This window comes from Salvelinus alpinus, chromosome 2 (assembly GCF_045679555.1).
Source record: "Salvelinus alpinus chromosome 2, SLU_Salpinus.1, whole genome shotgun sequence".
Classification (NCBI taxonomy): Eukaryota; Metazoa; Chordata; class Actinopteri; order Salmoniformes; family Salmonidae; genus Salvelinus; species Salvelinus alpinus.
The window spans coordinates 34,748,037-34,892,215 of NC_092087.1; the positions used below are offsets into that span (position 1 = coordinate 34,748,037).

Genomic DNA, 144,179 nt, shown 5'->3' on the forward strand with positions numbered 1-144,179 from the left:
GTCAATTGCAAAGATGCCATAAACACATGTGTCAATAATGTGTAGAAAGGTGGGCATTGGGAACAGTTCCAAGTTACATTATGGTCCAGTAGTTCACCGTTTTGTGCTCATCCACTGCTGTGCTCCCCAGTCACCAGGTCTCACAGTGTATCTTCCAGAGAAGCCACTGGGAAAGACCTTCATGGCTTTCACAATCAGACAGGTGATGTCTCTGGACACCATTTGGCTCTTAGAGGAGACATTGTACTGGATGATCATCTTGGATTCTGAGTGCTGGGCCAGTTGATTATACACAGAGGCTACAATCTCTTTCACCTCTGCTGGTTATAAGTTGACCTCTTGTTGACCAAGGTCATCCAGAAAGGGCCAGTCCCACAGAACGTGTATGGAATCCTCCTTTGCTGCACCACAGTAGATTTGGTCCAGAAGTTTGATCACAATGGTGTGCATGGTTGGAAAACCAATCACAAGACGTTCTCCATGGACAAGATGGAACTTACTGCCAAGATGTGACTCAGAGTTCTAGATAAAGCAGAAGTTTATGCAGGAGCAGTGTCCAGTCTTGCAGTCACGTGAACAGCTGACTGACTGGACCGGGCGAGCGTGAACTCTGAACCAACTACATTAATTTTGGGGACAGGTTGAAAAGCATTAAACATTCATGGCAATTTAGCTAGATAGCTAGCAACTTGCTGTTGCTAGCTAATTTGTCCTGGGCTCCCGAGTGGCACAGCGGTCTAAGGCACTGCATCTCAGTGCAAGAGGCGTCACTGCAGTCCCTGGTTCGAATTCAGCCTGCATCACATCCGGCCGTGATTGAGAGTCCCATATGGCGGCACACAATTGGCCCAGTGTCGTCCGGGGTAGGCTGTCATGGTAAATAAGCATTTGTTCTTAACTGACTTGCCTGGTTAAATAAAGGTTAAATAAAAAAATAAACATTGGGTTGTTATTTTACCTGAAATGCACAGTCCTCTACTCTGACAATTAATCCACAGATAAAAGGGTAAATCGAGTTAGTTTCTAGTAATCTCTCCTCCTTCAGTCTTCTTTCTTTGGACTTTATATGTCGGCAACCAACTTTAAGGTGCATTACCACCACCAACTGGACTGGAGTATGGACCTCAGTTCATCGTTCAATCACCCATGTGGGTATCTGCTCCTAAAAACCAATGAGGAGATGGGAGAGGTGGAACTTGCAGCACATCAAGCGTCACAAATAGAACCAAGTTCTATTTTAGCGGCTGGCTATGCAGACACGCGCGAGCAGTGTGTATGCAATGATTGAATAATATGTACGTATAAATTTATTTTGCAACGTTCGCACACGTAAAGCGAGCGGTGTGGTCAGCATGTTAGACTGACAGCTGTCATGATAGTTCCTGTAAACTCTATCTCCAGCACTCAGGATTTTCTCAGGACAGTGGGGCCACCAGCCACACTCATCATGTCATCAAGTAGAAGAAGAAGATATGTAGCTGCTTCGTATGATTGAAAGCATCTGTGAAGTGCAGAGTACCAGCAAGTTCCTAAAGCAAAGATATCACCACCCAAATCATCAGGTCGACAAGTGCCATGCTGGCGGATCCCTCTCCCTCAGGGGAGTATCTGTCTGTAGGGTTGGCTCTAACGCTGGGAATCAGACTGGTGACAATTACCACCACCAACCAATATGCACTCTGTAGACAGGAAGCTGGGAGGCAGGTCAAGTCATTGCTGATGTGATGTCCTCAATTACCTTTTGGAGTAATGCCGCGTTCACATGCTAGTCGGAACTAGGAAACTCTGAAATGTACAACTTGCTGATTCGTTGAACGCGGCACGTGTATAACAACAACCAGTTAGCAAGTTGGAAATGTCAGAGTTACCTTGTTCCGACTAGCACTTGAACGCGGCATAAGCTTCTGGACTCAAACCGGGTGGGTCCCTTTGAGCCACGGTCTACACTTCAATTGCAGCGTTTATGCTACAGGAAGACAGAAAATAAAGGCCACAAGTTGAGAGACCATGAACACTACAGGAAATAATGGAATTGATAGCTAATAAACACCTGTATCAAGGGGAGTGACAGACTCTCACAGGTTAGGACTGGAAAGGGAGAAACACAGTAAACCTCCAAAGCCATTCGACTGGGAGCCCCCCAGTGAGTAGGCCTAAAGAGAGATTGAGAGAGGATGATTTTTAGTAAGGTAGGATTTCTTGCATTTACTGCTAAGGTTATCAACTAGCTCCACAATGAGATAGTGTGCAGGCCAGGCAGCAGGCTGTTAGCCAGCCTGCCAGCTTAGTGGAGTCTGCCATTAGCACAGTCAGTGTAGTCAGCTCAGCTATCCCCATTGAGACCGTGTCTGTGTCTTGATCTAGGTTGGGCAAAACTAAACATGGCGGTGTTCACCTTAGCAATCTCACTGGAATAAAGACCTCCTCCATTCCTGTCATTATTGAAAGAGATTGTGATATTTCACATCTCAAAATAGGGCTACTTAATGTTAGATCCCTCACTTCCAAGGCAGTTATAGTCAATTAACTAATCACTGATCATAATCTTGATGTGATTGGCCTGACTGAAACATTGCTTAAGCCTGATGAATTTACTGTGTTAAATGAGGCCTCTCCTCCTGGTTACACTAGTGACCATATCCCCTGCGCATCCCGCAAAGGCGGATGATAGCAAATTTAAATGTACACAAAAAATAACGACTGCGTTTTCATCTTTTGAGCTTCTAGTTATGAAATCTATGCAGCCTACTCAATCACTTTTTATAGCTACTGTTTACAGGCCTCCTGGGCCATATACAGCGTTCCTCACTGAGTTCCCTGAATTCCTATCGGATCTTGTAGTCATAGCAGATAATATTCACATTTTTGGTGACTTTAATATTCACATGGAAAAGTCCACAGACCCACTCCAAAAGTATTTTGGAGCCATCATCGACTCAGTGGGTTTTGTCCAACAGGTCTCCGGACCTACTCACTGACAGTCATACTCTGGACCTAGTTTTGTCCCATGGAATAAATGTTGTGAATCTTAAGGTTTTTCCTCATAATCCTAGACTATAGGACCACCATTTCATTACGTTTGCAATCGCAACAAATTGTCTGCTCAGACCCCAACCAAGGATCATCAAAAGCCTGCTATAAATTCTCGGACAATCCAAAGATTCCTAGATGCCCTTCCAGACTCCCTCCACCTACCCATGGTGTCAGAGTACAAAAATAAGTTAACCACCTAACTGAGGAACTGAGGAAGGTAAAAATCTGTCGTTCTGCCCCTGAACAAAGCAGTTAACCCACTGTTCCTAGGCCGTCATTGAAAATAAGAATTTGTTCTTAACTGACTTGCCTAGTTAAATAAAGGTAAAAATAAGAAACTAGCTCCCTGGTATACAGAAAATACCCGAGCCCTGAAGCAAGCTTCCAGAAAATTGGAACGGAAATGGTGCTACACCAAACTGGATGTCTTCCGACTAGCTTGGAAAGACAGTACCGTGCAGTATCGAAGAGCCCTCACTGCTGCTCGGTCATCCTATTTTTCCAACTTATTTGAGGAAAATAAGAACAATCCCCCCCAAAAATGTAATACTGTTGCAAAGCTAACTAAAAAGCAGCATTCCCCAAGAGAGGATGGCTTTCACTTCAGCAGTGATAAATTCATGAACTTCTTTGACGAAAAGATTATGATCATTAGAAAGCAAATTACAGACTCTTCTTTAAATCTGCGTATTTCTCCAAAGCTCAGTTGTCCTGTGTCTCCTATGTTGAACATAATAAATGGCTCCCTATCCACCGGATGTGTACCAAACTCACTAAAAGTGGCAGTAATAAAGCCTCTCTTGAAAAAGCCAAACATTGACCCAGAATATATTTAAAAAACTATCGGCCTATATCGAATCTCCCATTCCTCTCAAAAAAAATTGAAATGCTGTTGCACAGCAACTCACTGCCTTCCTGAAGACAAACAATGAATACGAAACGCTTCGGTCTCGTTTTAGACCCCATCATAGCACTGAGACTGCACTTGAGAAGGTGGTAAATTACCTTCTAATGGCGTCAGACCGAGGCTCTGCATCTGTCCTCATGCTCCGAGACCTTAATGCTGCTTTTGATACTATCGATCACCATATTATTTTGGAGAGATTGGAAACCCAAATTGGTCTACACTGACAAGTTCTGGCCTGGTTTAGATCTTATCTGTCAGAAAGATATCAGTTTGTCTCTGTAGATGGTATGTCCTCTGACAAATCAACTGTACATTTCGGTGTTCCTCAAGGCTCCGTTTTAGGACCACTATTGTTTTTACGATATATTTTACCTCTTGGTGATGTCATTCGGAAACTTAATGTTAACTTTCACTGCTATGCGGACGACACACAGCTGTACATTTCAATGAAACATGGTGAAGCCCCAAAATTGCCCTCCCTGGAAGCCTGTGTTTCAGACATAAGGAAGTGGATGGCGGCAAATGTTCTACTTTTAAACTCGGACAAAACAGAGATGCCAGTTCTAGGTCCCAAGAAACAAAGAGATCTTCTGTTGAATCTGACAATTAATTTTGATGGTTGTACAGTCGTCTCAAAAAAAACTGTGAAGGACCTCGGCGTTACTCTGGACCCTGATCTCTTTTTTGACAAACATATCAAGACTGTTTCAAGGACAGCTTTTTTCCATCCACATAACATTACAAAAATCAGAAACTTTTTGTCCAAAAATAATGCAGAAAAATGTATCCATGCTTTTGTCACTTCTAGATTAGACTACTGCAATGCTCTACTTTCCGGCTACCCGGATAAAGCACAAAATAATCTTCAGTTAGTGCTAAACACGGCTGCTAGAATCTTGACTAGAACCCAAATATTTGATCATATTACTCCAGTTCTAGCCTCTCTATACTGGCTTCCTGTTAAGGCTAGGGCTGATTTCAAGGTTTTACTGCTAACCTACAAAGCATTACATTGTCTTGCTCCTACCTATCTTTCCAATTTGTTCCTGCCATACATACCTACACGTACGCTACGGTCACAAGATGCGGGAACCACTCAGTTCGACGGTGGTGCGATTTCTTCTTCTCCTTTTCCCTTTATTGGTGACAAATGTACAATTCACACTCCGACCTGTGAAAGGCAGAAACACTAAAGAAAGCGTCTAGTCTGCCGGAAAGCCATACGAAGAAGAAGAACTTTGTCAACGACAGTATGAAGATACAGTAAAACTGCCCTTCCAATAGAAAATCGCCAATCACACTTGTAGAAGTTGTAGGCGATGTCATGGCGACGTTGGCTAGCTAAACTTATTATTATTATCATTTTTTATTATTAACAACAAATCAATACAGAAAGTACATTAGGGAACACAAATATATATAGATTATATACAATGGACAATTGAGCTAGGGGGTACAATATCACATTCCACAAGGACCTTAAGGGACATACATATGTAATAAATATCATTTATTATAACACAAGCATATTTGCTAATACATTGTTATAACTAACTTCTTTCCAAACAGGGTTTCTCACAAACTCATAGCAGATACGGAGACCCACACACACCCAGAGACAGATGGCTGACACAGGCCTTTTCATAAAGACTGATAAGAAAAGTGGTGCCTGGTACTGCATATCACGAGAAACTGAGACCCACACACACCCAGAGACAGATGGCTGTCACAGGCCTTTTCATAAAGACTGATAAGAAAAGGGGTGCCTGGTACTGCAGATCACGAGAAACTGAGACACACACATACCCAAGGACAGAGGGCTGACGTAAACCTTTCATAAACACAGATAAGACAGGAACATCTACGCACACACAAAAACTCCTCTTCAGTCTGAACATTTTACAGAGACACACAGAAATGTCAAAATAGGAACATCTACGCACACACCTAATCTCCTGTTTTAGCTGAACATTTCTGAAGACAAAGAACTCTACTCAGAGCCAATGGGACAGTGATACTGGCCTGAAGGAGACCTCGCCCAACTCATCAGAACCAACCAGAGGACCAGAACTTCCAGACTCAACCTACTTTCTGTACTGTATAAAATGTATATGCACTCTGTTATCTGGGCTTCTTTCAGAGAGTTCCATTTGAGCTTGATGAAAGGGTCCGTGCACGCTATTTCAGATATTTTTACCTCTGAATAAATTGCTTTTAATTAAACCTAATCCACCCTGTCCAGAGTCTCTACTTCGTCTCAGTTCTCCAGTAAACTTGTTTTATCAACACATACACTTATAATTCTAACAGCTTTTTTGTTAGTAGAGTTTTTAATTATCTTAAAATAGAGTTCAATTTATTTTTGTAGGGTAAGAAAATTTGTTTTTTTGTTTGTAAATTTACATTTGTGAATATGAAATTTGGCCAAAAGAATAATGAAATGAATTACATAAAAATGTTTCAGCTTATTCCTATCGTAGGTAAAGAATCCAAGCAGTACATCTCTCCACAATCGTTGGCTAGCTAAACTCATGCGTAGAACCACAACAAACTGCGCAAGTGCAGGCCGTCAAATCAAACCCACTCCTTCGATATAAAGTTGTTTTTGACGGAAATAAAACGTGTGAGTTTGTCACTTTCACGAGGTTGGAGTAATAAAATGTTGGACTACTTAGGACATTGGCTCGAATCTAGGTTGTGCCTTTAGATTTTGAAAAAAATAACAACTAAGGAAGAATGTTTTACTTCTCAAACCCCAAACACCGGTCTGTTTCCAAAGCGTTCCTGGAAGTCTCGCGATGTTGCGCCTCTGGGTTTCGAAACTCTGTGATTTTGTTATTGAATCAGAGATGGACGTTGGGGGTAATGGTGGTGGTTTGATTGTCAATAAACAGAGGGCTATGTTACCCAACAAAAGTAGGGGTGAATTTGTCCGTAATCAAAGAAAAGACTCGGAGGTAAGGAAGAAAAAGTATGGTTTATTGAAGTACGTTATGCATCGTGTTTGTGTTGTCAACAATCCTAGCTAGAACTAGCTAAGTTAGCAAATTTACTAGCCGATTCCTGCTGCTAGCTAACGTTAATTAAATTATTGCGCCCCCCAGTCCGTTTTTACCCATTACAACTGTTCTGAAGTATAGCGAACTCTCTATGTAACAACAATACGATATTAGAATGGTTATCCCTGAATTTGAAACTGCAACTTGTCCAACGTTAACTAGCTAACGTTAGTTTACTTTACCGACTAGTAACTACAGTAACTAGTTAGGTGGCTAGCCCAATAATGGACTAAAGGAGCCTAACGTTACTCCTTTATAATCCAAGGACAATACACGTTCTATTAAAGGAAAATTCTCTCTGGAAGCCAATACACCAAAATAACCTACATAATCACGTCAAAATAATTTCACAATTGCAAAATACACACTTACTGTAAAATCAAATGTTATTTGTCACATACACCGAATAGAACTGGTGTAGACTTTACCGTGTACATGTAAGGACCCTTCCCAACAATGTAGATTTTTAAAAATTAAAATGGTAACACTGTGTGCCACTCTCTTGAATTTACTCATATTTCACTACTAGAGCATTGAGGAAACACGTGGAATAAAACTAAATACACACAAGAATTGAGCTATATACAGGGAGTACCAGTACCAGATTAATGTGCAGATGTACGAGGTAGATAAGTACAGTGCTTTCAAGAAGTATTGAGGTCAAACGCTCCCTAAACACTTCAGCGAGCAGGCCTTTCTAATTGACCTGGCCCGGGTATCCTGGAAGGATATTGACCTTATTCTGTCAGTAGAGGATGTCTGGTTCTTTAAAAATGCTTTCCTCACCATCTTAAATAAGCATGCCCCATTCAAAAAAGGTAGAACTAAGAACAGATATTGCCCTTGGTTCACTCCAGCTTTGACCTCCCTTGACCAGCACAAAAACATCCTGTGGTGTACTGCATTAGCATCGAATGGCCCCCACGATATGCACATTTTCAGGGAAGTCAGGAACCAATATACACAGTCAGTTAGGAAAGCAAAGGCTAGCATTTTCAAACAGAAATTTGCATCCTGTAGCACTAATTGCAAAAAGTTTTGGGACACTAAAGTCTATGGAGAATAAGAGCACCTCCTCCCAGCTGCCCACTTCACTGCGGCTAGGAAACACTGTCACCACCGATAAATCTGCGATAATCGAGAATTTCAATAAGCATTTTTCTACGGCTGGCCATGCTTTCCACCTGGCTACCCCTACCCCGGGCCAACAGCTCTGCACCCCCCGCAGCAACTTGCCCAAGCCCCCCCGCTTCACCCAAATCCAGATAGCTGATGTTCTGAAAGAGCAGCAAAATCTGGACCCCTACAAATCAGCTGAGCTAGACAATCTGGACCCTCTCTTTCTAAAATTATCCGCCAAAATTGTTGCAACCCCTATTATGAGCCTGTTCAACCTCTCTTATCGTCTGAGATCCCTAAAGATTGTAAAGCTGCCGCGGTCATCCCCCTCTTCAAAGGGTAAGCACCCAAACTGCTTACAGACCTATATCCATCCTGCCCTGCCTTTCTAAAGTCTTTGAAAGGCAAGTTAACAAACAGATCACCGACCATTTTGAATCCCACCGTACCTTCTCCACTATGCAATCTGGTTTCTGAGCTGGTCATGGGTTCACCTCAGCCACACTCAAGGTCCTAAACGATATCATAACCGCCATCGATAAAAGACAGTACTGTGCAGCCGTCTTCATCGGCCTGGCTAAGGCTTTCGACTCTGTTAATTACCGTATTCTTATCGGCAGACTCAATAGCCTTGGTTTCTCAAATGACTGCCTCGCCTGGTTCACCAACTACTTCTCTGACAGAGTTCAGTGTGTCAAATCGTAGGGCCTGTTGTCCGGATCTCTGGCAGTCTCTATGGGGGTGCCACAGGGTTCAGTTCTCGGGCCGAGTCTTTTCTCTGTATATATCAATGATGTCGCTCTTGCTGCTGGTGATCCTCTGATCCCCCTCTACCCTGACAACACCATTCTGTATACATATAGCCATTCTTTGGACACTGTGTTAACAAACCTCCAAACGAGCTTCAATGCCATACAACACTTCTTCCGTGGCCTCCAACTGCTCTTAATTGCTAGTAAAACTAAATGCATGCTCTTCAACCGATCGCTGCCTGCACCCGCCCGCCCGACTAGCATCACTACTCTGGACGGTTCTGACTTAGAATATGTGGACAACTATAAATACCTAGGTGTCTGGCTAGACTGTAAACTCTCCTTCCAGACTCACATTAAGCATCTCCAATCCAAAATTAAATCTAGAATCGGCTTCCTATTTCGCAACAAAGCCTCCTTCCCTCATGCTGCCAAACATACCCTCGTAAGACTGATTATCCTACCGATCCTTGACTTCGGCGATGTCATTTACAAAATAGCCTCCAACACTCTACTCAGCAAGTTGGATGTAGTCTATCACAGTGCCATCCATTTTGTCACCAATGCCCCATATACTGTCCACCACTGCGACCTGTATGCTCTTGTTGGCTGGCCCTTGCTACATATTCGTCGCCAAACCCAATGACTCCAGGTCATCTACAAGTCTTTGATCGGTAAAGCCCCGCCTTATCTCAGCTCACTGGTCACCATAGCAACACCCACCCGTAGCATTGGCTCCAGCAGGTTTATTTCACTGGTCATCCCCAAAGCCAACACCTCCTTTGGCCGCCTTTCCTTCCAGTTCTCTGCTGCCAATGACTGGAACGAATTGCAAAAATCACTGAAGTTGGAGACTTATATCTCCCTGTCAGAGCAGCTTACCGATCGCTTTAGCTGTACACAGCCCATCTGTAAATAGCCCACCCAACTACCTCATCCCCATATTGTTTTTGTTGTTGTTGCTCTTTTGCACCCCAGTATCTCTACTTGCACATCATCATCGTTAATGCTAAATTGTAATTATTTTGCCACTATGGCCTATTTATTGCCTTACCTCCCTAATCTTAATACATTTGCACACACTGTATATAGATTTTTCTATTGTGTTATTGGCTGTACGTTTGTTTATCCCATGTGTAACTCTGTGTTGTTTTTGTCGCACTGCTTTGCTTTATCTTGGCCAGGTCCCAGTTGTAAATGAGAACTTGTTTCCAACTGGCCTACCTGGTTAAATAAAGGTGAAATAAAAATCAAGTTACGTTACAGCCTTATTCTAAAATTGATTACATTTATTTTTTTCCTCTTCAAATTACACACAATACCCCATAATGACAAAGCTAAAACAGGTTTTTAGAAGTGTTGGCACATTTATTAAAAATAAAAACAAATTATTTACGTAAGTATTCAGACCCTTTGCTATGAGTCTCGAAATTGAGCTCAGGTGCATCCTGTTTCCATTGATCACCCTTGATATTTCTACAACTTGATTGTCCACTTGTGGTAAATTCAATTGATTGGACATGATTTGGAAAAGCACACACCGGTGTATTTAAGGTCCCACGGTTGGCAGTGCATGTCAGAGAAAAAACCAAGCCATGAGGTCAAAGGAATTGTCCTTAGACCTCTGAGACAGGATTGTGTCGAGGCACAGATCTGTAGAAAGGTACCAACACGTTTTTGCAGCATTTTTGCAGCATTGAAGGAAAAACTCTGTGGCCTCCGTCATTCTTAAATGGAAGAAGTTTGGGACTACCAACAATCTTCCTAGTGTTGGCCGCCCGGTCAAACTGAGCAATCGGGGGAGAAGGGCCTTTGTCAGGGATGTGCCCAAGAACCCGATGATCACTCTGACAGAGCTCCAGAGTTTCTCTGTTTAGATGGGAGAACCTTCCAAAAGAACAACCACCTCTGCAGCACTCCACGAATCAGGCCTTTTATGGTAGTGGCCAGACGGAAGCCACTCCTCAGTAAAAGGCACATGACAGCCCGTCTTGGAGTTTGCCAAAAGGCACCTAAAAGACTCTCAGACTATGAGAAACAAGATTCTCTGGTCTGATGAAACAAAGATTGAATTCTTTGGCCTGAATGCCAAGCGGCACTTCTGGAGGAAACCTGGAACCATCCCTACGGTGAAGCATGGTGGTGGCAGCGTCAAGCTGTTGGGATGTTTTTCAGTGGCAGGGACACTAGTCAGGCTCGAGGGAAAGATGAACAGCGCAATCCAAGGGATCTGCTAAGAAGAATGTGAGAAACTCCCCAGATACAGGTGTGCTATACTCACTGCCAAATTTGCTTCAACAAAGTACTGAGCCAAGGGTCTGAATACTTTTTTATATTTAATACATTTGCTAAAATTTCTAATAACCTGTCTTTGTTTTGTCATTATGTGGTATTGTGTGCAGATTGAGGAGAAAAAAACAAACAATTTAAGCCAGTTTAGAATAACGCTATAATTTAACTAAATGTGGAAAAAGTCCAGGGGTCTGAATACTTTCCGAATGCACTGTATTTGTGTCTGTGCTCCAACACAGGGCTTCTCCGAGTCTCCAGACCTTGAGTTTGAGTATGCAGATACAGACAAGTGGTCTGCTGAACTGTCAGGTGAGGTATTACTGGACACTCCTTATTGCTTTTAAATACTGACCTCTGTGACAGGTTCTCTTGTGAATTTGGTACCAGCTATGCCTACATCTCTTCCCCAGAGCTATACAGTTACACTGAAGGACCAGAATTTCTTCTCAACAGAAAATGCTTTGAGGAGGAATTCCGAACTCATGGTATGCACCTTTTCGACTTGAATGCATTGTCTTCCTCAAGTGTGGTTATATAGTACCTCTTACTGAGAGTGTTTTGCTCCTGCCCTGTCTCAGTGTCTGACAAGAAATGGACCGAGCTGGATGTGGCTCAACACAGACCATGCTCACGCCATGCGTCTACTGGACGGCCTGGAGGTGATCACCAGGGAGAAGAGGCTGAAGGTGTCCAGGGCAATCCTCTACATGGTTCAGGGTAAGTCCTCAGCACTCAGCGGTTTAGTAGCCTGCGGTGACATCTGTTTCCGTATGTTTTTATAGTGATGCAGTAAGCTAACAGTGTTTCAGCACTAAAGTCATGTTTCCCACCTGTGGCTCTACAGGGACGTTTGCGGAGTGCAGCTCTGAGGCAGAAGTGCAGCACTGGATGAGGTATAACATCTTCCTGTTGCTGGATGTTGGCACCTTCACGGCCCTTGTGGAGCTGCTCAACATGGAGGTTGAGTAAGTTGGAACTACAAATCAGTGAGATGTCATTGTTTTTGGGAAGAGTTTCTTTGCTACACAAAATGTGGTTAATATCAGGTTGCTGATTCTTTCTTTCCTCTTTTCAACCCCTCTCTCTCTCACAGTAACAGTGCTGCCTGTAGCAGTGCAGTCAGAAAGCCAGCAATCTCCTTGGCTGACAGCACAGACCTCAGGTAAAATTTGTCACTGACTTTCTTGCAGCTCTATATAGGTAAACACCAGTGTATGGGAATCCCCCTCTGATGCTTGGGTGTTTTTCTGGTTCCTCAGGGTGCTGCTCAACATCATGTATCTGATGGTGGTGACCATCCAGCAGGAGGCCCCAGCCGACTCACCTGATTGGAGGGCCACCAGGGAGACCTTTAAAACAGAGCTGGGTAGGAGTGTGTGTTTCTATTAGATAGAAGGGTTTTGTCAAGGAGTAGTTTATAACTAGTCTTTTCTCTTTCCCCTCTCTCTCCCAGGCTCTCCTCTGTACAACAACGAGCCCATCTCTGTCATGCTCTTTGGCATGGTGACAAAGTTCTGCAGTGGTCACGCTCCACACTTCCCCATGAAGAAGGTTCTGATGCTGCTGTGGAAGAGCATACTGGTGAGAGAGAGTTTATCATATTTTGTGGATTTTGGCATTCTTAGCCAGGTACTTTTGGCTTGCATATCCAATTTACAACATGTCCTCTCCTCTGCCCCAGTTCACCCTCGGGGGGTTTGAGCAGCTCCAGAACATTAAGGTGAGTAAGCGGGAGGAGCTTCGCCTGCCCCCCCTCCCAGAGGACAGCATCCGGGTCATCAGGAGCATGAGGGCAGCCTCGCCCCCCGCATCTGCCTCTGACCTCATCGAACAGCAGCAGAAAAGGGCACGCCGTGAACACAAGGTAACCTCTACCATGTCTCAATGTGGCTCACAAAAGTTACGCCACCCCCTGTTTAACACCTGCTCAATGTACTATTGTGTAAGGCTTATTTTAAAAATACTCCTTAACCCTTTCCTCTCTTACAGTCCCTAATAAAACAGGACAACCTGGACGCCTTCAATGAGAAGGACCCCTACAAGTCAGATGACCCTCGTGAAGATGAGGATGACAACGATGACAATGACAACTCCATGGAGGCGGAGCCTTTTCCCATGGAACGGGATGAGGTCATGCCCCCACCCATCCTACACCCCCCCTCAGAGAGGGTGAACTTCCCCAAGGGCCTGCCTTGGGCCCCCAAAGTCAGGTACAGTCCGGGGCTGAGGGAGACATCAGGGAGACATTTGCGACAGATTAGTGCTGTTTCTATAGATGTGCTTTGTTATTTTATGTGTCTTGTATAGTGTTCCTAAAGTTTATGACTAGAATTTTTTTGTTTTGTTTAATGCTTTAATGTTTAATGCTTTACAGGGAAAAGGACATAGAACATTTCCTGGAATCAAGTAGAAGCAAATTTATCGGCTATACGCTTGGAAAGTAAGTTCAGTTAGTGTCTTTTTTTCATTAATAGAGATTAAATCTTCTAGAGATTTAATCCATCTTAATGTCATTTCTTGTCGAGGATCCTTGACCTAGATTTCATGGATATTTCTGTATTTGTATTGCAGTGACACAGATACAGTTGTCGGCCTACCCAGACCCATCCATGAAAGCATCAGAACCTTGAAGCAGGTTATATTATACAGTACTCAACAAGTCTCAAACATTGTGAAACATGGATACATTTTCTAGATATTGCATAATATTGCTGCATTATGTCTGAAAGAGAGCTGTTCTCCAGTTTGGGCTTGTCTCTGACTCACTGTCACCTTTCCCAGTCAGATGGATAAGCAGTGGTGAAAGTACTCTATGTAAGATGGCCTATTATTACTATAGTGATAATTTAGATTGGAAAGTCATAATTTAGGCTAATAATACAACTCAATCACTGTTTGCAAAAAAATACTGTTCAATGCAGCACATTGAGGCTATAGGCCTATCAGATACATTTCTTGTTGGCCTTTTATAAACCCATTTCATGCAATTCTACTATACTTCATATGAATGGAGACATTAGCAGAATTGTTCTTATAATACTACAAAAATTACAGGGTAGCTTACTCTGCTGACACTGACAAACAGATCAATAAAAACGTTGTCTGATCCATATAATCGGCCAACGATGAGGGAGGTAAGGAAATTATTGTCCCAAAACAAACAAAAGTGGCACTGACCCAATGATAAAGACAGTGAATATGCACACTCACTGGGGATATGGCCGATGTTCTCAGCTGGTGCCAATAAGATACGAGGCTACTTACTGGTCGCTCAATTCAGTTGAGAATTTTTTAACTAAAAGACAGATTGAAGTCTTTATTGTCATCTCTTTACAGCGATAGCTATTTGCTTTCCAAAGTGTTTTTCCGCAATTGTATTTTTTAATGTTGCGATATGCTTGGCTAAATCTCTCTGCTTTTCACTGACAGTCGCAACTCAACAGTCATCTCTAGGCCTATTTGATATTTGCCTTGCGCGCTTCCCAAATTGCGGACCTTCCGACTGTAGGCTATGCGATTTAAAATAATCCCCACTCCATCACGTGTCCACTTGGACAGAGACTGAGGAAGCCGAAGGGCTGTCTGGTGTCCTACCATCTAGCAACCTGACCCTAGCAACCTATCAGTGGCCTGGTCACAGATGTCACTGGGATTTTGAGGGGCCGGTTTATTAACACTAGAACCACTGGGTCTCAAGGGGCCTTCCTTCAAGCTACTAATAACATTATAACTGTAATTAATACATTTTATATATGCTATCGTAAAAATAATGATTTGGTTGTGTTTATGAATGTCTTATGTAACATTTGAAAACATTTTTAATTTTTTGTAAACACGACTAGTATTTTCATTAGTTTATCTCAGTGGTGGGCAGTTGGATGGTACAGTAACTGAAAAGGGTTGGGAACCACGGAGGGAAACCATTAAAAAAAAGACATGCACTTAAACTGGTTATAACTCCAGTTCTGTTTGTGAATTAAGATTTAAACAACAGTGTGTTATAGATTTATTTTAGGAAAAGTCAAGGACGGATGGGGCATGACTTAAATGTCAGTAATAAAATTATGAAAGTCATGAGCAGTCTAAATGACCGCTATAGCAATTCTATAGTGTTAACCCCCAGTCTCTCTGGCAGCATTGGGGGATGGGTGGAGTGAGCTGGGATGAAAGGGACAGCACCACTGGCCGTGGGAATTCTTTACAATGACAGTTGTTTCTATTTCCTTGCAGCATAAGTACATCTCTATAGCTGAGATTCAGATTGCCAAGGAGGATGAGTTTCAGAAAACTCCACTGTCAGGGGTGAGTGCCAGTGCATATCACTGAAATGTAATGCCCTCCTAGAGATGCCCTCCTAGAGAAAGGGCAATGTGTTTAATTTAAAAAGCATTATTTTCCATGTTTTGTGTTTGTTTATAGGGAGAAGAGGATGTGGAGATGTGCTCCACTGAGCTGCTATACCAGGGCATTCTTCCCAGCTTGCCTCAGTACATGGTGAGTGTTCTGCTCCTCTTGTATACTGAATCTAGTTCTCCAGTGCATTTCTATGACCTCTAACCCTTGGCAGAATTGACCTGTTTCTCTTCTCTCTCTCAGATTGCCCTGCTGAAGATCCTGCTAGCGGCTGCCCCCACCTCCAAGGCCAAGACAGACTCCATCAACATCCTGGCAGATGTGCTGCCTGAGGAGATGCCGTGAGTCAACTGTTTGATTTGAAAGGGGGCTGTATTCTGTTGAGTTCCAACTAAAAGGGTTTTATTATTTGAATACTGTATCTGCAGGACCACTGTGCTCCAGAGCATGAAACTTGGTGTGGATGTTAACCGCCACAAGGAGATCATTGTTAAAGCCATCTCTGCCATCCTGCTGCTGCTTCTCAAACACTTCAAACTCAATCACGTCTACCAGGTACTGGCAACCGACACTCAACCACTACCACCACAGACAGGCAAACTCTCAAAACCCTGAATTAGCCTCATCTACCAAGTATTGATAACCATTTAATAGGAGTGGTCATTTCTCACAAGCACCGTAAACTTGTGAGTGGCCTTCCCTTACCCTTCTGTTTCTTTTTATTTATTTAATTTGACAGTTTGAGTACATGGCTCAGCACCTGGTGTTTGCCAACTGTATTCCTCTCATTCTCAAGTTCTTCAACCAGAACATAATTTCTTACATCACAGCCAAGAACAGGTACGTTGGGGAATTTGAGCCATTCCAAGACCCTGATTATCTGTGACCCTTTTAGTAATCACCTCTCATTCTCTTTCCTGCAGTATTTCTGTGCTGGACTTCCCTTACTGTGTGGTGCATGAGCTCCCTGAACTTACTGCAGAGAGTTTGGTAAGTTTCACACTCCATCCCTCACAGAAATAAAATACTGATTGTAATATCTGAACTCAAACGCCTGGGCAATGTTTTTGTAGAAGGGGAGGGGACACACCAGTGTACCTAATGGAAATGTTACGTTAGTCAAAGGTTGGAGGTGAGGTGTTGTTACCCAATGGTTGGTTTGTCTGTGTTCTACAGGAGGCTGGCGACAACAACCAGTTCTGCTGGAGGAACCTGTTCTCCTGTATCAACCTGTTGAGGATCCTCAACAAGCTGACCAAGTGGAAGCACTCCAGAACCATGGTGAGGGAGAGACCCACCAAAACAATACAGTTACTCTTATTCACTAAAACAGACATCAGTCTGGGATTATTTTAGATCATAATTGCATACCTTGCACTTCTCTGTCAGATGCTGGTGGTGTTCAAATCTGCTCCCATATTGAAGAGGGCGTTGAAGGTTAAACAGGCCATGATGCAGCTGTACGTCCTCAAACTGCTCAAAGTGCAAACCAAGTACTTGGGCCGCCAGTGGAGGAAGAGCAACATGAAGACCATGTCTGCTATATACCAGAAGGTCCGCCATCGCCTCAATGACGACTGGGCCTACGGTAACGGTGAGTCACTGTCGACACCAAAATCAACCCTCAAAGTGTCCATTGTGTTTTTCAGTCAGTGATTGATATGATGATTGATAGCCTCATATTTCCCCACTGTGAACTGTTAAGTGTAAGCACACTATGTAGCTCGGGGTATGTCAAGTTTTAAAGAGAACCCCAAGTAATGAGCTTCTATGTTTCTTTGATGGCAGACCTGGATGCGCGGCCCTGGGACTTCCAGGCAGAGGAGTGTGCTCTGCGCGCCAACATTGAGCGCTTCAACAGCCGCCGCTACGACAACAACCAGAGGAACCCTGACTTCCTGCCCGTGGACAACTGCCTGCAGAGCGTTCTTGGACAGCGCGTCGACCTGCCGGAGGATTTCCAGATGAACTATGACCTCTGGCTGGAGCGAGAAGTCTTCTCCAAGCCCATATCCTGGGAGGAGCTTCTGCAATGATAACAGGGCTGGGTGGTGGGAGGTGGTGCTATAGGAAGGTTTTCTGAACCCACCTCCCCAAGGTGGCAACACTAGTCTACATCTCCACATCGTTTAGTGCTGAAAAAGCATACCTGTTACAGCATTCATAGAGCACTGCATTTGTTTCTGAAAATTACGCAGACAAGAGTCCCCATAACAAACATGATCCTTGTGTTGTCACCTCGTGCAGAGAAAATAACAGTCAGTAATGGATATTCAGGAGGTAGAGGGTCAACACCTAAGTCACCTAAATGTGGACCTTGCGCATTAGCATTACCCCTTCACAGTTGGACCAATCATTTATAATATCTGAATCCAGGCACTAGACTTCTCTTCTTTTTTTAAAAAGCGCAAATAGGGGGTGCTTATATTTGTCCTGTTTCACACATGTACAAGTGTGTAACCTGTACAAGCGTGTGGTGAAATGGAAATGTGTTTTTTGCATATCCCATTTGGAGAGTGGTGTCACTCATGGCCAAGGTGAACCAGGTCTTGATTTACCCCATGTAGAGCTTTTTCTAGTTTTCAACTGGACCTTTACAGAGTGCTATAGGTTTTATCAGCCTTGTCCAACCTCCATGGTTGGGTATGTAAACCCTTTGTATTCTGTTACTTACACACAACTCCACACATCCATGGTGCCACTCTCCTGGCTGTCGGACCAGTACTCTGCCCTTCAAGCACTATAGTACACTATTATAACCCTTAGGAACAAGTACAAAATAAAGTGTGTGTGTGGAAGAGCGATTGTGAGGGAAGGGTTGCTTGAGTGTGTGTACAATATGTCTTATGGTTACTGATATAACCCCCTGTTGACCAGGCTTTTGATGTTCCATTAGTACTCTTCTCACTGAGTCACCGTTGGCTTGTATGAATCACACACCTCTATCAACCCTGGTGGAGACAATTTAGATTGGTATTAAGACATTTTAATGGAATTTACAGCCTAATGTTTTAACCTAAAGCAACAGGCACACGTGCTGGCCACTACACAACCTTATTGGCTGATAACTTGGGAAACAAACCTTAATTTTGTGTGTATGTGTGTGTGCACAGTATGTTTGAGAGAGTGAGGGAAGAAAGTGGTTCTCACTCACTCTTCACTAGCTAATGTTTTTTTTTTTAACTCAAGGGAACAATTTTGCCCACCTGTTAACTCCTCAGTTCTAAGATAATTGTATAGTTGCATTGTGCTTATACTAATTTACCACAGCTATTGCTTTTTTTGTGTAAGGTTTTATTTATTCGCACCAAAGACAAAACAGTACAGATAAAACAGAATGGTAGAAACTGTGCAGGTGAGGTTGGAAGCCCAAAAGGGCTTTTATGACAAATATAAGTACATCAAATAAAGTATGTTCCATCAGTTAAACAAAGCATATTAATTTTAATTGAACATGATATACTCATTATACAAGACTATGTGTGTGTGCATCTGTGTGAGAGTTAGACATGGAGGGGATTATTGGGTAGTTTGGTTCATCAGGTGGACCCCCAGTCTTCGCTTGAAGTTATTGATGGATGATGTTTGGCATTGTGAACATAAGAATTCCAGAGTATGGTACCTCTGTATCTGATAGAGAATTATCTGTGTGAGGCAGTGGGGAGGGTGAAGGTTATCGCAGTGTCTTGTGTTATATAGATGGATTTCCAGGGAGAATCCATTAACGGGTTTAGGTAAACTGTCTGGGAGGTATATGTAGATGAAAGTGCATAATTGGCGTACCTTAATGTCGTAAATAGACAAGATATTGAGTTTCTTAAACAAAGGTGAAAATGTATTTTGTATGATGGGTAATTTGTGTAGGTACGAGGCATATGTACCGGCCCAGAATTGTTTTATCGTAATGAGATATGGGTCAATTAAGCTACAGTATAGAGTTAGGAAGCAAGCCTGATGAACCGAACCATGTTTTTCTACGATTTTAGAAAAACATGGTAGTGCAGATATTGGGTGATGAATTGTAAAAGATCTTGGATCCCCAGATTTATAGAGAGGGGGATAACTTTGGCAATTACATTTTTTTAGGAACACTACCAGTTTGCATTGATTTTGTGAAGATATACCTTAGAGGCTCAGTAATCGAGGAAGACACTGATTTCACCAGAGAGGCACCAATCTCATAACCTGCTGCTGATATCTTTGTTACCAATTACCTCCATTACAGCAGAAGGATCAAACTTGAGAAGGGAAATACCACTTCATGTAATCCAAGTGATTTCCATCAATTTTCTAAATTGTATTTGACAGAGAGGAACCCACATTCACAAAAACGTATAAAATTCACATGAAAAAACATCAGAATCACTATAGGTATTATTTCCAACAATAAATTGAGATGGAGTAGTTCTAGATGCCATTTTCTTATTCAATAGTTGATTGATTTTCAAAGTTTACTTAATTTTATTTAAGGATTCTTGAAATGTGTTAGTAAAATATATTTTGGGGGATATCTGAAGTAGGTGAGTAAATTTGTTCTTATACTTTTTTACATTTGCAGAATTTAGGGGAGAGGGATTTGTGAGAAACGTTTTTATAGAACTTCTTTTTAACTGAGGATGTTTTGAGACCGGTTGTAAACCAATGTTTCCAGAACCCTTCTGCTGCTCTCTTATGTGGTTTAACTAAGGTGGTGAATTACAGAATTAAAAGATGTGAGAAAAGTCTGGCAAGCAGACTCCACATCAGCCTGATTATTATAATGGTTATTGAAGAGAGAATCTAACATGGAGAAATGTAATTATGACATCGTATGACGTTAGGATGTTGGAAAAACCCTTATTTATCATGTCAATATGTTTAGCATTGTATGACTATAAATACTGTATTAAAATGATGCTCTCTTACTCTTTTTTTGCTTTATTTATACACAGTGATTTAATAGAATAAGGCTAAGCTTTTTGTCAATAAACATCTTGATTTACTTGCTCTTTCAGTACTCTTGAAGGTTTTGAAATCCTCCCCTTTGGCTTCAGTCCAGACTCACCACTCCCTCTCAGCCCTCACAAACATACCAGGAAACCACAAGGCGTGCCTATTCACAGAATCGAAACTTGTCTTCCTGGCGGAAAAGAAAGACCAGCATGTTATAGTTTGTTCTCAGATATGGCTGTGTCTCGCATATCTGTCAGGAAGGACCACCTCAGCTGTCCACTCTGCCAGGAGGTGCTCAGTAATCCAGCTGCTATTCCCTGTGGACACAGTTTCTGCATGATATGCATCCAGGACTTCTGGGACAATGAAGAAAATGGTGATCGTTTCTGCAGCTGCCCTGAATGCCAAGAGTCCTTTCAGCCGAGGCCTATCTGATCAAGAACATTGTTCTGGCTGAAATGGTGGAAGGAATGAAGAAGTCCAAGTGTGGAAATAATGTGGGTGCTGGAGGTAAGCACAGACCTGTTGAAGACGGTCAGGAGGCAGGGCCTTCGCCCAGTCATGCTCTGGGTTGGGCCAGACCCACGAAGATACCCAGAACCACTAGAGTCTCAGAGGCACTGAAGAGCAGAGTATGTCCTATACATGACAGACTGTTGGAGATTTACTGCTGTGATGATGATCAATGCATCTGCCCTCTATGCGCCCTGGTTGAGCATAAAGCACATAACAATTTGTTGGCGAAAGAGGGACGGAAAAGGAAGCAGGTACTGACCTTTATCTCAAATCTGGCGCTTCGAGTATCCCAAAGGTTATGTGTATAATTCACAGTTGATCCCTTAGTGATTCAATTCAAATAAGTACGTAAATAACACTTCATTACCACGTGCATTCCAGGATTTATGAGGTTGTTATTGGTTTGAACTTGTAAATATTTAATCTGCCGATAAATTTGCCCTCCACAGGAACAGCTCCAGGACATTAAGAAGGAATCCAAGCAGAGGATTGAAATGAGGGAACAGGAGCAGAAGGACCTAAGAGAGAACATAAAGAGGGTTAAGGTGGGTATACAGTAGATAAGACAAGGAAGTGAATATAGTTATTTACAATGCTCTCTGGACAAAACCAACTATAAAATAACATAGCAGCAAGGCCACAGTCTCCTTCCTAACTCATGGGTGTGTACTGCCCCAGGTGGCCCACACTGACAGATTTTAATGCCCAATGTGTTTCAAAATTCTAAAGGCACATTTGAGCTACAGTGTCTTTGATGCAGGTGTATGGTAACAATTGAAAAACATGAGAGAGAAAAAAGGAGAATCTTGCACGCTGCTCTTGCTAGTGTCACTGCTCTTTATTAAGCTTTACATATCGGCCTACAAGGACTTCGTCAGATATTGCTCCACCTACATCCGTTCAATGCACTGAAAGGGGTTGGAGTAATGTCAACATAAGGGTGCAAATTAAAAACACTCACAAAAGCTCTGACGAAGGCCTTGAGGCTGATATGTAATGCCAATGTGTTAACTTTATATGGCCTATTTAAAAACGTCCCGAAATTAAAAACAAACGTAAATCACTAAGTCTGTCCCTGACTGTATGTGTAACAGGAAGGTGGTAGGGCTGCTGAGGAGCACTGCGAGGGCGTCCTCTCTGGGCTGATCGACTCCCTCCAGAGGCACTACTCCACAGTGAGAGAGTTGATCTTGGCCCACGAGACAGCTGCAGTGGCTCAGGCTGAGAGCTCCCTGTGCAGCCTGGAGAAAGACATGGCTGCCCTGAAGAGGAGAGATGCTGAGCTGGAGCAGCTCTCACAGACAGATGATGATATCCACTTCCTCCAGGTATGGTTAGTTGTATCACAGGCAGTGGTGTGTATTCATGGATGCCAAGTTAAGCCAGGCTTCCTAAAAAAGTTGACCAATAAAAAAACAAAATAATTAATCTTTCATCTCTGTGTGTAACAGTATTGCTTCCGTCCCTCTCCTCGCCCCTACCTGGGCTTGAACCAGGGACCCTCTGCACACAGACAACAGTCACCCACGAAGCATCGTTACCCATCCCGCCACAAAAGCCGCGGCCCTTGCAGAGCAAGCGGAACAACTACTTCAGGTCTCAGAGCGAGTGACGTCACCGATTGAAATGCTATTAGCGCGCACCACCGCTAACTAGCTAGCCATTTCACATCGGTTACACTCACCCCCCTTTTGACCTCCTCCTTTTCCGCAGCAACCAGTGATCCGGGTCACGGCACCAATGTAACAGTATTGCTTCCCCTCGCCACTACCTGGGCTCGAACCAGAGACCCTCTGCACACATAGACAACAGCCACCCTCAAAGCATAGTTACCCATCGCTCCACAAAAGCCGCGGCCCTTGCAGAGCAAGGGGAACAACTACTTCAGGTCTCAGAGCGAGGGACGTCACCGATTGAAATGCTATTAGCGCGCACCACTGCTAACTAGCTAGCCATTTCACATCGGTTACATGTGTTTCATAATTTTCCTTCAATTCGCAAGAGGCTGAATGTATCTCACAGGAGAAAGCATCGAGCGAAACAGCACCCCTCTGTGTCTTTATCTGATCCTACTATCTGACGCTGTCTGGTCCAATAGCCAATCAGCACTGAGCTCAACTGTGAGTGGTCCTGGCATACAAAAAAAAATGTGTCATGGGAACCTAGCTAGCTAGCTAAAATTGATTGGCCCTTTCCTAAATTAGCAATTTTTGGAGATAGTGATTTGGACTTGTAGTTTTAATTAATTCTCCCTACTGGCTAATGATTATAACATCCAACCATTAATTCATGAATGTTGTGCCCCTGGGCTGAGAGGATGGAAGTTCAATATGTAGCTTGATGTGGAAGGCTAAGGTTATAGCTAACGTTGCCCATGAATGGAAGTTAGGCTGGCAAGCAAGCGTTTTAGCCAGGTAGCCTAGGACAACAAAAATAAAAGCGTTTATTGTAAGCTAGAATGACCGTTTCATCAACATGAAAGAGAGGAGGATGGCATTGGCTTTTCTCTACAAGTAGGCTGAGTCAACATGTTTTTCTACTTGCACGAACGTGCACACACACACACACAGAGAAATAAGAACCATGGACAGCCACATCATATTTAGCTTGATTGGACTAAATTGTTTTTGGTATATTTTAGTTGTCACTGTATTAGACTAAGCAGAGGTGATTTGATTATGTTGAAATGGCGCTGGCACAGTGGAGGCTCCTGTTTTCTGTGTGACTTGCGGTAACTCTGTGGTTCTAAATCAATAGTTATTTAGTGGTCCAAAATTTCGGAAACATTAACTTGCTTGACCATGCTGTAGGTCAAGTAACTTTCTTACATGCGATATGCTTTGTGGGCGTCACTGGACAGATGTTGCTCTCCAATTTTGTGATAAAACAAAGGTGTGGTTGAATTTATCATGCTTACTGTGTCTTCTTATTGACTCTGCTTTTTTATTATTATTATATATTTTTTTTTTAACCTTTATTTAACTAGGGAAGTCAGTTAAGAACAAATTCTTATTTACAATCACGGCCAAAACCGGACGACGCTGGGCCAATTGTGCGCCGCCCTATGGGACTCCCAATCAATGCCGGTTGCGATACAACCTGGATTCGAACCAGGGTGTCTGTAGTGACGCCTCAAGCAATGAGATGCAGTGCCTGAGATCGCTGAGCCACTTTGGAGCCCTTTTAGGCCTATACAGTATATCACGGTCGCAAGGCATGTGAATTAGCAGGTTATAGAGCAAGCAACGCAATTATCACAACACATGGGTTGCAATATGGCTTTGTTTTTTTGGGGGGGGCATGGCTTCCCCAGTGATTTTACCCACACACTGCTACTGATCACAGGCTGTAGTAGATAGATGTAGGATCTGGTTCTGAGGTTCATAAGTGTGTGCATGATGACATGGTGAATTTTCCCAACTAATAATGATAACTCCTTCATTTTCATGTCTCTCTCTCTATCTCCCTCTCTATCATGAAAAAAGAGATTGCCCTCTCTCTCTAACCTCCCAGAGCCCCCTGACTTGTCCAGTGTCTTGACGGATCCACACCTCCCCTTTGAGGCCATAAGGAGTGCTGTCTCAGAGTTTGGGAATCGACTGGAGGCTTTCGCTGAGGAGGAAATCAGTACAGTGTCTCAAACTGGTCAGTTGAAGGGGGGTATACCACAGACAGACAGACAGACTGTAAATATACAATACATTTATAAAGGATTTTATGATCTGTCTCAACAGTGGTTAGAGATGGAGGTTCCCAGTCTCCAGACCATAGAGTCATACCTAAGCAGCTTCCAGGTGAATCTTATCTTTCTTTTTGTGTGTTATCCCGAGTGTTTCAGAAAATCAGTCACATTTTACTTGACCCTTAGTAATGAGAGTTTGTAATTAACAAGAACTTTAACCACAACTGAGCCTTTCTCCTGACCTACACAGTTATCAGTGCTGCACAGACCCTGGAGCCTACGACCAGAACAGAATTTCTACAGTGTGAGTCCTATGTTCTTTGTGTAACACATCGAAACTTCACTCAACCTGTACAACAGAAACATAGTAATAAAGATATTTTATTTTTAAATGGATCTGAACCAACCTCATGATAATGCTGTTTGAACATGATCATGTAGAGTTCAAAAAGTACTCGCACTCAAAACCATGGAGAGGAATAATATCCCAAGGAGACCGAGATGCAAAAATAATAGAATTCATTTAGACCATGTTCGAAAGAATACAAAAAGTGAAAGTGTAAGGTGCTAATATTTTTTTTTTTTAAGAAACAGAGCATACGTTTTGGCCTTATGCCTTCATCAAGGCCGAAACGTATGCCTTTCATTCTAGCCTGAGCGCCAACCCTCATACTGGCTTTCTATGAACATGGTCATGAACATCATTTTACGATCCTCTTTGATCCTTCAGATGCTTGTGAGCTCACCCTGGACCCCAACACTGCCCACAAGGACCTCTCCCTCTCAGAGGACGGCAGAATGGTGAGGTGGGATGCTAAAAAGCAGAAGGAGCCGGTCCAACCTCACTCTGAGAGGTTTAACTACCGTCGCCAGGTGCTGTGCAAGAAGGGGCTTGAAGCTGAGCGCTGCTACTGGGAGGTGGAGGTGGTGGGGAACAAGGCTGAGATTGCCCTGGCCTATTGGGGCATAGACAGAAAATCACTCTCTAAGACATCCGCTTTTGGGGCCAGTGACCAATCCTGGAGCCTTGACCGTTCTAAAGGCTATTCTGTGTGCCACAACAGTGAAGGTGTTGAACTCAGTGCAACCCCCAGCCAGTGCAGAATAGGGGTTTACCTGCAATTTAAGGAGGGCACCATAACATTTTATGAAGTCTCAGATAAGATGAAGTTACTCTACAAAACTAAGGAGTTCACATTCACTGAACCCCTCTACCCAGGGTTCTGGCTTGGGGAGGAGAGTTGCATCACACTATGTAATCTGAGGCATGAAAGATTCTAACCATGAGAGTAAAACTAGGACATAGAGATCAGGTTGCAAAAATCTGGTAACTTTCCCCAAATTCCCTGTTTGCCAGAAATCCAGGTTGGATAATTCCCAGAATCAGGAGGGAATAAGCAGGAAATCCACAATCCTCCAAACAGGATTTCTGGGAATCTTGGGAAAGTTACCAGATCTTTGCAAACCTATATAGAAAATAATACACTAGAAAGTGTAGACTGTGGATAGAAGTTCAAAATAAAGCTATATACATCATGGATAACAGTTAAAAGGCTTTAGATTGCTGTTAGGTTTTGGGGGATCTTATCTTGGTTTTATTAGCTTGTAAACCTCTAAAATCAGCTTGTACCCTCTTTACATTTGTAAAATCGACATATTTGTAATATCTGCTGAAACATTTTACATAACATTTTTATAAAAATAAAATCACGCAAATTAAGTGCTAAAGTGTTGTTTTATATGTTTATAACTTTTATGACAAACTTTTTCTGACTATTTCACACTAGAGGGCAGTGTCATGTCCCTTATACAGCAGGATGACATGAGAGGATGGGGTCATTAGTCCAGTAGTTACTGCTTTACACTTGCACTTTTCAAAGATTTAAAGTTTAGTCAATGTTAAAGATCAAGGAACTTTAAAAGTTCTCAACCATTTGTGCTTTCATTTCATTTTAATATGAATTTTCCTATTATTATATACTGTTAATGCTTACAGTAAAGGTGAAAGTGACAGGAGTTGTTTACTGATGGAAAAACTGCCTTAAAACTGTCTTCCAATGGTTGTTCTTTGCCACAGATTTGTGTTTGGATGTCCTACTTATTTTGAAATCAAATCAAGTTGTATAGAAACTTGGTAATAGGCAAAAATGTGGCTGTACCCCTAACTGACAGAAGGAGTGGCACTTTGGAATGCAGACAGGGGCCTGCCTACAGGGTGGGCTACTGATAAATAAAAGGAAGGTTCAAGATTTCTTCCCAAACTGAACTACCAAAAGAGAGCGGATAACCTGCCCCAATGTGTTTTTTCTTTACCCCTGGGCCTAAAAAACGTTTTGAATCTTCTCAACATTTTTGGTGCAAACGAGGACCGTAGGCTAAACAACATTCCTGGACGTGCTATTCTCTCCACTCCAAGTCCTGATCTGCTCATTGTGTGTGTCCTCTCAGGGCCATACGTTTACCCACGCCATGACCTCATCGAAAACATGTCTACGGGAAGACTGGGACAGAAAACAGGATGTCATGAAAAAGGTTGTGATCAATGTTGGTGGCATGCGTCATGAAACTTACATGGGTACTCTCAAGCTTGCCCGGTACCCGTTTAGCTAAACTGATGGACCATGACCTCACTGAATTCTTCTTCGACCGACATCCAGGTGTTTTCTCCAATGTTCTGAATTATTACAGAACCGGCAAGCTTCACTGTCCAACAGATGTCTGCGGTCCGCTTTTTGAAGAGGAGTTGGCTTTTTGGGAGGTCGACGAGGCAGCTGTGGAACCTTGTTGCTGGATAACATTCTGCCAACATAGGGATGCCGAAGAGGCCCTTGCAGCGTTCGGGCCATCTGATGTCAAATGTGCGCCACAATGAAGAGTTTCCAGATCGATTCAATGTTGAAGACAACCCAACAAATTCTCAGAGCTGCTTCAGAAGGTGGAAACCAAAAATATGGGCTCTATTTGACAACCCATTCTCGTCTGTGGTTGCCAAGGTGTGTATTATTTATTCTCTCCTACTGAAAAAAAAGCCACTTTGACCTCTTGTAGTTTTGATCCCCAATTCAAGAACAGACTATGGGAGGTGCACAGTACTACATAGAGCCATGGCTACAGGTAACTCTATTCCACATCAGGTAACTGATGCAAGCAGTAGAATCAGATTTTTTTTTAAATACACCTTATAGAACAGCTGGGACTGGGAAAAGACACACACACAGGCACAGACACACATACACATGATAAGATGTGCACATGTATGAAGGCAATTCTTAATCCAATTCTAAACTTGCCTTGAGGCCACAGGTATGTGATGCCGCAGTCAGACGCGCTTCCAAGCAACCACAGAACAGGGAATCCAAAACTCCAATAGTGTAAAAACAAACAAAGGGTAATTTCATAGGTTGTATTCCATCGATGAACAAAGTCAAAGCGATCAAATGTAAACTGTAAACAAAATATATAGACTAGCAGCAGCTTTCTTAGTTCCAAGTCGTAGCGTAGCGGTCAAGAAACTGTAAAGTACCGACATACCTGAGGCCTAGTGGACCCATACTGCAAAAAAACTAAATAGGTAAAGAAAAAGGGGGGTGTCCAGGAAAGGCTCCATAATACTTTTAAATACCCAAGATAATCATAATAGAAAACCAAAAACATGTTAAGACGTCTATAGAAAAGACAGAAATGCCAATGGTGGAGGAGTTGCTGTTTATAATCAGAACCACATTCCTGTAAAGCTTAGAGAGGATCTCATGTTAAATACTGTCAAGTTGACCTCTTTCTTGTGCAATTCCCCACTTGAAAAGGACAGTCCCTCCACATGAAGATTTTAACTGGATTTCACTCAATAAACAGCCATGGAATCAGTTGTTTGTCTTTTATTTACCATTCTTTGGTTGGCAGTAAACAGGTGAAAAACCTCAAAAGAGACGACAAATACAAGTTACTATTTGAGTTGACAGCCCAATCAAATACACAAAATTATCCACATTCACCCCAGATAAACACATTTCTGCCACCATAAAACACAAGGTTTCCACTTTTAAGCAAATGTTTCCCAAAATAGAAACCCACCATTTTTAATCAAATGAGCAGAATCAGTATATTTTTATCTAAATTTGCATTTTAGCCAAATACATTCAAAATATTTTTATTAGTAAAAAATTACATTTATTTTCTAATCAGTAGTTTTAAGCAGACAAATCTTACATTTTTTAGCCAAAGATTTTTTAGACTATACATTTGTTACTGAATTAAGAACTTGGTTTACTAAGATTTCTACAAAGTTTAAATTACTTTTAACCATTTCAAACAAGTTCTTTGTCAACAATGAATTTGGCTCTTCTTACTTTTCCTTTATACCCCACAAACAACATTTGAAGTTATAAATACCACTGCAAAAGTCCTATCAAAGTTAAGAGTCTGTGTTTTCCAGAGTATCATTAGCAGTGCACTGCTTAAGTCAGTCTAGCCAAGCATGGCTAATATGGCGCTTACCGGCTATCTTTCACAGTTTTGTGGAGGGCTTGGACTTGCACAGTCACCTTGATCACAAAGATGAAGTTCCCTTGGTCTTGTGGTGTTATAAATGCTCCTTTCACTGCGGTCCAAAGACAACAGCAGAGCCAGGTGCTGGCACGCCCAGATTGTCTGGAAGATTTGTTCCACCTGGTTCACCACTGATTGAAGGAGGAGGAGTTTCACCACTGAGGAGCTCCCAGGCAGTTTGTCAGCACAAATACTGTTGAAGTAATATGGCTACAGGTTCATCTGCCTCACCTAAAGCCCATTCTTGTGGGAAGCTGCTATAGATCACCAAGTGATAACAGTCAGTATCTGGATAATATGTGTGAAATGCTTGATAATGTATGTGATGTCAACAGTATAACTGATCAAGTATTACTGATCAAATGATGAAAGACAAGCATTGTAATTTTGAATTCCGTAAAACAAGTGTGGTAGAGTTGAAAGAATGATTGTTGTCTATCAACAATGACAAGCCACCGGGGTCTGACAACTTGGATGGAAAATTACTGAGGATAATAGCGGACAATATTGCCACTCCTATTTGCCATAACTTCAATCTAAGCCTACTAGAAGGTGTGTGCCCTCAGGCCTGGAGGTCATTCCCCTACTTAAGAATAGTAAACCTCCCTTTACTGGTTCAAATAGCTGACCAATCAGCCTGTTACCAACCCTTAGTAAACTTTTGGAAAAAACAAGCACGGCATTTACACCGACTAATGATTGGCTGAGAGAAATTGATCATTAAAAGACTGTGGGAGCTGTGTTGTTAGACTTCAGTGTGGCTTTTGACATTATCTGCTGACATACTCTGCTGCTGGAAAAACGTATGTGTTATGGCTTTACACCCCCTGCTATATTGTGGATAAAGAGTTACCAGTCTAACAGAACACAGAGGGTGTTCTTCAATGGAAGCCTCTCCAACATAATGGCATCTGCTGTCTAGGCCCCCCCCCCCCCCCCCTTTAATCTTTACTAATGACAGGCTTTGAGAAAAGCCAGTGTGTCTATGTATGCGGATGACTCAACACTATACAAGTCAGCTACTACAGCAAGTGAAATCACTGCAACACTTAATTAACAAAGATCTGCAGTTAGTTTTAGAATGGGTGGCAAGGAATACGTTAGTCCTAAATATTTCAAAAACTAAAAGTATTGTATTTGGGACAAATCAGTCACTAAACCCTAAACCCTGAACCTCAACTAAATATTGTAATAAATAATGTGGAAATTGAGCAAGTTGAGGTGACTGAACTGCTTGGAGTAACTCTGGATTGTAAACTGTCATGGTCAAAACATATTGATACAACAGTAGCTAAGATGGGGAGAAGTCTGTCCATAATAAAGCGTTGCTCTGCCTTCTTAACAACACTATCAACAAGGCAGGTCCTACATGCCCTAGTTTTGTCGCACCTGGACTACTGTTCAGTTGTGGTCAGCTGTCACAAAAAGGGAACTCGGAAAATTACAATTGGCTCAGAACGGGTCAGCACGGCTGGCCCCTAAATGTACACGGAGAGCTAACATTAATAATGTAAATCTCATGTCAATCTCTCATGGCTCAAAGTGGAGAAGAGATTGACTTCATCACTACTTGTTTTTATAAGAAGTGTTGAGAAGCTGAATGCACAGAGGTGTCTTTTTAAACTACTAGCATACTGATCGGACACCAATGCATACCCCACAAGACATGCCACCAGAGGTCTCTTCACAATCCCCAAGTCCAGAACAGACTAAGGGAGGTGCATAGTACAATATAGAGCCATGACTACATGGAACTCTACTTCACATCAGGTAACTGATGCAAGCAGTAGAAAGGATAGGATAAAAATAAACCTTATGGAACAGCGGGGACTGTGAAGAGACACACAGACACACGCACACACACACTAGCACACGCACGTACATTGCAATATTATTGTATGGTGGTACTATACATTTTGTATTGTAGATATGTCGTGGTATAAAAATGTTAGATGATGTACTGTTTTATCTTTTGTTTTATGTGTGATATAAGTGCCTTAATGTGTTTGAACCCCAGGAAGAGTAGCTTGGGGATCCCTAATAAATACAAATAAATACAAATACAACTCAAAATATATGTTTATACCACATTTCATTGCTGCCTTGCAGCAACACAATTCACTACACAAGTAATAAAAACAAATAAAACAAATACAAATTAAATAATAATAATCATAGACAGTGAAGGACAATAATAACAACTTGTACAAAAGTAGTTGTATGAACCAACATTTTAAAGTAAGGAAAAGCAAGGCTAAACGGTGCATCTCAAGTTTTCTTTAAAAAATGTCCAATGTTTCTGCTACCCTCAGATTATCCAGTAGGCTGTTCCATAGGCTAGGACGGTAATAACTAAAAGCAGCCTCACCAGAAGTGATGCCTCAGGGTGAATCTCAATTCTATTTTCTTGATTCCTTACATCCTCTTTCCTTGCCTCCTTAAAACATTACAGGAGAGGTTCACAGGGGACAAACCTCAGATATTCTGCTCCAATACGCTTTGAGAAGGAAATCAGGAGAGAGGATGTGAGGAATCAAGAAAATAAAATTGAGATTCACCCTCAGAGTACCTTAAAAGGTTCAGTCATGTAACTCCCATCTAGTAATGTCACCCAAATGGAAGGTAACGTGGCTCCATAGGAAACAGCAGCCATGGGATTGAGTCAGTTTAGGAGACAACACACAAGCCTAACAATCTCACTGATCAACAGCCTTTTTGATACCACTGTGTGTCCAACACACAAATCAAACCCAGAAATGAATAAATCAGACTTTCAACCTGGTTCATTATGTGTTGTTTGTTTGTTTAATCATTATGACATGATCCACTCAAAGTCAGATGATGCCCCTTGTCCTTTGCAGGTCATTACGTTTGTCTCCCTCTTCTTCATCCTCCTCTCCATCACAGCTTTCTGTCTGGAGACACATCAGAACTTCCACACGATGGAGAACCGCACAAAGCTAGTCATGGTGGGGAACCACACCGAAGAGGTGACATACTATGAGATAGTGAACAATCCTGCTCTGACCATGGTGGAGGGCGTCTGTGTGGTGTGGTTCATCTTTGAGTTCCTTGTCCGTTTCACCTGCTGCCCCAACATGCTGGTGTTTGTAAAGAACATACTGAACATTATTGACTTTGTAGCCATCCTGCCCTTCTTCCTGGAGTTGTGGCTGAGCGGTAATGCCCTGGGCTTCCTGCGTGTGCTGCGCTTTGTGATGATCCTGAGGGTCTTTAAGCTGACGCGCCACATGGTGGGCATACGTGTGTTAGTCTACACACTAAAGGCCAGCGTTCAAGAGTTCTGCCTCCTTGCTGTCTCCCTCACTATTGGAATCCTCATCTTCAGCACCCTGCTCTACTACGCAGAGCACCTAGAGGCTAACCATGATGAACATTATATCAGTAACATCCCCATAGGCTTCTGGTGGGCGGTGGTTACCATGACAACCGTGGGCTATGGGGACATTATCCCCATGACCTATTCTGGTATGGTAATTGGAGCCCTATGTGCTCTGGCAGGCATTCTGACCATAGCCATGCCTGTCCCAGTCATAGTAAATAACTTCCGCCTGTACTACTCCCTGGCCATAGCCCAACAAAAGCTCCCAAAGAAGAAGAAGAGGCAACACCTGCCCTGTCTGGAGCACTCAGCCAGCCTTCTCCAAGAGGGGAGCAGCCAGAACGACGCGTGTTATCAGGGGAACAAGGAGAGGTCGTGTTCAGGTATTTCATATCATCAGTAGTATTTGTATATTTATATTATGTTATTATGTTAATATCCCTATTTTTGTTGCTCAGAAAACAAGCTCAACATTTATCTCTCTTTCCCTCTTAGAGTCCAATGTGCCTTTGATTGAATCCCAGGCTTAGTCTGGTTATGAGACCCTGGAGGTAAAGACTGAGTTCTGATTTTTCCATTACACCGGATTTGGACATTATAGCTATATTATAACATATTTAACATCATAAAATGTTACATTTTATCATCTTTAAGCAAACATGGGAAAGGACTACCTTGACTATTCAAGGTCCTATGTATTAAAGTTTCAGTCAAGTAATTTTCTTATACACATTATATGTCACATTAGTGTGAGAGCGTGACATCACCACAATATCTGTCTGTAATAATCATACACAACTCAAAAAGTTGTCTAATAATATGTCTAATGCCTGTGTTCTGATGTGTGAAGCCTGAATGTGTTCAGATATTTGCCCTCTTGCACTATCAAATTCAATGGTCATTCATGGGCTTCCAATAAGTCCTTTAGCTGTTCTCGCCAAAACATCTGTTGAGGCTACAGTGAGGGAGGACATTTCCTCTGCCAGAATAACAAGTTGTATACAGATGTGTGCCATCTGTTGGCCTATCCAAGGGATTTCGTTACAGATCTGTACAAAGGGAGTATTTATAATGAATTTAAACGTGAATGAATGATCCTTGTGAACCATGACATTTTCCCATTTCCTGTGTGTACAATACGTTCCTTTGTGTACAGTAGTAAATGAGAGTGAGAACATGTGTGATTGTGTTCCACTGTGGCCATGGTTATGTCCTAGTTTATTAGTTTTAGGAAACCCTATCCTCCCATGTTCTATTTATTATTTGTACACTAAACACAGTGTTCCGGGACAAGGTCCAGCCAAATCTAGATAGCTACAGTTGAAGTAGGAAGTTTACATACACTTAGGTTGGAGTCATTAAATTCGTTTTTCAACCACTCCACAAATTTCTTGTTAACCAACTATAGTTTTGGCAAGTCGGTTAGGACATCTACTTTGTGCTGGACACAAGTAATTTTTCCAACAATTGTTTACAGACAGATTATTTCACTTATAATTCACTGTGTCACAATTCAAGTGGGTCAGAAGTTGACTGTGCCTTTAAACAGCTTGGAAAATTCCTAGAAAACGATGTAATGGCTTTAGAAGCTTCTGATAGGCTAATTGACATCAATTGAGTCAATTGGAGGTGTACCTGTGGATGTATTTCAAGGCCTACCTTCAAACTCAGTGCCTCTTTGCTTGACATCATGGGAAAATCAAAAGAAATCAGCCAAGACCTCAGAAAATAAATTATAGACCTCCACAAGTCTGGTTCATCCTTGGGAGCAATTTCCAAACGCCTGAAGGTACCACGTTCATCTGTACGAACAATAGTACGCAAGTATAAGCACCATGGGACCACGCAGCCATCAAGAAGCCACTGCTCCAAAACCCGCCATAAAAAAGCCAGACTACGGTTTGCAACTGCACATGGGGACAAATATCGTACTTTTTGGAGAAATGTCCTCTGGTCTGATGAAACAACAATAGAACTGTTTGGCCATAATGACCATCGTTATGTTTGGAGGAAAAAAGGGGGATGCTTGCAAGCCGAAGAACACCATCCCAACCGTGAAGCACGGGGGTGGCAGAATCATGTTGTGGGGGTGCTTTGCTGCAGGAGGTACTGGTGCACTTCACAAAATAGATGGCATCGTGAGGAAATAAAATTATGTGGATATCTTGAAGCAACATCTCAAGACATCAGTCAGGAAGTTAAAGCTTGGTCGCAAATGGGTCTTCCAAATGGACAATGACCCCAAGCATACTTCCAAAGTTGTGGCAAAATGGCTTAAGGACAACAAAGCCAAGGTATTGAGATGCCATCACAAAGCCCTGATCTCAATCCCATAGAAAATGTGTGGACAGAACTGAAAAAGTGTGTGCGAGCAAGGAGGCCTACAAACCTGACTCAGTTACACCAGCTCTGTCAGGAATGGGCCAAAATTCACCCAACTTATTGTGGGAAGCTTGTGGAAGGCTACCCGAAACGTTTGACCCAAGTTAAACCATTTAAAGGCAATGCTACCAAATACTAATTGAGTGTATGTAAACTTCTGACCCACTGGGAATGTGATGAAAGAAATGAAAGCTGAAATATATCATTCTCTCTATCATTATTCTGACATTTCACATTCTTAAAATGAAGTGGTGATCCTAACTGACCTAGGACAGAGAATTTTACTAGGATTAAATGTCAGGAATTGTGAAAAACTGAGTTTAAATGTATTTGGCTAAGGTGTATGTAAACTTCCGACTTCAACTTGTCCTAAAAGTTCCACACAAATCACTCCCAGGTTGTTTATTCTTTATTGATATGTGCAGTTATATCCACAAATCATTATTAATCTTTTCACATGTAGCTTCAATACTGTACAATCATCATGACTGAAGAGAGAGTGCTTGGTAAGGCCCTGCACCCACTTATTATCAGAAGAAAACTACACTAACACATATCCATACACTCATATATTATGTTGAGATTCACTAGAACACTTTAGCTACAAAGGGGCAGTTTCTAACCACTATTTATTTTCCCTATAGAGGTTTTAGCCTCCCAACCCGTAGCTCCAGCAGTATAATATATATAATAAGATATTGCTTTAACACAGACTGTACCCAAGCTAGGGCAAACATTGAGCGTACCAATATGCAGACAAAACAAAAAAACAATACTTATTTTAGATTTTAAGTGAAAAAGTGCTTTCATATTCACATTCAATAGTATTTTCTTCCACATGATCTGTTAAAACAGTTCTGCAGTGTTAAGACATTTAATTATTTCACAAGTTTTGTTCTATCTTTATAATAATTTGATTGTTATTGGTTGTAGAATCCTACAGACACTAATATTTACAGACTTTTAAAGTGAGGGATTTCGACATGGTACAATTACAAGAGCGACTAGCTCCAAGCCAATGACTAAAACAAAGCTTGACTAGAACTTAAACCAAAGACTGGTGGGATAGTGCAGTAACGTACTGTATGGAGATGCTTATTCATGTGTTCTTATCTGGAGGGCTACGCCTCTTTATAAGCAGCTGAGAGAGGAACACATGAGAACCAGAGCTCAATATACCATCACAAAGTCTACATTGGGATAGCACAAGGTAAACGTACTGTACCCCCCCCCCCCCCCCCCCAAACCTTCTTCCCACTCCTTTTACACTGCCATAATCACAGATAAGGTTCACCAGTTACAAAATGGAGAAATATTCAAATATACAATGAAATGTACACCAACATGTACACCAACATACACATAATATTATATAGTAAAATAAATATAGTCAATTTAATCATCAACACCATGGCTTTGAACATTGTCCTAAAAAAATAAATAAAGGAATCCTCTTAAAAAAATAAAGTTAGCTAAAATGGAATCATTTTGTAAATCAATTGAGAAGAGTGACAGGCCAAGTATAGTTTTATGAAATTGGGCTATGTTGTGGGGAAAATGTGCTTCCTTATTTAGCCTGTACTTTTGAGTTATGTCAACAGCATGTTTAAAATCTTTGCTGAGTGTGTAATGAAGGTAAGTAAATGCTTACGGGAAAAGGTCTTGGCAGATTAAAATAACACTGTGTGATTGTATGAGTTCTCTATCTGGCTTGATTACTTCACTTCTATAAGAGGGTTGAAATAGTCAAATGGAAAATTGCTCTTGGTTTAAATTCAGACATTATTAAAGCAGGAAGCACTGCCGTTCTGTTTATGAGTATAAATAAATAGAGACTGCCTTTCAATCCGACTTTGATCTGATTTGGTCCAATAGTGATTGCCACATTGTTTGGTCCATTAATGTAGAAGATAAGAGAAGGTGAAGTGGTGAGTTTTATTTGTGCTTAAAGGGATCAATTTATGTTGCTTTTTTGTTTGTACTGTACATTCAGCTCCAGTTCTATTGGTCTGCCACGACCATAGTTTGTGCCTTAATCATCACATTGTCTGTAGTACAATCCTATTTGTGCCCATACAACTCTATTTGTGCATTCCTTATTTGTGCCCATTCAAGTTTGTGCCTACATACTACAATCTTTCTTGTGTTTAATAATTATTTTAAATTATTTGTTATGTCAATCCATTTGTGAAATTGTGCCTTTTTTGTGCTTGGTAGTAATTTAAACAGGGAATCATAATATGAGATCGCCAAAAATGTTTTGTGTCTGTCAGGGACTCATTTTGTAGCTTCATCTGTACCATTTATAATTCTGACTGAACTATTCTTCTTTCAGCTTCTACATCAATAACAGCACATTATACAGTGCATTTCTGCCTGTTTTCCTCCTCTGAAATTGATGGTGATTGGTGATTAATTTCTATGGTGTATGTACAGGATGTAGTCAACGGTCTGTCCTTAATATCTAAGTTTTCACTCTTTGGTGGAGGTACTGAAGTTTCTAATACACCAGCTACGCGTGGCCTGAAGTAACATTATATAACTCCTACACATTGAACTGGGCCTTTATTACCCCCCCTCAACTGTAAATGTATAGCCCCACCCCCCCAACCCAAAACTAGCTAATAGACAAAGAAGACAGTGGCTTTACAAAGCCCTCTGGACTGCAAACAATATTGTTCCTGCCTCTAAACAGTTTTAACTGAAGCAGGTATTGCATTGAAGCGAAAGGAGGTGTGTCAAGAGCAGTGGTTCATTCAAGTGCTTCAGTGGCACACTAAATTACAAGGAAATGTTCCACATAATATAAAGGAAAAGCATAACCACACTCTATGGCTATAATATGGTATAGAGGACTGACACTGCAATGCTTAAAAGGCTTCAAACCTGCAACAAACATATATAGCTACTCACATTCAGTTGTCACTTAATGGCAATGTAAATATGAGGTTCCTCTACATTCCCCTGACCTCTGTCTACAATAAGCATGAAAAGCAGACCATATAACGCTCCCTAGAGGCCAAATATTATGCAAATGTTAACCTGTTATTAGGTTATTGTCAATCTCGTACTTTATAGTGTCATTATTATTACCTATCAATATGTGGGAGGGGGAAAAAAAATATGATTTTCTTGGGTCCATCTCTATTGAGCCTCTTCTCCTACCACTCTTAACCAGGTGGCCCCAATTACATTCAGCCGTGGGTCGATTTTTCCTTGAGTGGATGGTCGGGAAGCCGGAACATAGTTAGAAATAATTTGTACACTGCAAATTGACCACAAGAATCCCAAACAGATATAGTATTTGGCAAAAACAGAATCATTTAAAACCTTGATTACATTGGGATACGATCACATATGCCTCTCTATTTATCCGTGGGAATACTTAGGAACATATTTCTTTAAGCTGATTTCCTGATGATTTTATGTCCAACGATGAACATTTTTGTTTATAAAAATTGGGGGGCAAAATGAAATCACCCGCGGGCCACCTATTGGGGATCCCTGATCTAGACCAAAACATACTGCATGTTCAGCATTGCATACCCTCCAGTAGGGATTGATACATACCACTGCAACAGCTCAGACACCTGAACATGTAGTTCCTTGTCAAAGCAGAGGCCTGTGTGGCAGCCACCTCTGCTGCAGTAAACTCTAACCTCTGGGGCTGGGGAGGAAGGGAGAGGGGGAGAGGGGTGTACTGCGATAAGGGTGACTCAGTGGGTGAGGGTGGTGGTTGTGGAGTTTTGGGAAGCGCTGCAGCACCCCCTGGTGGTGAGACTCTGTAGGGTTGAGGGTGAGATGGCCTAGGAGGGAGAGATCGTTAGGGATCTAGGGTCAGGCTAGGGGAGGGACATGAAGAAGATGGACAGTGATCATGAGTCGGACTCAGTGGTGGTGGGGGTGATAGGGGTGGTGGGGGTTGTGGGCTGATGTTGTTCTGGTAGCTTGTCCCGTAGCAGCTGTTGGGGGACAGGGAGTTAGGGTTTTCCAGGGGGTTGGTGCCCGGGGGGCCGAGGTAGGCTCGGGATGGGGGCTTAGGCGAGGGCATCTCTCCTGGGTTTTTGCCCAGGATGAAGCGCGCCTCGTCCACCTCTTCCAGGTTGGAGATGTCCTTCATCATGCTCTTGCGATAGGAGACAGACAGCTTGTTGGAGCCGTCGGACATCAGGTTGAAATGGCGGGCGATGAAGACGATGGGGAGAGGAAGCATGGCCACCACAATGAGGGAGAAGCACATGGCCAATGCCCAGGGAGGGTAGCTCTGGAAACGCTCCTGAGCCTAAAGAGAGAGAGAAACAAAGTTACGAAGGGAAATAGAGTGAAAAATAAATACCCCTGGTGCTGACTGCAAACTCTGTAACAAGGCTAATACACAAAATGTCAAAAAGTGTCAATACAAAGTGTCTATATGAAACTTTGCACTGTTTGCCAACAGGTTGACTGACCAGTTCTTCTACCCATGCATTGTACCCTGGCGGGCTGATGGCCATCTCGATAACGGTAGCTATGATGAGAACGATGAGACAACAAGGGGAGACGTACTTCCACATGTAGAAATAGAAGGCGTGGGGCCGGAAACCCAACATGTCCTCCAGGTCCTGCATAAACCTGACACATGCGCACGCACACGCGCACGCGCACACACACACACACACACACACACACACACACACACACACACACACACACACACACACACACACACACACACACACACATACACAGGTGGGTTTAAGGAGAAGCATATCTTTAAATCTGTGAATAACACTTGTATCTTTTTTCAATGTTTATTATGAGTATTTCTGTGATTTGATGTGGCTCTGTGCAAATTCACCGGATGTTTTGGAGGCAAAGCCAAATGCAAACTGAGGTTTTGGATATAAATATGAACTTGATCGAACAAAACATACATGTATTGTGTAACATGTTGTCCCGGGAGTGTCATCTGATGAAGAATATCAAAGGTTAGTGATTCATTTTATCAATATTTCAGCTTTTTGTGACTCCTCTCTTTGGTTGGAAAATCGCTGTATGCTTTCTGTGACTAGTTGCTGACCTAACATAATGATATGTTCTGCTTTTGCCGAAAAGCTTTTTTGAAATCGGACACTGTGGTTGGATTAACGAGAATTTTATCGTTAAAATGGTGTCTAATACTTGTATGTTATAGAAATTGCAATTAAGCTTGGAATGTGCTGAGGGCAGGGAAAGCGATGACATGTGGTTGGCATTGATAAGGGGAGAGAGCCATGGATTAGTAATGAAGGGGGGTCAAGATCAGGTCAGGTCATGTTATGGGAGAAATAAAAGTTTATGCCCGTATCACTTAGTGTCCTGCCTAGCAGTAAAGATACTATGTTTGTACAGATGTGTAGGAGGAGACTCAGGAGGAAGGGTTAAATATCAGTGGTTGTGTGAAAAGGTTTTTGTCTAATGCAGCTGTATTGATCCTCTGGGAAGAATAAACTTGGTTTAAGCTTTCGAAATGTCCGTAGAGTTTTTTACTCTGAGAATTAGAACAGTATTCAGGTGTTCCTTGACTCTCTCAATCCATTCTTAATCTTATCCTTCCTCATATTCAACTTTCCTCTTAATACATATGAAAAACACACAGCTACTTCTGACACTACAGGGCTCTCTGAGGAGACACCATACCTCTTGGTGCCGTAGATCCAGGCCACTGACACATTCTCCAGGATGACCACGATAGTGAGAGGCAGACCAGCGGAGTAGTCATCAAACATGGTGACAAAGTAGTTCCCAGAGCGCTGGACGAAGAGGAGGCCACAGAAAAAGGCTATGATGCAGCAGCACACTGAAAGAAAAATACAGTGAGGGAATTGGTGCAAGATGAGGTAAAGGCATTTGTCTGAAAGTTTGCAGTGTCTTCAGCATTTTTATCTCTTCTTCAGTGGTGGAGTTGAATAACCTTCACATTATGTAAAACCTTTGTGGATCCTTGGATGAGAAAGTCTTTATTTATTCAATCCATTGCTTTTATTGCTATTACTTTGTATTCAGCCTTAAAGGACTACAGCAAAAGTAGAAAAAACTACTCATCCTTAAAAATCTTAGAATTCATGAGTCTTATGTAGTTACCCCACTACGTCTTGGTGAAAAGTGCTGAATTTGTGTTTGTAACGCAGGTAGCCGTTTATTGTCATGAGTCTTGCCCTGGAGACCAACTGCAGAGTCAAAATTGGCTATATCTTCAAAATTCATGAAAACAAAAATGTGCTTTTTGGTCTTGTTTTAAGGTTAGGGTTAGGCATTAGGGTTGGGTTAGGTTTAAAATCAGATTTTATGACTTTGTGGCTGTGCCAGCTAGTGTCCATTCTGCAGAGCTGCCTCCAGGCCAAGATTCATGACAATAAATGTCAACCTGCATTTGTAACTATGATAGCACCACAGCGGTTTTTAGGGCTGACCTGTGAAGAGCTCCTTCTGGACCTTGTAGGTGTCGAGGACCGGCGTGGTGATGCCTGTCATGGTGCCGATCATACTGCCCAGGCCCAGGTTGATGAGCATGAAGAAGAACATGACAGACCAGAAGGGAGAGGCTGGGAAATGAGTCATGGCCTCAGTGAAGGCAATAAAGGCCAAGCCTGTACCTTGCACAGACTGCAGAGAAAGTGGGATGGAGAGAGAGAGTGACGTAAAGGAGAGAGGGTGCAAAAGAAGACCAAGAGATTGTGAGAGAGAGAGGAGGGGGGGGGGGGGCAGAAGAGCCAAGAAGGATATTAGTTAAGTACAGTATAAGGATGATTAGAAAATCAAATCAAAGTTTATTTGTCACGTGCGCCGAATACAACAGGTAGAGTGAAATGCTTACTTAATAAGCCTAGTTGGTTTGGTGTTGTGGAACTGGTTCATATTTAGAGCCAGTTTCGGTGAGATAGAGCTCAGAGACCAGACAGACAGACTGTACCTTGTTAAGCTCATCCTCCAGGACACAGGGGTCCAGGCTCAGCTCGGCGAAGCTGCCCTCCTTCACCGTCTTGATGACGGCGTATATCTCAGCGTAGTCTACGGTGGACAGCTGGGAGAAGTTCACGTGTGGCGGAATGAGGTCATGACTCAGCACGTTAGAGTTCAGGTAGCCAAGGATCTTCTCTCCGTTCCTGAAGAGACCACAGGGAAACATGGTCGATAGAGCACAAGATGAAGATCACCGCAAAAGTCCTGAATCTGATCACAGAGAAGACATGATAATAAATATATGGTGTGAGCAAAGAGTTGTTTAATTCTGTATAAGACAGCTTGAATTCCCTCCACCATCACTATAGACGGCTGCTAGGGCATTTGATTTGAACTTACTCTATGACACACTTCTCGTTCATGAGGTTTGCCTTGAAGCCCAGCACGGCGAACACCACCAGAGTAGCCAGGATGGAGGTGAAAAAGTTGATGAAGGAGACGAGCACGGCGTCAAAGTGGCAGTTGTTGTCTATCTTGTTGTAGCTGGAGAAGGCAATAACTCCACCGAAGCCCAGGCCCAGGGCAAAGAACACCTGGGTGGCTGCCTCCCTCCACACCTGGGGTTCCAGCATCTTCTCCAGCTGGAACACACAGTAACACATTGGCTGACAAACTTGGACTTAGGGGTAGATGTAACATCGTTAAAGAAAATCCGGGACACTCAAATTAGTATGATATATTACGTTTGGTATGTTATGTATTAATTTGTGGATGTCCATCATACATTTAATATGATATGTTATGCAATATGTATGATGATGTGTATGATGTGTTACAAATTCCATGTTAGCTAGGTGGCTAATTGGTTATAATCATTAGAAATGTTTATAAATTCTATCGGTATAGTAGCTCTGTCTTTTCCCATAAATGACAGCATACAACTGCAATGGAAGCTTCTCTCTCTGTGTGTGTGTGTGTGTGTGTGTGTGTGTGTGTGTGTGTGTGTGTGTATATAACGGCCTCCTCTGAATCTCACCTTGGGAGTGAACATGTGTGCAATGCCATCAACAGCACCCTTCAACAGCAAACCTCTCACCAGGAAACAGAAGAGCACCACGTAGGGGAACAGCGAGCTGAAGTACATCACCTGACAGACCACAGGAAACAACTTAGTCACACATTCTGTACAATAACTACACTATACATGCCAGAGGAAGGTAGGAATCAAGTCCAGTAGGCTATTATTCCAGTGCAATTTTTAGTCATGTCATGTTCTTAAATCATATATCTTCCCTACACTCTTTTGACTCTCCCCCCCAACACCCCCTGCCCCTCTTCCTGATGCCCCCTGCCCCTCTCTAGCCACATCCACTGTCCCTCTCCCTCTACCCATACCCCCTGCACCTCTCCACCCACACTCCGCCCACAAACACTCCACTTCCTCCCCACAGCGCTCCCTACCTTCCCGGAGGACGCGATGCCTCTGATGACAGCCAGGCAGACGATGATCCAGGCCACCAGCAGAGACAGGGTCATCTTGACGTTCAGGCCGCCGCTGTCTGCGATGGTGCTGGTGGTGTTCAGGGTCTGGCGGTACCAGAAGTAGATGGTGGCCGAGCTTTTCTCACACTCAGGCTCCACGACTGCAGAGGGGTGAGGGGGAGGGGGATGGTCAGAGAGAGGGGAGGGAGAGAGAGAGGGAGAGTGAAAAAAGTTGTAGTGAAAAGGAAGGGAGGTCAGGGAGGATGAAAGAGAGGGAGAGGAGGGATATGATAGGGAGAGTAAAGGGATAAGGGGAGTGGAAGATAGAGAACAGAGGGAAATAAAATGAGGGAGAGACTGTTTACACAGGAACCAAATCCCCTCTCCCCCTGGATTGGTTCTCCCAGATGTACATTAGCAAGGTAAACAAGGTCGTCCTTGTACTTGGTATGCACAGCGTGAGCCCTCATTCAAGGCACTTGACATTTTTCTCTGTGCATATTTTCACCTTTTCTAATTCAACCTTGGGGAAATGATACATGGATCTAAGTCCGGAGAAAGCAGTCTTACAGACGTATTATAGAAATATATGCATATGCACCCACACGCATGCGAGAACATGCAGGCACGCATACACACAAAAAATATGCCCACACACCCACACAGAGACACATGCACTCACAGAAAATGCCAGGTCAACTAAGTGTACCAGTCTCTATTTATGTCAGGTAGATGGCAATGTTCAGCAAAGGAAATCATGGTGGCCTCCCATAATTCTATTTTTATCCTCTGTCTATGAGTGATGGCATTCCAGGTTACATGCAGTAACTCTGAATATCTGCATCTCGCTCTCCCTTCTTCTTACTCCTCCACTCCTGCAAGTCACTCCAGAAGCACAGAACTATATTCAAAGTGAACGCTAGGTCTGAACGACCTTGGTCTCTGTGTTTAGCTGATCTGACCCTGCCGATGTCAATGTGAACCACAGTTTATCTGAAGTGTTTACTGCAGACATGTGACCATGGGGCCAAGTCAGAGTGGGCGCAGAGCAGCATGGTTCTGTGGTCCCACACACCTGCATTTAATGATAGGGTCTACCTTTCTCTACAGATGTACAGTGGTAAGAAAAAGTATGTGAACCCTTTGGAATTACCTGGACTTCTGCATCAATTGGTCAAAAAATGTAATTTGATCTAAGTCAAAACAATAAACAAACAGAGTCTGCTTAAACTAATAACAAACAAACAATTATACCTTTTCATGTCTTTATTGAACACACCGTATAAACATTCACAGTGTAGGATGGGGAAAGTATGTGAACCCTTTAATAACTGGTTGACCCTGCTTTGGCAGCAATAAACTCAACCAAACGTTTTCTGTAGTTGCGGATCAGACCTGCACAACGGTCAAAAGGAATTTTGGACCATTCATCTTTACAAAACTGTTTCAGTTCAGCAATATTCTTGGGATGTCTGGTGTGATCCGCTCTTGAGGTCATTCCACAGCATCTCAATTGGGTTGAGGTCAGGACTCTGACTGGGCCACTCCAGAAGGCGTATTTTCTTCTGTTGAAGCCATTCTGTTGTTGATTTACTTCTGTGTTTTGGGTCGTTGTCCTCTTGCATCACCCAACTTCTGTTGAGCTTCAATTGGTGGACAGATAGCCAAACATTCTCCTGCAAAATGTCTTGATAAAATTGGGAATACATTTTTCCGTCAATGATAGCAAGCTGTCGAGGCCCTGAGGAGGCAAAGTAGCCCCAAACAGTGATGCTCCCTCCACCATACTTTACAGTTGGGATTAGGTTTTGATGTTGGTGTGCTGTGCCTTTTTTTCTCGACACAGTGTTGTGTGTTCCTTCCAAACAACTCAACTTTAGTTTAATCTGTCCACAGAATATTTGGCCAGAAGAGCTGTGGAAAATCCAGGTGCTATTTTGTGAACTTCAGACGTGCAGCAATGTTTTCTTGGCATCTTCCGTGGTGTCCTCCCATGAACACGCATCCTTGTTTAGGGTTTTAAGTATCGTAGACTCGTCAACAGAGATGTTAGCATGTTCCAGAGATTTCTGTAAGTCTTTAGCTGACACTCTAGGATTCTTCTTAACCTCATTGAGCATTCTGAACTGTGCTCTTGCAGTCATCTTTGCATGTCGGCCACTTCTAGGTAGAGTAGCAACAGTGAATAGACAATTTGTCTTTCCGTGGACTGATGAACATCAAGGCTTTTAGAGATACTTTTGTAACCCTTTCCAGCTTCATGCAAATGATCAATTCTTAATCTTAGGTCTTCTGGGATCTCTTCTGTTCGAGACATGGTTCACATCAAGCAATGCTTCTTGTGAATAGCAAACTCAATTTTTGTGAGTGTTTTTTATAGGGCAGGGCAGCTCTAACCAATCTCGTCTCATTGATTAGACTCCAGGTTAGCTGACTTCAATTAGCTTTTGGAAAAGTCATTAGCCTAGAGGTTCAGATACTTTTTCCAACCTACACTGTGAATGTTTAAATGATGTACTGTATTCAATATAGACAAGAAAAATACAATAATTTATGTGTTATTAGTTTAAGCAGACTGTGTTTGTCTATTGTTGTGACTAAGATGAAGATCAGATCAAATGTTATGACTAATTTATGCAGAAATCCAGGTAATTCCAAAGGGTTCACATACTTTTTATTGCCACTGTAGGATCTTAATTTGAGCCAGTTTGCTACAGCAAGAAAATAATCCTGCAGCAACAGGAAATGTGAATTATTATGTGGATTATAATTAATGGACATTTTTGTAGCGGTTGATACTTGATATTCCCTTATGAAAAATGTATGGAAATTACAGACTTCAGAAGCCTGTTTAAACCTCAAATACACTACAAGTTCTTCTGCAACAGGGTGATCAAATTAAAATCCTACATCTGTATGACCATGGCGAGAGGTCACTTTTTCCACACAGAATTAAAGACAATTCTACAGACAACTTGTAATGCCACTGTGGAAAAACTCAAATACCACTATACTGTAGTGTAGGAGTATGGCATGGTGTAGTAAACCACCAATTGTAAAGAGTAAACCTATGGGGAATCACATACAATACTAGCATCTGTGTGTGTAGTACTGTATGATTACCAGTGCCTCCAGGATTTCGCTGGGACTTTGATATTTGTGGACAAAAATGCTTGATTTTGCTGCAGCAATTCTGACATTTTGCATGGCAATATGTGATGATTTTGTCCAATTTGTTTGCGAAAATGCGCTGATGAGAGAAAACGTTTGTTGACGTGTGGCTTGATTGAACCATATTATAAGATACATGTGCTGTGATTGGTTGTAAATTGCGAGCCTTCTTTTTGTACTTTTTGTACTTTTTGTATTGCAATAATATTGCAATTATTTGATTGTTTTACGAGGAAATACTGTGGTGCTTGGTAAAATTTGCAAACCCTCACATAATATGCGGGGAATGGTTGATTTTGCTAAAGGATTTGCGATCGCAGAATCACGGAATCCTGGAGGGACTAGATTAGACAGTAACATGATGACTTGCAACACCATGCAATATGCCTCTGTCTGTCAGTGTAAAAACCCTTCTGTTGGAGCAGGACTATCTGACCAGCTACAGCTGCTATCCTCCCTGCTCACTGGTGGCTAACTGTCTTCATACTGCTGAGTCATGTGAGGAGCAGAGCAGAGGAGAGGAGAGGAGAGGCGAGCGCTGAGTGATTCTTGGAACCGCTGGGATTGTATTATCACCACCTCTAATCTAAGTCTCAAAGGACTTTAATCTGGATTATGTCCATCTGAGTCATGAAGGATCCTCGTAAGTAAGCTAACACCATCAACTGATCTAGTTAGATGTGTGATTCAGTGCCGTCCTGGCCAAAACTGGATTGAACTGGAAGATTGAATAACTAAACACAAATGTGTGTTTTTCTCAGACTGACCAAAAATGATTGTGTAAGTATGGATTATTCTACAGGGCAAAATGAGTGTGTATAACAATTAGTCATATCTGATTAATCAAATACAAGCCTTATTAAAAAAAGGAGAGAGGTTTAATTCAATATTCATTGAATCCTTTCTAGTTTGTGAGACAAACTGTGGCAAACCACATTGATCATGGTCACCCAGCTGCTTGGGCTTTATCAAACAGTTCAGAGGAGTTATATGACTCCATTCTCTTTGCCCTCTGCATCTCTCCTCTGTCCCGATGTTCAGATCTGGCATTCACTCACTGGCTAATGATCCATTCCTCCTGATAGGGCATTCGGCCCATGGCAGTGGGTACTGGAAGGACTGGAAGAAGTAGAAGATGCTCCAGCCGATGATGACGTTGTAGTAGAGCCCCACAAAGCCACACACCTGGAATGTAGGAGAGGCAGAGTCTGTTAGAGTAAGAAAGTCCAATGGAACTCACAATTACCTCTGAGGTGCTCCTCTGCACGAGTCCCTGTCACTGCTGGTTGATGCCACTCTTTCAGTCAAATGGCAAGTGCATGTGTGAATATCGATATATACACTACTGTACCGTGAGAGGCAATTTCAATATATTTCTTATTCAGATGGTCTATATAGGCAGGAGTATGTTATTTTCTCATGTTCCTAGGGTGGCAGATAGCCTAGTGGTTACAAGCATTGGGCCAGTAACCAAAAGGTCTCTGGTTTGAATACCAGAGATAACTATGTTAAAAATCTGTCAATGTGCCCTTGAGCAAGGCTCTTAACACTAACTGGCTATTAGGATAAGAGTGTAATCAGGATAAGAGTGTCTGCTAAATCTTTTGAGCATCCATGTCAACAAGGACAGGCAGAAGCTAAACAAGGTTGGGAAACAATGAATAATTGAAGTACACTCGTTCAGCCATTTCCACAGTGATCTCTTAAGAGGTATTTATAGCTGCCACTCTCAGTCACGTACAACACCAACGAGGGGTTCTCTCTCTCTCACACCCTAACCCCCCCTACCATCTCTGCCTCTCTCTCATTATCTAGGACATTATCCATATTACTCATCTTTATAGTCCTTTTCTACGTTACTGACTCATACAACTTTCTATGTCACATCTTATGGAATGAAGAATGTGAGATAGCTTTCTCCGTCATAATAACACAGAGTATGTTTGTTTTGAGCTGTGTAAGGTGATGCAGACATGGGGAACCATGTTTAGACCTGCTATGCTCAATTAAATCAAGGCATATCTATCCCCTAAAGAGAGTTTGCCTCATTAGTGATTATACTTTCCAGTTCAACAGATTTACACAAGGTATATTTCCTCTCACAATATTCAGAAATGGACAGTGAAAGCTTCCCAAAATAAATGATCCACCTATCTCTTATTAAAGCGGGAGGTTGGCATGTTATGTGATGTTGTGACAGTGAGATTATGTGATGTGAGTCACAAAATGTCCAATATGCCAAATTCAAGACCTGGAGCAGTTTAAATTGATCCCTCCTATCAAACTGGCATGTACACAGAAAGCATGATCAACAGCTTTTATCTTAAAAGCCCAGTGCAGTCAGAATTCATTTCCCCCTAATGTTTTGTATCATAATGTACAGCAAGTGATGAAACTAACAATGTAAAAGTGAAGAAATTTGATCAGTGTTATTTCCTGATAGTTGCTGGTTGAAAATACAATCTGCACAGAACCTTCTAATCAGCAGGTTTTGCACGGTGGAGTTTTGGCTTGCCTGGTGACATCACTAGACGGTATAAGTTAATATAGACCAATAACAAAGAGCGTTCCAAACCTCTCTGCCAATAACAGCTAGTTTTCAGATTACATATCCCGCCCCCTCCCCACTCAGACCACTCCCAGACAGTCCAAGCAAAATTCTAGCTTGAGAAATAGTTTTTTGCTAAAGTTTATTTTATTTTTTATTTTTAACCCTTTTAATGGAAAACTATTACAGTAAAGTACTTAACTATTCCCTATAAATAATTTGACATTGAGATAAAAACGACTGAATTGGGCCTTTAAAATTCTTATGGCTGGGGGCAGTATTAAGTAGCTTGGATGAATAAGGTGCCCAGAGTAAACTGCCTGCTACTCAGGCCCAGTTGCTAATATATGCATATTATTAGTAGATTGGGATAGAAAACACTCTGAAGTTTCTAAAACTGTTTGAATGATGTCTGTGAGTATAACAGAACTCATATGGCAGACAAAAACCTGAGAAAAAATCCAACCAGGAAGTGGGAAATCTGAGGTTTGTAGTTTTTCAACTCATCGCCTATCGAATATACAGTGGGATATTGGTCATATTGCACTTCCTAAGGCTTCCACTAGATATCAACAGTCTTTAGAACCTTGTTTGATGCTTCTACTGTGAAGGGGGGGGTGAGGGCTCTTTGAGTCAGGGGTCTAGCAGAGTGCCATGAGCTGACCACGCCCCCTCACGTGAGAGAGTTAGCTTGCGTTCCATTGCATTTCTGAAGACAAAGGAAAGGAACATTATTGAAGATTTATGTTACAAACATCCTAAAGATTGATTCTATACTTCGTTTGACATGTTTCTACGAACTGTAATATGACTTTTCGTCTGAACTTTCGCATGGACTTGCCTGCGCGTCGTGAGTTTGGATTGTGTACTGAACGCGCAATAAAAAGGAGGTATTTGGACATAAATTATGGACTTTATGGAACAAATCAAACATTTATTGTGGAACTGGGATTCCTGGGAGTGCATTCTGATGAAGATCATCAAAGGTAAGTGAATATTTATAATGCTATTCTGACATCTGTTGACTCCACAACATGGCGGATATCTTCATGGCTTGTTTGGGCTCTGAGCGCTGTACTCAGATTATAGCATGGTGTGCTTTTTCCGTTTTTAAATCTGACACAGCGATTGCATTAAGGAGATGTTTATCTAAAGTTCCATGTATAATACTTGTATCTTTTATCAATGTTTATTATGAGTATTTCTGTAAATTGATGTGGCTCTCTGCAAAATCACCGGATGTTTTGGAGGCAAAACATTACTGAACATAACGCGCCAATGTAAACTGAGATTTTTGGATATAAATATGAACTTTATCGAACAAAACATACATGTATTGTGTAACATGAAGTCCTATAAGTGTCATCTGATGAAGATCATCAAAGGTTAGTGATTAATTTTAACTCTATTTCTGCTTTTTGTGACTCCTCTCTTAGGCTGGAATAATGGCTGTGTTTTTCTGTGAATAGGTGCTGACCTAACATAATGATATGTTGTTCTTTCGTCGTAAAGCCTTTTTGAAATCGGACACTGTGGTGGGATTAACAACACCATTATCTTTAAAATGGTGTAAAATACTTGTATGTCTGAGAAATTTTAATTATGAGATTTCTGTTGTTTTGAATTTGGCGCCCTGCACTTTCACTGGCTGTTGTCATATCGATCCCATTAACGGGATCCCAGCCAAAATAAGTTTTTAAAGAGATTCGGGTTGGAGGGTGTTAAATAGAGCGCTGGTGAAAGCACCGCAATACATGTGGTAAAAACAGTATACTAAGGCAGCCAAGCATGGAGATAGTCAGGGGAGTCCACAAAGTGTTGGTATATGCAGACAATAGTATACTTAATAAATCACACAGTCACTGACGTAGAGAGTTTCTATTGAAATCAGAGCCCATTCATCGAAGCTCCCGGTGATAAACCCCACATCCAGCATCCATTATCCTTATCACACTGACTGACCCTCTCTGTTTCCCTCTGGAGTGCACTGTGGTCAGTCACACTGTTTTTCTCTTGGGACACTGTCTATTTTGTTACGTGGAACAAGCACTTCAGAACATAAACAGATTACATAACCAAAATCATGTTAAAACTTATAGCATTATGTAGCTGATGATTGGAGGATGATCAGTTAAACTGATTTCCAGCCTCAACTTCAACCAAAAGGTGATATAATAGGCAACCTTAAACCAAAGACACCATCCTCCCTGTCACTCACCATTAGACTGGACACCCCTATCCCACCCAGGTGGGGGCACACGTAGTTCCACACCCCAATGCTCCCACGTCGGATCTTCTGGCCCACCGCTAGCTCCAGGAAGAAGAGCGGGACGCCGATGAGGATGAGGAGGATGAAATACGGGACCAGATAGGCACCTGAAAGAAAGGGGTCAAAGTGATCATGCTATATTTCTCCCAATAGACAATTAGTTACATGAGTAGTCATACTGTATGTGTGATATTACAGTACTAAGCATTGTGTAAAATGTGGAAAACCTTTCCTTTGAAATAATGCACACGTTTCAATTGTCTCCCTTGCTGAATCAATGGAGAGACTTAACATTTACTGTGGACCCTGGCTCTATTCTTCTGAGCTGTTTCTAGAACACTAATTATAATTAATTGTGTATCATTACAAAGACAGAGGGGAAGGGGAGAGGTGGACAGACTGGGTGACAGGAAGACAAACCCTCTAGTTGATGGTCATGAAGTCCAACTCAGTGAGTCAGGGGAGAGGCCAGAGCTCTGAGCCTCAGGACACTATAGTGTCTGTCTGTTTGTACTTGACAGTTCTGCATCACTTGTCACTATTACTCTCCCACCCTGCAAGTCAGAGCCCATCCAACCAGTGATTTACTAAGGTCTATTTTAGTATTTGATTTGAATTATGGGGGATGTCTAAATGTGGTGCTTCCCAGCTTAATCCAAGAGAGGCTTAATCTGGATGTTACTGTGTTTGATCATCAGGATGCTAAGACTTACGCTGGAGCACTATCACTAATAATACTTCAGGAGTACCAGTTACATAGCCTAGAGCTCATAACCCACTGGACACAGATGGCAGTTCCATGTTTTGTTTTAATTGAGTTGTTACTAATGTCAAAACAACATGAGATCAAGAAGAAATAGAACCAGGTCATTGGATGTAGGTAAGAAATTGTATTTAAAAAAAAATATATATAACTTTTTGCAATCAATTGCAGCCTATCTGAACTGGGGCCAGCTAACAGTCCTGATATACTGTATAGCATGCAAACTGAGGTAAAGACATGTGTATGAAAGAGAAGCAGAGAACGCTGGAAGGGGAGAAGGAGAGAGAGAGGAGGGGGAAGAAGGCCCAGAGCGATAACCACCTAACACCACAGAGCCATTTCATGTGGCTGTAATTTGCTGCCTGGAGGTAAATTAGGGGGTGAAAGATGTCCGTTCTCCTGGTAAAACGACGAGGCTGCTTGGGTATAGGAGCCTTTAAATCCTGCCTATTAGCAATAAATCAGGAAGAGAAGGTGTGTGAGAGAACAGGGCTGGTGCACCAAACACATCAGTCATTATCTGGTGAAGACAGGGAGACTGTGAGGTTTCGGAGGTGAATTGAGCATGCCTAATCGTCATTTCTATGACCAGAGGTAAGAGATGTGGTCTTTTATGCTGCTGTAATGGTCAGAGTTGTGATGCTCATTAAAACTGATGGGGCATGTTTTTATCCATTTATGGTAGAGCGGTTAGGTTATGTTAGAGCAAGGGAGTGCAGAAGCTAAATTTAGCACATTCTGCAAAACACTGTCAAGTACAAAACATAAAATAGTAAGAAATCTGAGCAATTTCCACTAGATGAGCCAGCTGCAAAGTCAAAATTGGCCTTCGTGTAATGTTAGGGCTAGGCATTAGGGTTTTGCAGGGTGGTTAAGGTTAGGGTTAGGTTAGGTTAAAAATCAGCTAGTGACCATTCTGCAGAGCTGCCTCCAGTACATCAATGCCAACCTGCCCTAACAAATAGGGGTGTTCTGAACTACTATACCAGCAAAGACTTACAATGTGCACCTGTAACTACATGACAAAATAAATCAAATCATCATCACAATACAGAGCATTAATGTTTAATTGAGAGTATCCCTTTCATGTTGATCAGAGTATCAGTTGAGCCTTGGCCTGCCCCAGTGCCAGTAATCGATAGCACAGCTATATTTAGAGTGGTGTTTGTGGAGCTGTGCTTTTCTCTTGGCAGCCCAGCCTGACTGTGATGGCAGGCCAGTGTACCTGGCATGTCATTCTTACAGTCTGGGTCACTGAGCTGCCAGGAAGCCGCTAGACTCTTCATCAGAGGCAGACAGGAAGATGAGGAGGAAATGACCTTGCTCATCCATTGACTTAATAATAATTATTGTTCTATATTTTGTGAAAGAGTTATTCAGTTTTGATTCTATTTAGTCAGCCAGCCCTTATGGGGCGCGGTCTGCCACTCACCTCCTCCATTCTTTTGGCACAGGTAAGGGAAGCGCCAGACGTTTCCTAGCCCCACAGAGAAGCCCACCTGGGCCAGAATGTACTGAAGTTTGCTGTTCCAGGCCGGGCGGCCATCGTTCTCGGGGGGCTCGAGAACAATCTTCTTCCCGGGTACCCCTCCAACATTCAGAGAACTGTTCTTGTAGTCAAGCGGCGCTTCGTGAGCGAGCAGGTCTGCCACTGACTCTGTGACATGCTCACTGGTATGCTCACGCTGCGTCACCTTACTGTTCTTACGCATCAGGGATGCTTGAGGGGGGAGCTGGGAGGGGGTCGGCGCAGAGAGAGAGAGACAGACAGAGAGACAGAAAGAGAGGGAGAGTTCAGAGTGTAGTGTAGGTACGAAGTAGAGGGGTTGGATACTAGGTGCCAGACGTTGAGAAGAGAGAGCAAGCGCAGGGCTCCGGATTTGGGCTTTGGTCCTGTGAGAGAAAAACATAAATTAAATCTGTCACTGCAAGTCACTTGAAGGCTTTTACTATTTTAGAAAGCAATATAGTAAACACGGAGGACATTTAATATATTGTCACATTAAAACTGTCCTTAATAGATGAGAGGGTTAATTTCCACTAAAATCCTTAAATCCTGACAAGGCACTTGTGTTTTCATTGCAAGTTAGGTTGGCATATCTTCCTGTGTCACTGTGGGCCTCAAGCAATACTTCAGACACAGGATCACTGACACAATTACCCTGTTCCATTTAGTGCTTAGCCAGGCTTGTAATAAGATGCAGGTCTATAACACAGTCGAGTCTCTAGTCTAGTGGCCTTAAAGACAACATAAGTGTGGGTGGTTGCGTTAACTTAACTAGACTTCCACAAGAATGAAGCTCCCTCCTCACTACAACAAATAATTTCTTAGAGGTACTCAAAGTAATTATAATAACCTCCATATATCCACTGCAGCCACTAATTTAATTAAACTGTATTGCAGGTTGCCATTAATTGAAATGCCATTCATTTTCCATTCATTCATTTGCAATTAATTTTTAGGCCTCATACCGTATGCTTAAGAGCACACACTGACATATCACCTTGTATTTACATCTCAAGGTCACGTCCAATGTTCCCTCTAAGCTGCGCACAAAATATCATCCCACAGAGAGAAGCACGAGATTAAACTTCATTCAACTTTCTAGAGCAGTGGTCACCAACCAGTCGATCGCCTCTCCAAGATGCCAACGATAAAGCATTGTGTTCATATTTTTTTTATTTGTCTCGGGTTGTTGGTGGCAGGTGCCCTGCGCTGGGTAGGCGAACTGTTGCCATTTCTAACCATTTCATGTGTCTGAAGGTACAAAGTCTACCTTCCCGGCAGGCCCAGAGAGCAAATCAAGTGCACTATAGGACTACCGCTGGCCAATCGGATGGCTCAGATGACCGTGTCTGCAGTAATGTAGCAGGCATAAAAGAAAGCTACAGCACAGTTGATACTGTGAGATTTTAAAATGTTTAAAACCGTGACTAGAGAGAGACTGTCAACAAATACAGAAAAGAGATGGTGTTTTTATGAGTGAGTTCATGTTTAAGTTCTTACTCAGCACTATCAACACTTTGTATTCAACACTTTTATAAACCATAAAATCAGGGGCGCAACTTTGGTTTTAGAAGTGGGGGGGACATCGCTCGGAGGTGTCCGCATGGTCCCAAAGCACACCGTTGCCTAGTTTTGTATCACGAAACCATGTCCCCAGTGAAAAATTGCGCCCCTGCATAAAATGCTCGTTCTGCCTACTTCCACTCAGCGCTACAACAAGCACCTCAGCAGTAATGAATGAGTAGGAAAGTGTATCAATAGCCTTGCGTTGTTATTATTAGTGGCTTGGGTCTTTAATATTGAGGAATATTTCACTTTCTCTGTTCAATAGGAGTAACAACATCAATTTGTGCATGAGGCAGAAGAAATGTGGTGCGACTCGAGTTTCGCCATCAGCTGGAAGACAGTGTCACTTTTTGGTCAGTGTCAGTGTAGGAAAGGGATGTTGAGAGACGGACCCTCAGTCTACAGCTCTCTCCCTCTACTGAGACTGACCATCAGATGCAGGAACAATCAGCCCAGTAAAATTTAAATAAAAATATTTAAACGTATGCTCACTCAGCTGTGCTTCACAAGAAATACGACGGATCTATTACCGGTGTGATCATATAGCCTACCTCAAATGTTTAAATATCATTAAAAAAAATACCCCGAACAACAATGCATTGTCAGGGCATTCAAGCAAAGCCAATATGCGGTGATAATGTATTGGGCCTATAGCTTACTGCACAAGCCTCATTGCTACAGGACTGTTTTTAAATTGGTTAATGTTGCATAGGCTTACGTTTTTTTAAGTTATGCATTTTGACTCAAAGTGATCTTGCCTCAGAAAAGGTTGGTGCCCACTGTTTTAGAGTTTTCCCTGTTAACACTATCAACGTTTCCCTTTGCTGTGGCAATTGTGATCGAATCAACGCAATATTCGCCACTTTCAAAGCAACATACTGAAATAAAACTAACTATGCAAGAGATTTTGTTGTAGGCACAATGCATCGGATTAGGATTCTACTGCATTGACACGCACTACTCAGCCCATATTCTACACAGACCGGTGAGGCATTATCAATCAGAGCTGCAATAGGCATATATGCAAATAGACCATTGCCATATATGGATCTGTTTCATTTACTTTGAACTGGACTGTTTTAATAGCATGAGCGGTCATGAGTAAATGCACTTGCGATCAAAGCAAGAGCTGCATGTAGCCACGTGTGCACATTATGTTATAATCCTTTGCTAGTTAGTGAGTTACTAGCCCAGTTATTGATCATTTGTAATCAGCAATAGGGGAGTGATCGCTTCCTACAAGTGCACATAACGTGTACAGTTCTTTTTTTCAGATCTTTGAAAAGCGAGTCAGGTAGAGAGCTTTTTTTTGTCTTAAAGGGGCAGTGTTATATTTTGAGACAGCTTATTCAAGCCTAAGTAGCCAATAGGCAGAGGGTAGGATAATTTGTCTGAATCTCTGTAATAATGGTATCGGAATAATAATGCATTTTATTTTGTAAAGTGGTTTCTTGCATCAAACAACATAACATTTTCAGTGACCTCCTTGTCTGATGGACAAGTGGATAAACAGGTTAATGTCAAGCACTGTGTTTTTTTTTTCAAAAAGTCTCATTGAATGTAGGCCTACATTGAACAATACACATTGGCTGCTACTGTAAGCTGAATGATAGAACAGCTAGTTCCATGTTAAAATGTTATGGGATGCATTTTCTCCATTGTTTTTGATGGTAGGCCACTCTGGCAGGCCTACAATATGATCAAATACCCACAGTAGCCTACATGACAACAGTTAAAACTGTAACGTAAAGCGGGTACAGCCTCAGTGTTCACAGTAAACATGTGCTGGAAGTTGCACACAATTTTCACAATGTTCAAGTTTGCGCTCAGCAGACCTGAAATTTGCTCAGTGACACATTTTTCTTGCGGGAACATTGGTCATGTCCAATTAACTAACCCTTCTCTTACATGAAGAGAGAGGGGGTAGCAACTTGTTAAATGTGTTTCGTCTACCTGTGGACTCATTTCCCCACAAAGCTGTCACTGAAAAAGCAGATTAGGCCCCTACCTCTAACAGTGTTTTGGTTTCAGATATTCCCAATGTTACCAATTGTCCTACTTCATTTTCCTGTCCTGTAAGCTTAACTTTCGGAAGCTTTTTCCTGTAAATCCCCTAATCCTCGGAAGCATTGCAGCAGGATTCTCTCCCGCTTTTTCATGGAGCTGCTGGTTCAGCCCAAACATAATGGAGGAAGTCAGTCAGTACAAGGGAGGGGCTGGATGATCCGCAGTCATGCATTCCCTTGATCCACATCACAAGCCTGGCGTAGGCTCATTACTTATTGAGAGAGTCACTTCTCAGCCATTATAAAAATCCACCATCGACGGAAATACAGGGCAGCAAAGCCCTATGGGGTATGTGAGGGCCACATCCTATTCTGGGGGACAGAGAGACAGCAAAAACAAGAGAGCTAACCGATGTGGGAGATGACTGTTCACTTAGTAATCCTTTATTTACTTTTGTTGAGAACTGACTGGGTGATGGCCATATGAAGTAGGGGAAGGTTAGAAATGGAGGTCACACAGAGGACATACAGGGCTGTGGCAACATTTTGACAGCCCCATCTTTTACAGTATGATACAACAGCAGTGATGCACTTCTTCTGGTCACGACAATCACTATCAGTCACTACCTCTGCCTGTACATCTCTTCTCCTCCCACTTTCTCTTGTGCAAAAACTCTACAATAAACTGAACCTCCCACATACAAAGTAAACAGCTATTGTAGTAAACAGTATAGTAGGCCTACAAAAGCCCAGACAGAGCAAAGCAACAAAGAGCAATAATTTCCTTGATTTAACTGTATTTAAAAAAACCGGTATATTTTAATTTACCCCAAATCCTATGTATAAAGTTAAACAGGAATATTCCACATGATTCACATAATTCCTTATAAAGAGTACATAAGTGTATACACATACAGTGTATAGTCTCTTCCAGCACACAACAACCATTTCATATTATACATGTCAACATCGGGTCACGTGAACGTATCTAATGAAAACATAACCCTTTCTGTTGCGTTGCATACATGTCCTGTACAGCTCATGATGAAATAAACAATCCACGCTCATTAACAATTTGCATGGGAACCTCTATATAATCCCATGGGCATTAACTCTGGACAAGATCTGCATTGGTTCCGAAATTCAATATCAACAGCTGCATCACTCCGCCTACAGAGCAACTGTGCCATGAAAACATGCCAACAACTGCCAGCTGGTGTTCAGATCACCACAGACAAGATTTATAAAAATACAAGTACTAGGTGACTTTTACATAATTTGAAAGCCATTGTGTGTGTTATAACGGCTGCAGTGAGGGCTAAGAGTTTAGGTGGAACAGTCTGCAGCACTTTACCTATATTGTTACCTATACCTATATTGTCAGTGAATATCTAGATAACAAATGAAAAATGTATTTGGGGCCAGCTGCTTTGAATAAAAACAAATTTAAAAAATTGCACTGACTAAATCACTTTAGCAAAAAACAAACCTGCGCAGCAAAAACATGCACAGCTGTAAGATGTGTCTTTTTGGCATTTACTTCTCTGTAGAGTTGATGCTGTGTGATAATTTACTACACAGACAAACAAAAGCCTTTAAGGTATATTTAAATAGCGCTGAGGTACTCCCATTGAGTACCTCCCATTCCCTTCGATTATAATCACAGCTGTATATATTCCCCCCCAAGCAGACACATCGATGACCCTGAACGAACTTTATCTGACTCTATGTAAACTGGAAACCACACACCCTGAGGCTGCATTCCATCGTAGCTGTGGATTTTAACAAGGCTAATCTGAAAACAAAACTCCCTAAATTCTATCAGCATATCGATTGTGCTACCAGGGCTGGTAAAACCCTGGATCATTGTTATTCTAACTTCCACGACGCATATAAGGCCCTCCCCCGCCCTCCTTTCGGAAAAGCTGACCACGACTCCATTTTGTTGCTTCCAGCCTACAAACAAAAACTAAAACAAGAAGCTCCAGCGCTCAGGTCTGTTCAACGCTGGTCCGACCAATCTGATTCCACGCTTCAAGACTGCTTCGATCACGTGGATTGGGATATGTTCCGCATTGCGTCCAACAACAACATTGACGAATACGCTGATTCGGTGAGCGAGTTCATTAGAAAGTGCATCGGCGACGTAATACCCACAGCAACGATTAAAACATTCCCAAACCAGAAACCGTGGTTTGATGGCAGCATTCGCGTGAAACTGAAAGTGCGAACCACTGCTTTTAACCAGGGCAAGGTGACCGGAAACATGACCGAATACAAACAGTGTAGCTATTCCCTCCCGCAAGGCAATCAAACAAGCTAAGTGCCAGTATAGAGACAAAGTAGAGTCGCAATTCAACAGCTCAGACACAAGAGGTCCCGTCGCGGACCAGGATGTCTTGCTCCCAGACAGATTAAATAACTTTTTTGCTCGCTTTGAGGACAATACAGTGCCACTGACACGGCCCGCTACCAAAACCTGCGGGCTCTCCTTCACTGCAGCCGAGGTGAGTAAAACATTTAAACGTGTTAACCTTCGCAAGGCTGCAGGCCCAGACGGCATTCCCAGCCGCGTCCTCAGAGCATGCGCAGACCAGCTGGCTGGTGTGTCTACGGACATATTCAATCAATCCTTATCCCAGTCTGCTGTTCCCACATGCTTCAAGAGGGCCACCATTGTTCCTGTTCCCAAGAAAGCTAAGGTAACTGAGCTAAACGACTACCGCCCCGTAGCACTCACTTCCGTCATCATGAAGTGCTTTGAGAGACTAGTCAAGGACCATATCACCTCCACCCTACCTGACACCCTAGACCCACTCCAATTTGCTTACCGACCCAATAGGTCCACAGACGACGCAATCGCAACCACACTGCACACTGCCCTAACCCATCTGGACAAGAGGAATACCTATGTGAGAATGCTGTTCATCGACTACAGCTCAGCATTTAACACCATAGTACCCTCCAAACTCGTCATCAAGCTCGAGACCCTGGGTCTCGACCCCGCCCTGTGCAACTGGGTACTGGACTACCTGACGGGCCGCCCCCAGGTGGTGAGGGTAGGTAACAACATCTCCACCCCGCTGATCCTCAACACTGGGGCCCCACAAGGGTGCGTTCTGAGCCCTCTCCTGTACTCCCTGTTCACCCACGACTGCGTGGCCATGCACGCCTCCAACTCAATCATCAAGTTTGCGGACGACACTACAGTGGTAGGCTTGATTACCAACAATGACGACACGGCCTACAGGGAGGAAGTGAGGGCCCTCGGAGTGTGGTGTCAGGAAAATAACCTCACACTCAACGTCAACAAAACAAAGGAGATGATTGTGGACTTCAGGAAACAGCAGAGGGAGCACCCCACTATCCACATCGACGGGACAGTAGTGGAGAGGGTAGTAAGTTTTTAGTTCCTCGGTGTACACATCACGGACAAACTGAATTGGTCCACCCACACAGACAGCGTTGTGAAGAAGGCACAGCAGCGCCTCTTCAACCTCAGGAGGCTGAAGAAATTCGGCTTGTCACCAAAAGCACTCACAAACTTCTACAGATGCACAATCGAGAGCATCCTGTCGGGCTGTATAACCGCCTGGTACGGCAACTGCTCCGCCCACAACCGTAAGGCTCTCCAGAGGGTAGTGAGGTCTGCACAACGCATCACCAGGGGCAAACTGCCTGCCCTCCAGGACACCTACACCACCCGATGTCACAGGAAGGCCATAAAGATCATCAAGGACAACAACCACCCGAGCCACTGCCTGTTCACCCCGCTATCATCCAGAAGGCGAGGTCAGTACAGGTGCATCAAAGCAGGGACCGAGAGACTGAAAAACAGCTTCTATCTCAAGGCCATCAGACTGTTAAACAGCCACCACTAACATTTAGTGGCCGCTGCCAACATACTGACTCAACTCCAGCCACTTTAATAATGGGAATTGATGGAAATTTATGTAAAAATGTATCACTAGCCACTTTAAACAATGCCACTTAATATAATGTTTACATATCCTACATTACTAATATCATATGTATATGTATATACTGTACTCTATATCATCTACTGCGTCTTGCCATCTTTATGTAATACATGTATCACTAGCCACTTTAAACTATGCCACTTTATGTTTATATACCCTACATTACTCATCTCATATGTATATACTGTACTCTATACCATCTACTGCATCTTGCCTATGCCGTTCTGTATCATCACTCATTCATATATCCTTATGTACATATTCTTTATCCCTTTACACTTGTGTGTATAAGGTAGTAGTTGTGGAATTGTTAGGTTAGATTACTCGTTGGTTATTACTGCATTGTCGGAACTAGAAGCACAAGCATTTCGCTACACTCGCATTAACATCTGCTAACCATGTGTATGTGACAAATAAAATTTGATTTGATTTGAGCAAAGTTTTGTTCTGAAATCTAGGCTACTACTGTAGGCTCACTCCAAACCTAATCCAGCACACCTGATTCTAATAAATAACTGGCTGATAAACTGAACCAGGTTAGTTACAAGTGGGCTGGATTAAAAACCTATGGGAGGGTAGCTCTCCAGGAACAGGGTTTAAGACCCCTGCAATAGCCTGTGTGTGATTGATGTAAAGACAACAGGAACATGCAGATAATACAATCCTGAGAAACATGATCAATAGGTCACCAAGGGCATACAGTGCCTTCCGAAAATATTCACACTTCTTGATTTCTTTCACATTTTGTTGTGACTAGGGCTGTTGCGGTGATGGTATTACCGCCACACCAGCGGTCACGAGTTATGAAGGCAGTCAAATTCCACATGGCCGTTTAGTTACGGTAATTAGGCTTCCCCAAGCTCTGATGCTGCTGATGGTCATTAGTAGCCTACCAAACTTGCTAACTGCCTGGAACTGAGCACTCTATTGTCCCTCTAATAAATCTGACATCAATGCAAATGTATTTGAAAATCTAATTAAACACTTTGAAAGCCCATGAACAGCTTTCTATAGGCTAGGCTTAATATATTTTCTTGTTCAACTTTCCTAATATTAAGCACATTGCTTATATTTACAAAAGGAGTATAGCCTACCTGGCTGGCATGAAAAAAAAAAAACACTGGGAAAAGCATCCTCCATTCGCTATATATATATACTGCTCAAAAGAATAAAGGGAACACTAAAATAACACATCCTAGATCTGAATGAATGAAATATTCTTGAATGTGCTGACAACAAAATCACACAAAAATTATCAATGGAAATCAAATTCCATGCTCTGGACACTACGCTGACAGACACAGCAAACCTTCTTGCCACAGCTCGCATTGATGTGCCATCCTGGATGAGCTGCACTACCTGAGCCACTTGTGTGGGTTGTAGACTCCGTCTCATGCTACCACTAGAGTGAAAGCACCGCCAGCATTCAAAAGTGACCAAAACATCAGCCAGGAAGCATAGGAACTGAGAAGTGGTCTGTGGTCACCACCTGCAGAACCACTCCTTTATTGGGGGTGTCTTGCTAATTGCCTATAATTTCCACCTGTTGTCTATTCCATTTGCACAACAGCAGTGAATTTTATTGTCAATCAGTGTTGCTTCCTAAGTGGACAGTTTGATTTCACAGAAGTGTCATTGACTTGGAGTTACATTGTGTTGTTTAAGTGTTCCCTTTATTTTTTTGAGCAGTGTATATATATATAGATGACATGTATTTTTTCCTGCTGCACCTTTTTCGATACAGGTGCATTACAATGGTCCATTCTAAATCTAATTTCACACATATTATTTAGTTACTACATGATTCCATATGTGTTATTTCATAGTTTTGATGTCTTCACTATTATTCTACAATGTAAAAAATAGTAAGAACAAAGAAAAACCCTGTAGATGTGGCAAAACTTTTGACTGGTACTGTATATAGAATAAAAAATATTCCAAAACATGCATTGTGTTGGCAACAATGCACTAAAGTAATACTACAAACATTTACTTTTTGTCCTGAATACAAATTGTTATGTTTGGAAAAAATCCAACACATCAATGGGTACCACTCTCCATACTTTCAAGCATGGTGGTGGCTGCATCATGTTAGGGGTATGCTTGTCATGGGCAAGGACTAGGGAGTTCTTCAGGATAAAAAGAAACAGAACGGAGCTAAACAGGAAAAATCCTAAAGGAAATCCTGCTTCAGTCTGCTTTCCAACAGACAAAGGGAGACACATTTGTGACGTGGTAAGGTTGGACCCAGGTGCAGAGAAGAGACCAGACAAGGCATCAGTGGTTAAGGATAAACATAATACTTTTCTGAAAAATGGTAGCCACAGGATCACAGTACACTTGAAAAAACAAACACTAAATCTCGAAACCTCACTCAGGAAACGACCGCACACGGTAAACAATTCAAGCTTCTGCAAAGGACAACAGAAAACACACCTCTTTTAACAGGGAAATCGTAATGAGTAAATTGGACACACATGAGTGTCGTTAATGTCTCTAGGAAGGTTGTGGTCAGGGCTCTGTGCAGGCCAGTCAAGTTCTTCCACACCGATGTCGACAAATAATTTCTGTATGCACCTGGCTTGTGCACGGGGGGTATTGCCATGCTAAAACAGGAAAGGGCCTTCCCCAAACTATTGCCACAAAGTTGGAAGCAGAGAATTGTCTAGAATTTCCTTATATGCTGTAGCGTTAATATTTCCCTTCACAGACACTAAGGTGCCTAGCCCGAACCTTGAAAAACAGCCTGAGACCATTTTTCATCCCCCACCGAACTTTACACTATGCATTGGGACTATGCATTGGGGCAGGTATCTTTCTCCTGGCATTCGCAAAACCCAGATTCGTTCGTCGGACTGCAAGATGGTGAAGCGTGATTCATCACTCCAGAGAACGTGTTTCCACTGCTCCAGATAACGCGTTTCCACTGCAATGCCAGCCGAAGCTTGGCATTGCGCATGGTGATGCAGCATCATGTTGTGGGGGTGCTTTGCTGCAGGAGGGACTGGTGCACTTCACAAAATAGATGGCACTGTGAGGCAGGAAAATGATGTGGATATATTGAAGCAATATCTCAAGACATCAGTCAGGAAGTTAAAGCTTGGTCGCAAATGGGTCTTCCAAATGGACAATGGCCCTAAGCATGCTTCCAAAGTTGTGGCAAAATGGCTTAAGGACAACAAAGTCAAGGTATTGGAGTGGCCATCACAAAGCCCTGACCTCGATCCCATAGAAAATGTGTGGGCAGAATTGAAAACGCATGTGTGAGCAAGGAGGCCTACAAACCTGACTCCGTTACACCAGCTCTGTCAGAAGGAATGGGCCAAAATTCACCCAACCTATTGTGGGAAGCTTCTGGAAGGCTACCCTAAACGTTTGACCCAAGTTAAACAATTTAAAGGCAATGCTACCAAATACTAATTGAGTGTATGTAAACTTCAGACCCAATGGGAATGTGATGAAAGAAATAAAAGCTGAAATAAATCATTCTGTCTACTATTATTCTGACATTTCACATTCTGAAAATAAAGTGGTGATCCTAACTGACCTAAGACAGGGAATTCTAACTATAATTAAATGTCAAGAATTGTGAAAAACTGAGTTTTAATGTATTTGGCTAAGGTGTATGTAAACTTCCGACTTCAACTGTACTTGAGTAAATGTGTAACAGTATTTGGTTTTAAATTTACTGAAGTATCAAAAGTAAATGCAATTGCTAAAATATCCCAGAGCAGGCCTCCCGGGTGGCGCAGTGGTCTAGAGCACTGCATCGCAGTGCTATGCTGCGCCACCAGAGTCTGGGTTCGCGCCCAGGCTCTGTCGCAGCCGGCCGCGACCGGGAGGTCCGTGGGGCGACGCACAATTGGCTTAGCGTCGTCCGGGTTAGGGAGGGTTTGGCCGGTAGGGATATCCTTGTCTCATCGCGCTCCAGCGACTCCTGTGGCGGGCCGGGCGCAGTGCGCGCTAACTGAGGGGGGCGGGTGCACGGTGTTTCCTCCGACACATTGGTGCGGCTGGCTTCCGGGTTGGAGGCGCGCTGTGTTAAGAAGCAGTGCGGCTTGGTTGGGTTGTGCTTCGGAGGACGCATGACTTTCGACCTTCGTCTCTCCCGAGCCCGTACGGGAGTTGTAGCGATGAGACAAGATAGTAATTACTAGCGATTGGATACCACGAAAATTGGGGAGAAAAGGGGATAAAATTTAAAATTTAAAAAAATAAAAAAAAATAATAATAATATCCCAGAGCCGACTAAGGGAAAAATCTGTCGATGTGCCCTTGAGCAAGGTACTTAACCCTAATTGCTCCTGTAAGTCGCTCTGGATAAGAGCGTCTGCCAAATGATTAAAATGTTAAATGTATATGTATAATTTCAAATTCTTTATATTAAACAAATCAGATGGCACATTTTTCTTGATTTTTTAAAATATACGGATAGCCAGGGGCACACTCCCACACTCAATTTACAAATGAAGCATTTGTGTTTCGTGAGTCCACCAGATAAGAGGCAGTAGGGATGACCAGGGATGTTCTCTTGATTAGTGTGTGAATTCTACCATTTTCCTGTCCTGCTATGCATTCAAAATGTAACGAGTATTTTTGGGTGTCAGGGAAAATGTACGGAGTAAAAAGTACATAATTTTCTTTAGGAATGTAGTTAAGTAAAAGTAAAAAAATATATAAATAGTAAAGTAAAGTACAGTACTTACAATATTTGTACTTAAGTACTTTACAGCACTGATGAAAACCCATTCATGAAGCTCCAGAAGAACAGTTCTTGTGCTGAAGTTGACTCACAACCGCAGACCACATGTAACCACGCCAGACCAGGACCTTCACATCTGGCTTCTTCCCCTGCAGGATCGTCTGAGACCAGCCACCCGGACAACTGATAAACTGAGGAGTATTTCTTTCTGTAATACATTTTGTAACAAGAACATATTCTGATTACCTCAGCCTGGCTCCACAGTGGGTGAGTCTGGCTCCCAAGTGGGTGGGCCCATGCCCTCCCAGGCCCACCCATGGCTGCGACCCTGCCCAGTCATGTGAAATCCATAGATATGGGCCTAAAGAATTTATTTAAATTGACTGATTTCCTTATTCAAATCAAATCAAATCAAATCAAATTTTATTAGTCACATACACATGGTTAGCAGATGTTAATGCGAGTGTAGCGAAATGCTTGTGCTTCTAGTTCCGACAATGCAGTAATAACCAACAAGTAATCTAACCTAACAATTCCACAACTACTACCTTACACACACACACAAGTGTAAAGGGATAAAGAATATGTACATAAAGATATATGAATGAGTGGTGGTACAGAACGGCATGGCAGATGCAGTAGATGGTATAGAGTACGGTATATACATATGAGATGAGTACTGTAGGGTATGTAAACATAAAGTGGCATAGTTTAAAGTGGCTAGTGGTACATGTATTACATAAAGATGGCAAGATGCAGTAGATGATATAGAGTACAGTATATACATATGAGATGGGTAATGTAGGGTATGTAAACATTATATTAAGTGGCATTGTTTAAAGTGGCTAGTGGTACATTTTTACATAATTTCCATCAATTCCCATTTTTAAAGTGGCTGGAGTTGAGTCAGTATGTTGGCAGCGGCCGCTAAATGTTAGTGGTGGCTGTTTAACAGTCTGATGGCCTTGAGATAGAAGCTGTTTTTCAGTCTCTCGGTCCCTGCTTTGATGCACCTGTACTGACCTCGCCTTCTGGATGATAGCGGGGTGAACAGGCAGTGGCTTGGGTGGTTGTTGTCCTTGATGATCTTTATGGCCTTCCTGTGACATCGGGTGGTGTAGGTGTCCTGGAGGGCAGGTAGTTTGCCCCCGGTGATGCGTTCTGCAGACCTCACTACCCTCTGGAGAGCCTTATGGTTGTGGGCGGAGCAGTTGCCGTACCAGGCGGTGATACAGCCCGACAGGATGCTCTCGATTGTGCATCTGTAGAAGTTTGTGAGTGCTTTTGGTGACAAGCCGAATTTCTTCAGCCTCCTGAGGTTGAAGAGGCGCTGCTGCGCCTTCTTCACAACGCTGTCTGTGTGGGTGGACCAATTCAGTTTGTCCGTGATGTGTACACCGAGGAACTTAAAACTTTCCACCTTCTCCACTACTGACCCGTCGATGTGGATAGGGGGGTGCTCCCTCTGCTGTTTCCTGAAGTCCACAATCATCTCCTTTGTTTTGTTGACGTTGAGTGTGAGGTTATTTTCCTGACACCACACTCCGAGGGCCCTCACCTCCTCCCTGTAGGCCGTCTCGTCGTTGTTGGTAATCAAGCCTACCACTGTAGTGTCATCCGCAAACTTGATGATTGAGTTGGAGGCGTGCATGGCCACGCAGTCGTGGGTGAACAGGGAGTACAGGAGAGGGCTCAGAACGCACCCTTGTGGGGCCCCAGTGTTGAGGATCAGCGGGGTGGAGATGTTGTTACCTACCCTCACCACCTGGGGGCGGCCCGTCAGGAAGTCCAGGACCCAGTTGCACAGGGCGGGGTCGAGACCCAGGGTCTCGAGCTTGATGACGAGTTTGGAGGGTACTATGGTGTTAAATGCTGAGCTGTAATCGATGAACAGCATTCTCACATGGGTATTCCTCTTGTCCAGATGGGTTAGGGCAGTGTGCAGTGTGGTTGCGATTGCGTCGTCTGTGGACCTATTGGGTCGGTAAGCAAATTGGAGTGGGTCTAGGGTGTCCGGTAGGGTGGAGGTGATATGGTCCTTGACTAGTCTCTCAAAGCACTTCATGATGACGGAAGTGAGTGCTACGGGGCGGTAGTCGTTTAGCTCAGTTACCTTAGCTTTCTTGGGAACGGGAACAATGGTGGCCCTCTTGAAGCATGTGGGAACAGCAGACTGGGATAAGGATTGATTGAATATGTCCGTAAACACACCAGCCAGCTGGTCTGCGCATGCTCTGAGGACGCGGCTGGGAATGCCGTCTGGGCCTGCAGCCTTGCGAGGGTTAACACGTTTAAATGTTTTACTCACCTCGGCTGCAGTGAAGGAGAGCCCGCAGGTTTTGGTAGGGGGCCGTGTCAGTGGCACTGTATTGTCCTCAAAGCGGGCAAAAAAGTTGTTTAGCCTGTCTGGGAGCAAGACATCCTGGTCCGCGACGGGGCTGGTTTTCTTTTTGTAATCCGTGATTGACTGTAGACCCTGCCACATACCTCTTGTGTCTGAGCTGTTGAATTGCGACTCGATTTTGTCTCTGTACTGGGACTTAGCCTGTTTGATTGCCTTGCGGAGAGAATAGCTACACTGTTTGTATTCGGTCATGCTTCCGGTCACCTTGCCCTGGTTAAAAGCAGTGGTTCGCGCTTTCAGTTTCACGCGAATGCTGCCGTCAATCCACGGTTTCTGGTTTGGGAATGTTTTAATCGTTGCTGTGGGTACGACATCGTCAATGCACTTCCTAATGAACTCGCTCACCGAATCAGCATATTCGTCAATATTGTTGTTGGACGCGATGCGGAACATATTCCAATCCGCGTGATCGAAGCAGTCTTGAAGCGTGGATTCAGATTGGTCGGACCAGCGTTGAACAGACCTGAGCGCGGGAGCTTGTTGTTTGAGTTTCTGTTTGTAGGCTGGAATCAACAAAATGGAGTCGTGGTCAGCTTTTCCGAAAGGGGGGCGGGGGAGGGCCTTATATGCGTTGCGGAAATTAGTATAACAATGATCTAGGGTTTTTCCAGCCCTGGTAGCACAATCGATATGCTGATAGAATTTAGGGAGTTTTGTTTTTAGATTAGCCTTGTTAAAATCCCCAGCTACGATGAATGCAGCCTCAGGGTGTGTGGTTTCCAGTTTACAAAGAGTCAGATAAAGTTCGTTCAGGGCCATCGATGTGTCTGCTTGGGGGGGAATATATACGGCTGTGATTATGATTGAAGAGAATTCCCTTGGTAGATAATGCGGTCGACATTTGATTGTGAGGAGTTCTAGATCAGGTGAACAGAATGACTTGAGTTCCTGTGTGTTGTTATGATGATCACACCACTTCTCGTTAATCATAAGGCAATCATAAGGCATCATAAGGCCCCTCTTCTTACCGGAAAGATGTTTGTTTCTGTCGGCGCGATGCATGAAGAAACCAGCTGGCTGCACCGACTCCGTTAGCGTCCCTTGAGTTAGCCATGTTTCCGTGAAGCAGAGCACGTTGCAATCCCTGATGTCTCTCTGGAATGCTACCCGTGCTCGGATTTCATCAACCTTATTGTCAAGAGACTGGACATTGGCGAGTAGTATGCTAGGGAGTGGAGCGCGATGTGCCCGTCTCCGAAGCCTGACCACGAGACCGCCCCGTTTGCCCCTTTTTCGGCGTCGCACAGGGTCGCCGGCTGGGATCAGATCCATTGTATTGGGTGGAAGGCAAAACACTGGAACCGTTTCGGGAAAGTCATATTCCTGGTAGGAACGATGATGAGTTGACGTTAATCGTATATTCAGTAGTTCCTCCCGACTGTATGTAATGAAACCTAAGATTACCTGGGGTACCGATGTAAGAAATAACACATAGAAAAACAAAATACTGCATATTTTCCAAGGAACGCGAAGCGAGGCGGCCATCTCTTTTCGGCGCCGGAAGTTAAGTTATTTGAACTGTAACTCAGTAAAATCGTAGACATTGTTGTATGTTGTGTTGATATTTTTGTTCAGTATATTAAAAGGCTATTGGTCCCATATTTGCAGTATAGTATTTGGTCCCATATTCGCAGCACGCAATGTCTACATCAAGCTTGTGTCTACAAATTTGTTGAATGCATTTGCTGTTTGTTTCGGTTGTGTTTCAGATTACTTTGTAGCCAAAATAATTTCAAGGTAAATAATGTATTGTGTCATTTTGTAGACATTTTTATTGTAAATAAGAATATAATATGTTTTTAGGGTTCTCCCGAGTGGCGCCGCGGTCTAAGGCACTGTATCGCAGTGCTAGAGACGTCACTACAGACCCGGGTTGTATCACAACCGGCCGTGGTCGGGAGTCGCATAGGGCGGTAACAATTGGCCCAGCGTCGTCCAGGTTAGGGGAGGGTTTGGCCAGTGGAGCTTTACTAGGCTCATGGCGCTCTAGCGACTCCTTATGGCGGGCCGGGCGCATGCAGGCTGACCTCAATCGTCAGTTGCTCTGACACATTGGTGCGGCTGGCTTACGGGTTAAGCGGGTGGGAGTTAAAACTTCTTCAGGCTAGGGTCCTTTTTTCTCAACTTCCGCCTGACTGACGTGCCCAAAGTAAACTGCCTGTTGCTCAGGCCCTGAAGCCAGGATATGCATATAATTGGTACCATTGGAAAGAAGACACTTTACAGTTTGTAGAAATGTTAAAATAATGTAGGAGACTATGACGCAATAGATATGGTAGGAGAAAATATAAAGACAAACCAACCAGATTTTGGTCCATACTCTTCCAATGGAAAGTATAGGGAAATAATTAAATCTAGCTCCCAGTATGCAATTCCTATGGGTTCCACTGGGTGTCAGCACTCAATGTTCAAGGTTTCAGGCTTATTTCTTCCAAAACGAGTAAGAATAATGAGTTTTACTACAGGGACACAGTCTAGGAAATGTGTGTATGCGAGCGTGATGAAGAGGAGCTAATATTGTTTTCCTATTGAACATACTTCTTTCTGTATGAAATATTATAGTCTGATTACATTTTAGGGTATCTGAGGAGTCAATAGAAACGTATTATGACTTGTTTTAACAAAGTTTAGCGGTAGATTTTGGATTCCTTTCTCTGCGTTCGAACGATTACTCAAATCGATGGCGCCAACTAAACTGACTTTTTTGGGAAATAAAGAAGGATTTTATCTATCAAAACGACACTACATATTATAGCTGGGACCCTTTGGATGACAAATCAGAGGAAGATTTTCAAAAAGTAAGTGAATATTTAATGGCTATTTGTGAATTTATGAAACCTGTGTAAAAATATTTTGATGTGGGGTGCCGTCCTCAAACAATCGCATGGCATGCTTTCGCTGTAAAGCCTACTGTAAATCGGACAGTGCAGTTAGATTAACAAGAATTTAAGCTTTCAACCGATATAAGACACTTGTATGTATATAAATGTTTAATGTTTAAATATCCATCATTTTTATAATTATTTATTTGAATTGCGCGCCCTCCAGTTTCACTGGAAGTTGTCCTGCTAGCAAGACTCCTAGCCCAAATTATCGACTCACAAATATCATTCCTCCCCAAAAAATTATAATCTCCCCTGATATTGAGGTTAACATGTCTTGGAAGTATGATATTTGTGAACCTGTAACTTTCTTACTCATTTTCTGAAACACACACACACACAGAGAGAGAGAGAGAGAGAGAGAGAGAGAGAGAGAGAGAGAGAGAGAGAGAGAGAGAGAGAGAGAGAGAGAGAAGAGAGAGAGAGAGAGAGAGAGAGAGAGAGAGAGAGAGAGAGAGAGAGAGAGAGAAGAGAGAGAGAGAAGAGAGAAGAGAGAGAGAAGAGAGAGAGAAGAGAGAGAGAGAGAGAGAGAGAGAGAGAGAGAGAGAAGAGAGAGAGAAGAGAGAGAGAAGAGAGAGAGAGAAGAGAGAGAGAGAGAGAAGAGAAGAGAGAAGAGAAGAGAGAAGAGAAGAGAGAAGAGAGAAGAGAGAAGAGAGAGAGGAGAGAAGAGAGAAGAGAGAAGAGAGAAGAGAGAAGAGAGAAGAGAGAGAGAGAGAGAGAGAGAGAGAGAAAGAGAGAGAGAGAGAGAGAAAGAGAAGAGAGAGAAGTTTGATGCGGACCCGAAAACAATTCGCCTCGAACCCAAATGGATCCGACGACAACCAGATATAGACCCAACCTGGAACCCGTTATCTAGACCAGACCCGATTGGATCCGAGTGACACAAATGTATGTTAATCAGCCAAGTTGCTCTTCTGGTTAACGAATAGATCGTTATATGTTGGCTAGACCTTCTGTAATGCCCAAGGGGCACAACATCCCACTTCTGACACCATCGTAACATATTTTAGGGGTACCTCAACCAGGTCTCAAACCTTTTGACCTTGTGACTGTCATTACACCACCTTAGGCAAAACACAAAGAGATCATACCTCTTGAAGAGGTCGCTGATGTTGAACTAAGGATACTACAATACAAGTTTATGTATTGTAGGAGATATCTATGTGTGGATGTGTGTGTGTGTGTGTGTCTTTTAGAATGCTTGTTGGCGGATGGGGATCAATATAGCCTACGAAGGCCACTTCATTTGGATTAAAAACAATAAAAATACCACTGCATTTTCTCCCAAGGCATGGATGTTTTAATTCTCCAATAAGGTCCCTTCAACAGAATTAAATACAACAAGTTCAATCGCAACACCTACAACTAACTCCGCAATCTGAAATACTGCCCTGGACTTGAAGGTTGTGGTCGTAAAACAAAGCTCAAGCGACAGCCAAGTACAGATAGGAAAGCGCTCTAAAAGGTGATCAATCTGATCAGCGCTCTAACACCTGTCATCCCTCACATCTACGACAATAGACCGGGACTGAACATCAGTCATTCTGTCTGCTTGGCATTTTAAACACAAACACTATGGAGAAATTACGCAAATATACTATTATTCCATAGAGTAAGCAATTATCTTACAATTATTGGCCAGACGATTGTAAATATAGCACTCAAGGTCACACAACCCAGTGATTCATGACAGCATGACTATTTAATGTCATCATCCAGGACAACTCTCACCCCACATAATAAACATGATGAGATCACACAAGTTCCCCCCAGTAAGTTCCTAAGCAATAGTTTTCTCAAGTGTCACTAAAAATCACTCCTTGCTATCATTACAATATAGGGACAAAATCGCTCCAACAATTGCCCCTTCTTTGTTTCTCCCATAGTTTAATATCGCAAAGCAGTCCCTATTGAACAGCTCTGATATACAGCTAGGTTAAAAACAAATTAAAAACAAACGTCAACAATAATTAAAACAAATTGACAAGGTGAGACACGTACGAGCCTAGTGACTAATGATGGGTAAATCTGGACAGATGGATGTCGCCAGGGACCTGGCGATTGTATAAACATGTCAAGTCAATAACGCATTACTCACCTTAAATATTTCGAAGAAATAACCTATATCCAGTGTTTACAATGTAAAAACAATTCGAACACACCAGAATGGGGCAAACACTTCTGCTCGGTGCCAATTTCGACCTAGTCTGGTGGTACCCAGTGTATGAGCGCGAGAGGATGAGAGAGAACGAATCACGTGCAGTTCTGGCTGACAATTGACATGCAAGCAGGGTGGCGAGCAGGCGAGTGCATAGTGACGCAAGCGTGTACATGATCACATTGCCAAGTTATCACCATGCTAATAATAGTAATCTAATAACCCTGGCGTTTAACATAGGAAGCTTTTGCTTAATTTGGGGAAGAAAATTAAATGAACGCCCTGTGGTCCAAGGTGTATTTTGTATTTATTTATCTGGAGTAAGGGTGAATGTATTTAACCGAGTCCCCCTAAAATCTTTGGAAATAGAACGGTCAAGATATATGTTGGTATTAGTCGGACGCATATGTTTGCGTCACTTACTACCATGCTTTTCCGATTGATAAAATTCATGGCAATTCAATTCATAAAAATAGCATTGTCAGCACCTATGGAGACATATGCAATAAAACACAGATAATTGATAACGAGATACATGTATTAATTGTAGGCAAAATAATTATGACCAGTTTAAAATGTATGTATTCTAGGCTATAATACATTTTGATATTAGTCTATTCTATGAACCAACAATAATAGGCAACCCCTTAATCACATTGGACTATGTTATGTTATTTGTTAATCCCTTTTTGACGCTATGGAAAAAATCCCAGACATCACATGGTCCATTTATTGGAAGAGTGGTGGTCAATGTTTATTGAGACATCGAGACACAGGCGACACTTCTCTGTGGCTCCAGCCAACTGATGCGCGGGTGACCATAAATCATGCGCCTTCCAGCAGACTATTCTTTAAAACCACGGGGTAGAGGAGGTAGATAGTGTCATAGGGCCATTTTTCATTCTGACCCAATATATTATTTTGTCCTTCCCTTTCCACATGACTGCATATAAAATCTTTATTATTTTCATCAGCAATGCCTCTTTACCACAGTTGTTTCATCTACTACTGGGTATTCTAACAATATCTTACTTTCTATCTAAATTAAATTGATTTCATGTTTGTACAAGTGACCTATAGATCCACTCATTTTATGCAGAGAAACACAACCTTTGTAGAAAGTAGCCTACAATACACCCTAGGCCTGTGCAGGATACCTAGAGGCGCAACTTTCACTGGCATTCTGAAATTGCATTTTTTTGTCCCCCCCCAGTTTTATCATTGGAATGAGGTCTGGTGTGCTTTAGGACCATGCAGATGCCTCTGAGTGGTCAAGTAGGCTGTTTGGAGTGTTTATCTGACAGGATAAATAAAATTAAAAAATTATAATTATATCCCACCCACTTCTAAAACCAAAGTTGCGCCCCTGCCTAGAGGCACATGCAGTCTGGTGGCATGGGCTTTGAACTTCAGTAACAATCTGGTAATAGGTATCCAGTGTACATTTTATTTCAATATCTGGCCTGCCATGACACACTCCCAGAGATGGCTTCTGGCATAATTTACCACAACAACCTCAAGATCATACCACAGACAGCGGCTGTGTGAAAATACGTGAAATGTGAAAATACGATTATCTTCTTCAATAGCGTTCAGCGAATTCTATTAGAGTAAATGCGAAAATGAGTATGACATCTGGGCATTTAAAGTATACCAGATTTTCAATATTTCACATATTATAAAACTACATGTTTTCGCATACTCAAACGGCCTACTATTTAGGATCCAAGTATAGGTATTTGGGTTTAGCTGTCTCCCTTCTGCAACTCATTCCTCTTAAAGGCCCCATGCAGTCGTTTTAATAAATCATCACCATATGTCTAATAAATCACTGCGTTTGTTTATTTCATGAAAATAACTCCAAATATACCTTTTAATAATTTATTTCCCTGAACCTCCTTTTGCCATTGAAATGCTGTCTGAACATATGGGTGTGTTGTTACAACTGTTAATATATTTAGATTAGATTGTGATGTCATGATCTGGGCCAAAAACTCTATCCCACATGAACAGGCTGAAATTTCTGGATTTATTTTCCAAACAGCTATTACACAAAAAGGGCATTGTCATCATTTTCACAATTTCAGTATTATTTTGTCCTCGTAGTTTGGAAATATCATAACAACACAGGAAAATAACAACCAATTTTGTGCCCTAACACTTACCAGCTAACAGGTGAAAAAAGGTATGATATATGCCAATTAGCAATGAGGGGCATGATTAGGTGGCCATGATGGAATGGGGCCAGGTCACAATTAGTGCCATGGGATTTCTAATGATCACAGAGAGTCAAGACACCCGTTTAACCACCCTGCGCAGGGCAATGTCCCTATTACTGCACTGGGATCTTAGACCAGAGGGAAGAGTGCCCCCTACTGGCCCTCCAACACCACATCCAGAAGTAAGCCATCAGTGCGATGCTGGGTGGTATGATGCTGCTGGTGGAAGATGCATTACAAAACCAACACCCTTGCTCCTGAGCTTGAACCTGTGGCAAATAATGTTGATTTTCCTCTTCTCTTTGGTTGTTATTAAATGCCAAATAGCATAATCTCCCTTTCAAGTTACAGGTTTCCCATGAGACCACAAAATGATAACAGAATATGATAGAATAGAATAATAACTTGTTATTTATCCCCTGAACGAATCAGCACTAAGTGATGGATGAGAGACCAGGCATTTTCTGGTGGGCATCTCTTAGCCTACATTGTTCTCAGAATGCAACCAACTGTGTACATTTATGTTGAGAGCCTTTAGCTGTGTAAAGTTGCTCTGCATGGGTAAAGCAGTTTGCAAAGTGATAACTGCCCCCTCCTCTCCATGCTTCCTCCCCTTCGTCTCCTCCCTTTTTCCAACCATGCCTGCCTCTTCTTTCTCCTCCCCTTCCCCTAGGCAGGTTGTATGAGCGTGGATGGTGGATGGGAGGTGTGCTTGCCACCAATGCTCTCTTGTGACTCGCCAATCAAAGTGGATATACCTTCTCCTACGAATGCTCCTTTATTATTTCTCACATGCAGCTGACACCCCCTGCCGTAGGGAAGGCCGGTTCCCAAAAGAAACCCCAGAGACAAAAAAAAGGGCAGCCAAACATTGTTCAGATGACAGAGCCAAGTTATAGCATCCCATGATACACTGCGGTACAAGTGTCACTGTTTTGTAGGACACTCATCCTTCATTGAGAATCTGGTCTACAGTCACCTCCCCATGGTCCAAACCGGTCACCAAAGTTCAAGCTGTGAAGTTCATGTAACACCCCAAAATTAGGTTTCATTCAGGCATGAGAATGAATGATTGATCACATTTAAGTTTGTGTAACAGAGCTTCACATTTCCCCACTTGCGAGAATAAAAATAAAGGACTGAATTAACCCATCTGAATGGTCTGCATCTGAGCCCCAACAATTAGCCCACCTAATATTTGAGTCATCTCAATGTAATTTGCTGCATCCGGCCAGTAAGACAATGTCAGTGAACATTGGGTTGTATTTGGGTTGCAGTGATTCCTCTGTGTCAGCTGCCCTGGGGACCTGTGGGACTGTTGGCACAGCTGTGCTGCTGCCCTCTCTATTTAGCATGTGACCCACCAGTCCCATATGGTTTAGAGCTGCTTGGGTACCAGCCTTAGTGGTCTACCTTCTCATTTCCAGTGATTCCCACAAATCCACACAAATCCTTCATCCTATCTTTTTTCAATGTATCATCAGTCATTGTCTATCTGTAATGTTTTTAAGTCATTCTGTCCTGTCTTTTTCTTCAGATCTTACCCTCATCTTCCCTTTCTCTCTCCCTCTATTTTCATTCTCATCAGCCCATTATCATTACCTCCAGTAGAATCTCTCTCCTCTATGGCTCTTGTCTAATAATAGATTGCAAAGTACCTCTCTCTCCTCTTGTCTTCAGTTCTCTATTTCTCCTGAAATCTCTTTATTTAAAGCCTCTCCTTAGCTGACGTCGGAGCATTCCTCCTGGGACTCAGCCCCACACGTTTCCACCCCTTTCCTGACACAACCATTCACCTTCAGTTGTCTGGACCCTCGCCATTTTTTTTCAATCTACAGTGCTCACGTTCACTACCAGCCCTATGTTTTTTCTTTTCGTTTTGTGTTCCTCCTCACACACTTCCTCTCACGTGCACCGGCACATTCTGCATTTGCGTCAGCGCATCCCTCCAGTACTTTTCCTTCACTGGAGTCTCATTTATATTCCTCCTCCATCCCTCTCTCCCTCCCTCCTTCCCTCCCTCTCTCACCTTGTGTTGCGTTGTCTGGGTCACTTTCGGCTGAAAAGCTGCAATAAAAGTTGCAGAGAAAAGCTGCAATAAAAGCTGCGTTATATATCCTCCTCTACAAAGACTAAAGTTATCCCGCAGTCCCATCCTTTGCACTTAGCTACTCACAGAAGAAATAACATAAACAGCCACATATTCATAGTACTGTCATGTTTATATGATTCACATGAGTAAAATGAGTACGTGCTATCTTTTCTGAGGAGCACTTACTGAGATGCGAAGACCCTTTTGATCAAAGTGATTTAACCACAACAAGGGGAGATGGTAGTGTGCAATGTTCGAGGACCCTCAATGATACGAGTAGTAGGTGCGCCATTGACAAATTGATACTGTTGTGCATGATAAAAAAAAGGTTGTTTTCAACACACTGAATGACATGGTCATTCATTATGCTGCTGTAGTAGACCTTGTTCCATGTCTGAAAGAACACACAGGTCTCTTGTGCTACAGGCCTATGCAATATGTTATGATAAGCAATATAAAGCTTTTAGTCCTATATTTCCACAAGGAGTGCTTCAGGAGCTTGAGTGAGAAACAGTAGCCATGCTGCGACAGACAGATGTGTCCAACAGCTACAATCTTTCATGTATGAGTAATCGTTCAGACGTTACAGCCCATTACACAGTGACACTTGCCTGTTACACTTGCCTGTTACTCTACTGTAATTACCCTGGAGATTAGATAATCAGTCCGCAGTGTATTCAAATGGTCTCTAGGTGTTTTACCAATGGTATAAAGTTTAAACATCCGACCAACTATCCAATCAATCAATCAATCAATCAAACAACCAATCCAAATCAACATTATTTGATCATAGCAGTATTTCGAAGCAACCTGTTAAGAACATTTGGGATGCTAGCCATTGTATTTATCAGTTTTACTATCATAAGGCATTGTTTTGATGGAGTTCTGATATAGGGATATTAGTGCACTATGTAAAGGGAGTGCAGGGAATCTGTCGGTGGGCTAGGGTGCAAGAGGTCAGGGCATGTTTTGACCCTGTCGCCATGGACAGGAATAGAAACTCATTAAATAGTGTTTTTGATCCTCACTGATCCTTATGAGATTTTCTGATGTCCATTAACACAAGTCAGTGTGTCACCTTGTTGCAGGTGCTGTCCAAAGTTATATTCACTGACCTTTTAATCACAGGGCTGTTGTAGCCATATCTGAACAGAGCACATGTGTATGAGCAGATGAAACAGACAAGTCTATACCAGTAGATTGTTATTTTCATGTCTTGCTTGGACTTACATGATGGTGCATGACATAATAAGCTCAGTGCTGTCATATAGGGGAGTAATAGAGCAGTACAGCATAACAATATTTCAAATTCAGTGCATTCAAAATGCATGTAAAATCATATTGCAAAAAAATGGATGCAACACCGTGAAATATTGATTTGATGCTGTAGTGCTCCTTATTTGACACAGACTTGTTTTTGTTCTGAAAAGGACAGGCCTTAATCCAGTATCATTTTCCAAACATCAGAGTAATAATCAAATGTAGCCTCATGGGTGCCACTGACAGTAAAAACATCCCATAGTTCCAACTCCAGTTAGGTGACATTTCACCTGTAAGTGTTGTGTGCCTCATTTCACCAGTGATCGCTGGCTGCTGTGGTTGCTCCCTTTGAGAAGAGTGATTGCCTGGATGACGGGAGGAGATTTAAAACAGGCAAATTTCCCTCTCATACATTCTTTATATAGAGAGTTAAGCCCATATTAATGCTGGGCCGCAGATTGCCATGCAGGGCCTGTCAGGCCATGTGACAGCCTATAGAAGAGCTCCACCAGATGGTCTCCCAGAGAGGGGCTTGTAGAGCCCAGAGAGCAACAACACTCCTGTCCTCTCCCTATTTTTTTTTTTACACCATAATCTCTTTAAAACATTCCCATGATGCAGCCAGATATCACACAGCTACTAGGACTATCAATGTGATGTACATGGGAAAACAAATAGACATTTTGTTTATCAGGGCATCAGTGCCACATTGTATTGCTTGAGGGAAACGGCATTTTCTCTGAGCATTTAATTGGCAATCAATCTCCTCATCAAACAGTGTGACACCACCTGGTATAGAGGTCCTGGATGGCAGGAATCTTGGCCCCAGTGATGTACTGGGCCATACGCACTACCCTCTGTAGTGCCTTGCGGTCGGAGGCCGAGCAGTTGCCATACCAGGTGGGGATGCAACCCATCAGGATGTTCTCGATGGTACAGCTGTAGAACTTTTTGAGGATCTGATTACACATGCCAAATCTTTTCAGTCTCCTGAGGAGGAATAGGCGTTGCCGTGGCCTTTTCACGACTGTCTTGGTGTGTTTGGACCATGATAGTTCGTTGGTGATGTGGACACTCAACCTGCTCCACTACAGACCAGTCGATGAGAATAGGGGCATGCTCGGCCCTCCTTTTCCTGTAGTCCATGATCATCTCCTTTGTCTTGATCACGTTAAGGGAGCTGTTGTTATCCTGGCACCACACTGCCAGGTCTCTGACCTTCTAGTTTGTTACTGCACTGGGCAATCTAAATCTGGGCAAATATTTCACAAAATATGTTCTGTTGGAACAAAATAACTAGCTGGCTAGTCTAACACAATACCCCATAATACCCCACAAATATAATCAGGTCTTTCCAGAGATGTTCAATCCGGTTCAAGTCAGGGGTCTGGCTGGGCCACTCAAGGACATTCAGAGACTTGTCCCGAAGCCACTCCTGCAAATTCTTGGCTGTGTGGTTAAGGTTATTGTTCTGTTGGAAGGTGAGGTCCTGAGGTCCTGAGTGCTCTGAAGCAGGTTGTCATCAAGGATCTCTCTGTACTTTGATCCGTTCATCTTTCCCTCGATCCAGACTAGTCTCCCAGTCCCTGCCGCTGAAAAACATCCCCACAGCACGATGCGTGCCACCACTATGCTTCACCGTAGGGATGGTGGCAGGTTTCCTCAAGACGTGACACTTGGCATTCAGGCCAAAGAGTTCAATCTTGGTTTCATCAGACCAGAAAATCTTGTTTCTCGTGGTCTGAGAGTCCTTTAGGTGCCTTTTGGAATACTCCAAACTAGAGGTCGACAATAATCGGAATGGCCGATAAATTAGGGCCGATTTCAAGTTTTCATAACAATCGTAATCAGCATTTTTGGACACCGATTATGGCCGATAACATTGCACTCCACGAGGAGACTGCGTGGCAGGCTGACTATCTGTTATGCGAGTGCAGCAAGGAGCCAAGGTAAGGTTGTAGCGGTATTAATTAGAGAAAGGTAAAGAAGATTTTGTTCGGGCGCCAGGCAGGTATTAACCCTGCCGAAAGAAAAGAATAGTAGAACAGCGAGTACCACTACCAGACCCACACACATCAACAGAAGAGACTGCCTAGAGTGTAGCCTGTTGACCAGATAGCCAGCGGAGAGAAAAAGAATACACATCACATCACAGTCCTTCCACAATTCTTGGTAACCCCACCAAACATACCCCATATAACAATAATGGCAGAGCCAATAAACAGCAACTTCATACAATAACAAATGAACCCAGTCATCACACAGAGGATTTGCAATAGTTTGTATTTTCTTCCTGGGAAGGAGTGCAGAGGGTATGAATGTGTGGTGTTCATATACACACTAGTCCAGCTCCAATGAAACTTCAATGTACTTAGGAAATAGAGTCGGTTGCAGTGTAAAGCACTGGAACATAGCGTGAAGAGAAAGAGAGAAAGGGAACAAGAGAGGGCTTAGCTGTGGTCTTGAGGTTGCAGGTATCCGGTCTGACTATCCGATGGTATGTTGGGTTGTAGTTGAACGCTTCGCAACAAATGTTGCTACTAATCCATTTGATCCATAACCATCGCGGTCCCAAATGAGAACAACCACGTCGTTGAGCGATCACACCGAGGATTGATCCAAACACTATACAACCACATACGCTGAAGACAAACAAAAAACCTCTGCAGCATAGCACACAACAAAAACTGTCGCGCCAATCAATAGCTCCTCCCCAATAGAGCTTAACGAGCTCTTTTATCTCCTCCTTCCTACTGCTCATGCGCTCTTAAAGTGGCAGCGCACTTAAGTGCAGGATTTCGCCACAAGGTGCTAGCTAGCATTAAACGTATCTTATAAAAAACAATCAATCATAACATAATCACTAGTTAACTACACATGGTTGATGATATTACTAGTTTATCTCGCTTGTCCTGCGTTGCATATAATCGATGTGGTGCCTGTTAATTTATCATTGAATCACAGTCTACTTTGCCAAATGGATGATTTAACAAGCGCATTCGCGAAAAAAGCACTGTCGTTGCACCAATGTGTACCTAACCATAAACATCAATGCCTTTCTTAAAATCAATACACAAGTATATATTTTTAAACCTGCATATTTAGTTAATATTGCCTGCTAACATGAATTTCTTTTAACTAGGGAAATTGTGTCACTTCTCTTGCGGTCTGTGCAAGCAGAGTCAGGGTATATGCAGCAGTTTGGGCCGCCTGGCTCGTTGCGAACTGTGTGAAGACCATTTCTTCCTAACAAAGACCGTAATTAATTTGCAAGAATTGTACATAATTAGGACATAACATTGAAGGTTGTGCAATGTAACAGCAATATTTAGACTTAGGGATGCCACCCTGTCACGCGGGACTAGGCGGGTGAGGAAGGAATCAGGCGCAGAGAGTTCCACAGGAAAAAAAATGCACTTTAATATGGCACAAGCCCAAACACAGGGCGCGGTTAAATAAATTGGACCACCCAAAACACAGGGTGAGGTCCAGAACATAAACACCTCTACCTTAACAACACACGTAACACAAAACAATCCCGCACAAAACAAGGGCGGGGACACATACTATAAATAAGGACGCTCATCAAACACATACAACAGGACACAGGTGAAACTAATAAGACACAACCAACAGACAACGAAAAAGGGATCGGTGGCGGCTAGTAGGCCGGTGACGACGAGCTTCCTTGAAAAGAAGGCACAAGGGCGGACCTTTGGTGGCACGCCCGAGCGCTGGGACAGCACGGCCCCGACCCCCGCCTCGGACGCGTCCACCTCCACTATGAACGCTAAAGAGTGGTCCAGATGCGCCAACACGGGCGCATTGGTGAACAGCTCCTTCAGACGACTGAAAGCTCTGCCCGCCTCTGCTGACCAACGCAAGCGCACCGGTCCTCCCTTCAGCAGTGAGGTAATGGGAGCAGCCACCTGACCAAAACCCCGGATAAACCTCCGGTAGTAATTGGCAAACCCTAAAAACCGCTGCACCTCTTTCACCGTGGTCGGAGTCGGCCAATTACGCACGGCTGTAACGCGGCCACACTCCATCACCACCCCGGAGGTGGAAATGCGATAACCCAGGAAGGAAACGGCCTGTTTGAAGAACACACATTTCTCGGCCTTGCAATACAGGTCATGCTCCAGCAGTCGCTCAAGTACCTTACGCACCAGAGACACGTGCGCCGCGCGGGTGGCAGAATAGATCAAGATGTCATCGATGTACACTACCACTCCCTGCCCGAGCAGGTCTCGGAGAATCTCATCTACGAAGGATTGGAAGACGGCTGGAGCATTTTTCAATCCATATGGCATGACGCGGTACTCATAATGTCCAGATGTAGTACTAAATGCGGTTTTCCACTCATCTCCTCCCCGGATACGCACCAGATTATACGCACTCCTCAGGTCCAGTTTTGTGAAGAAGCGCGCCCCGTGAAGTGATTCCACCGCCGTAGCAATGAGAGGTAGTGGGTAACTAAACCCCACTGTGATAGAATTTAGACCTCGATAATCAATGCACGGACGCAGACCTCCCTCCTTCTCCTTCACAAAAAAGAATCTTGAGGAGACGGGTGATGCGGAGGGCCGAATGTACCTCTGTCCCAGCGATTCAGCAACATATGTCTCCATAGCTACTGTCTCCTCCTGGGACAATGGGTACACGTGACTCCTAGGAAGTGCAGCGTTCTCCAGGAGGTCTATCGCGCAGTCCCCTCGACGATGGGGTGGTAATTGGGTCGCCTTCCTTTTACTGAAGGGGATAGCCAAATCGGCATATTGAGAGGGAATGCGCACGGTGGAAACCTGGTCTGGACTCTCCACCGTAGTCGCACCAACGGCAACTCCTATACACCTGCCTGAACACTCCTCTGACCACCCCTTAAGAGCCCCCTGTCGCCAGGAAATCATTGGGTTGTGCTGAGCTAGCCAGGGAATTCCCAACACCACTGGAAACACAGGTGAATCAATAAGGAACAGACTAATCTGCTCCTTATGACTCCCCTGCATTACCATGTCCAGTGGCACCGTGGCCTCCCTGACCACTCCTGACCCTAATGGTCGGCTATCTAAGGAGTGCACAGGGAAAGGTAGGTCTAACGACCCAAGGGGAATCCCTAGCCTTAACGCGAGCCCACGATCCATGAAGTTCCCAGCTGCGCCTGAATCGACTAGCGCCTTATGCTGTAGAGAGGGAGACAACCCAGAAAAAGAGGTTAACACAAACATATGACCGACAGGAAGCTCTGGGTGAGTTTGGTGCTGACTCACCTGGGGTGACCGAGTAGTGCTCCGCCTACCCTCCCGACTCCCAGACGAGTTCCTCCAGCACCGGTTGGCCGTGTGCCCTCGCCGACCACAACAGGTGCAGGAGGAAACTCCTCCTCCGGTCCCCCTCGAAGCAGCCCCCCCCTAACTCCATGGGGATGGGAGCAGGAGGGCCGGGAGGTGGAAACGACAGGGCCTGTTCCGAACGCACGCGGACAGCCAGCAGGTTGTCAAGACGGATGGATGTCTATAAGCTCATCTAACATGAGGGTGGTGTCCCGACATGCTAGCTCCTGCGGACATCCTCCCTGAGTCTACATCGGAAATGGTCAATCAAAGCCCTGTCGTTCCACCCTGCTCCTGCAGCCAAGGTCCTGAACTCCAGGGCAAAGTCCTGCAGCTCCTCGTCTCCTGTCGCAGGTGGAACAGCCGTTCACCCGCCGCACGACCCTCTGGTGGGTGATCGAAAACAGCTCAGAATCGGCGGGTGAACTCGGGGTAGGGATCCCTCGCCGAGTCTGGGCCATTCCACACTGCGTTGGCCCACTCTAGGGCTCGTCCCGTCAGACAGGAGACGAGGACGCTCACGCTCTCCTCTCCTGAGGGAGTAGGACGAACGGTCGCCAGGTATAGTTCCAGCTGTAGGATGTTTGTGGGGCGGGATTCTGTCACGCGGGACTAGGCGGGTGAGGAAGGAATCAGGCGCAGAGAGTTCCACAGGGAAAAAAGTGCACTTTAACCTCTCTGGGATCGCAGGACGCTTGCGTCCCAACAGCCTGTTAAAATGTAGAGCGCCAGATTAAAAAAAAAATCTATAAAATCAAACTTTATTAAATTACACATATAAGATACCAAATTAAAGCTACACTCGTTGTGAATCCAGCCAACATGTCAGATTTCAAAAAGGCTTTTCGGCGAAAGCATAAGATGCTATTATCTGATGATAGTGCAATGGCTACACTCTCTTTTTTGACAATTTCAACCATGCCGGCGCTACTCAAAACGCAGAAATAAAATATAAAACATGCATTACCTTTGACGAGATTCTTTTGTTGGCACTCCAATATGTCCCATAAACATCACAAATGGTCCTTTAGTTCGATTAATTCCGTCCATATATATCCAAATTGTCCATTTATTTGGCGCCGTTGTACCATGAAAAACAGCGTTCAATTTGCGCAAAATCACGCCAAAATATCTAAAAAATTACCTCTAAACTTTGCCAAAACATTTCAAAGTACTTTTGTAATACAACTTAAGTTATTTGTAAACGTTAATAATCGATCAAATTGAAGACTGGTCAATCTGTTTTCAATACAGGATATCAACAAACTCACGGTACTTTTCAAGTCTTGCTCAACTCTCAAACATAAACACACGACGTCACTCCACTTCCGGGTGAATATCTTTCTCTGTTAACTAAGGAAAAACCTTAACCTTTTTCCATACAATGGCGACATCCAGTGGAAGCAGTAGGAACTACGTGGATAGTGATTAGAATTCTGGTTTGCCCATAACAAACCATTGAACAAACAGGAACTTAAAAAGAAAAAAGTTAGTCCTCAGGGTTTTGACTGCTATATAAGTTCTGTTATACTTACAGATATGATTCAAACAGTTTTAGAAACTTCAGAGTGTTTTCTATCCAAATATACTAATAATATGCATATCTTATATTCTGGGGATGAGTAGCACGAAGTTGAAATTGCGCACGCTATTTTTCCCTAAGTGAAAACTCTGCACCCTATCCTCAAGAAGTAATATGGCACACAAAAAACCACAAGCCCAAACACAGGGCGCGGTTAAATAAATTGGACCACCCAAAACACAGGGTGCAGGTCCAGAACATAAACACCTCTACCTTAACAACACACGTAACACAAAACAATCCCGCACAAAACAAGGGCGGGGACACATACTATAAATAAGGACGCTCATCAAACACATACAACAGGACACAGGTGAAACTAATAAGACACAACCAACAGACAACGAAAAAGGGATCGGTGGCGGCTAGTAGGCCGGTGACGACGACCACCGAGCACCGCCCGAACAGGCAGGGGAGCCAACTTCGGCGGAAGTCGTGACACACCCGTTAGATAAAATACGGAACGGTTCCGTATTTCACTGAAAGAATAAAGTTTTGTTTTCGAAATGATAGTTTCCGGATTTGACCATATTAATGACCTAAGACTCGTATTTCTGTGTGTTATTATATTATAATTAAGTCTATGATTTGATTGAGCAGTCTGACTGAGCGGTGGTAGGCAGCAGCAGGCTCGTAAGCATTCATTCAAACAGCACTTTCCTGCATTTGCCAGCAGCTCTTCGCTGTGCTTCAAACTTTGCGCTGTTTATGACTTCAAGCCTATCAACTCCCAAGATTAGGCTGGCAATACTAAAGTACCTATTCGAGCATCCAATAGTAAAAGTTATATGAAATATAAATGGTATAGAGAGAAATAGTCCTATAACAACTACAACCTAAAACGTCTTACCTTGGAATATTGAAGACTCATGTTAAAAGAAACCACCAGCTTTCACATGTTCTGAGCAAGGAACTTAAACGTTAGCTTTTTTACATGGCACATATTGCACTTTTACTTTCTTCTCCAACACTTTGTTTTTGCATTATTTAAACCAAATTGAACATGTTTCATTATTTATGTGAAACCAAAAAGATTTTATTGATGTATTATATTAAGTTAAAATAAGTGTTCATTCAGTATTGTTGTAATTGTCATTATTACAAATATATATATAAAAATCGTCCGGTTAATCGGTATCACCTTTTTTTGATCCTCCAATAATCGGTATCGTTATCGGCGTTGAAAAATCATAATCGGTCGACCTCTACTCCAAACAGGCTGTCATGTGCCTTTTACTGAGGAATGGCTTCTGTCTGGCCACTCTACCATAAAGGCTTGATTGGTAGAATGCTGCAGGAATGGATGTCCTCTGGAAGGATCTCCCATCTCCACAGAGGAACTCTGGAGCTCTGTCAGAGTGACCATCGGGTTCTTGGTCACCTCCCTGACCATGGTCCTTCTCCCCCAATTGCTCAGTTTGGCCCAGCGGCCAGCTCAAGGAAGAGTCTTGGTGGTTTCAAACTTTGTCCATTTAAGACTGATGGTGACCACTATTTTCATTGGTAGCTTCAATGCTTCGGACCTTTTTTGGTGAATATTCCCTGATCTTTGCCTCGACACAATCCTGTCTTAGAGCTTTAAGGACAATTCCTTTGACCTCAATGGCTTGGTTTTTGCGCTGACAATTGTGGGACTTTATATAGCCAGGTGTGTGCCTTTCTAAATCATGTCCAATCAATTGAATTTACCACAGCTGGACACCAATCAAGATGTAGAAACATCTTAAGGATGATCAATGGAAAATGAGCTAAATTTTGAGTCTCATAGCAAAGGTGTAAGGACTGGGTGTCGGAGTGCGAAGTCAGGCGCAGGAAGACAGAGGATTCAATGATAACGTTAATTTAATGAACCACGGAGAAACAACGGCCACCCCACTTGACACTGGGTGCTCACAATAAACTGCCCCAGACACGGGGAACGAAAACAGTTCAGAAATGTACTCCAACATACACAAACACGTAACGTCAGACTAACAAACACCAAGCTTACAATAAACAATCCCGCACAAAGAAACGGGCGGGCCGGCTGACTGATAAAGCCCAACTAATTAAGAACAAACACAAAACAGGTGTAACCAATGAACACATAAGGAGGGGGAGAAAAGGATCAGTGGCAGCTAATAGGCCGGTGACGACGACCGCCGAGCGCCACCCGAACGGGAAGGAGAGCCTGCCTCGGTCGGAGTCGTGACAAAAGGGTCTTTCTGAATACTTATGTTTTTGCTTTGTCATTATGAGGTATTGTGTGTAGATTGATGAGGGAAAATGTATTAATCCATAACGTAACAAAATGTGGATGTCACGCCCTGGCCTTAGTATTCTTTGTTTTCTTTATTATTTTAGTTAGGTCAGGGTGTGACATGGGGAATGTTTGTGTTTTGGGTGGTTATATGGTAAAGGGGGTGTTGGGTTTAGTGTATGGGTTTGTGTTGAGTGAATGTTTCTAGGTATGTCTATGGTTGAGTGTATGTGTCTAGGTATGTCTATGGTTGCCTGAGTGGTTCTCAATCAGAGACAGATGTCTTTCATTTGTCTCTGATTGGGAGCCATATTTAAGGCAGCCATAGGCATCATGCATTTGTGGGTAATTGTCTATGTGTAGTGTTTGTGTCAGCACTATTTGTCTTATAGCTTCACGGTCGTCAGTTTGTTATTTTGTTAGTTTGTGTATAGTGTTCGTTTCGTGTTTTTTCTCTCTTCTAAATAAAAGAAGATGTATTTTTCACACGCTGCGCCTTGGTCCAATCTCTCACCGCAAGACGATCGTGACAGTGGAAAAAGTCTATATACTTTCCGAATGCACTGTATGCAACAACAGAGAAAGTTTGAAGAGAAAATGTGTGTGGTCTGGCTGAGAAAAGATTATATAAAGAGATGCACAGTTATGTTCCGGACAAGCAGCTTAATGACAGACGACCAACAGAAATGGAGCCTATTATCCAAATGTCAACAAGAGCGTGTGTTTGTGTGCGAGTATGTCTGTGTGTTTTGAGTGTACACTGCTGCTACTCGCTGTTTATTATCTATGCATAGTCACTTCACCCCGACCTACATGTACAAATGACCTCTAACCTGTACCCCCGAATACTGACTTGGTACCCCCTGTATATATTCTCGTTATTGTTATGTTATTGTATTACTTTTTACTTTAGTTTATTTGGTAAATATTTTCTTGTGCTAGGCTAGGCTATGCTAGTCAGCGTTTCTGATGAGGATGATCTCGGATCCGGGAGGGGGGGTCGGTAGAGGTTAAGGGCTTGTAAGTAAGCATTTCTTGGTAAGGTCTACACTTGTTGTATCAGGCGCATGTGACAAATAAAGTTAGATTTTATATTTGATTTTATTTTATTTGATACTTACCTGTAAAAGTGTATTGGTAATGTTTTTTCACACAGGATTGTTTTATCTTGCAGAATGGTGACAAACTCATCATGAGAGAGATAAAGGTACAACGTTACACTATACAGTTGAAGTCGGAAGTTTACATACACATAGGTCGGAGTCATTAAAACTCGTTTTTCAACCCCCACAAATTTCTTGTTAACAAACTATAGTTTTGGCAAGTCGGTTAGGACATCTACTTTGTGCATGACACAAGTAATTTATCCAACAATTGTTTACAGTGTCACGTTCGTCTTCGGGAGAAAGAGAGGAGGACCAAGGCGCAGCGTGATAAGAATACATTCTTCTATTTATTTAACGAAATGAAGAACACCTAAACAAACTATGCAAAACAACAAACGAACGTGAAGCTATATATTAAACAAGTGCATACACAGGCAACTTACATATAGACAATAACCCACGAAATACCCAACGGAATATGGCTGCCTAAATATGGTTCCCAATCAGAGACAACGATAAACAGCTGCCTCTAATTGAGAACCAATCTAGGCAACCATACACATACAAACACCTAGACTAGTAAACACCCCATAAACATACAAAACCCCTAGACAAGACAAAACACATACATCCCCATGTCACACCCTGACCTAACCAAAATAATAAAGAAAACAAAGATAACTAAGGTCAGGGCGTGACATACAGACAGATTATTTCACTTATAACTCACTGTAACACAATTCCAGTGAGTCAGAAGTTTACATACAGTGAGTTGACTGTGCTGTTAAACAGCTTGGAAAATTCCAGAAAATTATGTCATGGCTTTAGAAGCTTCTGATAGGCTAATTGACATAATTTGAGTCAATTGGAGGTGTACCTGTGGATGTATTTCAAGGCCTACCTTCAAACTCAGTGCCTTTTTGCTTGACATCATGGGAAAATCAAAAGAAATCAGCCAAGACCTCAGAAAATAAATTGTAGACCTCCACAAGTCTGGTTCATCTTTGGGAGCAATTTCCAAATGCCTGAAGGTACCATGTTCATCTGTACAAACAATAGTATGCAAGTATAAACATCATGGGACCACGCAGCCGTCATACCGCTCAGGATGGAGACGCGTTCTGTCTCCTAGAGATGAATGTACTTTGATGCGAAAAGTACAAATCCATCCCAGAACAACAGCAAAGGACCTTGTGAAGATGCTGGAGGAAATAGGTACAAAAGTATCTATATCCACAGTAAAACAAGTCCTATATCGATATAACTTTAAAGGCCACTCAGCAAGGAAGAAGCCACTGCTCCAAAACTGCCATAAAAAAGCCAGACTACGGTTTGCAACTGCACATGGGGACAAAGATCATACTTTGTCCCCAGACTTGCCAAAACTATAGTTTGTTAACAAGAAATTTGTGGAGTGGTTGAAAAACAAGTTTTAATGACTCCAACCTATGTGTATGTTTTAACTTCTGACTTCAACTGTATGTGTGTGTGTAAACTTCCGACTTCAACTGTAAGTGTTTCAGCATCTGCGCCCCTGCAAAATTAATAATGGTACTAATGGAGACCGCTTAAAATCACACTCTCCCCCCTCATCTCACCCCACTACAGACAATTATAATCTGGACCATCAAAAATAATTAATCCACTAGAGCAATGTTATTCAAGTTCAGGGTCGCAACCCCCTTTTTTAAATGAAGAGTACAGACTATTTTATGGGACAATATACATATACGTTATTGAGAACATTATAGAGAAAGAAAATGGAAAAATACAATAAAATAATGCTTTATTATCACACACCGGATAGCTGCTGTGAAATGGGTTGTTTTTACAGGGTCAGGCATAGTAGTACGGTTCCCCTGGAGCATATTAGGGTTAAGTGCCTTGCTCAAGGGCACATTGACAGATTTTCACCTTGTCAGCTCGGGTATTCAAACCGGCGACCTTTTGATTACTGGCCCAACAATAACCGCTAGGCTACCTGCCGCCCATGTATTGATATGTAAGTAGAGAGATGAAAATGTAATGAATTTAAGGTTACTTGTTGATGGGAAAATCCAAATGTACCGATTTTAATGTTGTGTCATTAGATATGGGGTGGGATTAAAATTCTGGCGAAAGAAAATTGGGTCCCCTCTGAAAAATGTTGAATTCCACTGCTCTAGAATATATGAGGAACTGTACAGGTGGTAGAGTTCCTAGGCTACAACACTCCATGTAGGACAAACGTGACAGAAAATAGTGTTTCATTGTTCTAAGTGTCTGTGATGACCATGAACCTACCTGTCCAGAGCAAAGACTGCATTTCCCAGAACTCAAATCAGTTGAAGTAAAGTACAAGACACATATTTGTTACCTATAAGAAATCATTTATTTAACCCTAAAACACCGGTCATGTCTTATTGTTCAAATAGTCTGATTTTATTTGATTGTTTTGCTGAAGAAATTATCAATGGGATGCTTATCGACAGCGTTTTGACCAACAGTAATCCTCTTTGATTTGGCTTCTGACTAGAGGAAAGCAAATGCATTGCAATCCAGTCAGCCTGTTTTACAAGAGGCCTGTGCTCATTCATACTGTAGGGGAGAGTGGGGTAAATTTACTATTTTTTACATTTAGCATCCCTACGTCAAGGGAAATACAGTATTATTTCTAACAAAGACATCTACATATATTTCAGTATGTTGTGTATACCTGGAAATAATCCGAATTCATGTAAACACAACAGTTTTGACAACATAGCTTGTCCCAAAAAAGTGGTCTTCTGGCACAACTTACCCTAGGTATGGGTAAATTGAGCATAGGGACAGAGTAAGTTGATGCACCTTGAGGTAAGTGGGTGATGATGTCCTGTGACATTGGGTGATGGTGTTGGTAGTTCAAAGTTTAATTCATGGAATGGTGTGGTATATTTTACATCTTAAATGTATGCCTGCATTCAGACATAAATCTCACTGTTCAATATGACTTACCCTTCCATTTCTTGACCAGTTGTTTGGGACAGGAATGTTGTTTCGATATGACAATTCGTAGGCAAGTTCTCTGCATTTGAGGCTACTGAGCCCATTAAACTGGTCAGCTAAATTCTTGAATGTTTAGCAAGCTCAGACACCATTTCATCAGACAAGACCTTGTTTGTCTCTGCTACTCTATCATAGCCTCTCTTTCGCAAATGCATTCAATGTAGCTCTACAGGGTCATTCAGTCTACTTTTTCATCCCTTCCTGCTGCTCGAATGGACTTCTTCCTTTCTCTCACTTCCTTGCTTGTTATCTCAAGACCCTCAAGGGGGGCTTGACCCTTACTTGTTTCATGTCTGTATACATGGGGCATGATGATCTCTGCTATGTAACAATATAAATGCATTTAATTTTTTTATTTTATTTCACCTTTATTTAACCAGACAGGCCAGTTGAGAACAAGTTCTCATTTACAACTGCGACCTGGTCAAGATAAAGCAAAGCAGTGCGACACAAACAACAACACAAAGTTACACATGGAATAAACAAATGTCAAGTCAATAACCGAATAGAAAAAATCTATATACAGTGTGTGCAAATGAGGTAAGATTAGGGAAGTAAAGCAATAAATAGGCCGTAGTGGCGAAGTAATTACAATTTAGCAATTAAACACTGGAGTGATAGATGTGCAGAAGATGAATGTGCAAGTAGAGATACTGGGGTGCAAAGGAGCAAAAAAATAAATAACAATATGGGGATGGGGTAGTTGGATGGGCTATTTACAGATGGGCTATGTACAGGTGCAATGATCTGTCAGCTGCTCTGACAGCTGATGCTTAAAGTTAGTGAGGGAGATATGAGTCTCCAGCTTCAGTGATTTTTGCAATTCGTTCCCGTCATTGGCAACAGAGAACTGGAAGGAAAGGCGGCCGAAGGAAGAATTGGCTTTGGGGGTGACCAGTGAAATATACCTGCTGGAGCGCGTGCTACGGGTGGGTGCTGCTATGGTGACCAGTGAGCTGAGATAAGGTGGGGCTTTACCTAGCAAAGACTTATAGATGACCTGGAGCCAGTGGGTTTGGCGACGAATATGAAGCGAGGGCCAGCCAACGAGAACATACAGGTCACAGTGGTGGGTAGTATATGGGGCTTTGGTGACAAAACGGATGGTACTGTGATAGACTGCATCCAATTTGTTGAGTAGAGTGTTGGAGGCTATTTTGTAAATGACATCGCCGAAGTCAAGGATCGGCAGGATAGTTCGTTTTACGAGGGTATATTTGGCAGCATGAAGGATGCTTTGTTGCGAAATAGGAAGCCGATTCTAGATTTAATTTTGGATTGGAGATGCTAATGTGAGTCTGGAAGGAGAGTTTACAGTCTAACCAGACACCTAGGTATTTGTAGTTGTCCACATATTCTAAGTCAGAACCGTCCAGAGTAGTGATGCTGGATGGGTGGGCAGGTGCAGTCAGCGATCGGTTGAAGAGCATGCATTTAGTTTTACTTGCATTTAAGAGCAGTTGGAGGCCACAGAAGGAGAGTTGTATGGCATTGAAGCTCGTCTGGAGGTTAGTTAACACAGTGTCCAAAGAAGGGTCAGAAGTATACAGAATGGTGTCGTCTGCGTAGAGGTGGATCAGAGAATCACCAGCAGCAAGAGCGACATCATTGATGTATACAAAAAAAAGAGTCGGCCCGAGAATTGAACCCTGTGGCACCCCCATAGAGACTGCCAGAGGTCCGGACAACAAGCCCTACAATTTGACACACTGAACTCTGTCTGAGAAGTAGTTGGTGAACCAGGCGAGGCAGTCATTCGAGAAACCAAGGCTGTTGAGTCGATGAGGTCGATGAATACGGCTGCACAGTATTGTCTTTTATCGATGGCGGTTATAATATTGTTAGGACCTTGTGCGTGGCTGAGGTGCACCCATGACCAGCTCGGAAACTGGATTGCAAAGCGGATAAGGTACGGTGGGATTCAAAATGGTCAGTGATCTGTTTGTTAACTTGGCTTTCGAAGACCTTAGAAAGGCAGGGCAGGATAGATATAGGTATGTAGCAGTTTGGGTCTAGAGTGTCTCCCCCTTTGAAGAGGGGGATGACCGCGGCAGCTTTCCAATCTTTGGGGAGGTTAAACAGACTAGTAATAGAGGTTGCAACAATTGTGTCAGATAATTTTAGAAAGAGAGGGTCCAGATTGTCTATCCCAGCTGATTTGTAGGGGTCCAGATTTTGCAACTCTTTAAGAACATCAGCTATCTGGATTTGGGTGAAGGAGAAATGGGGGAGGCTTGGGCAAGTTGCTGTGGGGGGTGCAGGGCTGTTGACCTGGGTAGGGGTAGCCAGGTGGAAAGCATGCCCAGCCGTAGAAAAAGGCTTATTGAAATTCTTAGTTATCGTGGATTTATCGGCGGTGACAGTGTTTCCTAGCCTCAGTGCAGCGGGCACCTGGGAGGAGGTGCTCTTATTCTCCATGGATTCACAGTCTCCCAGAAATTTTGGGAGTTTGTGCTACAGGATGCACATTTCTGTTTGAAAAAGCTAACCTTTGCTTTCCTAACTGTCTCTGTATATTGGTTCCTAACTTCCCTGAAAAGTTGCATATCGCGGGGGCTATTCGATGCTAATGCAGTACGCCACAGGATGTTTTTGTGCTGGTCAAGGGCAGTCAGGTCTGGAGTGAACCAAGGGCTATATCTGTTCCTGGTTCAATTTTTTTTGAATGGGGCATGCTTATTTAAGATGGTGAGGAAAGCACTTTTAAAGAATAACCAGGCATCCTCTACTGACGGAATGAGGTCAATATCCTTCCAGGATACCCTGGCCAGGTCGATTAGAAAGGCCTGTCGCTGAAGTGATTTAGGGAGTGCATGATCTTGAGTTCATATGCATGACACTTTGGAAAAATAATATGGATATTATGCATAAAACTGACAAAATGTGAGTATTATTTGTATGGGGTATGGTACGTTGGTTTATATACAAGCATCATGAAACCTATAACACAATAAATTCATTTGACTTTGTGAAAATCTGTTTTCTGGACATAACTTGTTTATCACTTTTTCCATGTTGTTTCTTCCTTCATAGACTCCATGAAATGATGACCTCTTCCTAAATATTTGGTCACATGATTCATTTTGTGTATGGTTTCCTAGAAACAAGGTGCGGCTCAACTTACCCCATTCTCCCCTACTACCCATGTGCTCAGCTACTGGAACAAAAAAAGTAATCACTAGCTACGTTTCAATCCAATTGTGAACAGATTTTCATGTGAATAAAAACAATATGCATTTTCCCACCAGAGATGTTCCCATCAAATTGACTTGTTGCCAATAAAAGGCTGTGAGTGATGAGGTAGTGCACATAAAAATACTATTACAATACTGATCATTGCAATTCTGTACCTTTTGCTGTTAAATCCCCATGTACTGAATAAAAAATTAAATGGGTTTCCATTGCATTTTCAACTATACTGACGGGTTTTCTCACAAACAATGTTGCATTATATAGCGAGTGTGGTAAAGCCTACATCACAGAGTTTCTAAACCCAGAGGCACAAGATCTCGAGATTTCCGAGTTTCTAAATCCAGAGGCGCAAGATCGCGAGACTTCCAGGAAAGATTGCGAAGCAGATCAAGCAGACTAGACAGGGGTTTGTTAATTGTTCATTTGCTCGAAATCTAAAGGCACAACCTAGATTTGAGCCAATGTCTTAAGTACTTGAACATGTTATTACTCCAACCTCCTGAACGTGACAAACTGATACGTTTTCATTTTCGTCAAAAATAACTTTGTATCGAAGGAGTGCCTTTGATTTGATGGCCTGCACATGCGCAGTTTGGCGCGAGAAGACCGTTAAACCTAACACCATACCCAAACCGGCCGCGGCGTCCTTGATTTGATGGCCTGCACCTGCGCAGTTTGGCACGAGAAGACCGTTAAACCTAACACCATACCGTGCGCAAATTGATTTTGTCCCCCCACACCAAATGCCACAAACAGGTTGAAATATCAAAAGCTATTTTGTCCTGGGCTATAAACGTTGAGTTGTTATTTTACCTAGAATGCACAAGGTCCACTACTCCGACAATTAATCCACACATAAAACGGTCAACCGAATCGTTTCTAGTCATCTCTCCTCCTTCCAGGCTTTTTCTTCTTTGAACTTTATATGGCGATTGGCATCTAACTTTCATAGTTACCAAGAAGACCGACCGAACTCAGTTCATAATTCAATCATGGGTATAACCAATGAGGAGATGGGAGAGGCATGACTTCTATTTTAGCACTTGGCAACGCAGACGCTCGTTGGGTGCAATAATTGAATAACATGTATGTTTAAATTTATTTTGACATTTATTTAGCAAAATGTCATGCTAGCCAAGCAAGGGTGCAACTTTGGTTTTAGAAGTGGGGGGTTGTGGCTTCCATCAATGTAATTGTCTGCATAATTTCCAATCCCCCATATATTATATTGTAAATAAATAAATACATTTTAAAATATATTTTCCTTTATTATTTTTCCCTCACCCTACCATCCCTCCCCCAATTGGAGTAAACTAATGGACAACAACATGTAGGCTTCTACTTCCAGCTTATACATACTATACACATTTTGCTGACAGTATATTTTACAATAGTTACATTTTGATTGTTTTTAGACCCATCCTTCAGCTCCACTCAAACCCTCCCATTTGTCTCTGAACACCATCCGGTTTTGATTTCGATTTGCCATATATTTTTCAACTGTGCTGTGATGTTTCACAAAAGTTCTGAACCTTTCTATTCTCATATATTCTAAAAATAAACATTTTTGTAAGAGTATTATTATATTATTGATCGATTGACTATTACTTTTTAAATCACCCAGCAGTGCTATTTGCAGAAGGGGACATAACATGGCAGGGGATCTGGGGTCCTCCCATTTTTGGGGGCATCTAAAGGACATTTCCTGCATTTCTACACAATCTAATACGATCCTTCTAGCCGTCTCTATTTACAACAACAAAAATGTATCAAAAATGCTCACAATCATCAAACTAGGTAAGAGATTATTAAATATGTTTAAGTGATTGATAAGACTGAACTAGATCCATGATAATTAAATAATCAACATTGTGTTACACCTTTAACCAATAGCCTAACAAATGAACAACTCTTACAAATGAAGTACAAATACCAATTTTGATTGTCTTTAATTTTTTTGATTGTCTTTGATTGTCTTTATATCAAATTTCAGCCAGACCGCCCAGCCAACCCGAGCCACCTACACGCCCGACCCCCACCAGTCTAGTCAATAACTCAACTCTCTCCCCAACACAACTTCCTTCCCATATTTTTTTATGTCTCAAGGAAAAGGTTTGGAAAACATAAGTTGACTGAAAACAAACACACACCTACACATTAACACACAGAAACAGTACACCCTCCAAATAATTCATATCATAGGTCTAATAGAGCTCTTTTTACTTGCACACATTATAGCTGGGTCACCTCGTCCTGCCCCTAGGGGTGTATGGCCCTGTAGCGTCCCAACCTAACACACCCCACTCAGCTTTAGGATCTTAGTAAAACTTTAATTATTGGTGGGCGCCAGAGGAGATGGCTGCCATTTTACATCCACCTAACCAAATGTGCTATTGTGTGTGTTTTTGCATGTTATTTGTAACTTATTTTGTACATAATGTTTGTGCCACCGTCTCTTATGACCGAAAATAGCTTCTAGATATCAGGACAGCGATTAATCACCTAGGACTGGAAGAATACTTTTTCTTTAAAAAGCCGGACGCAAAGGATTTACTTCATACACCCGACAAGACCCTCATCCCTGTCATTTGCAGGAGAAAGAGACGGAGATATCGGGGACATAGGTCGAGGTGCCTTGTTAGGATCCGACGACGAGTGGGTAATCTGCCTTTACCATCAGTCCTATTAGCCAACGTACAATCATTGGATAATAAAGTAGACGAACTACAATCACGTATATCCTACAAACAGGACATTAAAAACTGTAATATCTTATGTTTCAGAAAGTCGTGGCTGAACGACGACATGAATAACATACAGCTGGCAGGCTTTACACTGTATCGGCAAGATAGAACAGCAAACCTCTGGTAAGACAAGGGGTGGCGGTCTATGTATATTTGTAAACAACAGCTGGTGCACGAAATCTAATAGTAAGGAAGTCTCATGATAAGCTGTAGGCCACACTATTTACGAAGAGAGTTTTCATCTATATTCTTTGTAGCTGTCTATTTACCACCACAAAACGATGATGGCACTAAGATCGAACTTAATGAGCTGTATACGGCCATAAGCAAACAGGAAAATGCTCATCCAGAGGTGGCTCTCCTAATGGCCGGGGAATTTAATGCAGGGAAACTTAAATCCGCTTTTACCTCATTTCTTCCAGCATGTTAAATGTGCAACTAGAGGAGAAAAAAAACCTAGACCACCTTTACTCCACAAACAGCTCTCCCTCGCCCTCCACCTGGCAAATCTTACCATAATTCTATCCTCCTGATTCCTGCTTACAAGCAAAAACTAAAGCAGTAGGCATCAGTGACTCAGTCAGTAAAAAAGTGGTCAGATGAAGCAGATGCGAAGCTATAGGACTGTTTTGCTAGCACAGACTGGAATATGTTCCGGGATTCTTCCGATGGCATTGAGGAGTACACCACATCAATCACTGGCTTCATCAATAAGTGCATCGATGACGTCGTCCCCACAGTGACTGTACGTACACACCCCAACCAGAAGCCATGGATTACAGGCAACATCCGCACTGAGCTAAAGGGTAGATCTGCCACTTTCAAGGAGCGGGACTCTAACCCGGAAGCTTATAAGAAATCACGCTATGCCCTCCGGCAAACCATCAAACAGTCAAAGCGTCAATACAGGAATAAGATTGAATCGTACTACACTGGCTCCGACACTCGTGGGATGTGGCATGGCTTGCAAACTATTACAGACTACAAAGGGAAAAACAACTTGGACAAAACAGAGATGTTAGTTCTAGATCCCAAGAAACAAAGAAATCTTCTGTTGGATCTGACAATTAATCTTGATGGTTGTACATTCGTCTCAAATAAAACTCTAAAGGACCTCGGCATTACTCTGGACCCTGATCTCTCTTTTGACGAAGATATCAAGACTGTTTCAAGGATAGCTTTTTTTTCCATCTACGTAACATTGCAAAAATCTGAAACTTTCTGTCCAAAAATGACGCAGAAAAATGTATCCATGCTTTTGTCACTTCTAGATTAGACTACTGCAAATGCTCTACTCCCGGCTACCCGGATAAAGCACTAAATAAACTTCAGTTAGTGCTAAACACAGCTGCCAGAATCTTGACTAGAACCAAAAAATGTGATCATATTACTCCAGTGCTAGCCTCTCTGCACTGGCTTCCTGTTAAGGCTAGGGCTGATTTCAAGGTTTTACTGCTAACCTTCAAAGCATTACATGGGCTTGCTCCTATCTATCTTTACAATTTGGTCCTGCCGTACATACCTACACATACGCTACGGTCACAAGACGCAGGCCTCCTTACTGTCTCTAGAATTTCTAAGCAAACAGCTGGAGGCAGGGCTTTCTCCTATAGAGCTCCATTTTTATGGAATGCTCTGCCTATCCATGTGAGAGACGCAGACTCGGTCTCGACCTTTAAGTCTTTATTGAAGACTCATCTCTTCAGTAGGTCCTATGATTGAGTGTAGTCTGGCCCAGGGGTGTGAAGGTGAACGGAAAGGCACTGGAGCGACGAACCACCCTTGCTGTCTCTGCCTGGCCAGTTCCCCTCTCTCCACTGGGATTCTCTGCCTGTAACCCGATTACGGGGGCTGAGTCATTGGCTTACTGGTGCTCTTCCATGCCGTCCCTAGGAGGGGTGCATCACTTGAGTGGGTTGAGTCTCTGACGTGATCTTCCTGTCCGGGTTGGCGCCCCCCTCGGGTTCGTGTCATGGGCTAGATCTTCCTGGGCTATACTTGGCCTTGTCTCAGGGTAGTAAGTTGGTGGATGAAGATATCCCTCTAGTGGTGTGGGGGCTGTGCTTTGGCAAAGTGGGTGGGGTTATATCCTTCCTGGTTGGCCCTGTCCGGGGGTATAGTCAGACTGGGCCACAGTATCTCCCGACCCCTCTTGTCTCAGCCTCCAGTAATTATGCTGCAATAGTTTTTGTGTTTTGGGGCTAGGGTCAGTCTGTTATATCTGGAGTATTTCTCCTGTCTTATCCGGTGTCCTGTGGGAATTTAAGTATACACCCTCTAATTCTCTCTCTCTCTTTCTCTTCTCTCAGAGGATCTGAGCCCTAGGACCATGCCTCAGAACTACCTGGCCTAATGACTCCTTGCTGTCCCCAGTCCATTTGGTCGTGCTGCTGCTCCAGTTTCAACTGTTCTGCCTGCGGCTATGGAACCCTGACCTGTTCACCGGACGTGCTACCGTGCTGTTTTCAAACCTCTTTCTCTACCGCACCTGCTGTCTCTAACTCTGAATGACATTTACTCCTGAGGTGCTGACCTGTTGCACCCTCTACAACCACTGTGATTATTATTATTTGACCCTGCTGGTCATCTATGAACGTTTGAACATCTTGGCCATGTACTGTTATAATCTTCACCCGCACAGCCAGAAGAGGACTGGAAGAGGACTGGCCACCCCTCAGAGCCTGGTTCCTCTCCAGGTTTCTTCCTAGATTCCTGCCTTTCTAGCCACTGTGCTTCTACATCTCAATTGATTGCTGTTTGGGGTAGGGCAGTATGGTGATCTGCTTGAAACATCAATCAATCAATCACATTTATTTATAAAGCCCTTTTTACATCAGTGAAACCCAGCTGGGTTTCTGAATAGCACTTTGTGACATCACTGATGTAAAAAGGGCTTTATAAATAAATGTGATTGATTGATTGATGTTTCAAGCAGATCACCATACTGCCCTACCAAGCAAAAAGGCAGTATCTACTCATTTGGTCGAAAATGAGTTAATGTTGTGACAACCCTCCCACTCTGTCTACCGTTTTCTCTCTCTTTGCTCTTGTTTCCTTATTAGGATGCCGGTGGGCGGAGTTGGGAGGGTCGTCAGCTACATGGGAAACACCTGGGCCCACTCTCCCAGGATAAATACACCACTTCCCCATTCATGGAGGAGACTCTCTCCATGTAGACACCTTGATAGATTCGGTTATGTTTCATGGTGCTTTTTGGTTGTTTGTTTTAGCATCTTTCAACACCCTGCATTATCACATTCATGCATGCAAAACATTCACTTACACTGCTGATTGCTGATTACACACACCATTGTATATTATACCTAGTTTCTTTATCTAATAAATATATTTTGTTACTCCTTATTTCCACGTGGTCTCCCTTTTGTTACGGGCTCTGAGCCGGTTCGTGACAATGTCATTTTTGATACATTAAATACGTGCTTAATTATGTGGACAAGTGTCCTGCCTCTATTGTATTGTGTTTTGGAGAAAATGGGGGTCACATTAGCAGTAATTGCATAAAGTTACTGTGAAACCAAGGTAAATAAAAGTCATTCTTCTCAGTTCCACGCTATGAGCAGTTACTGCCTTTTTACTTGGTAGGGCAGCATAGTCCCTGTGCCCAAGAACACGAAGGTAACCTGCCTAAATGACTACCGACCCATAGCACTCACGTCTGTAGCCATGAAGTGCTTTGAAAGACTGGTCATGGCTCACATCAACACCATTATCCCAGAAACCTAAGACCCACTCCAATTTGCAGATCCACAGATGATGCAATCTCTATTGCACTACACACCGCCCTTTCCCACCTGGACAAAAGGAACACCTATGTGAGAATGCTATTCATTGACTATAGCTCAGCGTTCAACACCATAATGCCCTCAAAGCTCATCACTAAGCTAAGGACCCTGGGACTAAATACCTCCCTCTGCAACTGGATCCTGGTAAGGGTAGGTAACAACACATCCGCCACGCTGATCCTCAGTTCCCTCCTGTACTCCCTGTTTACTCATGACTGGATGGCCAAGCACGACTCCAACACCATCATTAAGTTTGCCGGTGACACAACAGTGGTAGGCCGGATCACCGACAACGATGAGACAGCTTATAGGGAGGAGGTCAGAGACCTGGCCGCGTGGTGCCAGGATAACAACCTCTCCCTCAACGTGATCAAGACAAAGGAGATGATTGTGGACTACAGGAAAAGGAGAACCGAGCATGCCCCCATTCTCATCGACGGAGCTGTAGTGGAGCAGGTTGAGAGCTTCAAGTTCCTTGGTGTCCACATCACCAACAAACTATCATGGTCCAAACACACCCCTCAGGACACTGAAAATATTTGGCATGGGTCCTCAGATCCTCAAAAAGTTCTACAGCTGCACCATCGGGAGCATCCTGACTGGTTGCATCACTGCCTGGTATGGCAACTGCTCGACCTCCGAAAGCAAAGCACTACAGAGTGTAGTGTGTACGGCCCAGTATATCACTGGGGCCAAGCTTCCTGACATCCAGGACCGCTAAGTCCAAAAGGCTTCTTAACAGCTTTTACCCAAAACCATAAGACTCCTGAACAGCTAATCAAATGGCTACCTAGACTACTTGCATTGCCTCCCCCCCCCTCCGCCTATTTTACGCTGCTGCTACTCTCTGTTTATTAGCTATACATAGTCACTTTAACTCTACCTACATGTACATATTACCTCAATTACCTCGACTAACCGGTGCCCCTGCACATTGACTCTGTACCGGTACCCCTTGTATACAGCCTCACTACTGTTATTTTATTTTTCACTTGACACTTACTTTTCTTACAACTGCATTGTTGATTAAGAGTTTGTAAGTAAGCATTTCACTGTAAGGTCTGTTGTATTCGACACATGTGACAAATAACATTTTATTTGATTTCAGGTGTGTTAAGCGAGGCCAGAGTGACAACAGTACAGCAGACCCCCCAGGGCCAGGACTAAGCAGCCCAGCAGCTAGGGATTGCCTAAATAGGTATCTCCCCTGACGTGGCCATGTTTTCAACACAGACTATTTTTGTTGTACAGTATTCCATATAAGGCATCCAAACCTTATGAAAGTTGCACAGTATACCCTTAATCTTAAAACAAATCTAGTGATACTGTACATAACTTGACATTTCTTCCACACATTGTGGAAGGATAACCAACCTTCCAATTAATGGCAATGCATTTATTAGCCACTATAAATGCAAGGTTATACAATTTATTCTATTAACAGTCTCCAGTATCAACATTTCCAAGCAAACAAAAACAGGGAGAAGGGAAAATCTGTAGAGATGCTGAGATAAAAGTACATACTCTTTGCCAGAATTCAGCCAGCCTTCACAAGACCACAAAATATGCAAATATGTCCCCTTTTTTACTTTACACATCCAACAGAATAATACAATTTCTGAGTGCATGATATTCCGTTTCACTGGCATATAGCACATTTTATGGATGGTCTTAAACTGCAGCAATTTATGTCTGAGATTATATGAACATGACTGGGCATTCTAACATAGTGACTTTTTCCACATTTTGATATGTTACTGCCTTATTCTAAAATTGATTAAATAGTTTTTTCCCCCATCATCAATCTACACACAATACCCCAGAATGATAAAGCAAAAACAGGTTTTTAATCATTTTTGCTAATATATTTCTTTATGGAAATATCACATTTACATAAGTATTCAGACCCTTTATTCAGTACTTTGCTGGAGCACCTTTTGCAGCGATTATAGCCTCAAGTTTTCTTGGGTATGACGCTACAAGCTTGGCACACCTGCATTTGGGATGTTCCTCCCATTCTTCTCTGCAGATCCTCTCAAGCTGTCAGGTTGGATGGGGAGCATTGCTGCACAGCTATTTTCAGGTCTCTCCAGAGAAGTTTGATCAGGTTTAAGTCCTGGATCTGGCTGGGCCACTCAAGGACATTCAGAGACTTGTCCCGAAGCCACTCCTGTGTTGCCTTGGCTGTGTGCTTAGGGTTGTTGTCCTGTTGGAAGGTGAACCTTCACCCCAGTCTGAGGTTATGAAAGCTCTGGAGCAGGTTTTCATCAATGATCTCTCTGTATTTTGCTCTGTTCATCTTTGCCTCAATCCTGACTAGTCTCTCAGTCCCTGCCGCTGAAAAACATCCCCACAGCATGATTCTGCCACCCTCATGCTTCACCGTAGGGATGGTGCCAGGTTTCCTCCAGACGTGACACTTGGCATTCAGGCCAAAGAGTTCAATCTTGGTTTCATCAGAACAGAGAATCTTGTTTCTCATGCTCTGAGAGTGTTTAGGTGCTTTTTGGCAAACTCCAAGCGGACTGTCATGTACCTTTTACTGAGGAGTGGCTTCCGTCTGGCCGCTCTACCCTAAATGCCTGATTGGTGGAGTGCTACAGAGATGGTTGTCCTTCTGGAAAGTTCTTTCATCTCCACAGAGAATCTCTAGAGTTCTGTCATGGTGACCATCAGGTTCTTGTTCACCTCCCTGACCATGGTCCTTCTCCCCCAATTGCTCAGTTTGTCTGGGTGGCCAGCTCTAGGAAGAGTCTTGGTGGTTCCAAACTTCTTCCATTTAAGAATGATGAAGGCCACTGTGTTCTTGGGGCTTTAATGCTGCAGAAATGTTTTGGTACCCTTCCCCAGATCTGTGCCTCGACACAATCGTGTTTCGGCGCTCTACAAACAATTCCTTCAACCTCGTGGTTTGGTTATTGTTCTGACATGCACTGTCAACTGTGGGACCTTATATAGACAGGTGTGTGCCTTTCCAAATCATGTCCAATCAATTGAATTTACAACAGGTCGACTCCAATCGAGTTGTAGAAACATCTCAAGGATGATCAATGGAAACAGGATGCACATGAGCTCAATTTCGAGTCTCATAGCAAAGGGTCTGAATACTTACGTAAATAAGGTGTTTCTGTTTTTTATATTTAATAAATTAGCAAACATTTCTAAAAACCTGTTTTTGCTTGGTCATTATGGGGTATGGTGTGTAGATTGCTGAGGATTTTTATTTATTTAATCAATTTTAGAATAAGACTGTAACGTAACAAAAGGTGGAAAAAGTCAAGGGGTTTGAATACTCTCTGAAGGCACTTTATCTGTATCCATTCATCATCGTCAATAGCGTCTCCCAGGTCTTCCTCACATTTTTGATTTAAATGTTTTGTGTCATTGGGAAAAGCCTCTATCAACCCTTGATACAGTTTGGAAATCAACTTTGGAGGTTTGTCAGACTGCCTTAAAAAACATCTGGCTTGTCCTGTGTTTGCTGGTTAAAATAATAAAGTGTTGTATCTGCATAAATTCACCTCACCTCTGTCACAGACTGGTCTTCCCTGGCTGCCTGACCCTGTTGAGACCCCTGTCACCATCTGATCCTCCTAAAATTAGGCATGACAAAGAATGACCTTGGTGTACATTTATACACTATATTATCCAAGAATCGAATCAATGGTTCAATAATTGAAATGACCAGTATTCCCAGATCCTAGACTGTAGCTTTAAGCTTAAACTGCTGTCCTGTAGCTACTGTAGGTCTACACATCAATTCAAGATGGAACTTTGCATCATTCACTGAATATACTGGAAAATTCACCTGAGCTCCGTAAATTGGTCTTCCCTGACTGTTTGACCATCTTGGGACCCCTGTCACCATCTAATCCTGCTAAGACATGATGAGCATAGTGTTGTGTACTGACTGCACTAGAGGGCTGCATTTCTGCAGTATACCAGAGATCATTGCGGCACAGTCAGCATTTTTCAAGCTGCAGGCGGGAGCGGGCGTCAGACAGATGAAAATATTTTTGTTGTCCCACAGATTATTTTGAAACGTTCCTCCTTCTGCTTTGTATGTGTTAGCGTACCTATCGTATTAAAAACATACATTTTTTGCATTAGCCACACACTCAGAATTAGCTGTGTCAACTTCAGTAGCCTACCTCTCCTAGTTGGGTGTTAGAGTTCAAGTGCGCCTAGTATGTGTGGCGCTCAACCAACGTGAGTCGAAGTGCAATCATAAAAATGAATCATCATTGAAAAGGAAAAGGCACAACATAGTTTACCACATTGCCTAGAAATAGGCTTAAATGTTGATCAGGCATATTTTTCTGTCTGAAAATCTTCCCTCCAAAAAGGTAGGCTATAAAAATAGATTAAGAGAAAGTGCCAGTCTCTCCAACTCTGCTCTCTTCAAACTACAGCTAGCATGTTGGCTGATATAGCCCAGTAATACAGATAGCCTAATATAAGGGCCATGTGAGAATCTATGGTAATTGAACCTATTTCTTAAGTTATTTTTGCACATTTGATATTGCCTATAGGGCGCAACATTGCTGGGACCCTGGCTGGCAAGTGAGCTGCATCACATATGCCTAAAATAACATTGCGGGACTGTGGTTGGGTTTGGGACCATCGGAAAGAAAGCCAGCAGGTGCTGGCAGAGTGAGGTATGAAAAGCTGTGTCTGAGGGCGGGAGCTGGATGAAGAAATCGGTCCTGTGCAGACCTCTACTGTGCACCATGACAGCGAAGCCTGTAACTTTAGAGCTGTTTATTACAGTGTCAGTGTGAAAAGTAGGGAATTATCTAGGGAAACTGACAGATCAATAACATTACATTGACATACTGACTAATACAACTCACATTGCACTGAAAAAAATATAATTCTTCAATCATTTGGCTGATGGTTTTATTGTTTAATTAAATTCTAGTTTAAGGCAAAAATAATAGCTAATGTAAGCCAACTTTTGGCCAGCTCTCTCTCTAACGGTACATCAACTAGCAAAAGCTTGCCAAGTTCATTTACTTCTGAAGCGTGACAAAACAAAGGCTACAAAACATTTCCATACAAACAACTGCTGTTAGATAGTAATAATAGCCACCTCATATCGCTATCTGACAGATAACTAGAGGCTAGAGCTGACCTGGCTGTGGAAGCTACTTACTAGCGTAGCTTATTCATTCACCTCAGTCAAGACGGGATGAAACATTAGCTAACGTTACATGTCAGTTACAATACTAGCTCAGCACAGCGAATATACACTTGTTTTGTATTTTTTCTGATAAGTTGAACAGCAGTTACCTTGCCAGCTACATCAGTCAACTAAAGAGTACAAGTTTCAGTTCTGCTTTCTTTTACAACTCGGTGAAAGACCTCAACACTATGTTCAACTCTCCCGTGCTGGCCCAGCCAGCCTTCCAGAAGCTTTGACTTCACACAGCCTGTCAGCCCGCTCTGTGGTGTCTGTGTGGTCCTAAATCCAGTTGGAATAAACACTCCGAACAGCCTACCTGATTGCTCGGAGGCGTCTGCATGGTCTTAAAGCACACTGTTGCCGTGTTTTGTATCACATTCCAATGATAAAATTTGGGGGACAAAAATGCAATTTCAGAATGTGGGGGTGACATGTCCCCCTGTCCTCAGTGGAAGTTGCGCCCTGCCTACAAGTGTGATCTGGGATTTATATTGGATAAGCAGTTTTAGCCTATCTTCAGACTGTACTGTCTTTGCCAACATGATGAGATTATTATGGACAAAAGAGCGAGATTATTCATTGGAAAGGAGCATCAAGCTCATCACCTTGCACTTTCACTACCCTGTGAAGTTCATCATTATTTATTTCAGGCTTACCCTGGCTTAACGTTTTGATAACTGTGTAAATCTCTCTAGGCGAAGGTGGCTTTTGACAATATATTTGCCTGTATTTACCCTCCAAAAATGAAATTCTAATTATCTGCTAATGTGGCTATCATAAAGAGCTACAAATGCCATGAAGATCTGGACGAGACTGCCAAATCGAGGCAAAGGTCAGAATCTCTGGATTAACTATCTAATGCTAGCTAAATTTGGTCATGAATAAATTGGCAAAATTTCTTTAAATTGATATGAACTAATAAATACCAGGAACTTTATGTGAATTTTGCAAAACCTATTACATGAATTTACCATTGGTCCTGGTGATACCGTAAATGTGTCCATTCTAAAATCCGCGTAAAAACAATTGTTTTATGCGCATTTTCCTAACAGAGATGTTTCCATCAAATTGACTTCTTGCAGATAAAAGCCTGTGCATGATCACATAGTGCACATAAAAATACCTTTTGCGGTTAAATGACCAAATAAAAAATACAAGTTAAATGGGTTTCCATCGCATTTTGAACTCTACATATGGTCCCCCCAAATTTGGGGATTATATTGGAAGTGTGCCCACTATGGTATTGGCACGTGCGTTCTAGCCAACAGCAGATAGGGGTACAGTACTGTATCTGCACGCTGGTGGCTAGAGCGCAAATATAGCCTACAGGATGAGATTATCATGCACAAAAACACAAGATTATGTTTGTCTAACAGCAGCCAAGCATCGATGATTATGTCACCAGAATATAACCCTTGATATTTATTGGAAAGGAGCATCAAGCTCATCACCTTTCACCACCCTGTTAAGTTCATCATAAATTGTTTCATCTGTAGCCTAATAAACTGTTTGCTTTTGACAAATTGTACTGGGAGGACCACACAACATGTCATTGGGTGACTCCAAGTTTACTTTGATATGATGGTTATTATATCAATATTTGTGCATAAAAGCGTTGTCAACGACATTTCTCGCATAATTTGTTTAATCAACACAAAGAGATCCCTACTTCCCGTGGCATGTACTTTACTTGGATAAAAAAGGTTGGATGGTAACATGGTTAAGCCTGTGTATGTTTGTCCTTCATTGGACCTTGAGGTGTGTCACAGGAAGTGAGAAAGAAATTACAAGGAGGCCTACGCCCTCAGTGTCCATAGCACTTTATCAGAGGAACCCCTCTGCCCCCTAGTGGTTATTGTGCTTCTCACATCCACCTGGCAACAGGTTGCTCACGGCAAAAGGAGTAATTGTATTTGTATTGTATTGTATTTGTATGCGAACCAGACATTTTACAATAATAAACTTAAAGTTTACAAATTTGCACAAATGAATGAAAGGGGATAGATACTGTATCTCCAAAGGCCTGTACTGTAGCTATGGTGCCTACCCTATCCTTCTGGTTCAACTGTTGCTGTAATTGAGGCATCTGTCTGGCTGTAATGAGGGCAAATGACACTGTTATGAATAGGTTTCCTCTTCTCCACCAGCTGCTCCTCATCACTCCTCCGATGCCTCTCTGGCAGTGCACCAGTACTGGTGCCAGTGACTTTGGCTGCAGCCGTACAGGCAGAGAGATTGTGTCCCAAATGGCACCCTATTCCCACATAGTGCACTACTTTTGACCAGAGCTCGATTGCCCCTGTTTAAAAATAGTTCAATATATAGAGGATTTGGGACATAACCAGAGAGGTTCTACCTAAGTAGGCCCCAGAAATAAATGTGCCAGTCCCTGTCAGTCGATTCAGGCCTCATCAATCAACTCCTCTACCACTAACCAGTTCCACCTCGCTCTCCCCCATGTCTTTCATGACTTTGATTGATATTGTACATGATGTGTCTCTCTCTCACACTCTCTCAAAGAATTTACATCAGTATAGAGTAGATCACTATGAAGACATAAAACAATCTATAAGCTGAGTCTCATTGTAATGTTTTGTTACTACTTTTATTAATCTTATTAGTTTTTATTTTTAAAGCACACATTTTTTTCTTATTTCCTACCATATGCCTTAGCCTACATTCTCAGCCAAATGTTCAAAATCTTCACTAGACAATACAAAAATGTGTTGGAGTTTCTATGGCACAATCTTATTTTTAGCCTGTTGCATTTCCCTCTGATCCAAAAAGGATAGGCCTACTATAATATTAACATGTATGTATCTCATACATAAAGCCTAAGATATTAGAGGTTACTGACCTTCCTCACTGTATTTTAGGCCCAGAACCGCACCTATACTGTGTTGAGTGACATGTGTGGAACCAATCGTTCTTCTCTACGCGAGCCGCATTCCACCAATCACCAAAGCTGGGCGGGACTTTTAATGCTGCTCTTCAACATGGCGGACATGTCGCCTACGAGTTGAATTTAAAGCACATTTGACTTAAGTTAGAGACAAAAACAGTGAGTAGTAAGATTAGAATATATTGTTTTCAAGACGGTAACTGCAGTCTACTAAAAATGAAAGGCAAGGAGCGGTCGCCCGTTAAAAAGCGTTCGCGGATTCTGGACGATATTCGAGACCGGGGAGGAAGCCACCTAACAAGTAAGAAAATGGGAACACTCTCGGCGGCAGGCAGCAACGGCAATAGTTCTGTCAAAAGTGGTGGTTCGGTGAAACGGAGTTTACCATCTGAAAAGAGAGACTGTCGAGATTTAGACGGATATGTGGCAAATCGAACTGGGAGTAGTCATGGATATGCTAATACAACTGGTTCGAGTAGCAAGCTACACATTAGCATTGCTCTGGACCCCACGACAAGGACCAATTCTCGCGGGGAACCGCGGCCTCTTCCGAGTAACGAAAGTGAGTACAAGACTCTAAAAATCAGCGAACTGGGCTCTCAGTTGAGCGACGAAGACATTGAAGATGGATTATTTCACGAATTTAAGAAATTTGGGGACGTGAGTGTCAAAATAAGCCGAGTTAACGACGAAAGGGTGGCATTTGTGAATTTCAGAAGGCCCGACGATGCCAAGGCGGCCAAACACGCACGCGGCAAGTTGGTACTCTATGACCGCCCTCTAAAAATTGACGCGGTGTACATGAACCGGAGGAGGAGCCGCTCCCCCATCGAAAAAGATCCATATGCAGAAGTTGCAGGACACAGACATTTGCATGTCCAAAGACCCCTTTCACCAACGGGGCTAGGATATAGAGATTTCCGACTGCAGCAGCTAGCTTTGGGCCGTCTCCCTCCTCCCCCCTCCCTCCCTAGAGAACTAGAAAGAGAGAGGGAATTTTCTATCTATGAAGCCAGGGCCCGGCCACCCTTCATCCCTGACTGCGCAGCTTTCTGTGAGGAGGACCTTCTCTCCCCTGAAGATGAGCAGCGGGCCAACAGGACGTTGTTTCTTGGCAACCTCGATGTCTCAGTGACAGAGAATGACTTGAGGAGGGTGTTTGACAGGTTTGGGTTGATCACAGAGGTGGACATCAAGCGGACATCCGCTCGCGGACAGAACAGCACCTATGGATTCCTAAAGTTCGAGAACCTGGACATGGCTCACCGCGCTAAGATCACCATGTCAGGAAAAGTGGTGTGTCACAACCCTATTAAAATTGGCTATGGCAAAGCGACACCCACAACCAGGCTGTGGGTGGGGGGTCTTGGCCCCTGGGTCCCCCTTGCTGCTCTGGCTAGGGAGTTTGACCGCTTCGGCACCATCAGGACTATAGACTACAGGAAGGGGGACACGTGGGCCTACATCCAGTATGAGAGCCTGGACGCTGCCCAGGCCGCCTGCTCCCACATGCGTGGCTTTCCTCTGGGTGGTCCTGAGAGAAGACTTAGGGTGGACTTTGCTGACACAGAGCTCCGCTACCAGCAACAGTACCTGCAGCCTCTCCCTCTGCCGCCTCACTTTGACCTAGTGGCAGACTCGTTCGTCCACCGACCCACCCTCGAGGCCATCAGAATCAGAGAGAGGAGCCCTCCACCCCCACTCCGCTTCAGGGAAAGGGAACTGTACAACGCAGACTGGGCTGGCCCAGCAGTCTGCGAGAGGGTGCGAGGGGCAGCTTTTGAACCCGTGGAGCACCTGGAGAGGCGTTCACGTGAACCCTGGTCTCTGGAACGGGAGCTGCAGAGCCGAGACCAGGCCCAAAAACGCCGCCCCTTAGAAGATGGGCGTCGCCCGGACCGCTCACCAAACAGCAGTGAACATGGGCGTCGTCGTCACGGCGCCTCTCTGGAGCGCAGCCCTGGTGGCAGCAGCCGGGACGGGGGGCGCTACAGCCCCCCACGCTCCGATAGACCCTCTCCCGTCAGAGAGCAGCGGGGCAGCCTAGGCCGTGGCCCTGGGGACAAGCGGCTGCGGACAGACAGCCCAGCCTTACCAGAACGGGACCGCAAACGCAAAGCCATTGACTCATGCACAAGCCCTGTAAAGAGGGAGGACCGCTCTGATCACCCCTCTTCCCTGTCCAGCCTGCAGTCTAAGCAGGGGGCCGGGGGGCAGAAGCTGTGTCAGGCCTGGCAGGGCGTGCTCCTGCTGAAGAACAGCAGCTTCCCCACCTCCATGCACCTGCTAGAGGGGGACTTAGCTGTGGCAGCCAGACTACTGGTGGAGAGCTCCACTGGTGGTCAGGTGTCCCAGCTAAAGATCACCCAGCGCCTGCGTCTGGACCAGCCCAAGCTGGATGAGGTGTCCCGTCGCATCAAGACTGCAGGCCCCAGCGGCTATTCTGTCCTCTTGGCTGTGCCCGGGAGCTGTGAGGGGCCCCAGGATGTGGGAAGCTCCACCGAGAGGCCTCTAAAGAACCTGGTCTCCTACCTGAAGCAGAAGCAAGCGGCCGGCGTCATCAGCCTGCCTGTGGGTGGCAGCCGTGACAAGGACGGCGCAGGAGTTCTTCACGCTTTCCCGCCCTGTGATTTTTCCCAGCAGTTCATGGATGCCTCAGCTAAAGCCCTTGCCAAAACCGAAGAGGACTACCTGGTGATGGTCATTGTCAGAGGAGCGTCATAAAATGAGAATCATTCATGTGTGATGCATTGGTAGCACATTCACACCCACAATGTGTTACGGGATTTAGCTGTCATTGAAACGGAACAGGGTGGGGTTGATAGCTTTCTGTCTTGCTACAAGTAGAACTTCTTGGCAGAACACAATGCTATACTAAGAATCATTTGGTAATGAAAAATAACAAGCCTTTCAGATATTTTAAGTTGTCAACTTAGCATGCATTAGCATGTAGCCTGCATTACATTCTATTGGTGGTCTACTTTTAATGTGAACAATTTAAATCGCAAGAAGTGGATACATTTAATTGAAAATGGTTAGGTCAAAGTAGACTCACCTTTCTCTATTTGCGCAACTAATCTGTAAATCATTCATCTGTAGAGTAATTTATGCATTTTTGTGAATCACTACTACATTGGTTATTGCCTTTTTATTTGGAAAAAATCTGACATCCATTGTATTTGCAAACAATAATTTATCTGGTGTCAAGTCTTGTTTGCTATTCATTGCAGTAGAACATAAAAGCATGTAAAGATTAATCTGAGACCTGAAAAAAAACTGAACTACACTTAGTTATCTCCTCATTTGAATATCTTACACGTAGTCAGACTGGTAATAGATAAGCCATGCCATATTTTAAGAGCCCTGTGAAGGTGTGTAGTTGTAAGACGATACAGTTTTCCATTGCATTATCAATAATTTATTAGTCAAATTGGCGTCTGCTTTTGTTGATCAATAAGAATATACCAGTCTCTATCAAGCAGCCAATGTAAAGGGACATGAACGGTTTTGAAATTTGGTTATTTACATAACTCTACCTGGAATATTTTCAAATCAAACATTGCTGTTTGATAAGGTCTTACTTATTTGATCCATAATTGGGACGATTTTTGTTATTTCTAATCGCCAAAGTGCTCACATTTTCACCGACTGTTGTCAGTGTATCTTTGCTTGGCACCAATAGCACTCACAGTTAATTTTGAATTTTCGATGTTGGAAACAATATTTTGTGTGATACATTATAAGAGAATCTAGGATATCAGAGTTTGTTTTACAAGTGTTGCATTGCCCTGTTGACTATATAGACTAATAGTAAAAAGAAACACACAAAAAAACAAGGCTCATACGTTTCTTTTGAGTGGTCTAATTTAAAAGTGCCTATTAGTTAGGCAATATCCAAATATTGACTCTATTACCGTAAATCCAGAATGGTTTTGATTGTCAACAGGTCTATGATCCTTGGGTTCATTCAATAGAGATGATGTCGCACAAATTCCATAGAGGGTATTATTTTTTACCAAATAAGAACTACCACTATTTTCCTGTGCCACTGAGGTCCTTGAGGTCAGGACGTTATCCTGTTTTTTATATTATGAGTAATGTTATTTCCAACAATCATCCCCACGGTTAAATGGTTAAGTTTAAGTAAGTCTTTTACTATACATGGTAAAGAGGGAAATAAAGCTTCTAAACCAAATGACGATGGCCCCTCATGGCAGTAATATGTGTCCCTTGATGACTTCCCCTTTTGGTTCTGAGAGAACTGTCTAGAAACCATTTAGAGACTGCCTAGCCTTCCAGAAAGCTAGGCGGCGCCATTTCACATAGTCTTTTCAGTTCCACAAAAGTGAGTCAACAAGGTGAGAAGGAAAGTAGTTTATCTAAATGGAATTTCTCCAATGAGTTCAATCCGTTATGTCAAATGTATGACTCACTTTTGAAACAGGATACCTTTCTATTTGCTCTCAAGGACCAAGAGTATGTATGTCCCTAAAACATATATAGATTTTAACAATTGGTTTAGTTCAACAGTGTACTTAAATTCTGTTTAGAGTTAAACTAAGGATAAGGTTTGTTGACTGGCATTAAGCTTATGTATCAAAATCTCTCAATACTACAGTGGAAGTTCATTTACATAATTGTTGATTTTCAATTTGGCCTTTACATTAATTGACAACTTTATACTTGGGGAACTCACCAGTAGTGTTGTTAATGCCGTAGCCGTCTGCTTCTACTTAGAATTCAAAGTGTATTGGCATTTTTATATATATAAAAAAAGTTTTATTTAAAAATGTATTTTAAGTGACATTTCTTGTATAAAATTATTACTGTATGTATGTTATGGACACTTCAGATTTTTGAGCAAGGAATACCAGAGGGGATAACTCCACCATACCACCGTTGGACACTGGAAAACACCATATGCAAAAATACTCCAGAATGCACAGGGGCAAGGGTCCTTTGCACAGTGGCCCTTTGTGCATTTCCTCAGAATTTACTGCTCGTTGTGTTAATGCTTTGTGATGCCATTTCCCGTGTTTTAAATGGAAAATATGCTTTGTGCTGTGTCCACCTGATTTTTGGAGAAAAAATGGAAACCGCAATTGCACATGCGCCTAAGACGTAGTTGTCAAAAAACACAAAGTGCAGCTTGCACTTCATAGATTTTGTTTCGGTATCAATAAATGTTCTCTTTCGTGGGAAAACAAATGTTTCTGCCTTGGAAGACGACTTTTGTGACCTTTTCTGTTGTGTTGCGAAGGAATTGGCTTTTGCACTTGAAAAATGGGAGCACCTTTCCAGACCAGAAAGGAAAAAGAAAAGTGTTGAGAGCAAGGGAAAGAGCTCAAATCTTTGTGTTGACATCATTGCTCACCATCATTGTTGACACAGCTTTTTGAAGAGTTGCTGATGTTCCAGCTGTTAATGCCCAAACCCCCCCCCCCCCCCCACCACCTTTTACCTGGCCATCATTACTGTGCCTTTGCTGAGATGTCCCTAGTGTCCCGTGGGAGTGGGGCCCTACTCCTGTGTTATCTCTGGTCCTCGTAGCCGTAGGTGATGAAGCTGTTTTCCAGTGAGCTGTTACAACGGGGGCTGGAGAGAGGCTCACCTCTTGCTGGCTGCTGCTCTGATGGTGGCGCTATTGTCATCACCTTGGGCCACTGATCCAGTTGTCCCGGGTGTTCCACTGCTCTGCACACCACACCTCCTGCTATGTGTCACTTTGGCCAACAACACACAGCTGGAGTGCCTGTCCTGTCCACTCAACTCTACTGACGAAAACAACCCTGCAGAGCTAGGAGGGTAATGCCTCAAGATCTGTTCCAGCTTAACAAGGAGCCATAGTTTTTATTATTTGTGTATTTACCAGTTGCTTTGCTCCCCCTGCGTTGAAGCCTGCAGGAATAATATTTTACTGTGTTAGGGTCAGTTTACATTGGTACCCCACCATGGGATGGAGTGACTCGGCACCTAAGCTTTCCACAAACCACCATGTGCCACTCCCAGTGAAAGGAACCTCCCGCCCTGTGCAGGGATCGATGATTTGAATTGATTTAGTTTTAGAGGTTATTCTAAGTGAATATGAAATCAAAATGAAGAGACCGTCATTGGGCTGCCATCAGGGATCCAGAATCCACAGGAGGCACTTCCCAGTTAACAGTCGGCTTAGTGCCAGGATTCCAGGCCTGACTAGCATAGTTGTGGATTTGGTATGTAAACTTTGGTAGGAAATGCAAATCCTGCCTTGTGAGAGACCCACTGTGTGTGCCACACCCTGGACGGCAACACAAGGCTTCTCAGAGGTTTTGAGCTCTGCCTGTCTATGACAGGAGTGGGCACCTCCCTTCCCCCCCACAGACACCTGTCCCTGCTCAGGTAAAGATTGCTGCCAGCCTGAACGACATACTTGGTACGTATAAACAAAGAACAGTCTGATCCCTTGTTATGAACACCTGAAAATCACTTAATCTGGTATTGTGTACTTAGATGCATTCTATATATGAGGCAAGCAGATAAGCCGTTCAATTAATGATACCTGGTTCATAATAAATGTAATACCATACACTTGTATATATTGCACATAAACGGGTATAGACATCTCCTTAAAGCAATGCCATCAGTATAATAGCACTGGTTACAATTTATAGAAGTGTATTGCTCCATGATCATTTTGTTTCACTTTCAAAATGTCCATAGGTCTGTTATACAATTCATTAACAGTGCGTTGTCAATAGTTTTTTCTCCCTGCATGCTGTTTTGTCACAGGCAAATTTAGATTCAAAATATTGCTTAACCAATAGAAGTCCCTCTGATGTGTATGTCACATACCGGTAAGTTAAATTGAGTATGACGTTTTACTCCGTCAAGTGTAACTGGGGAGTGATAGATAAATAGCTAGGTCAGGACTATTTCTAAAATCATACACACATCTAATAATATCCTCATAGGCTATATTGTTTTTAAAAAATTGTAAAATATTCAGATGCGCTATTTAACTGCATGCGGGAAGAACAACTGGTAGAGAACAAATGTTAGAGTTAAAATTCAAACTGCACATTATCAGGGGAGACAGGATCCATGTTGTTTGATGATATGAATGGGTAGGATAGTGTGTTCCCTGCTTATAATGAGTGGGGGAGTGACACGCTCTTGAAAACATCAGCTTTTTATGTCTGCAGCATGAGCATAACATTCAGTTTAACAGAAATCTTAGTGATGGAAATATCTGATAACAGGTGCCTGAAGACCTGGTAGTATGCCTGATATGATCAATACTGCTTGTACAACTGCATAAAATGGCAGGGACACATGAAATAATCTCACAGTTGCATTTGATAGATTAGACACAAATGGAAGAACAGCAGCGGACTCATGCCCCCACCTCCAGTTGAGAATAGCAGAAAGGATAGACGTATAAAAATGCCATGAGTATTGATCATCAGTAGTTGTGTTATGTTCAGATCAGTAGATGTTGTCAGATCATGCAGCGCCCTTCTTCACTGATGATATTGAATGGGTTTTGATGAATTACTTATTTCACAGTAGATAACATTGCCTTTGCATTATGAAGAGGTAAGTAGTGACTTTCTCTTAGTCATCACTAGTCCCAGGGGGCTTTGAACAGTAAATGCGGTCATTTTACCATTCACAATACGATTCTAGAAGATTCAATCAGCTTTTTTCTACTAAATTATAACACTTAGTTAATTTGTTTGATACTGAAGGCTTTGGTTTATTTAGAACATATCCTTATGATATGTGATATTAGGTTGTTAATTTTCTCCAGTACAATTTCAGGGGATTTCAATGTTTTTATGACATGTTCAAATGTTTTAATGTGCTACATATGTTTGTTGTTTCTCTGGCCAGTCTTGTCTTTGTGTTAAGGATGTGGCTCTGTTTCAGTCCTCAGCTCATCGATTAATCCTACAGGAAACCGTTTGCAGCAGGTACTACATCATGCACTGTAGTAAATACACATTAACCCCATACTGCTGTATTATGACCTCCTTTTTGTTCCTCATGAAAGGAGTGAACAGGGATTAATCACGTTTGAGTTTCACAAGAGCAACATTCAGAAAAGGAGGAAATAAAGAAGCTTGCTCCATTCATCTTTCTGCTCTGGAAGAGTCATACAACCTGAAAACAGAACTGTAAAACTGTACAAGGGTCAGAGTTTTACCTTAATGTTTTATCTAATTAACAAACATCTGGTTGATACAGTATTAAACAAGGAATTCATCTGACAAGGGATCCACACATTGGTGAGTACATTTTCTAATGCTGTCAGTGTTTACCATTTAATGTGCATTTAGCCAGAGTCATTATTTACTATTTGAGCTAATTGTAATTTGTACATACCACATTACGTTTCAATTAAAACAATTTGTAGAATGTTTTTTTTAATAAAGAGTATTTTATTTTAAACATGGCTGTTGTTTTTTATTAGTGTGTTCTATTTTATTACTTTTGTACATTTGAAGATGAGGTTGAATGATCTAAAGTTATTACAGTTTTACAACGTTACAACCTTTTGGCATTAAATACAATTTTACGAAATTATAAGACCGTGTAAGTTATGATGATGTCTGACTTTGTCCTTTAGAGGGCAGAGTTGTCTAAAGAAGTTAGACAATTACCTACGTCACTTAGATCTTATTCAGACGCATGTGAAATATCAGAAACGTTATTACTGACATTATCTTGTTTAAAAACACTCTAATCTAGTGATAATTGAATCAAATTGTTGAGACGCGAACAATTGAACAATTCCTATCAGACTCAAGTATGCGGAAGTACGCTCAGACCTTTATTTGCAGTCATTAAAGTCACTCTATTCTTTGTATCAAATGGCCATTCATAAATAATATGACAAGCCATTAAACTAAAGCCATTAAACTAAAACCAATCGTACACACTCATATGTTACATGCTCACATTCTGAAAAGTCAACAACCCCATTTTACAGAAATCTTTATCTTTGTGGGAAATGCTGAGTCATGACGTACTGTTCCAGTTTATCTATACGACTTATTATTAACCTGTAACAAGGTGTGACCTACATGTACTGTATATGCACTTCATTAGTGCAGATGTAGATTTATTGTATGCTCATCTTTCTCATGCAGTTGACAACATTACACAAATAGAAACACTTGCCACTTCAAATAATTCACGCTGAGTATACAAAACATTAGGAACACCTTCCTAATATTGAGTTGCATCCCCTTTTGCCCTCAGAACAGCCTCAATTCACCAGGGCATGAACTATACAAGGTCTCGAAAGGCCCATCTTGACTCTGAAGTTTCCCACAGTTGTCATGTTGGCTGGGTGTCCTTTGGATGGTGGACCATTCTTGATTCACACAGGAAACTGTTGAGAGTGAAAAACCCAGCAGCGTTGCAGTTCTTGACACACTCAAACCGGTGCGCCTGGCACCTACTACCATACCTCGTTCAAAGGGACTTAAATCTTTTGTCTTGCCTATTCAACCTCTGAATGGCACACACAATTCATGTCTCAAGGCTGGAAAATCATTCTTTAACCTATCTGCCCCTTCATCTAGACTGATTGAAGTTGATTTAACAAGTGACAATAAGGGATCATAGCTTTCATTTGGATTCACCTGGTCAGTCGGTCATGGAAACAGCAGGTGTTCCTCACTGGGCGAGCACTGCTCCTACCTTTGTTTGCCCTGTCTCAATGCAGGATCATACGTCAAAAAGATTCTATGGAAATTATACTATTGCTTCTATTTTTAGACCCTCTTTATTCCTAATTGTTGAATCATTTGAGGCATGGATAAGACATTTTTGTTTGAAAGGTTTCAGGTGAACTAGTCTGTTTATTGTTCCCCTTATCTGATATATTAACCTATTGAACTCTGTTCTTATTGTTGTTAAGTAGTTTCTTATCATTGCATTAGATATTGCAGACGTATAGGAGGGGTAAATGCTGGGAATAATGAACACTGTCCAAACACACTAGGGTGTATAAAAGGCCAGGGTTGTACTACCCTGTCCAGTGTACTGTACTCCCAGGTAACTGAGCAGGCGAGATGAAGTGTTTGCCTTAATGGCCCTTTCTGAGTGCCTTCTGAAGTATATAATCTAGGAATTATGTAGGATATTGTGTTGCTGAGAGAGACTTGAGGGTAGGTTTTGAATATGTTGAAACGGAATTGAAAGGGAAACAGTTTTTTCTAACTGCAGTATCAGACTGTTTTAAAGCTCTGTTCCTCTCTGAGTCACAGTAGATGGTCTTAGTGTTGTGTTATCTGATGCTAAAAAAGTGCTATGTCCACTTTGAGGCCCAGGGTTATTCTATTTAAAGGGGAAGTCAGCCAGCCAGGCAGGCTCTGGAGGCCAAGGGTCTGTATGAAGAGTATAATATGAAGTATCCCTACAACCCCATAGACAAGTTTAACACCAGGCCTGGAGATGCCACAGTGCCCATGAGGTGTGTGCACCTACCTAAAGCCCAGTATGTCTCCATTGGTGACTGCTCAGCCTTACTTGAGTGTCTGGCTGAAACATTCCTCAGATGAATTTCTCTCCCTTGACTGTCTCACACAGTCCACATACTATGGAGTCATCGCCATCGGTACACCCCCTCAGTTGTTCAAGGTTCTCTTTGACACAGGCTCTGCTGACCTGTGGGTGGGTATTATGTATTTGTTAAAAATGTTCCTTTAAATCCGGGGTCGGCAACAAGCGGCCTGTTGGCCAATACCACCCTGAGTGATTTTTTTCTGGGGCCCTCAAGGGTTTGGGCCCTTATTTTTAGGATTTTATTTTTAGGTAAAAGACAAATCACCAGGAATTCAGATAAAAATGTGTTTCATTTAGGAAATCTGTTAAAGTATTCCCACAATTTTTTTTATTTTTTTGTTGTGGCACAGTGGTGGTCAATTTGCAGTGTACAAATTATTCTATTTATTTCCTGGCCCCGACCATCTGCTCTGACAAAAATCGGCCCGCAATTGAATGTAGTTGCCTACCCCTGCTTTAAATCATCTCTACTCTTTCTCCCAAACCAGGAAACTTGCAGCCCACCTCAGAGACTTTCTCCATCCAATATGTCACTGGTTACATGACAGGGGATGTGGGATACGACACCATAATAGTGAGAAACATAAATATCTATTTACTTTCTTTCACATTGGTAATGTAACATTATAAACTGTGTGGTTCGAGCCCTGAATGTCGACAGGCATGGTATATCAGACCGTATACCACGGTTTGACAAAACATGTATTTTGCTCTAATTCCGTTGGTAACCAGTTTATAATAACAATAAGGCACCTCGGAGGTTTGTGATATATGGCCACTTTACCACGGCTAAGGGCTGTATCCAGACACTCCGCGGTGCGTCGTGTAAGAACAGCCCTTGGCCGTGGTATATTGGCCATATACCACAAAGCCCCGAGATGCCTTATTGCTATTATAAACTGGCTACCTGACCTCCACTATAAATTGCATTTAGACTTTATCTCACATTTCTTTTAGACTAACATTTCGTTTTGATCAGCGGAGATTTGTATAAACCTTGCAAATGTCAGAGACAGACGACTTTGTTTCAACATTCAAATTCGATCTCCAGATGTCGCATAGTGATGAGACAGACAGGCAGGCAGCTTTTCTCAACCAGACAGACAGGCAGCTTTTCTCAGCCAGTCGAAATCACGAATCATATTTTTTTTATGGAGATATACAAAGACCTATCAATCGAAAACAGCTAAAACGACACACAGTGCAGCTAGTTTGCTGTCTTTCCAGCTTCAGTTTGAAGTGATTGTGTTAGCTGTGTTGTTGGCTTGCTCCTCTGAATAGGTGTCCAGACGAGAGCACGTTTTCTACGCCAGTCGAAATTGCGCATCATTAGCTCATTGTTATGGATGTATCCAAATAAATGTCACTAGAAAACAGCTTAAACAAACGCAAATGCAGCTACTTTGCTGTCATTCTGATTGCACTGTTTGACGTGACTGTAAGTTAGTCGTAACGTTAGTTGGCTAGCAAGCAAGGGATACGAATGTTGCCAGCCAGTATGGCAATGGAACATTTAGAACGAACGACTGGGTCGCGTCCGTAAATACAGAACAAAAAGACTTCAGGACTGGGTTGCTTCTCTGGCAACCGAACCAATTGAACGAAAGACCAGCCGGTTTGGGGACCAACACACGATTTGTGTCGGGGTTATATCTTGTGGAAGGAGGAGATTGTATGAATACATTTATCAAAATAGCGTTTTTAATGAAAATATGTAAATAATTATTTGAATATGGTAACCGGTTGTATAAAAGTGATCATGCCCGAGAAGCCGGTGTTTGTGCAGTCAGAAAATAACAAACACCGGCTTCTCGGTAACAAATACAGCCACATCACATTCAATCCCCTCAATTTATGCTGTTGAGAGAGGCTTGTACTTCTCATTCTTAAAATGTCACCAACAGCATTTTGAGTGGATGTGTGTGACTGCTTTTTCCCCCAGATCAGTGACACCATATCTTTGGCCGAAGTCTGGTGGAGGACACATGCAGACATTACCATGGGATGGGAGTATGGGTCTGGCCTTCCCCAAGCAGCTGTCAATTAAGGGAGGCACTCCTGTATTTGACAACATTTGGAAACATGGCAAGATCCCCCAAGACCTGTTCTCCATCTAACTGACCAAGTGAGATTTCACTGGAGGACAGGGTTGTAGATGGCAGTTTGTTAATCCTGGGAGGAACCGACCCCTCCTACTTCACAGGAAGCATCCAATGGATCCCCATCTCTCAACCTACTGGCAGTATAAAGTAGACAGGTAATATTGTGGATGGCTAATGAATGAGTTTGTGTAACAGAATAAAAGATTATCATTGTCCCACAGAAGACGCCAACCAAATTCAAACTCATTAAGGATGATCAGTCACTGGTGTTATGCGTACTTTTGTTGTTGATGACTCTATAGAATAGTGATGCTATTTGTCTTAAGGTGGCAGGTAGCCTAGTGGTTAGAGCGTTAGGCCAGTAACTGAAAGGTTGGTGGATCGAATCCCCAAGCTGACAAGATAATAATCTGTCGTTCTGCCCCTGAACAAGGCAAATATCCCACTGTTCTTAGGCCGTCATTGTAAATAAGAATTTGTTCTTAACTGACTAGCCTATTATACATAAATATGTGCGCTGTCTGTTCCAGTACAATGGGAATACTGGGGCGTGTGCAGCTGGCTGCCAAACTATAGTTGACCCTGGCACCACTGAGATCATCGGGCCTCCCAGGGATGTCAATGGCTGGGTGGGAGCATACAGGGAGCATACAGGCAGGTTTCACTGGATCTCAATCTTATAAATGAACACAGTTTTGTAATGGATATTTGTGTTATGTTTTTCATAACTGAATAACTGAAAAACTCATTTATGGTACTAAGTGGCTCAGTGAATTTCAGAAAATATTTAGGATACATTTCCTTACTACTCTACAGAGTATCGTGAGATGCAGTAACATGCTTGAGATTACCTTTAACATCAATGGGTTCAGCTTCACTCTCCCAGCATCTGCCTATTTTTCCACAGTAAGTATTGCTAAAATATAGTGTAATGTTCCGTTTGAGCGATGCTCAATAAGAAAGTTTAAGCCACACTTTGGTACAGACCTGGCGCCGGAACGAATCATTTGGATGGGCCTTTGATTTCCATAGGGGAGAAAGTTTTTTCACGGGACCTCCTATGTGTGCACGTGCTGCATGCCAGTTATTATTTTTATATGCACATTTTTGTGGAAAGGTTTCATTTCTCAAAATCTTTGTCACATGGTTAATCATAGAAATCTGAAGTAAAATTATAAAAATCAAAAAGTTAAAATTCAACTATGGCGAGAGCACTAGCCTCTGCCCTCAACCTACAGTAGCAGCCTCTACATTCCATGAGACTTTTGAAAAAAAAAAAAAACATGCAGGGCTTGACAACCTGTTTATCCATTTGTCCTTCAGACGAGGAGGTGACTGAAAATGTTGTTTGATGCAAGAAACCACTTTACAAAATAACATTATTATTCCCATACAATTATTACAGAGAATCAGACAAATTATGCTACGCTCTGCCTATTGGCTACTTAGCTTTATTCAAGACTTTCTCAAAATACAACACATCCCTTTTGCGACATTATAAGGCTCTTTATCTGATTGCTTTTCCAAGATGATGAGAAATGCACACATTTTGTGCTCTTGTAGGAAGCAACCCCCCCCCCCCCCCCCCCACCACCAATTGTTGACTAGAAATGAGCTATAACTGGGTTAATAACTCACAAAGAATATGAACAAATGTGTGCAAACGTGGCTACATGCAGCTCTCACTTTGATCTCAAGAGCATCTACTGGCGACCGATCATACTGTAGCCTAAACAGCCCAGTTCAAAGTGAATGGCACAGATCAATATTTGGCAATGGCTATTTGCATATAGGCAGCTCTGATTGGTTATGGCGCACTGGTCTGTGTAAAGTGTGGGCCTGAGTGGTGCCTGTCAATGCAATAGAATCCTACTCCAATGCCTACAAGAAAATCTCTTGCATAGTTCATTTTGTTTCGGTATATTACGTTGAAAGTGGCTAATATTGCATTGATTCGATCACAATTCCCACAGTAGAGCAAAACGTCAATAGTGTTAACTAAAGGAGAATACTGTAGAAAGTTGAGTGAAGTTCAGTCTCATGCTTCTCTGCACCAGCTCATATTTCTTCTGGTTGGCAGTCTGAGTGGAGCTGCTCGCCCGCGCGCAGTTGAGGGAACATTGCCTTACAATGTTCCTGCCTTACAATGTTCCAGAGTGGCGCAGCAGTCTAAGGCACTGCATCTCAGTGCAAGAGGGACTACAGTCCCTGGTTCGAATCCAGGCTGTATCACATCCGGCCGTGATTGGGAGTCCCATAGGGACTGGCCCAGCGTCGTCTGGGTTTGGCTGGGGTAGGCTGTCATTGTAAATAAGAATTTGTTCTTAATTGACTTGCCGAGTTAAATAAAAAATAAACATGCTGACCAGACCACTCCCGCGCATGTTGATTTTGTCCACCCACACCGGACGCAATCAGGACAAGCAGGTTGAAATATCAAAATGAACTCTGAACCAACTTGGTGACAGGTCAAAAAGTATTGAACATTTATGGCAATTTAACTAGCAAGCTTGCTGTTGCTAGCTAAATTGTCCTGGGATATAAACATTGGGTTGTTATTTTACCTGAAATGCAAGGTCCTCTACTCCGACAGTTAATCCACAGATAAAAGGGTCAACCGAGTTTGTTTCTAGTATATACTCCTCCTTCAGACTTCTTCTTCTTTGGACTTTATATGGCGGTTGGCAACCAACTTTAAGGTGCATTCCTACCACCAACTGGAGTGTGGACCTCAGTTAATCTTTCAATCACCCATGTGGTTATATGTTGCTAAAAACCATTGAGGACATGGGAGAGGCAGGACTTGCAGAGGGTCAAGAGTCACAAATAGAACCAAGTTCTATTTTAGCGCCTGGCTACGCAGATGATCGTTGACATGTGGGTGCAATGATTGAATAACATGTATGTGCACATTTATTTTTGCAACGCTCGCACACCCGACGCGAGCAGTGTGGTCAGCATGTCAGAGGTTCCTGCACCAGTGAGCTTCTGACGTTTCCACTGGATATATGGGATAATCAATCATGATATTTACATTTTCCAAATACTGAGGAACTATCATTCGCAATGGACGTTAAAAAAAAAACTGTACATTTGCTTAAATTTTCCTTGACTTGTATGAGGCGAAGAAAAAAATGAGTGGTGTACATGTTAAGTTATGACAATCAGACATTGCCAAATGGACGCGCCATATTTTCGCCACACCCCTCTACCTTTCTTCTTGATGCAACATTTTAAAATTATACTCAAGACACATTATATTCACACATATTTTAGACGCTTTTCACTGACAGCCGCAACTCAATAAGCTAGACCTATTGCCACGCGCACTACCCAGATGGCAGGCTTCCCAAACACACTTGTGCTTTAAAATAATACACAGCTATTTTTAAAAAGGAAACTAATGAGCGACTGTGGCTAAGTCATGTTCCCTGGTGAAGTATTTTGAATCATTTTATTTAGACAGGAGTAGCGAAATCCAGTATCCTAAATGTGCATTGTGCACCCGCCACTTTCCTTTCCAAAACGCAAGAGGCTGAAACCAGAGATCATATATAATGATAAGATGCTCATGTCTCCGCTCTAAAAATTGAAGTCTTTGTTTCAAAGGCGGGAAGGCAGGCGACAAGCTTCGGCCTGCATATTATTCGATAGAAACGCATTGAGCTTATATTGGACAGATTTTGGTGAGAGTGAGCCCTCTCGCTTCGCCTCTTCCTCTCTGCTGTATGTAGCCTATGTACAGAATCTGATGCTGTCTGGCCAGAAGTAGTATGACATGCCATAATCTTTTGGTCCAGACAGCATCAGATTGTTTGTCTCTGTCAAATAAATGATCAATATTTCAGTATTTTATTTGGACGGACAAGGAGATACGGTAGGGTGGGCCAGGCCCTCTAAGGACCGCCCATAACTCCGGCCCTGCTTGGGTCACTCAATTTAAAATCACCACAATATGCCAATGCTATTACTGAAATCTGTATTCCTTGTTGCAATGTAAGGACTCAACATTGTTACGATCAGAGATAAACTTTTCCACTAGCCCTGCTGCTATGTGTCCCCTGGCGACCGGTTCATACATAAAACATCCTCTGTTCAGGCTGCAAAGATGTCGGTTTCCTCCTTAATACTTTTTTTCCCACCACCATGTGGGGTGGCTAATGCTACTTCCTGATGTTGCGGACCATGTTCAGGCAGAGGTAAACAACAGACCCAACCAGTGTGCAACATCCAGAAGTTGGTGGTGAAAAATATTATGCATATTGGCCTCCCGAATGGCGCAGTGGTCTAAGGCACTGCATCGCAGTGCTAGCTGTGCCACTAGAGATTCTCCCGCGACCGAGAGACCCATTGGCCCAGTGTCGCCCGGGTTAGGGGAGGGTTTGGCCGGCAGGGATGTCCTTGTCCCATTGCGCACTAGCGACTCCTGTGGTGGGCCGGGCGCAGTGAACGCTGACACGGTTGCCAGGTGTACGGTGTTTCCTCCGACACATTGGTGCGGCTGGCTTCTGGGTTAAGTGGGCATTGTGCCAAGAAGCAATGTGGCTTGGTTGGGTTGTGTTTCGGAGGACGCACGGCTCGACCTTTGCCTCTCAATTGGATTCCACGAAATTGGGGAGAAAAAGGGGTACAAGTAAAACATATCATAAAAATTTATTTAAAAAGTGCATATTTTACGATTTTTTTCCTTCCACCCACAGACCATTAAATCGAGAAAAGGAGGAAACCGACGCCGTTGCAGCCTGAATGGAGGATGTGTTATGTACGAACCGGTCGCTAGGGGACACGAGTGTATCACTGTCTGGGCACATTAAGTCTAGATGATAGTGGACAATAGCGCCTACTAGCGGCTGTCCAGGCTACTTTTCCACCTGCAGTTATACTCCGCTTTCTTCTCTATCCAGTATGGCTCCAGTTGTAGTAAAATCAAATCAAATTTTATTTGTCACATGCAGATGTTAATGCGAGTGTAGCGAAATGCTTGTGCTTCTAGTTCCGACAATGCAGTAATAACCAACAAGTAATCTAACCTAACAATTCCACAACTACTACCTTATACACACACGTGTAAAGGGATAAAGAATATGTACATAAAGATATATGAATGAGTGATGGTACAGAACGGCATAGGCAAGATGCAGTAGATGGTATAGAGTACAGTCTATACATATGAGATGAGTAATGTAGGGTATATAAACATAAAGTGGCATAGTTTAAAGTGGCTAGTGATACATGTATTACATAAAGATGGCAAGATGCAGTAGATGATATAGAGTACAGTATATACATATACATATGAGATTAGTAATGTAGGATATGTAAACATTATATTAAGTGGCATTGTTTAAAGTGGCTAGTGATACATTTTTACATAAATTTCCATCAATTCCCATTATTAAAGTGGCTGGAGTTGAGTCAGTATGTTGGCAGCGGCCACTAAATGTTAGTAGTGGCTGTTTAACAGTCTGATGGCCTTGAGATAGAAGCTGTTTTTCAGTCTCTCGGTCCCTGCTTTGATGCACCTGTACTGACCTCGCCTTCTGGATGATAGCGGGGTGAACAGGCAGTGGCTCGAGTGGTTGTTGTCCTTGATGATCTTTATGGCCTTCCTGTGACATCGGGTGGTGTAGGTGTCCTGGAGGGCAGGTAGTTTGCCCCCGGTGATGCGTTGTGCAGACCTCACTTACCTCTGGAGAGCCTTACGGTTGTGGGTGGAGCAGTTGCCGTACCAGGTGGTGATACAGCCCGACAGGATGCTCTCGATTGTGCATCTGTAGAAGTTTGTGAGTGCTTTTGGTGACAAGCCGAATTTCTTCAGCCTCCTGAGGTGCTGCGCCTTCTTCACAACGCTGTCTGTGTGGGTGGACCAATTGGTGGACCAATTCAGTTTGTCCGTGATGTGTACACCGAGGAACTTAAAACTTTCCACCTTCTCCACTACTGTCCCGTCGATGTGGATAGGGGGGTGCTCCCTCTGCTGTTTCCTGAAGTCCACAATCATCTCCTTTGTTTTGTTGACGTTGAGTGTGAGGTTATTTTCCTGACACCACACTCCGAGGGCCCTCACCTCCTCCCTGTAGGCCGTCTCGTCGTTGTTGGTAATCAAGCCTACCACTGTAGTGTCGTCCGCAAACTTGATGATTGAGTTGGAGAGTGCATGGCCACGCAGGCGTGGGTGAACAGGGAGTACAGGAGAGGGCTCAGAACGCACCCTTGTGGGGCCCCAGTGTTGAGGATCAGTGGGGTGGAGATGTTGTTACCTACCCTCACCACCTGGGGGCGGCCCGTCAGGAAGTCCAGGACCCAGTTGCACAGGGCGGGGTCGAGACCCAGGGTCTCGAGCTTGATGACGAGTTTGTAGGGCACTATGGTGTTAAATGCTGAGCTGTAGTCGATGAACAGCATTCTCACATAGGTATTCCTCTTGTCCAGATGGGTTAGGGCAGTGTGCAGTGTGGTTGTGATTGCGTCGTCTGTGGACCTATTGGGTCGGTAAGCAAATTGGAGTGGGTCTAGGGTGTCAGGTAGGGTGGAGGTGATATGGTCCTTGACTAGTCTCTCAAAGCACTTCATGATGACGGAAGTGAGTGCTACGGGGCGGTAGTCGTTTAGCTCAGTTACCTTAGCTTTCTTGTACTGTAGTACTGGTTTTGCTTAGGACAATGATCAGTGGATCCTGGGTGAGGTCTTCATGAGGCAGTTTTACACAATCTTTAACAGAGACCAGAACTGTGTGGGCTTGGCCCAGGCTGAATCGTTCTGATATTTCTTAATTTCTTTATTTTTGGGGATTTGTGTGTATTGTTTTGTATTGTTGGATATTACTGCACTGTTGGAGCTAGAAACATAAGCATTTCGCTGCACCTGCGATAACATCTGCTAAATATGTGGATGCTGACAACCACGCTGGTGCCCCAACACAACACTGAGACCATGCCTGTCTGCATCTGACTCTGAAAGATTCACCAGGACCGACCATCATTATTCCAGTTCTGTTTACATCTGAAGTGAACTGCAGACAGGTCATGAAAAGTGAACAAGCTCCACTACTGTGCAATTATTCCAATTATGCGAATTAAACAAAGTTAACCTGTATTGGATTTGTGATTTATTAAGTCTATTGTGCTGTTTTGCAAATGTGGTAGTTTAACCATTGACATGGATTCTCGTTCAGATTAACCAGGTTGACTATGGGCCCATTCACAGTGTTAGACTGCATGTTCAGCCAAATCATTCACAATACAGTCCACTAGATGGCATGAAAACCCATAGACTCACAAATACACTATATTATCGGCAGTCATTTCATTAAATCAGGAGGGGGCTTACAGAGAAAGGATGAGTCATCTTCTGAATTCAGTCTACATACACACACACAACTACATGCCAATCATTGAGCATCAGCAGGCACTGACTACATGCACCATGCCATCTGTGCCTGCTCTAAATAGAGTCATCTTAGATTCAGGTCGTTCTGACATTTCTGCTGCGGGTCAATTGGTTCTAATTATAAACTATGCTTAAATATCTACTAGCTAGAAATGTCTCATTACCACACCTCAATACTTCCTATTACTTAACTATTTGTGACAATACATATTGTAGAGTATGTTACTGCAAGGCCATAGACATAGTTACATTTACATTTTACATTTAAGTCATTTAGCAGACGCTCTTATCCAGAGCGACTTACAAATTGGTGCATTCACCTTATGATATCCAGTGGAACAACCACTTTACAATAGTGCATCTAACTCTTTTAAGGGGGGGGGGGTTAGAAGGATTACTTTATCCTATCCTAGGTATTCCTTAAAGAGGTGGGGTTTCAGGTGTCTCCGGAAGGTGGTGATTGACTCCGCTGACCTGGCGTCGTGAGGGAGTTTGTTCCACCATTGGGGTGCCAGAGCAGCGAACAGTTTTGACTGGGCTGAGCGGGAACTGTACTTCCTCAGAGGTAGGGAGGCGAGCAGGCCAGAGGTGGATGAACGCAGTGCCCTTGTTTGGGTGTAGGGCCTGATCAGAGCCTGAAGGTACGGAGGTGCCGTTCCCCTCACAGCTCCGTAGGCAAGCACCATGGTCTTGTAGCGGATGCGAGCTTCAACTGGAAGCCAGTGGAGAGAGCAGAGGAGCGGGGTGACGTGAGAGAACTTGGGAAAGTTGAACACCAGACGGGCTGCAGCGTTCTGGATGAGTTGTAGGGGTTTAATGGCACAGGCAGGGAGCCCAGCCAACAGCGAGTTGCAGTAATCCAGACGGGAGATGACAAGTGCCTGGATTAGGACCTGCGCCGCTTCCTGCGTGAGGCAGGGTCGTACTCTGCGAATGTTGTAGAGCATGAACCTACAGGAACGGGTCACCGCCTTGATGTTAGTTGAGAACGACAGGGTGTTGTCCAGGATCACGCCAAGGTTCTTAGCACTCTGGGAGGAGGACACAATGGAGTTGTCAACCGTGATGGCGAGATCATGGAACGGGCAGTCCTTCCCCGGGAGGAAGAGCAGCTCCGTCTTGCCGAGGTTCAGCTTGAGGTGGTGATCCGTCATCCACACTGATATGTCTGCCAGACATGCAGAGATGCGATTCACCACCTGGTTATCAGAGGGGGGAAAGGAGAAGATTAATTGTGTGTCGTCTGCATAGCAATGATAGGAGAGACCATGTGAGGATATGACAGAGCCAAGTGACTTGGTGTATAGCGAGAATAGGAGAGGGCCTAGAACAGAGCCCTGGGGGACACCAGTGGTGAGAGCACGTGGTGCGGAGACAGATTTTCGCCACGCCACCTGGTAGGAGCGACCTGTCAGGTAGGACGCAATCCAAGCGTGGGCCGCGCCGGAGATGCCCAGCTCGGAGAGGGTGGAGAGGAGGATCTGATGGTTCACAGTATCAAAGGCAGCCGATAGGTCTAGAAGGATGAGAGCAGAGGAGAGAGAGTTAGCTTTAGCAGTGCGGAGCGCCTCCGTGACACAGAGAAGAGCAGTCTCAGTTGAATGACTAGTCTTGAAACCTGACTGATTTGGATCAAGAAGGTCATTCTGAGAGAGATAGCAGGAGAGCTGGCCAAGGACGGCACGTTCAAGAGTTTTGGAGAGAAAAGAAAGAAGGGATACTGGTCTGTAGTTGTTGACATCGGAGGGATCGTTGAAGTAAAAATGTGCAGGGATCTTCACATTTGTTATACGCTCTTATCCAGAGCGACTTACTGTAGTACATTTTCATACTGGTCCCGCATTGGATTTGAACCCACAACACTGGCATTGAAAGAGCCATGCTCTACCAACTGAACCACATGGGACCTAAGCATCTAGCATCTGTTGACATATCACCCAGTTTAATCAAACCTGTCACTTCATTACAAAACCTGGATGATTTTGCTTTTGGTCAGCGTTGCTAAATCAGGGATTATGTCCCAAATGGCACCCTATTCCCTAACCAGAGGCAAATGGGCCCTCGTCAAAAGTAGTGCACTATATAGGGTAGTGCACTATATAGCCTTTTGGGATGAACCCAGGGTCTTTAGACTTCCCTCGCCAGTTCTCTTGAATCATTAATCTAGTAGAAGTCTTCATTTACACCAGCAGTATTAAATTAGCGGGTTCTGGCACACATGCCTACATATTATAGAATCTAGATGGAAATATACCTTTACTTCTGCAGATATTGACACTTAATCCATAATGACATCGAGTACAGTAATTCAGATTGGTGATAAACACAAACCCACACAGAAACACACTGTCCTTCCTTCAGTTTACCTGTAATTAAGTTACCTGTAAATGGCAAAAGGGATGTGATGGTGTGCTCCTACAGCCACAAGACAGTGCCAAAGGTAAATGGTCCAAAAGAGGGAGAATAAAAAGCCTGCATCAAATGGTGCCTGAAGAAAGTAAACAGACTGCTCCTCCAGTGAACTGAGTTTTCACCTCAGTGATCCTGTGAGTTCTAACATTTCACCCCCTAGTGATCACAGTACATGTCATTAGGGTAATTTACTGTAGAAAAAGAAGCCAGTGGAGTGGCATGCCATTTGGCCCTGTGAGCAGGCCTCACTAACACTGGACACTCACGTCACAATATCGCAAGGAGGGCTGTAATAAAGCATAAATTCTAGGTGATCAGATATTGACAGTAGTGGGAAAAGTACCCATTTGTCATACTTGAGTAAAAGTAAAGATACCTTAATAGAAAAGGACTCAAGTAAAAGTTAGTCACCCAGTAAAATACTTGAGTAAAGGTTTTTGGTTTAAAAGTACATCTAATTGCTAAAATATACTTAAATATCAAAAGTAAAAGTAAATACTATAAATAATTTAAAATATTATATTAAGCAAACCTGATTTTTATTTGCGGATTGCCAGGGGCAGACTCCAACACTCATTTATAAATGAAGCATTTTTATATGGGAGTAAAAAGTAGATATTTTCTTTATGAATGTAGTGGAGTTAAAGTAATCAAAAATATAAATAGTAAAGTACAGATACTCCAAAAAAAACGACTTACACAGTCGCTAGTGAAAGTCTACACATCCCTTGCACAGTCTTCACATGTTGCTGCATGTTGCCCTAAGAGTTGTGCAAAGTTGGTAGAATATGATTCCAAATTATTCACAGCTGTAATGGCTGCTAAAGGTGCTTCCACCAAGTATTACCTCTGGGGTGTTAGGACATACGTTTTGTATTTCTTAGTCATTTGGAAAATGTTCTATAAATGTTCTATAATGTGGAGCACGTTGTATAGATCGATAGGAAAAAAATAAAATCTGTTTATTTTATACAATTTTAAGGCAGAAAAATGTGAAGACTGTGCAAGGGGTGTATAGACTTCCACTAGGCACTGTAATAAGTAATTCAAAGTATTTTTACTTAGTTACTTTACACCACTGGATATCAACCTTCATGTTGTGTGTCTCTTGAGTGCTTCTTTCCAAGAAAAACACAGCATCATCACACTTCATGGTTTGGAAGTTTGAGGTTGTGAATGCAGTTGACAGGTACAGTGGATGAACAGGAAGACATTTGGGAGGCAAGCAGAGAGATTCTGACAAAAGTCTGTCATTACAGATTAATGTCTTTGTACTTGACCCAACAATTCATAAGCAGTAAGTAGTAAGTAACACAGACGTACAGTAGACAAACACAGAACATTACAAGAAATGGCTACCACAAAGACGCATAATACTTTTACATATATAAACAGATAACAATTACTCAGCTGATTCCCTTTGTGAGTGTATAAGAGATTACACACCGGTTACTCTTTAAATATTTTAACTAATCATTGCTTGGTCAGAGATGATACATTTTTCTTCAGGAGATTATATTGCTGTCTTTATACAGAAGAGCTAGAGGTCCAATAGCTTCTACCAGAAATGACCATGTCAATTGTACAATGTCAGCAAATTGTCAAATGTAAGGGTCTTCAAAGCATAACAAGATTATAGGTTATGATAATATTCTCATATAACATTATCTGTCTTTAATTTACAACTCCTCTGCTAGTATGCAAAAACACATACAGTATCTTGCAACATCTTTTTATAATAATTTATACTGTAGGCATCCATACTATTAAACATCTGATTAATAGATAGTTAGATAATGTGTATACACATACATATGAAACTATATGACACCGAGCAGGCAGAAACATAGACATGAATGGATAGCTTAAGAAAGTCTTGCTTCTGAAAATGTTAGTGGCACATGTTTTGTTGTGGGTGTTCAGTAACTGCTTTACTGTGAGTTAATAATGTGCCTTTCAGCTTATACTATAGGTTTGAGTATATGGTCTTAAGAGGTGGGAGTCTGTCTTCAGAGATGTCCCTCTCTAACAGCAGCGCAGTAAGTTCCTCCATCAAGGTACTGAAATTACGATGGCACCTGGTTTCAAGTTAAGAGGCCCAGAGATTCTCAGGTTGAAAAGCTGTTAGTCAAGGTTAGGTAATATCTAATGAAGTGTGTTAAGAAACCCCCATAGCATACAACTGGACTGAGTGACTAAACAGAGATTCAAGTACAAAACAAGAGCTCAAACTTCATTGAGCTCAAACCTGATTTTCAGCTGGGTAACATTAGCATCTGACTGCTTGTTGACCATTTTTTCCAAGCTCATGGTGCTGGCGTAATATCAATGACTTTTGTTTATATTATACCTCCTACATCAGTCCTTAATCTTAGTTGTGTCTGTTTAGCAATATAAGAATGACAGCAGAATATCTGTTGTTCCAGTGCTAGAGTTGTGTTTACATCCCATGCTCAACTGTGGCAGGGGCACTGAGTGGGCTAGCGTATTAGCTGTACTACTGGCTGCTATTTCTGACCATGTTTATAAGACAATCGCCCAGTCTGCATTTGTCCGTTTGCTTAGGGACTTGAACCCATGCCCAGAAGTACTCAGTGGATTTTCACAGCAACTCCCTTTGGTAGGACTGGGCCTAGCTGCTAACAAATATCCTTTCTTTGCCACACTGTCCCACTAGCATTCCCCTCCCAATAATGACTAAGTGACAGAGACTATTATTAGCCTGGTGATCCAGGCGTCACAGCAGCACAGATGTATTGGAGCAATGTTGAGTCTATTCAGGTGAATACACTTCAATGCTGCTTCTGTTGGTAGCATAAATTCAGCTACAACTCATAATGTTTTTGTGCCCCTTATCACTGGAAGGAATCAACAATATTGGTATTCTAACACAAAGAGATGAAGCATTTGATGAACACATAGATTGCTACAGAATAAATTAGTGAGAATGAATCCTCATTTGGTTGAAAGTTCTTGTTTTATAAAAAGACAAGATAGTGTAATCCCACTACTTAAAGCCACTTAACCTATTGAATTTCTACATATGGAAAATGGATAGCCTCCTCCTGCTTCATAAGCAAGTTACAGTCCTACTGAGGCAGCTGAGTCACCCACCCTCCACCCAGTGTTTTTATGTGGAAGATCCTCCAGTTGAAGTGAAATCCTCTCATACAACAATAGGGGTGTCCGAGCACACAGAGCTCAGAGACTCTGCGTCTGACTTCCTTCTCTGTTCCTGCCTCCCTCTGTCCTCCTCCTGCCACTCCTCATCCTCCTCCCCACATGGGCTCAGTCGCCCATTCTGCTCCAGCAGGCCCTTTGGGTCCAGGTAGGTGACATGCCTGTTAAAGGGAGGCTTGTCAAAGGCACCCCCTCCACCTTCGCCCCCCTCCGGGCCTGTGTCCTCATGGGTGGGAGAGACGCTAAGGATGGAGGAGTGAAGGCTGTCCCCCGGGGCTCTCTTGTCCAGGCCCTGGCCCGGGCAGCAGATGCAGCGGCAGGGTGTGAGGTAGAGGTAGATGAGCACCATCATCGCACTGGCCAGACAGCCCACCAGTGTGGTGTAGGCCGTCTTCATGCCCTCCTGCCCTCCAGCCTGAGTGGCGTTGTGCACTAACACAGTCACATACAGGGTCTCGTTGAAGGATTCCCCCACTGCGTAACAGGTGTAGATCCCAGAGTCCTCTAGCGTGATGGGGCCGACCTGCAGGCTGCCGTCGCTGAGGACCCTGGAACTCTGGTTACCAGAAGACAACTGCACATTGCCGGGAAGGACCCAGCTCTTCAGCATGTACCTCTGCCTAGTGTCACAGCCCAGTCTTATGAACTGCTCAAGGTAGGCCTCCTCGTCTAAAATGGTCACTGCGCTGCAATTCAGATGGACCTTGTTCAGCTCCAGGGTGAGTGCCTTCTCCTTCTGTGCGCCTGGGAGGAGGCAGGTGTGGTCGTCTCTGAAATCAGTGGCGGAGCTGAGCTCCAGGCGGTGCCAGCGGGCCAGCATGCTGTACAGCTCACAACTGCAGGGCAGCGGGTTGTTGTGGAAGTAGAGGCCATTCTTGATCCAGGCAGGCAGGACCTGGAGCTCCTGTATGGGCAGCAGTTTGAGCCGATTGGTGGACATGTCCAACAGAGTGAGCTTCTCCAGCCGATTCCTCTCTTTGACCAGCTCCAGGGGGAAGCGTTGGATTTGGTTCTGACTGAGGTAGAGCTTCTGCAGGCTGTTGAGGCTGGAGAAGGCAGTGCGGTCAATCTGGGAGATGTAGTTGTTGTAAAGCAGAAGCACCTCTAGGTGCTCCAGGGGCTCGAAGATGAACTCCTCCAGAATTTTCAGGCCATTTGAGGACAGGTCCAGGTAGCGCAACCGTGTGACATATAGGAAGGCCTCGGAAGAGAGGAAGGTGAGGCCGTTGTGGCTGAGCAGGAGGCTGTGCAGCATGCTGAGCTTGACTGGGGTCCATTCAGCTTTCAGTTTACTGATTTGGTTGAAGCTGAGGTCCAGCACAGCGGTGTAGCGAGGAAAAGCCATGGGGATGCCGGTCAGGTTCATCTTGGAGCAGCTAACGATGTTGCTGGCGCACAAACAGGTTTTGTGGCAGGTGACAGATTTTGAGCTGGTTGTTGCTCCTGAAGGCAGTAGGAGACTCAGGACCAGAAGGGCAAAGAGCCCCTTAATAGACACTCCTTCTATGGCACAGCGGGAACCAGAGAGTTGCCCATCCACCATGTCAGGTGCAGGCATGGTAGAGGATGTTGAATGTATTTTTAGATAGGGAATCTTAGTCTTCATAATGCAGAATTTAGACTTCATATGACATACATCCTCAATCGGCCATGTGCTGAAAGAAAATATATTGGAGGTCAGCAGCACATTGCTTCCCTTTACCTTGATATTTGTAGTGTCCCCTGGCTAAAATTATGCCAACACCTAGCAATAACATAAAACAACCACATGACAGTCATAACTCACACACGTGGGCTGTCAAGCATAGTAAATGCGCTACTAAACAGTAATAGATTAGCAGAATATTTCATCTTCCATGCACTTTACCCATGCGCACATGGTACACTTACCGGGGTGCATTGCACCACAGGACCGCTACAAGTTCCCATAATGAGTTGAACTTCATGCGTCTCAGAACAGATCTCTAATTTCTACGCTTGTTTCATTCACTAACTCATGTTCAACATTGAATACACTGCCTACATTACATCCTACATGTCTAGCCACATTAGCCACAAAAAGCACTGCCGATATCCTATTGCTAAAGAGGAGAGTAGGCTATCTATTATTAATAAAGCCAAAACAATTTAAATACTTTTTTATTAGCTGATGCCATGCAACATAGTTTTATTTTCAAAACCTATGGAAACGTTCAACATCCAGCTGACCTCTGCCTAAAATAAATGATTCACAAGCATTATTTTACCTTCTGCTCCCTCTCAAGGCGTAAACTGAAGAAGATCAAAGGCGATATTAAGAAATGTCGCAGGTTGAACAGCAAATGGACCCAGGATGTCGATGCAAAATAGTAGCCTACCAATTGGTTATACTTCATATAATAAGAAAATGCAATTCGAAGTGATTCTTTAAGAGCGGAGTAGACCACAGCCTATGATGCCAATCCTTCTATGCCGTATCATAGAGAGCGAAGCAGCAGCCTTCTGCCGGATGAAGAGCCTTCTGATTGATTACTGGGAGGGCGCTCACGCGATGCACTATTACAAACACAGCAACGACCTCGAGTCAAGTCCGTTAGTTTCCACTCCAGTAGCTCAATGCAACATTTGTACGGATTATTATCATGGAAGGTAGAATAAAACGATTAAATACAGATTTGGATAAAGGGGTATTAAATTATATTTATTTTAGGTTATTTAATTCCCTTCAGACTGTAGGTCTAATAACAGGTACAACATTTACACATGTGTATATAAATGTGGCCCCATTGTACTATACCAGTCAGCCTATTTTGGTTTCTTAACTTCGAAAATAGGTATTGCAATATGATGAGAAAAAAAAGGAATGTCAACTGAATCAGAATGATAATCTGAGCTAACCTATAGGCCAGGGATGGGCAACTGGCGGCCCGCGGGGCTGCATGCAATGCTGCTTTTGTAAATTGGGAGGTGCCTGAACAAAAAGTGAGCTGACCTGAGGCTCTGAGGTACCGGAACGCATGAAAAAAACACACACAAAAACATTTATAATAAAGCATTGCATGCATGTCATTGCTTTTGCGTGCTGACATAGAGCAGAAGAGTAGAATGGCTTGCAGAAGATGCACACATGGGGATAATTCATTTTGGCCTAGGGTCCTGGAAAATGTTTGCCTTATATAAACGCATTAAATGCAATTCTACACAATTTTAGATTACTGGAGACTTTGGCAGAATATTTTCTAATACCTCACAAATTGAGAATCTGAGATGAATAAAAACGACCTTGTCTTGACTCCATCAATAGCCTAAGCCTAGGTGTGTAGAGACACATATTGTATAATATGAGGAGGAAATATAGTCCACTCATCCGCGATGGCCGATGCGCTCGTGCCAAAACCCTATCTCTCTCTTGTTTTACTTTGTAACGCATCGTTTTACTTTTCCAGATTAGTCTTCTCTTTTCAGCAGAATCCATTTGCTTTCAAACCTGTGTTTTCCGCGATGTTTGGCTATTTGAAATATTGCAAAAGGCCTGTTTTGGCTACATGCTGTTCACTGACAGATTTGCTGCGCGTTCCAGGCTGTAGGCATGCCTTGTGATTGGGCTACACACAATCTGCAGCTAGGCTATTATAAAATAAAATAAGCTATTGATCCTCTGTAGCTAAATTATAGACCTACTCCCGGTGTAGTATTATACGTTATTTCATTTCTTTCTGAACAGACAGCAGTAATTCTATAACTTTGGCAAATATATTTCAATTTATCAAGGGTGATGCGGACCCTCCAGCACCTTTCCCACGTCTACAGTCAGAAAAAAAAGGTTCCAAAGGGGTTCTGCGGCTGTCCCCATAAGATAACCTTTTTTGGTTCCAGGTAGAACCTGTCTTGGTTCCAGGTAGAACCCTCGTTAGTTCCAGGTAGAACTTTTTGGGGTTCCATGTAGAACCCTCTGTGGAAAATGTTCTACCTGGAACTAAAGGGGTTCTCCTATGGGGGCAGCTGAATAACCCATTTTGGTTCTAGATAGAATCATACACGCTTAGAAAAAGGGTGCTAAGGAATAAATGACGAAGTGCAACGCTGGAGAGAAGAGAATTGCAGGAGCATGACTATCAAAGCAGAGAGAGGGAGAGCGATCACAGAAAGTGAGTCTCATACTAGTTCTGTGAGATACAGGCGCACTTCTCTCTCTCACCACAGCAATGGCAACGCATTGAACTATACAGGCTAATGTTGCGCAAACCCATAAACCCGGGCAGGCCCAAGACGAATCAAGTGTTAGAATATCAGGCACATTTTCACATTACGTTTTTTAGGGGGAACGAGAATTACAGAGAAGGCAACTTGAATTAACTTTGATTTTATTATATTTTTTACATTGCAAACAGGGACAATTATTTTTAATGCCAAGAGAGGTACTGATCCTGGCACATGGGTTCCGGGAATTGAGATGTGCCGGATCCTGTTCAGGCCGGATGCTGCTCGAATTAAGCACTGGCTGCATGTACGCACCTTTTGAAGTCCCTCGGATCAATAAAAAAAAGAATAGAAACTGAATAGTAGAATAAGGTGCAATTACGAAATGTGGTTGTGCATCAGCAGTTTTTCTCTTATGTCAGTCACTAAACTATCCCATGTCAGCTAACATTTTTAAGATTGGTAAATAGTCTAGCTGCCAGCTATTTCAATTTAGTAATTATCGTTGAATTACTGCCTGGGTGGCCCCCATTTATTTATGCAGTTAGTCTCATTTCAGATATCATATTAAAAACTGGGTACAGAGGCCCATCAAAGATAATTTATTTTTATTTATTTTTTATTTCACCTTTATTTAACCAGGTAGGCTAGTTGAGAACAAGTTCTCATTTGCAACTGCGACCTGGCCAAGATAAAGCATAGCAGTGTGAACAGACAACAACACAGAGTTACACATGGAGTAAACAATAAACAAGTCAATAACATGGTAGAAAAAAGAGAATCTATATACAATGTGTGCAAAAGGCATGAGGAGGTAGGCAATAAATCGAATAATTACAATTTAGCAGATTAACACTGGAGTGATAAATCATCAGATGATCATGTGCAAGTAGAGATACTGGTGTGCAAAAGAGCAGAAAAGTAAATAAATAAAAGCAGTATGGGGGGTGAGGTAGGTAAATTGGGTGGGCTATATACCGATGGACTATGTACAGCTGCAGTGATCGGTTAGCTGCTCGGATAGCAGATGTTTAAAGTTGTTGAGGGAGATAAAAGTCTCCAATTTCAGAGATTTTTGCAATTCGTTCCAGTCGCAGGCAGCAGAGAACTGGAAGGAAAGGCGTCCAAATGAGGTTTTGGCTTTAGGGATGATCAGTGAGATACACCTGCTGGAGCGCGTGCTACGGGTGGGTGTAGCCATCGTGACCAGTGAACTGAGATAAGGCGGCACTTTACCTAGCATAGCCTTGTAGATGACCTGGAGCCAGTGGGTCTGACGACGAACATGTAGCGAGGGCCAGCCGACTAGGGCATACAGGTCGCAGTGGTGGGTTGTATAAGGTGCTTTAGTAACAAAACGGATGGCACTGTGATAAACTGCATCCAGTTTGCTGAGTAGAGTATTGGAAGCTATTTTGTAGATGACATCGCCGAAGTCGAGGATCGGTAGGATAGTCAGTTTTACTAGGGTAAGTTTGGCGGCGTGAGTGAAGGAGGCTTTGTTGCGAAATAGAAAGCCGACTCTAGATTTGATTTTGGATTGGAGATGTTTGATATGAGTCTGGAAGGAGAGTTTGCAGTCTAGCCAGACACCTAGGTACTTATAGATGTCCACATATTCTAGGTCGGAACCGTCCAGGGTGGTGATGCTAGTCGGGCGTGCGGGTGCAGGCAGCGAACGGTTGAAAAGCATGCATTTGGTTTTACTAGCGTTTAAGAGCAGTTGGAGGCCACGGAAGGAGTGTTGTATAGCATTGAAGCTCGTTTGGAGGTTAGATAGCACAATGTCCAAGGAAGGGCCAGAAGTATACAGAATAGTGTCGTCTGCGTAGAGGTGGATCAGGGTATCGCCCGCAGCAAGAGCAACATCATTGATATATACAGAGAAAAGAGTCGGCCCGAGAATTGAACCCTGAGGTACCCCCATAGAGACTGCCAGAGGACCGGACAGCATGCCCTCCGATTTGACACACTGAACTCTGTCTGCAAAGTAGTTGGTGAACCAGGCAAGGCAGTCATTAGAAAAACCGAGGCTACTGAGTCTGCCGATAAGAATATGGTGATTGACAGAGTCGAAAGCCTTGGCCAGGTCGATGAAGACGGCTGCACAGTACTGTCTTTTATCGATGGCGGTTATGATATCGTTTAGTACCTTGAGCGTGGCTGAGGTGCACCCGTGACCGGCTCGGAAACCGGATTGCACAGCGGAGAAGGTACGGTGGGATTCGAGATGGTCAGTGATCTGTTTGTTGACTTGGCTTTCGAAGACCTTAGATAGGCAGGGCAGGATGGATATAGGTCTGTAACAGTTTGGGTCCAGGGTGTCTCCCCCTTTGAAGAGGGGGATGACCGCGGCAGCTTTCCAATCCTTGGGGATCTCAGATGATACGAAGGAGAGGTTGAACAGGCTGGTAATAGGGGGTGCGACAATGGCGGCGGACAGTTTCAGAAATAGGGGGTCCAGATTGTCAAGCCCAGCTGATTTGTATGGGTCCAGGTTTTGCAGCTCTTTCAGAACATCTGCTATCTGGATTTGGGTAAAGGAGAAGCTGGGGAGGCTTGGGCGAGTAGCAGCGGGGGGGGGCGGGGCTGTTGGCCAAGGTTGGAGTCGCCAGGAGGAAGGCATGGCCAGCCGTTGAGAAATGCTTGTTGAAGTTTTCGATTATCACGGATTTATCGGTGGTGACCGTGTTACCTAGCCTCAGTGCAGTGGGCAGCTGGGAGGAGGTGCTCTTGTTCTCCATGGACTTTACAGTATCCCAGAACTTTTTGGAGTTAGAGCTACAGGATGCAAATTTCTGCTTGAAAAAGCTGGCCTTTGCTTTCCTGACTGACTGCGTGTATTGGTTCCTGACTTCCCTGAACAGTTGCATATCGCGGGGGCTCTTCGATGCTATTGCAGTTCGCCACAGGATGTTTTTGTGCTGGTCGAGGGCAGTCAGGTCTGGAGTGAACCAAGGGCTATATCTGTTCTTAGTTCTGCATTTTTTGAACGGAGCATGCTTGTCTAATATGGTGAGGAAGTAACTTTTAAAGAATGACCAGGCATCCTCAACTGACGGGATTAGGTCAATATCCTTCCAGGGTACCCGGGCCAGGTCGATTAGAAAGGCCTGCTCGCAGAAGTGTTTTAGGGAGCGTTTGACAGTGATGAGGGGTGGTCGTTTGACCGCGGACCCGTAGCGGATACAGGCAATGAGGCAGTGATCGCTGAGATCTTGATTGAAGACAGCAGAGGTGTATTTGGAGGGCAAGTTGGTCAGGATAATGTCTATTAGGGTGCCCATGTTTACGGATTTAGGGTTGTACCTGGTGGGTTCCTTGATGATTTGTGTGAGATTGAGGGCATCTAGCTTAGATTGTAGGACTGCCGGGGTGTTAAGCATATCCCAGTTTAGGTCACCTAACAGAACAAACTCTGAAGCTAGATGGGGAGCGATCAATTCACAGATGGTGTCCAGGGCACAGCTGGGAGCTGAGGGGGGTCGGTAGCAGGCGGCAACAGTGAGAGACTTATTTCTGGAGAGATTAATTTTTAAAATTAGAAGTTCGAACTGTTTGGGCATAGACCTGGAAAGTATGACAGAACTTTGCAGGCTATCTCTGCAGTAGATTGCAACTCCTCCCCCTTTGGCAGTTCTATCTTGACGGAAAGTGTTATAGTTGGGTATGGAAATCTCAGAATTTTTGGTGGCCTTCCTAAGCCAGGATTCAGACACGGCAAGGACATCAGGGTTGGCAGAGTGTGCTAAAGCGGTGAGTAAGACAAACTTAGGGAGGAGGCTTCTGATGTTGACATGCATGAGGCCAAGGCTTTTTCGATCACAGAAGTCAACAAATGAGGGTGCCTGGGGACATGCAGGGCCTGGGTTTACCTCCACATCACCCGAGGAACAGAGGAGTAGTAGGATGAGGGTGCGGCTAAAGGCTATCAAAACTGGTCGCCTAGAGCGTTGGGGACAAGGAATAAAAGGAGCAGATTTATGGGCGTGGTAGAATAGATTCTGGGCATAATGTGCAGACAGGGGTATGGTGGGGCACGGGTACAGCGGAGGTAAGCCCAGGCACTGGGTGATGATAAGAGAGGTTGTATCTCTGGACATGCTGGTCTCAATGGGTGAGGTCACCGCATGTGTGGGAGGTGGGACAAAGGAGGTATCAGAGGTACGGAGAGTGGAACTACGGGGTCCATTGCAAACCAAAACAATGATAACTAGCCTGAACAACAGTATACAAGGCATATTGATATTTGAGAGAGACATACAGTAAGGCATAAAGTGATTGCAGGTCTTGATTGGGAGAGCTAGCTAAAACAACAGGTGAGATATATTTCATATCTTCTCCCTCCTTTTGCTGTATGGATGTGAGAATCTGATATTTCCATAAATTGATGTCATTATAGTGTTGT

The 144,179-nt window shown here is 43.0% G+C and overlaps 4 protein-coding genes and 3 pseudogenes across 4 annotated transcripts; 5 read left to right on the forward strand and 2 right to left on the reverse strand.

Moving 5' to 3' along the window:
* Nucleotides 1-6,747: 6,747 nt before the first annotated feature.
* Nucleotides 6,748-20,419, forward strand: LOC139559516 (striatin-interacting protein 1 homolog). The gene is given in 22 exon segments (XM_071375592.1): nt 6,748-6,897; nt 11,402-11,471; nt 11,573-11,647; nt 11,741-11,784; nt 11,786-11,879; nt 12,007-12,127; nt 12,256-12,324; nt 12,422-12,528; nt 12,616-12,743; nt 12,844-13,026; nt 13,152-13,372; nt 13,537-13,602; nt 13,734-13,797; nt 15,393-15,464; nt 15,582-15,656; nt 15,759-15,856; nt 15,944-16,070; nt 16,255-16,355; nt 16,439-16,505; nt 16,692-16,796; nt 16,905-17,109; nt 17,304-20,419. Coding segments are annotated over 22 exon segments (2,448 nt in total). The 5' UTR covers nt 6,748-6,789; the 3' UTR covers nt 17,552-20,419.
* Nucleotides 20,420-20,591: 172 nt separating this feature from the next.
* On the forward strand, nt 20,592-26,373 carry LOC139559531 (tripartite motif-containing protein 16-like protein; annotated as a pseudogene).
* Nucleotides 26,374-26,696: 323 nt separating this feature from the next.
* Nucleotides 26,697-34,243, forward strand: LOC139559538 (voltage-gated potassium channel KCNC1-like; annotated as a pseudogene).
* A 1,068-nt stretch (nt 34,244-35,311) lies between these two features.
* On the reverse strand, nt 35,312-73,382 carry LOC139559525 (sodium-dependent neutral amino acid transporter SLC6A17-like). The gene is given in 14 exon segments (XM_071375602.1): nt 35,312-38,849; nt 38,852-39,197; nt 39,364-39,526; nt 40,574-40,733; nt 41,347-41,539; nt 41,847-42,039; nt 42,236-42,477; nt 42,873-42,983; nt 43,298-43,479; nt 47,548-47,674; nt 51,256-51,413; nt 53,502-53,962; nt 65,835-66,038; nt 73,215-73,382. Coding segments are annotated over 12 exon segments (2,214 nt in total). The 5' UTR covers nt 53,782-53,962; nt 65,835-66,038; nt 73,215-73,382; the 3' UTR covers nt 35,312-38,790.
* A 36,639-nt stretch (nt 73,383-110,021) lies between these two features.
* LOC139559505 (RNA-binding protein 15-like) lies at nt 110,022-115,167 on the forward strand. The gene has a single exon (XM_071375567.1). It carries the CDS (start codon nt 110,172-110,174, stop codon nt 112,677-112,679), a length of 2,508 nt encoding a protein of 835 aa, XP_071231668.1. The 5' UTR covers nt 110,022-110,171; the 3' UTR covers nt 112,680-115,167.
* Nucleotides 115,168-120,349: 5,182 nt separating this feature from the next.
* Nucleotides 120,350-124,163, forward strand: LOC139540760 (pepsin A-like; annotated as a pseudogene).
* An 8,766-nt stretch (nt 124,164-132,929) lies between these two features.
* On the reverse strand, nt 132,930-138,084 carry LOC139559509 (amphoterin-induced protein 1-like). Its single transcript, XM_071375580.1, has 2 exons — nt 137,839-138,084; nt 132,930-137,247 (listed from the first exon to the last, which is right to left on the reverse strand). Exon 2 carries the CDS (start codon nt 137,217-137,219, stop codon nt 135,579-135,581), a length of 1,641 nt encoding a protein of 546 aa, XP_071231681.1. The 5' UTR covers nt 137,220-137,247; nt 137,839-138,084; the 3' UTR covers nt 132,930-135,578.
* Between the last annotated feature and the right edge of the window lie 6,095 nt (nt 138,085-144,179).

Excerpts from the sequence above, each read along its gene's own strand:
- LOC139559505 (XM_071375567.1), top strand. The coding sequence starts at position 110,172 with ATGAAAGGCAAGGAGCGGTCGCCCGTTAAAAAGCGTTCGCGGATTCTG.
- LOC139559509 (XM_071375580.1), bottom strand. The coding sequence starts at position 137,219 with ATGAAGTCTAAATTCTGCATTATGAAGACTAAGATTCCCTATCTAAAA.